This window comes from Azolla caroliniana, unplaced genomic scaffold (genome assembly GCF_043228905.1).
Source record: "Azolla caroliniana isolate FFs.n. ecotype wild unplaced genomic scaffold, voAzoCaro1.0.p SCAF_12, whole genome shotgun sequence".
NCBI lineage: Eukaryota > Viridiplantae > Streptophyta > Polypodiopsida > Salviniales > Salviniaceae > Azolla > Azolla caroliniana.
In genome coordinates, this window is record NW_028230447.1 from 679892 (window position 1) to 824070 (window position 144179).

Sequence of the window (144179 nt, forward strand, 5' to 3'; positions counted from 1 at the left end):
TGTCGACCTTGGATATAGCATCTACCAAGTATGTAATGTAGCATTCTCAAATTTGAAACTTGAGCTTCTAAGTAGTGTGTGCATTTACAAAGTCGGTAAATACATCTATAGACTATATTTTTACAACTTTCCAAAGTAGAGACATACAACCACTAAAAGTGAAGTGACAGTTGAGGGGAACAACATGCAATTATTAATGTGCGAAATTCTAAACATGATTTAGATTGAATTCCACGTGTTAAATATTATTTCCCTCCTTTTTTACTATGTTTTGATGTACAACATTATGGTTCTAGGATAGCATATTACTATGTACACTGTTTTGTACGTAAACATGTTTTTCTTTCTTTCTTTAAAAGTTTGTTTTTCTCCTTTTATCGGAATTTTAGCACATCCCCACTTAGATTCCTATCCAATGTATTGCATCATTCTCAAAGTCGAGAAATACAATTGGATTTGAGAAAAACACATAGCTTTCTTATGCCTGTCACTTTTAAGGTTTTGTAACGCATACCTAGAATTACCCTTCTTGGGGGGGTAATTGTCTAGTTCAACCATGTGTTACTAATCCTACATGCCTTACATCCATTGGGTCTACATGCTCCCTTATTCTATGAGCCACACATGTTTCTTTCTCTTTTGATGTATTTGGACTAGTGGGGTCTGAAGCATCCCTCACCCCCTTGCCTTTTGTTTTCCTAAAGTCAAACATCATCGATGTACCCGATTCTTTCTTTTCAATGAGTTCCTGGTTGCCTGTCATGATTTGGAACTACCATTATGGTTGTCGTCAATGAGCTTTCTTGCTCACTAGAACCAAGCATTGATTCTCAAATATGAATTCTTTAGAGGCATGCAAAACATATACGTTTTACATTATTTTTAAACAAAAAGGAATAGCTTACACTACAATGCAATAAGTATCGATAAAAAACACTAGCAATGGAGATTAAGGGTGTTTAATTATTTCCTTATGAATCTCTAATCATAATGCAAGTTTAGTGGTTTGCATCTTTATGGTAGCTAGAAGCACTTGTTTTTTAGATGGGGGGTGGCAACTATGTATTTTAACAATCTACAATATAGCAAGCCCTTACTCAAAAAATGGAATAACATACCCATGTTTTTATTGTCTAATTAAGCTTTTCGTAAACTAGAAGGATTGTTTTTCTTTCCAAGGCTTCCTCTATTTGTTTTACTCTTGAAATTTAAGTGTTTCTAGATGGTTGATACTTTATCCCTTGAGTGGTTTATCAAATTTTGTCACCCGACGCAGAAACCTATTTAAAGCTTAAAAACTTGTTCTTCATACTTCAAGAAAAGAGTTTTGAATAGATCTAACCAACAAGTCACGAAATATTCGGAGCTACTTAAAGATTTTTAGCTCAATAATGAGCAATTCTATTACCAAGGACCATCCATATTCCCAAATTATGAGCCCTCTCCTTCTCGACATTGGGAAGGTTTTGATTATGGTTAACAACAAGTTAATTCTAGGCTAAATGTTGCAATGAAGGGGGTATGGAAAGAGAAGGGTTTCAAAAGGAAGGATGATCAATGGGTTTAAGGTGTACCGTCGAAAATGCTAAGTCGACTAAGGGTTAAAATTCATTTCTTTCAGTAACTTTCTAATTTAAATGGGTAGTGCATATTGGTTTTCACATTATCCACATTCCCCATAGAATTGATAAGCTAGATTGATGGGACACATACTATTTTGTTTTAAATATGTAATCAATATGAGATTTTTACTCCTTCAACCTCCCTTAGTGAAAGTATGGCGACCTTCGCCACTAAGATAATGTAGCTCTGTCAACAATTCATATTCAAAACATATACATAAATTGGGAATAGTAAAGAGTGACTCGATGGAACATTTATGATTGAATGGGGATATATGATATAACTCTATTCAAGCAACCCTAGAGATAAGGTCAATTATGTTATCGAGATGTCCACTTTCACCTTCTTTCTTAAGCACAAAAGAATGTGCCTCACCTCGGCACAAAATATGCTGAAAGTTAAACTTGATTGAGGTGGCATAGGAAGAAGAAGAATAGTTGCATGAAAACACAACATGCAGTATCACAATCACTCATAATTGTTGTATTAATATACGAGGAACTCTCCTTTATTGTAGACAAGGACAAAACATACATTGCACATGATACTCTTGGCCCTTCTTAGACAATGATCAATATGCTCCACCCTCACTAGAAAAAAAAACTAGTATTTGGGTGGCAATGTGACCGACACAACCATTACTTCATAAATTTAAGCTATTTCGTGGGTCATATCAAGATTGGAAATGATATATTTGGAGTTCTATGATAGAATTCAATCAAATTATTTGTATTGGATTCTTTGGCACACTTGGTTATATCATATAGGTTAATAACATACATGCCTTTCTTTGGGTCCCTTCTTCTCTCATTGCATTTAATCTTCTTGCTCTTAGACAAGGTTTACACTTTGGAGCTCAAACGTTATTAGTCTTTTAGCCCGTTGTATCCGCTCAAGAGTGTTTTTTTGCCAATAATGAATGCACAATAGCTCCATCGATTTCAATAGATCAAGTTCCGCAAATTCCTCATAACCTCCACTCTCATGAAAAATTGATACTGATGATGCAATTTGGTTAATTACACCCTTTGGGAACTTAGACAAGCAAACCATGCTATGCGCACAAGGAAAATGGCATGGTTAAAAAGAAAAGCAAACCTTTGTTTGCACATGACAAGGATGGTATGGTTGACTCTCCAAAAACATTATTGAAAGCATGTGTATGTTCACCACTTGAAGCATAGTATTCTCGATAAGTAAGTTAACTACTTTTGTGAGGAAAACCTTTTATTAATAATGAGAAATTGGAATAATGTCTAAACAACCACCCAAGCTAATTGTGCTAGTGTGATAGACACGCTTTTACTCTCTCGGTGCGTAACAAGCCTTACAACTTGAAGTCTAGGGGTCAAGTTTCACACATCTTTGCTCTTTCAATGATGATGATTTCAAGTTTGAATATCGACCTCAATTTTTCTCTTATAAAATCAATCAAAAAGAGAACTAATCCCCCCCCCCCCCCCCCCCCCTCCTCTTATTGTATATACATATATATAGATAGATAGACACTCACATACATTATAGTTGTTTGACAAACTTGTCATGTTAAATAAATTTTGAAGCATGAATTGAAAGTGATAATGTGTGCCAATGGGTCCACAACTCAGATGGGTGTGTCAATAATTTAGAGACAATGACATTGTTAGGTTGATAAACCGACCGATGTGGCATGTAGTTTAAGAGAAGTGATAAATGCGTCTTAGACTCATGTGGCACAAACTTGAGGAGGGAGCGAAATGTGGTGTAGCGGGGATGTACTCCGAAAGTAAAGATTTGAACCCACGACATTGCGTCGATAGTCTACTGTCTAGGTACAAGGGGAGGGGAGAAAAACAAAAACCGAGCATGTGAACGTCGTCTCAAAGTATACAAGTTGGATAGGCAAACAAGTAATGATTTCATCATGATTGTAGACCCCTCCACCCCTAGGAAAGGAAGAAGAAGCCTTTCCCTTCTCCCCTTTAAATGCCAAAGCTCTAATGAACTAATGAATCCTAAACCTCAACACCTATAACTTCCTTCCTTCCACTTCTTTCTAATACACAAGAAGAAGAAGGAGAAGGAGAAGGAGAAGAAGAAGAAGATCAATGGGCATCCTTTCCATACTTCTTGTTTCCTCTCTTTCCTACATTGCATTATTTGCCTTCTTCTTCTCTCTTCCTTGCTTGGTTGTGGTCTCTAGGCCTCTAGAGAAAGAAGGCACTACAAACCAAGTGCAACACAATGGAGAGCTTGGTGGGCAATTAAGGTAAACACTTTTCATATGCTCTGTACAATGATTCTTAGGTACTCACATGCAGATTAGCATAGAGATTTATTAGTGAGTAAATAAGAGGTCTTTCACATACACAAACATCAGTTGCCTACCATTCATTGCTTGTGCATTTGTCTCTCTACCCAAGGGTCCCCTACCCACCCTTTCACATATGTATATTGCTCAATGGTGTCCCTCTACCTACCTAAGAGCTCTTTCACATGCTCCAATTTCAATGGTGTAGGAACGGCTCGAGTGTGGGACCGATGAGACGGGAGCTCGATGACGGTTACACTTCATCGTGTGCGACCGGGAACCCGATTGATGACTGTTGGCGGTGCGATCCCGACTGGGCATCTAACCGGAAGCGCCTGGCCGATTGCGCGATCGGGTTCGGTCGGGATGCGGTCGGTGGGCGTGATGGCGAATTCTATGTAGTCACCGATGACTCCGATGAAGATGCGGTGAACCCTAAGCCGGGCACCCTCCGGCATGCCGTCATCCAATCCGAACCCCTCTGGATCATCTTCGACCGAGACATGAACATCGTGCTGAAAGAGGAGCTCCTTATGAATAGCTACAAGACAATCGACGGGAGGGGGCATGAGATCCACATTGCGAATGGGCCTTGCATTACTATCCAATATGTGAGCAATGTGATAATCCATGGTATCAATGTGCATGATTGTAAGCCGGGAGGGAATGCGATGGTTCGTGACTCGCCTACGCATTATGGGTTCCGGACGGTTTCGGATGGAGATGGGATCTCTTTGTTTGGTGCCACGGATGTGTGGGTTGATCATGTCTCTCTTGCCAGATGCACCGACGGCCTCTTCGATGCCATCATGGGTTCGACGCGCATTACTGTCTCCAACAGTTATTTCACTCAGCATAACAAGGTAAGAGGAAAGAAAAACAAAGACCTTCTACTCCCCCAATACTATTGTTTGGATTGCACATTCTACTATCTCAATCAATGATATGTTTGTTCAATGTCTTCTATGATCTAATTCATGTGATTTGGTTAAATAAAAAAAACATATTGTATGACCTAATTCATGTGATTTGGTTAAATAAAAAACATGAAGAGACTCTCCATCCAAACATAAAGAAAGCTAGGGTCCTAGCTTTCCATCCAAACCATATGTGTCTGATAAGGCATGTGTGATGGGTTAAAGGGAGTGTGCAATAATAATATGAGAAGCGAGAATAATAAGACACATGATGGCCTAAACATAGGTGAAATTGGGTGATTAGAAAGCTGTGATTTAACTAAGTTCCTTATAATAATGATCCTAATGACTTTCTTACATGAATTGGGTTGGGTTGGCTCAGGTGATGCTTCTTAGCCATAGTGATGACTATGTGGCAGACAAGAACATGCAAGCAACCATTGCATTCAATCACTTTGGAGAAGGTCTTGTTCAAAGGATGCCAAGGTATATACATATTTATAAATTAGTTGAGAGGTTCAAATCACTGGACCAACATAGCAATAGGTTTTATATAAGTTATTCAAGTTTATTAAGGAACCAATTACTCCCAATAATGACTTCCTAACTCGTCTCACTATCCATTGTTGTCATTTTTTGCCACCATTTTATCGGGGCAGATGTCGCCATGGGTTCTTCGAGATTGTGAATAATGACTACACTCATTGGGAGATGTATGCCATCGGTGGAAGTGCCGAACCCACCATAAATAGCAAAGGAAACCGATATACTGCCCCGGGGAACCCCTTTGCCAAAGATGTAAGCAATTTACTCTACTTTCTCATCTTGCATTTCACTATGAGTTTTGCTCATTTTCCGGAAAATGCGAAAGACCTAGAGTAGGCCAATGCGAAGGTGGATTTTGACACTTATGTTAGGACATATAAGTTTGTTTGTTTGTTTTCTTTTCCCAAAAAAGTTAGGACATATAAGTTAATGCATCAAGGGAGATTTGAGTCTTGTTGTTGTGTCGTCCCCATACTAGATAGAGCCCCCTACATGAGAATTATAGGCTATACATGTGAAGAAAATTCATTGTGATATAATAAGCTTGTGCTTGCCATACATAATTTTACAAGCTCTACAATTCGATATATTGTTTGTCGACAACATTTTGAATCGGTGTCTTATTGTGTACGAGACAATAATTTGAACCATCCCATCATACAGGTGACAATGCGCATGGACACAGCTGAGAGCAAATGGACCTCATGGGATTGGCGTTCTGAAGGGGACCTATTTCTAAACGGTGCATACTTTGTTCCATCTGGAGGAGGGGCTTTATCAAACTACGAAAAATCCGCTACTTTGGGGCCGAAACCATCAGCCCTTGTTGGCACGATGACCGCAAATGCAGGAGCATTGAAATGTGTGGCGAATAATGCATGTTGATTGAAGCACGTAAGCTTAGCAATTATTCATGCCATTGATAAGTGCTAAAAGGAGCCCTCCCTTAATATTCCCATTTTCAACTCAATTGTACCTTAATCTTTGTTGTGCTATACATACATATATAAACATATATTAGTAAGCAAGTGCCAAATTCAAGGCCCTTTACTATGCTTCCTCAACTATTTTTTCACACCTATTAGCTTCAACAATTGCTTCATATAGTGTGTATACTATTGCAAAAACCAAACAAGTTCTTTTAGCTTGGATTTACTTCAGCCCTTGCACTTATTAGCATCAACCATTGCTTTTAGTGTATTGTGCATATGATCGAAACATTTCCTCTCAAATCTTGGATTAAAATAAACTAAGAAATTGAGGTTACATGCAATTCCTCAACCTTGGCATTGTTCTATGCAATATTGTTTTTGAAGTAATAATATTCATTGATATTGTATACGGTTCTTTTATTTGCCACGTAGCATTACTCTTTCACCACCTCCTTACATGTACATCTAACTTTCCTACACATTAAATTGAGTTATGCGTGACCATGTGAAATGTATATAGGCAACCAACCTCAAACTTTTGTATATTAAATGAAAAGAGTGACTTGAAATCGACATAAACTATGTTTCTAGCACAAGGTTTTGATTGACATTTGATGACTTATACCCTTGCTTGATTAAAAATACCAAACAATGATAAAGGTACAAAACAAAAATATTTCGAAGTATGGCATTTTGTTATGAAATAAAAGACTCGTTGCCAAAGTGTTCCTCAATTAATATGCAACAACAACTACCTATTGCACATAGATTATTGAGTCCAATTCCTATTGAACATGATGTTAGAAGTGCATAAACATTTTGAAGGGAATCTTGTTGTTATAGAAGAAGAAGAAAAAAATGTGATGGTGATGTCACACTCAATGGATTGGAGTTATACTTGGGGCACACCTCTAACAAGATGCATGTTCACATCAAATTCAAAGAGAAAACGATGAAGCTGGTGTGGATTGGACACAAAATATAAAGAACCTGAAATAAAGGCAATAACCACAATATATGGATGGGCTTGTTAAGACTACGTAATAATAGTTTTCTTTAGGTCCCTCAATGAAGACCGGCCTACAAGAATTTGAACTACTTTCACTTTATACTAGTATCCTTTTGCTATCTATGGTATATATTAGGTATGCTAACTTTTTGACAATAATCTCACTTTCCATATTATTTACAATCTAAATGTTTGTTTCATCATATCATTTATTATGTTGGGCATAGCCAATAAGGCCATGTGCATAGGTAACGGGTAAACCACATGTCAATTTTATTATAGGCCCCGTAGAGCTTCATTATTAGCACGCAAAGACAAGGACCAATGAGTTTTGGAATGCATTCATATAAACCAAACATCATATGGGGGGGAGGGGAGGGGGATTATTGGGCAAGCTTGTGCTTTCCAAAAGAAAGAATTCCTCTAGGGCACCTCCATATTCATGTTTGTGTTAAGAGAGAGGGAGAGTAAATGAAGAATGGTATTGAGAGATTAAGGGTGCCCCAACATGACATCTTATATGGCTCTTATCTTTTGCCATGTGGGTGAATACTTACCCCATGCATTGAGATATGAGCACACTTGCGATGCAAATTTTTCTTCGAAAGGAACAACAACGGGTTTTTACTGACCACAAACAAAGGAATTTTTGTTTTGCATTTACCATGGCTAGATCCTTATTCCAGGATTTACCCTATCTCTAATCTTTTTTCCAAATGTCAAGATGCGAAGTTACATACAACAATGATTTTAAAATAAAAATATGATCATACAAAGGCAACCAAGACATCCATGAACTTGGGTGCAAATTTCATAGAGCATTTCAAAAATTTGTATCAAACTTCATCTAGATTCACCTAAAAAGTTCAAAATAAGTAGTATGAAACATCAAAAACTATAATATTGAGGTGTAACCATCTCACTTCTAAGCCAAATATAAACGACATATAATTTCAAAGCTTCCTATGGGTTTGCATTTCTTTGCATTCTTTATTTTTTTCCAAAAAAAAACTCCTTCCATTAGTTATAAAATTTTACAAATGAGACGATTATGTACAAATCCCTGTAGGGACGGGATAGTTCCATCTTATGTGGATGCCCATTGAGTCAAGAAAGGGAGAGGAGGACTATTGTTGGATGAAGGCTATTCGTTGTCTTTTAACTCCATCGGAGCCGCCCTTGAGGCCATCATATTGGCTCTTTAGAGTGGCTACAATTTCAATCCATATCTCTTGCAGTAGCCTTGTTGGATGCGTGGTTTGGTTGGAGAAGACTCGTCTACACCGTTGTTTCCATAGAATCCAAAGAGTTATTGGGCTGACCAATTCCAACAGAGCTTGAGATTTGTCATTAAGAGGAGTTGAGTGGATGTTGCCGTTGGTGGACATTTCTTTGCATTCTTGAGACAAAGATTCAAAGCACATGAGAAATGTTCAAATTTTTTACTTTGGAAACCATCTCTTTTGCATTTTTTTACACCAAAATTCAGGTTTCCCAATGCCAACCATGAACAAATTATTGATGTCTTTTTTTTCCAAAAAACAAAATTCCTTCCATTAGTTATAAAATTTTATAATTGAGAATGGTATGTACAAATACTAGAAGGGACTCGATAATTCCATCGCATGTGGAGGCCCACTGACCATTGTTGAATGAAGGTTAATCGTTGTCTTTTGGCTCCATCAGATCCACCCATGATGCCATCATATTGGCTCTTTAGTGTGGCTACAACATCATTCCATATCTCCTGCAATAACGTCGCTTGGTGCACGGTTTGGGTGGAGAAAACCCGCCTACAATGTTGTTTCTAGAGGGTTCATATTGTTATTGAGCTGACCCATTCCAACACAATTGATGGGAATTGAATGAATATTGTCAGTGAACAAATTATTGATCTCTAGTTTTTTTTTTCCTTGAAAATATATCCTCCAATTGATCTCTTGTTTATTCAGTTTTCAAAGAAAGAATAATGTTTCTTAGAATGAATCACTTTAAAATAGGTAAGAGTATTTGTGCCTACCACAATTAATAGTTTCAACATGTGTTTGTGACTATTAACAACTTCTCGCAAGGAATGAATTTCATGAGCCCAATTATAGGACCCAAATATTCAATAAAGATATCTTGCATAAAAGTTCACATTATACATTTTATAATATTGCACAATGTAGGTTAGTTTAGGGGAAACCTTTTAGAGGATTAACTATAGATTGAAGCTTGAAGGTCTCTTATATAGCTTAGGTTAGGGGAAAACTCGTAGAATATACTCGAGCTTTTCTTTCCCACTTGAAATAATTTAAAGTTCTTGATATTTTCTCAAATACCCTTGGTCAACCTTCAAAAAAGCAATTATGTATATGGTGAAGTCATCTCTTTTTCTATATTCTAGGGGGAGTAGAAGAAAGGTGTTAGGGAAAATAAGGTAAACATAGGGACATTTGGAGAAATAAAGATAAAAATGGGACGTTTTTAGAGTTTCCCCTCAATGTATTTGTTTTTTTTTCCCAAAAAAAACTACTTCCATTAGTTAAGGCAATGTAGATAGGATAATATACAATTCATATCTTACAAGCCAACTTGCATGTCAAAAAGAAAACAACATGTGTAAAGGAAACAACAACAAAAAACTCCAAAACACCACATCATTCGATGAGCATAGCATTACTCGACCGCATACCCTCCACGAGAGCCTCATACAACCCGAATTCAGCATGGACATCCTCCCCTCAATGTATTATTATAAGTGTTATTTGTATTAATAGTATCGTGAATATGAGGTTTAAAATGTTATGATTAAATATAAAATGCGAAGAGGGTGTATAAAAATATACATCCACCATGGAATCCAACCTTTTCTATGTATACCAAAGATAAAATTGTATGTTATTTTTACCCAATTGAGTTTAGTATCCTCCCAAATAGATATACATAAGCATACACTTTTCCAACTAGGAAACGACAAGCTCGCTGGGTTACACTCTCTCTCGGGACCCTCCTCCAACTTTTGTTCTCACCTCCTCTCCTAAAAATTGCCTCATTTTGATTTCAAGATCATGACAGTAAGTGCAAGAGGTGGTTAATTTGTTGTTAAGGGAATAGTGTTATATTCTTTGCCCTTAATATCTATACGAGGTGTAATATTTTCACTCTAGTAACTATCTATTTAATTAAGATAAACATATATCTAATTGGTATAGTGAGTATGTGTGTGTTTGTAGTTCAAATGAAGGGAGCCCTCGATGTTTCGAAAGTTCATAGTGTAAAGAAGTGTTTTTCATGTGTTGAAGTATGATTTGTGGTTCTCATCATTGGGGAGTGACAACCTCAATACCTCACTCAACTCAACATGAGGAAGACAACCCCTCGGAACTCGATAATGACCCAATTAAGAAATATGTTTTTTTGATTGAATCGATAATTGAGAGATGAGGTACATATGAGGTTACCTAATTAAATTGTTAATTGTTATGTAAAACACATGTATATTTCAATAAATTAAAGGAGGAAAGTGACACGGAAGAAAGTGGCTCATAGTAAATGTAAAGAAGAGAGAATGAAGAACAAAATGTAGCTAAGTTGGGGTATTGAAAATGCCTCTTTTACATCAGAACTATTGGCCTTTTGTACAAATTATAAACTTTAATGGGTCACATCTCACATTGCAAGCACTTATGGAATTAAACATTGGCATCTAATCATGTGTATTCCCCACAAATTACAATATGAGCTACAACATTTGGTGTATGGCCAATATTTGAGATTGCTAATATTACGCCTCATACAAATATTAACACCTAGATAATATGACACTATTTCCCTTAGCATCTACTTGCATTAAAAGCCATAAAGGTGAGGAGATGTGGTTGGCCACATCAATCACTTCCTTATTGGTATTCCAATGTGTAAGGTTTGTATAGTAGATATTGAAAATTTTATATTATAGTTATTATCGATCAAATTGGATGTAATATCATCAATGATGCATGATCCAAAGTCTATCCGGAGCAATTGAAGTAGTATTGCCACAAACCATCTCTTAAACCATTTGTATGTGACATGTGCCCAATTATAACTTAAAAGCGGGAAATTTCCCTTTACTCTATCTTTTCTTTTCTTTTTGTTAGCTTTCCAAGGTAGGATTAGTGGGCAAAGTGCCTCAACGTCCTTTACTTTGGACGATTGTTAGTGGCCTCTCATCAATTCTTTTGGTTCTATGGGTCTTTTTTACCCCATTTCAAGAGCATTATATGGTATGGTATGGTCACATCGACCCCAAGGTGACTTCATAGAAATAACCTTTGTAGCTCCTCAAAATTATTCCATTTAGAAAGAGTATACTTCCTCTCTATACCTCCACAACAAGTAACAAGTATTTAATAACCAATGCTTTGAATTTTTTGAGCTTTGTTTGTCATCTTTGAAGGTTATGAAGATAACATTTGGATTCAAAGTAGTGAAAGGTTGCCCAGTTGGTGTTTCTTTTTCCAAAAAAACACTCCTTCCATTAGTTATACAGTTTTATAGATGAGAGTGTTATATACAAATCCATGTAGGGACGTGATAGTTCCATCTTATGTGGATGCCCACTCACTCAAGAAAAGGAGAGGACGACCATTGTTGGATGAAGGCTAGTCATTGTCTTTCAAGTCCATCGGATCCGCCATTGAGGCCATCATATTGGCTCTTTAGAGTGACTACAACTTCACTCCAACTGGTGTTCAACTAATATTCCATGCATGTGTCTCAATTATTGAAAAGATCTTGCAAATTCGAGGACCTTGCCCTTGAAGGTGAGCTATAGCAAAATGTGTGGTTGCTTGGTCTTGATTATTATTGTTTAAGGTTGTCTTGCCTACATTTGATAATAGGGTGCTACCTAAATAAAACTCCCTAACAATGTGAAGCAAGGTCTCTCTCTCTCTCTCTCTCTCTCTCTCTCTCTCTCTCTCTCTCTCTCTCTCTCAACATTTAAATACATATGACTTGTGGAGACAAAGTAAAACATACTTCCCTAGTACATGTGAAATTGGGAAATTTCAAGAATTTTACTAATAAGTGTTGCAATCAAGAGTGAACATTGTGATTGTGAGGAATATGGACAAGGACTTGACCACATTGACCACGTTTGGAAACCAAATTTGAATGCAACACATTGCATCAAAATATGTGTAGTTGATGAGTCTCCTCACCTCTGTCCCACCAAAAGGGTGCATAATACAAATTAGAGAATTAGAAAAGAGAAAGAAAGAGAATTATTTGCCAAATTGATAGAGTACATCTCCTTGTTGGAGACTTAGGGAGGTTTTGTAGAGAGAATTTAGCAGTGGCCAACTCCTCTTCTCATAAAAAGATGTTAGATGCGCTAGGGATTTGTCGGCTTGTGAGCACCGTTTTCGCAATTTGCATTTCGTAGTTATCTTATATGACATTATAGATATATTACAATGTATCCAGAGATGAGGGATGTGTGAAGTAATGGGATCATTGATGGGTTTTATGGTGGATCTACATGATATTTCATTCATGTCAATTGTTCTCCATTTCGTAAGTAATACATTACTATTTGCAAAAAGACTAGAAAGAGAAATTGTGAATGTTGGAAAAAAGAGGGTGGTTATTTGCAAATGGTATAGACATTAATAACCTACCTCCTTGTAAGTACAACCATGTGACTGATCAAACTTTAATCTCTCATGAAGATCGTAATAAAGTAATACGCCAAGAAATATGGCAAATTTACATCCGATTTAAATGGATCACCCCACGAGAGCCACTTCCATCTAAAATGTGGTTCTATAAGGAACACTTCTTGCCCTTCTCTAAGTTAGGTTTTATTACACGACCAAAATATCTAGATACATTCTTATCAAATGCACTAAGGGTGGACATTGGACAACTTAGGATGTCCTCTCACCAGCTTGAGATTCAGAATGGTCGTGCTAATAGAGTTCCTAGAGAGGAAAGGCTATGTAGGTTATGTCACATAGAGATAGAGGATGAGTATCACTTTACATGCAAGTGTCCAACTTATACCAAGATAAGGGTGAAATACCAAGACCTACTAGGACCCTCTCCCACCCTCTCTGGACTATTAGATACCCCAGATATAAAGAGACTAGGTAGGTATATCTTACAGCTAAAACAACATAGGGAGAATAAATACAAAGTGTTAACCATAACCCTTTTAGAATTCACCCTCATGTAACTAATGTAATTTTTCAGGAACAAGGGGAGACGATGAATGTGGACACACCTACACCACTCGGCCTCTCTATTGATGACACAAAAATGCAAAGAACAACCAAACGCCCTCAGATGTTGGGCTTCAAAGTTCCTCGACATGGAATAGAAACGATTAAGAAGATAAGGGAACGTGATCTACGCCGCCTAGAAGCTATGGTTGGGGTACCTTTTACATTGGGACCACAAGCCACATCCACATCACAACCCTTTGACCTCCCGCTTCTTTTCAAGAGACTTGGATGGAAATGAAACTCGGCCTAGTATAAAGCCATTTCCTTATGGAACATGTTTTTTTACTATAATTGTTTAGCTTAAGCTCTATTTTATTTTATTTTTACTTTCGATGAATGGGTAAATACCCCATTTTTGTTGTAAACCAATTGTCTAATGGGCCAAATTTGGTCTTAGAAGATGTTAATATATCTTTCTTTCTTTCTTAACTATTATTTTTATATGTATGCAACAGAAATACGAGTAGAAATAGAAATATGAGGGGTATTTTTATTATTTGTGAGCTTCATTTTCCTTCGCCTACGTATATATAAATTATAATATATACATTTGAAATACGAGGCTACAGAAATATGGGTAGAAATACGACGGGTATATAATGAAAAAAACATTATAGGCTAAAGTATGAGGGAGGTACAAATATACGAGGCTAGAGAAATACGGGTAGAATACGAGGGGTATATAATGAAAGATAATTATAGGCACAACTACAAGTACGAGGGGGGTATAATGGAAAAATGAGGGGCATCGATAGAAATAGGAGCAAGGGGGTTAAAATAGGAATATGAGACGTATTTTTAGATTTTTTGAACTTCATTTTCCTTCATGTATAAAAATGTATATACGTACTTACATACATATATGTAAAGAAATGGATATGATTCTTGTGAAGCGGAAGAGATGTGAGTTATGTGTGTATATGAGAGAGAGAGTGAGTGAGAGAGACAAGGAGTAAGACACAGAGAATACGCAAGGTAAAGTATATTAACAAAGGAGAAAGACTCAACACTATACAAGGTGGGAGGAGGGTGCTTTATATAGTCACCCTCTCTCTTCATTAACTACAAGACTCATGGAACATGGGGAATGTGAAAGCTCATAAGTTATGTGTCATAGAATATGATTCTATGACTCATACTAAATGCTAGAATACAAAGAGGTGACATAATGGTGACTCTTGACCGTTGGAGTGTCTATTCACTCTCAAGGTGAGTTCACACACTAGACCAAGTTGAGCTTGATTCTCAACACGCCCCCTCAAGCTCAAGTCAGGTCGGTTTCAAACGGTATCCGAAATCCACTTCGACTCACGTTCCAGAGTCTGCATCAACTCGCATTTATGCGGAGTTGCGGAATCCGTGCTCCAGCTTGCGTTGTGCGTAGTTGCGAGGTCTGTGCTTCGGCTTGCGGCTTTCTTCGCGGCTTTGCGCGGTAGTTCGGCTCTTCGCGGCTTTGTTGCGCGGTTGCGGAATCCACGCGTTATTGCGTAATGTCTTCAGTACTCCCCCTCAAGCTTGGCAAGCCAGGGATCGTCAATCCGAGATCGGTCATGAATTGCCATAGCTTGTCAACTCCTAAGGCTTTAGTGAAGATGTCGGCCATTTGAAGATTTGTGCTAATGTGTTGTAGGTCGACATTGCCAGCTAGAACGCGCTCTCGGATGAAGTGATAGTGCACTTCGATGTGCTTTGTCCGCGCGTGGAACACCGAGTTCCGAGCTAGATAGATATTACTCATGTTGTCGCAGTAAAGCGAAGTCGGATCCTTGATGGGTACGCCCAGATCCTTGAGTATCCTTTTGAGCCATACGACTTCACATGCGGCCACTGTCACGCTTCTATATTCCACCTCTATGCTCGAAAGAGTGACGGTTGGTTGCTTTTTGGTTCTCTAGGATATTGCTCTGCTGCCGAGGGAGAAAACAAATACGGAGGTTGATCTTCTATCGGCTTTGTAGCCGGCCCAATCAGCGTTTGTGTACCCCTCGAGTCGTATTGGCATCACGATCTTGTAGAGGATGCCGCAATCCATTATGCCGCTCACGTATCTTAGAACTCGCTTAGCGCAATCCAAGTGAGTATCACGCGGTGTTTGCATGAATTGGCTAAGGAGACCGACTGGATAATTGAGATCGGGTCGAGTGATCGTGAGGTAGATGAGACTCCCGATGAGTTGCCGATACTGAATTGGCTCACACGCTTTGGTGCCGGAGTTCGCATCTCGTTTGAGATTGTGATCGAGCGGGGTTGCCGCGTATTTGCACTCAGCCATCCCGAACTTGTATAACAAGTTGAGGATGTAGTGTCGTTGAGAGATCATGATTCCAGCTGGAGTCTGAATTACCTCGATGCCAAGGAAGTAGTGGAGCTCCTTCATGTCCGTCATCTCAAACTTCTCGGAAAGGAGGGATTTGACCTTATTGATTTCGAGGAGATGCTCATCTCCAATGACTAGGTCATCCACATTTAAGATGATGACGATCGGACTTGTAGAATCGCTTCGTATGTAGAGGGAGTTGTTTGATTTTGACATACGGAAGCCGATTTGATGAAGATATTGCGTTATCTTCGAATGCCAAGCACGCGGTACTTGCTTGAGGCCGTAGAGTGGCTTCTTGAGTCGGCATACAACACTTGATGTCAGAATGTGACTTGCAACAGGAGAAGATAAGAGAACTCTGGAATGATGTAACCAAGAAAACAGAGGCGATGGTGGAAGAACGAACGAAGGCGGTTGAGTCGGCAAAGCTGCTAGAGGAAGCAGCAAGAGAAAGGACGATGCTCACTCGACAACACTATGAAGAGATGGAACGAGCAAAATTGTCTTTGAATAGGGTTCATACAACGTATCAGACCCAATTGCTGGAATAGGGTGCAAGCACAAGCAACCGCGGGCCTGATAAAGAAGTTAAAGGAGGAAAAGCAGGCTGTAGAGGTCAAATCCAAGATGGGGCTCAACCGGATCTGCACCATTGTATTAGCATGAAAAGAAAGCAGAAAGAGTATGATTGCTGAAAGCTCAGTGCAATGGTGGTCAAAATGGGCACAACAGGCGGCGGGATTACAGACTCTACGAGCGGATGTTGAGAACCGAAGAAAGGACGGTGACAACTTCTACAAGATGGATGCGGAGAGCATTGTAACCATTCGGGAGGACTTATCGGACGATTTCTTGGCCTTGGCAAGAGAACAATTGGCGGCTATGAGGCGGCTGGTAGAACAATTGGATGATGACCAGCTTGCCACTCAACTCCAATTTGAGCAGTATGAGCGGGAGCGTAGATGGCAGGTGGCATCGCAAATGACGACGGCAATCAACATAAGTGATGGAGAGCAATCTCCGGAGCAACCACCGAATGTAGCCAGAACCAGGGGAGGCCAGCTAGACAAAGCCCGAGTGGAGCCAGTGGAGCCAGACCGGAAGAGCCAGTGGAAGCAGAATGGGAGCAACCAGAGAAGCCAAGGACTGAGGAGCCAGAGCCGGAGGGGCCGAGACCAGTAGAATCGGGAGCGGATGGAGTCGGAGAGGAGGATCATGCCAGAGAGCAATAACAACAACAACAATCGGACCAGCAGTAGTAGAAGCAGATGGAGCAACTACCCGATGAACCGTTGGAACCATTGGATCAAAGTATTCTGGATATTCTGGAAGATGAGTGAAGGGGCTAACCCGTGGGTTCGACATACAAGGTACTGTCCCACGGGCGTGCCATGTGTTGGCCGGTTAGGCCAAAGTATGAAAGGGGAGCCGGTTTTGGGATAAAGGGAGTTGTAATTAGAATTAATTATTATAATTATAAGATCAGATGGATGGACCCGGAATCGGTATGCCAATCCGGATCCAGACCGGTTCGTAGCCGGTTGCCGGTTGGCACCGGTTTGTAACAAAGTCGGATACCTATAAAAGGATTTGGATATGATGTAACTGGAGATGGATAATTAATAGGGAAGTGTTGTTATTTTCATATCTGGTTTATCCTGTCATTTCCGTTCCGTGCTTAATGAAGTTGATCCTACGCGTGTAACTAATCGATCCGGATAACAATCAGAGAGGATCAGTTCTGTGTTACGGTCTTCCCATTCATTACCGTATCACCCCTTTGGTGAAGTGTTCCGGAAGGACACCCTGTGTTAGTGGCTTGTCCAACCCAGGATTAACACTCGCTTCCTCATTCAGGATGCTTGTCTTCACCGCTTGTAAAGACAAGTTCTCTTCTTGACAAGAGGTGCTGAGAGTCACCATCGGGTTCTCCCAGCTAGCCGGCAGTTTGCACATCAACAAGATGGTCTGCATGGCACCATCGAGGGGAAACTTGGTTGCTTCGATTCATTTGTTTAGAGTCGACTGACTCGGATTCGACTCGGATTCAGCTGTTCCGGCTAGTTGTCTTCTAACAGTCAACTAGTCATGTGTTCGGAGTCGGCCGAGAAGACGATCCCGACTACCGTTGTTTCCAGTCTTTGATTGTCTTTTCTTCCACAAACACTACGTCTTGACTTCTCACGACCTTTTTATCAAGGATATCCTACAGCATGTACTGGAACTCATCCTCCAAATACCCCAGGAATATGCATGGTTTCGACTTATTGTCAAGTTTCGACCTTTGATCCTTAGCCACATGCATATACACCAAGCATCTGAATACCTTCAAATGTTGATAAGAGACATATTTACCTGTCCACACCCTTTGTGGGACATCGCCCTTTACATTCACTAAGGGAAACTTGTTTATTAGATAAACAGTTGTGTACGTCATCTCAACCAAATATGATTTCGGCAACTCAGGGGTCTTAGGCATTGTATACTCGAGTCAAATACCTTGGGATTTGTAGTACTCAAGGGTCTTAGGCACTGTATACTCGAGTCAAATACCTTGGGATTTACTCAGCCAAATAAGATAATTAAAGAAACAAACAAGTTAGCTTCTTGGTGAAGAGTTCGAATCAAGGGTCGGCCACCGAACTCACTATTGAGTGAGTGAGTCGACTCGTCGTCGTTGAAGCGATCGTCTTCGTAATTCCGGCATTTTCTCCTTGCCTTTGTCCATCTTCGGGTTAGGCCATGATTTGCTTTGATCGCTCAAAGGCTCTTGTGGTCCGCTCAGTCGGGTCGTGATCGGACTTTCTTCAAACATGCACGTAAGGCGATCTTCATCCTCTATCTATTGTTCGGCGGATTCTGGGTCGAGCGGAGTTGGAGTCAAAGTTGTCTCTAGTGCATACCAGGATGCGGACTCATAAAAAACGATGTCTCAACTTACTCGAGATTTTTGAGTTGAGGGGTTGTAGCACTTGTACCCCTTTTGCTCCAGTGAGTATCCTACGAGGATACATTTCTCCGACTTCGGGTCAAGCTTTTGACTCGTCTCGTCGGGGATGTGCATGTACGCTATCGCGCCAAATATCCGGGTGTGCGATAAGTCCGGCTTCTTTCCGAAGTATTTTTCGTGCGGAGTGACTTCGTGCACTCCAGATGTTATGCACCGGTTCATTAGGTAGACGGCCGTATTTGCAGCTTCGGCCCAATATGACTTGGGCATATGCTTCTCGTTCATCATGGCCCGCGCTACTTCGAGGATGTGCCGATTTTTGCGCTCGGCTACTCCGTTTTGTTGCGGAGTGTGCCGGCAAGTGAATTCTTGCTGAATTCCTTCTTTCGGAGATACGTCGTGAAATCGTTCGAGATGTACTCCTTGTCGCCATTCGATCGAAGACATCGTACATGTCGGCCCGTGGCTTTCTCGACTTCATTCTTAAATTTTTGGAAGTGTCTGAACACTTCGCTCTTTTGCCGCATCGAGTAGATCCAAGTGTGCTTGGAGAAGTCGTCGATGAAGAGCGCGTAATATCGGCATCCGCCGAATGTAGCCGTCTACGCCGGTCCCCATACGTTGGAATGGACTACGTCCAGTAGACCTTTGCTCACGTTTCGCTCTTTCGGGAATTGGTGTCGATGTTGCTTGCCAAATTGGCACGCTTCACATACACCTTCAATCTCCTTCTCTTTGAATGTCGAGAGTCCGATGACGACTCCTTTCGATTTCATTGCTATGACTTTGTTGAGATTGATGTGGCCAATTCGCTTGTGCCATAGTTCTATGTCGGAGTCGGCTTTTGTGCTTTTTGCGAACATGGCGGATTTCATCTCGTGTGAATCAAGAATGAACATCCGGCCCTCTCTTCTTCCACGCGCGATGATTCGGCCCTCTTTTTCAATGAAGCACCCTTCTTGGTCGAATCGTACTTGCATCCCTTGCTCAACCATTTGGCCGACCGAGACCAAATTCTTCGTGATGGTGGGAACATGCAAGACATTTTTAATGTATGTTTGCTTACCTCATTCGCCGAACGGAACATTGCCGATGTGCCGAATCGGGTGCGTAGTGTCATCTCCGGTTTCGACATAACCGGGTCACTCCGGCTCTCGAAGTTCGAGAAACCATTCTTTATGAGATGTCATGTGGTTTGAGGCTTCGGAGTCAACAAACCATACGTCCTCCGGATTGAGGGCACTAGTTGAGGTAGAGGCCAACATAGAGTTTTCTCTATGTTTCATCATGAACATTCTGCCACGGTCGGAGTTGTGTGCATACATTCCGCCACGATCTTCGTAGTCAGAGTTGCGCCCATACATTCCGCTATACTCTTCGGAATCAGAATTGTGCACGTAATTCGTGAGTTGTCGACTTGTGGAAGCCGATTCGCGCATCTTCTTTCAGCACTCTTCTTCGTGGTGGCCGAGCTTTCCGCAATATCCGCATTCAGTTGCGTTTTGACGGCTCGGGTCGGAGTGGAAGCTCTCCGTTCTTGCGAAGGTTCCTCGTTGGCTTCCATTTTGCGGGCGAAATTGGGAGTTGTTGTCGTAGGTCGGACCTCGTCCGCCTTGTCCTTGGCCGAATCGGCCTCTCGCTCGTCCGCGTCCTCTTCCTCCGTTCGAGTGCGTGTAGAGCATGTGGCCTTCCGACTCATTGCTCCTTGTACGCACGGGGTTTTCTTTGACCAATAGCATTGATTAGAGCTCGAAGAAGGAGGGAGATTTCTCCCGTGCTAGAACAGCGGTTCGCATTGTGCCGAACCATGGTGCGAGACCACCGAGGCATATTTGCACCATCTCATCATCATCGATATTTACGCTTATCGAGCCGAGCGAGTCGCAAAGCTCCTTGATCTTTGAGGTGTATGTCGTGATGGACATGTCCCTTTGTTAAATGTTGTTCAACTCTTGGCGGAGTTGAAGCCTTCTTGTGGTTGTGTTCGCCGCGAAAATCTTTCGTAGATTTTCCCATGCCTCCTTTGGCGCCTTGGCTTCGCAGATGTAGCCAAGCATGTGATCGTGAACACATGTCGCCAAGCAATACATCACGCGGCTTGCGGCTTGCGGCTTGCTCCCATGTCGCGTATCCGGGAGCCGCTTCGGCGGGTCAGTCTTCGTGCTCTCCTATGATGTAGCTCCAATAGCCTTGTCCGACAAGGTATTGGTGCATCTTGTACTCCCAAGAGGCAAAGTTGTTTCGATCCAACTTCTCGGTAGGGAGAGCGCTCCCCATTTGAGTATTCATTATGTAGATTCTTCTTCTTCTTCTTCTCTCTTCGAATGCGAGCTATGTAGCGAAGCTACGATAGCGATGAGCCGGTTCTTCTTGAACGTCGGCGTAGAGCTTAACACACGCGGATGGGCTAGATGGAGCTACCAACCTCGCTCTGATACCATGTAAAGAAACATATATGATTCTTGTGAAGCGGAAGAGATGTGAGTTATGTGCGTATATGAGAGAGAGTGAGAGAGAGAGATAAGGAGTAAGACAAAGAGAATACGCAAGGTAAAGTATATTAACGAAGGAGAAAGACTCAACGCTATACAAGGTGGGAGGAGGGTGCTTTATATAGTCACCCTCTCTCTTCATTAACTACAAGACTCATGGAACATGGGGAATGTGAAAGCTTATAAGTTATGTGTCATAGAATATGATTCTATGACTCATACTAAATGCTAGAATACAAAGAGGTGACATAATGGTGACTCTTGACCGTTGGAGTGTCTATTCACTCTCAAGGTGAGTTCACACACTAGACCAAGTTGAGCTTGATTCTCAACAATATACGTAGGGATTGGCAACGGCTCGGCTCAAGCCTAAACCGTTTGGCTTAGCCGGCTTAAAACAGCTTAGCGGTTCGGCTCGATTTAGGCTTGAGCCTGCCTTAACGGTTTGAGCTCGGCTTGGCTTGGCTTGAACCTCACCAAACCGACTTGAGTCGGCGAAGCTGTTTAAATGTTTTAATTAGTAATTAATATAGTTTATTACTTGATAGTGTAAATATTCCAATTCCTGAAGATATTAATGATGCATATGATACTTTAGATATCAATTTATAAGAGATTATTGTAGAGGATGATGTTATTGAATACTTGTACTTGGACAAGTGATTTGTTTTAGAATATTATGACTTGGGACAATTATGACAATCAATTTTTGGAATAGTTAATGTTTTTGGAATAGTCAATTTTTTCTCGTTCTTTTTCTTTAATTATCTATTAGTTAAATTTGCCTTGCATTTCTCATTTTATGTTTTCTTGTTGTTTTTCTCTAAGCCTTATAACCATTCTACATTTGGAGCATATTGGAGGGGGATTGTTCAATGATAAATTGTAATGGAATTGTGTTATGAAGTTCAATGATAAATTGTAATAGAATTGTGTTATGACATTCACAAACCGGTTTACCCTAAACTGGTTTAGTGATCAGTTTGGTTTGATTCGTTCAGGTTTGAAAACCCCTAAACGGTTTAGGCTTAGCCGGTTAGGCTTGGATAAGCCCAAACCGGCTAAGCCCAAACCGAACCGTTGCCAATCCCTATATATATATACACATTTTATTGATATATTCGTATTTTTGCATGCGAGGGGTTGTATGGCTGAAGGGGAAGGCAGAGTGACGCTCAGTATCTCTGCAAATGACAAAGGATCGATGGCCATGGCTGATGGTAGGGTTTACTGCCAGGGTTTTTCCTGTATATAGCCACCTGGACATCCGTTCTAGGGTTAGGGCTTTTCCCTGTATGTAGCCCTCTGATTTTCTGTTTTAGGGTTGGGGTTCGGATTGGGGTTACGTTGAATTAGAGGTAGGGCTCAGGATTAGAATGCGGGTTTCCTCTCTCTGTACACATCTGTTAAGTTAATTTAGGGCTGGAGTTGGAATTAGCGTTAGGGCTTTTCTTGTATGTAGAGGTAGCCATCGGATAAGCTGTTTTAAACTTCAGGGGTTGAGAGTTTTCCTTCTATGTTGCTGCCCCAAAATGATTTCAGTTTCAGGTGATACTCTGTTTTAGGGTTTAGGGTTTGGCATTGATGTCTCCACCCCAGCCCACTTTACTTGACGATGATCATGAAACCTCTCCTTTGGGTTGGGAAGGGGCCCATTTCCCCCTATCCAAATTTGATCTCGAGAATCTCGCAGGAATCTCCCTCCGGCAATCGACAGCCAGGAGATCCCCTAAAGATCCCTGGGATAAAGACTGGAAGAAAGATTCCACCAGGGAAGATTCCTTTCATTCCTCGTCACCCATCCCGACATCCCATTGCAATGGTAATGGTGGCCGATCTTCCTCTGCTAGCATACGAATTATTGGAAAGAACAGAAAAGGTTGGACCTTGTTCAAATTCAAGGAAAATACTTCAGACAAGGCTCGGAGAGGTGAACTTTCCCCTGACCTTGTGAAAGAGATATGGGGCGCTACTATGCCATTGGACAGTATTGATTGCAAAACAGTTCTATTGGACCTCGACATGGAGATCAGTAAGGTAATGTCATTCATATCTCAACTCTTCTTTCGCATGAGAAGACCTAAAACATATCTGAGGGGATTATATCTATGTGTTGATTGTATGTGTCCTTCTCGCGAGAAGACTTAGACCATATGAGAAGGGCATTATATATGTGTTAAGGTATGGCCAACTCTTCTTCCTCATGCGACAACCTAGACCATATATGAGAAATACATCATGTGTGTGTGTGTGTGTGTGTGTGTGTTTGTTTTAATTCCCTCAATCTTTGCCATGAGAAAACATAGACCATAAGAGAAATGCATTATACATGTGTAAAATTTATTAGAGGCCAACTCTTCTTCTCATTAAAAAAAACTTTAAACCATACAAGAAATGTGAAGTATAGGTGTTAATCTCATTAATCCCCAACGTGAACTTTCTTCATGTAAGGACTTAAGACCACACATAAGAAAAGTGCATAATCATTAATCCCTGGCTCTTCCTCATAATGAGATTTAGACCATATGACAAGTGCATTCAGTTTGTATTACAAGCCAGAGTCGTTAAGACATAGACCATATCAATGAACATTCTGTGACAATATTTTATCCTACTTCATGGTTGATTCCTTCATGTATCCATCAAAAGAACACGTCCTTAAATAGCCAATACTCTTCTCTACCTTGCCCTGTGGCAAGTCTTCATCATGTTTGGTTACTTTTGGTAATGAGCATAGATCAGATCCGTGCCAGAAAAAAACAACACAGGGTGATCAAAGTAGCTGAGACATTGATGGATGTTTTGCTGAAAAACTGGACTTACTTTGAGCATACACATGGAGATGTAAACATGGTAAGTGCTTCATAGATTGTCAACTTGAGAACTCTATTAGTACCATATCTTTAGTTGTCAGTTTACCCTTTTCTTGTGCAGATGGAGAAGCATGTCCATGCAAAGTATTGCGAGAATGAATTTAGCCACTTTCTTCTTGAAGGTGACCAACATGTTCATGGGCAACTGTATGTGCGTTTACACTTGTTGATACCAGAGTTGCGTCTACTGTTGACCAACCTTAGGAGTCAGATTCTTCCTACTCATTATCAGGCATGTGTATGCTCATTGTACATCCTATATCAATTGTTATCGATTAAGTGTTTCTGACATTCATTGATAAAGTATATGTCACATCTATTGAGTAGATTTAAGCATATTCAATATCTATTGATAGAATTAAGTATATTTGACATCCATTGATAAATATCTATGCGTAGAAGTGTATCGGGAATTTATTGAGTTGAATTAGCGTATTGACATCTATGGAATAGATGTATATTGACATCCATTGATACACATATGTATAGAAGTATAGCAGGCATCTATTTACTAGAATTAACATCTTATCATGAATCTGATTATTAAAACAAGTATATCTGACAGTTATTGATAGACTTGAGTATATCTGACAACTATTGGTGAACATTACAGGAGTTACCTGTTTGGAACTCACCTCGGTTAGAAGAACTTCCAGAATTGAAGGTGTTACCCATGCCTCCGATGCCAAAACTATATCCTATAGATGGTCTTGCACCAGTGCCTTCCGAGCAAGATGAATATATACCCAACGACTTAGAGGCACCCACTTTCAAATCCCCAATCCCTAAAGAGCACCCACCTCTTGTTTTACCTGAGCCAATTCAGGTACCATCATTGACTCTACCTGAGATGACTACCCTTGTAGAGGATGAATCAACAATTGACTATGAAGCATACAAGGAGGACGAAATGCCTAGTTTTGTTTTTCCTCATCAAGACCCACTGCCTCTGTGGGAAGCGCCTGTTTTGGCTGAACTGCCTAAAGAACCAGAATATTCTGTACCAGAGATCATACCTCCACCTATATTGGAGCCGATTCCTTCCTTCAAATTGCCACCGATGGATCCACGGCCTTGTGAAAGGTCTTATTATGAGCTCAAGAAAGATGAAAAAGGAGTGTGTGATGGTCTTTGTAGCAAGCATGGACGCAACCATCATTTTGTTCCAGGGAGACAGAGGAGAGAGCCATGTTTTGGAAAGCCGCCTCCATTGTTACCTCTTCCCCCTTCTCCATTTCCTGGAGCTGAATCTGTCAATCTGAGTATTGAAGATATTCAACAACTTCTGGGGGAAACACAAATTCAACCGTTATTTGCTCCAGGTATACCAATTATGGCTGAACCATCCTTTGTCGCTCCCATTGAAGAAGCATTGCCAATATTTATCGCCCCAGTGCTAGAAGAAGAGCCTCCATATACACCCCTTGCATCTCCTAGGATTCCATCATGGAAGGAACCAAAGCCACCATATCCATTAGGATGGCTTTGTGGTCAGCGTCCCATCTTTCTTATCGACTGTGGTGCAGCCATGAGAGGGGAGCGGATGGAAGCTGTTCAAAAATGCCTCCAACAAATGTTTAGCCCAGGTGGTCAGGTAGCCATCTGTGTTTCCAGTGTGATAGTTTGATTATTGTACTCACGAGAGGTACAACTAGATGTTGTGATTGATCTTTCAGACTAATTTAACGAAGGTGAACAAAATACCGGTGCATCATTCATCTTGTGAGCATCGATATTCATTTGAGTAACCCTTTTGATGGTTGATATAGGTTTATATAGGAGCTACGCACTTTGATATTATTATGTATTCGTTTGATGCATGGAGCTATGGTGACATAGAAAATTCATTTATTTACAAACAAATGACAACTTCAAGATATGTGAAGCCTTTAGAGGTATAATGCTAAATTTGAGATTCTACTGAAATGTAAGCAATCTAAACATTTATTGACAAGATCCATTTAAATAATACATTGATGACATAAGCAACGTCAAACACAATATTCAACTGAAATATAAACAATTTAAACATATATTTAAGAGATTCAAATAAACCATACATTGTTGGCATAATCAACAGTAAGCGGATGTTGTGATGCTCTTCATGACTTTGCATGGGGTTCACTATCCATATCAATATCAAATTTGTAAAAGAACTCTATTGGGAAACAATTAAAAACATTTGTAGTAATTCCAGCAATGACAAGGGGGAAATTCCAAGCATCTCCCATCTCATGGGCAGTTTTAATGTAATGGTTGGATGTAGTCAGATTTGAGATTCTGTGAACAACATAAATATCTTGCCATAGTGTTCAATATTAGTCTATGTACACACTTTACATAGTTCATCAATATCTATCTTCTATCAGTTCTTCTATATTGTAGCCTGAATAATTCATGTGAGATATTAATATAGATCTCGTCCTTATTGTTTCTAGTCAGCATAACCCTTGGTAGAAGAATATAGATTTGTATATTTTTACATCACCTTAAAATTTCCACCATAATGAATATTGCTATGATTATGTTTCTACCATAATGAATATTGCTACAAGTATGAGAACACAACCAAAAAAATTTAAAGACCTCAAAAGAATGACTCAAATATCATAAAAAGTGTGATGGTTTGGGGTGCTATTAACTCCAAATTTGATTATGTAGCCAATGAGAGTGAAGACAGCAGAAGCACTTGAATCTGCTCTTGGCTGGGCTTCAAGGTGGAATCCAACGGGGGCAAGTAACCTATGGAAGGCATTAACTCTAGCAACTACTCGAACATTTGCAGATTGCATATACCTTTTCAATGAGGGAAAGACAGACAAGCCAGTCCTTGTGAGTTTCCTCGTCTTGTATCTTATTCTTCCATACTGAAAATTTAAGTGAAACTTAAGGGAAAAAAATTGCCTCAGGAAACATGGAAGCTTGTAAAAACAATTTAGGTTTTTATAAAATGGATTTGAAACTTTAATATATTTAATTATAATCAATCATTAACCATTCACCATGGCAGATACTTGAATTTTTAAAGCAAGCTCAATCTCAAGGAGGGCATCTGGTTCCCATACATACAGTAGGCTTATGTACAAGTTCGCCTAAATCCCGTTTTTTAAAACGGATTTCAGCCGTCAGTGGTGGTAGCTTTATAGAATACGACTACAAACAAAAGGAAATTCCTCAGGAAGCTTCTTCAGATGAGGAAATGGAAGATATACTCTGGGCAAAAGCAATGGTGGAAATGGAGCAACAGAAGAGGGCTGAAGCAGGTAAGAGAGTAGACATTAAGGAGATAATGGAGAGAGTTAAAAGTCAATATGAGCCCGTGCGGATTTGTCCACGCTTGCAAGCTTATAAAGACAAACGTGAAGAACACGAAAGACTCTATCACAGCCAGGTTCAGGCCGTCAGGAATGAGAACACACAAAGGTTGTTACTTGCCAACGAATTGCATGAGCGACTAGTAGCTGAAACAAGTGAAAGAAATCATAAGAACCTGGAGGAAGCTAAGGATAAATGGAGGAATGAAGTTGAGAAAATCAGAGACAATAATAGGTTCCTGCTAGAGAGCTTTCTGAAGTGGAAACATGACATGGACGAGATTGGGAAGCAGAATGAGATATGTGTGAACAAGTCCAAAAGGCGATTTGCCTTGGACTTGAATGAGATCGATGTGAAAAATGCCTTGATCATGGAAGAAGAAAACAAGAAACAATTGTCGGAGGTGAACAGAATCAAGAAAAAGAATCACGATGCACAAAAAGAGGTGGAACAGCAGCAAAAGGAAATTAATGAGAAGATTGCATATATTAATAGAATTCGTAAGGAAGAATATGAGGCAGCGGTAAAGGCCACCAAGGAGTCAAATGCAGCCCATCTACTAGAAACTCGTCGACTGTATGAAGAGCATCTAGAACTTGTTAAAAGCCAAAATGCAAAGGTGGTACAAGAGGCTGAAGAGAAGTTTGCAAAATGCTGCGAAGAAGTTAGAACAGAGAATGCAAGAAAAAAGGCAGCATTAGCACAAAGACTAGAGGACATACAGAGAAGTAGAGATGAAGCCATCACTGTCCATCAGCTTAATGTAGCGAAAGCCATTGCAGATCATACACAAAGGGTCAAAGAAATCAATGCATTGAACTTGGAGAATGAAGAGAGAGCACGATCAATTTGGAAGAAAATGACAGATGAAATCGATCATGACAATAGGGAGGCATTTGAGAAAGCAAAGAAAGCGAATGAAGACGAGCAGATGCATGTGCAAGAAGTAAATGTGAAGCTTGCTGAGAAAAGGCTGGTCTTGAAGAGACGTATAGCAGACGTGGTCCGATCAAATGAAGGAATTGTGAGGAGAAAGAAGGTAGAGTGGATGAAAAGGTGTGAGGAGGTGGAGAAGGCATACCAGAAAGAGACTGCAAAAACAAAGGAAAATCACAAGAGACAAGTGGAAGAGGTGAAGCTGAGAAACGCCGAGAAACTTCAGGCATCACTTCTCAACCACAAAGCAAAAGTAGCTGTTGTGGAGGCATATAATGAGACAGTGAGACCATATGTTGAATCATCAAATGTGGTTCGAGCTGAGATATGTCGCATTGAGGCATTCCTTAAATGTATTGCTGATTGTATATTGCCTCCAAATCGTCATGCCTTGGAGAAAAACCCCACACAATGTCCATTTCAATCAGACCTGGAACTGCTTGCCATGTCAGAGAAAACACTCGTCCCGAAGATGCTTGTCGAGGCTTTGAGAAGTGCCTATGGTAAAAACATGAGAACTGAGAATAAAGGGAGCAAGAGGACATCAAAGAGAAGATCTACCACCTTCTCTTCTCCTGAAGTAGTCTATCCTTCAGCACTTATACCTGTTCATCCACCTCGTGCCGTCTCTCACAATTGCCTTGGTAGAGATCAATGACTCTGTAGGCTCCAAGGGTAAAACTAGGAAACTTAAAATCAATGGCTGAGATTAACGTGGGATCCTTTTGTGGTTTGATCCGGTTTTGATCAGGTAGTTTGAAACTTAGCGAAATGCTACATGTATTTAGGTATGTCTTGTTTATCACGTGGAATTTACGCATACAGGTACAACACAACTGGCTATGTAACTAAATAAACTCTCAGCCATCTATTCAACTAGGAATTAAGAACTTATCTGGCTATGTAACTAAATAAACTCTCAGCCATCAATTCAACTTGGAATTAAGAACTTATCTGGCTATGTAACTAAATAAACTCTCAGCCATCAATTCAACTTGGAATTAAGAACTTATCTGGCTATGTAACTAAATAAACTCTCAGCCATCAATTCAACTTGGAATTAAGAACTTATCGTGTATTTCACTTACAAAGCATTTGATTTCTTTATGTGATGCCTGGATACAGACATTGTATTTGGTGAGTGATGATAATAGTAGATGTGAATTGATACACGTCAAGATTACAAATATGTAACCTAACAAGTTGTGCTTCCAATTGGAATTGAAGAACTTGTCATGTATTCTTCACTTATCACATGTTTCAGCTGTTTATATGATGCTTGGATGGACGGGTTGTGTTTGATTAAAAATGATATTAGAGGAGGATTTTGGTTCACTCCTCTCTCATTTGAGAGGATAGGAGTGTTACACCTGAGTGTAGCATGTAGAATTTTAAATATGTCTATCTCATTGTTAATATATTTAGTGTAAAAGAAAGAATTACATATGAAATGCACGGTGTGAAAATCATTGCATTTACACCTCTCTAGGAGTTTTGAACATCCTCATAAATTTGATGTAACAAATTCTTGCTAATAGATCTTAGATTCAATGCACTCTTAAGGTTGTGGGCTCAAGTCTTAACCAGGCAGGGCAGGGCCTTTGAGATGTTGCATCTAGTTTAAATTTTCTTTATGTTTTGCCTGAGATTAAGCACACACAGGGTTTGCTCCTAAATAAAGGGTGTAAAAATCCCTTTCCACTATACAAGGGTTGAAAACAAGACAATTTCCTTAAAAGGTGATGCGCGCAATGGCATTTTAGCGTTTTGTTTAATGAACTCAGAGGCCGTGAAAACTTAATTAATAAGAGAGAATGAATGCAAGGTTCTAAATAAATTGAGACTAACACAAGACAAAAATCTCACAGAAAAGAAAAGAACAATAAATAGCCTGCAAATTTCTCGACTCGTTTTGAAAATTTCAACCCTCACACAAAATTATGAATAAATGGAATTTACAGAAAACCATGAATGGACTGCATGATTGTTGTCGTGTAACCTTCGAAAATGGATGAATGGAACGCACGAAAAAAGCATGGATAAATTGCATGATGCTTGTACCTGACATGAAAACCTCGCAATAGAAACTGCAAAAAAAAAAAAGTTGGGAATTGACCCTATAAGAAAAATTTAATGGAATTCGTAAACAAGGGAGAATGCAAGGTCCATGAAATACCTTCAAAAACAAGCGCAGAGAGTTGGCACACAAAACCTTAGCGGCAGAACCAGAAGAAACAATGGAAGCATTGGCACGAACAAGGAAGAGAAATGCAGATCACAGGAACTTGCCTTAGAAAAAGAAGCCATTCAAATTCAAATTCAAATTCAAACAAACGAAAGAAAGATAAAGCAAAAAAAGAAGGCGTGCAAAGTGGTTTTCTGTGATGTTTGCCAGTGTGGAAGAAAGGGATGGATAGAAAGTGTGTTTTATTCTTTTTCCCTTGTATTAGCCCAGCGGAAAGAGAAGACAATTTTGAGTCTTCCCTTCAGGTCCTCTCCTTATACTCAAGACAATGGGGGGTGGGGCGGCCAATAGTCCTTGTCCCGCTTGAAGGGGCCAACCGAATCACCGCCTCCTAAATCTGGCTCGGAGTCAAGATTTTATGCTTTGGCTGAAGGAAGGGTGGTTTGAATCCGTGATTGAGCTAAAACCTTATTGTAAAAACAAATAGCGTGTGGAAGCAATAAAAAACAGAGAACGAGTTTAATGGAGAGCTTAACAGTACGCGGGAGAGACAGAGAGAGCAGAGCAAGAATCTCTATTCAAAAATTATATCAACACTCTGTACATCGTATGTGTTCAGCGAACACTTTTATACAAGTCCATACGGACTAACAGAAATACGATGTACTTCAATGCTCACTCGAGCGTCTGACACTAACTACGAGAGTAATAACTCCTTAGTAGTCTAGCTGCTACTAGGCTTCCGGTTACTGATGGATCCGGCTAACCGGCTCACCGGCTCTTTTGCTCACCGGGTGCTCACCGGGTGCTCACCGGCTCACCGATCTGTCTCGCTCACCAGCTCAGGCTTATCCAGCCGATCCGGCTCCAATTGAGCTTGCCGCTCAACACTCCCCCTCAAGCTCAACTTGAGGTCCGGTCGTAGTGTCAACGTCTGTGGCAACCGGTCCTTCTGCCCGGCTCCTTCAGGCATCACTCCGCCTTGCTCGCGCTCCTCGTCCAGTCTGGTTCTGTTTGCCGTAACCCCTCTTGTTCTGCGCACCTCGACCTCCTCGGTTGGCTTATTTGCTCAACAGGCCCAATTCAACTCCCTCGTTGTTGTGACTTCGGCGCGTGCCAGTTCGCCAATTCCTTCGTGTTGGCATCGACTTTCGTTGCCTTCTCGTCTTCTTGGCCTTAAATTGATCTGGTTCTTCCGAATCTGTATGTTGAACCGAATTGACTGTCTCCGATTTGTTCCAACTCTTGTCTGAATCGATTGCTCCTAATTCGTCATCTGGTTCCAGGCCCTTCACCACATCGGACCATGTCCGGGTCTTGGCCTTCTTCTTCCAGTCGGCTCTTTCCTTCTTGACTCTACCACCGTTGCCGCTTGTTCCGACTTGTTCGAATGTGTCAACGTCCTTTGTCGGCTCGGCTCCTTTCTTCTTCTTGACTCTCCCTTCGTTGGTTCTTCCCTCACCGGTACAATCGGCAGTCTCTTTGCCTTTGCCCATTCCGGTGTCTTTGCCCGTTCTCCCCCTCAAGTGTGGCACGTCGAGATACTGAACACCAAGCATTTCGGTGAAGTGTTGCAACTTGTCTGATCCGAGTGGTTTGGTGAAGGTGTCGGCAACTTGCCGATCCATGTGAACATACCGAAGTTCGACCTCACCGCTCAGGACACGCTCATGCACGAAGTGATAATGCACTTCTATGTGCTTTGTGCGAGCATGGAATACGAGGTTCTTGGCGAGTTGCATGCTACTTATGTGACAGGAACTAAATGCTCCCTATACGCAACGCTCGGCCTCAACCGAGCTTAGAATCATACACAGAAAGCGGGAAAGAAAACACGACACGAAGAAGAGAAGAGTACGCGGGATGTTTACGTGGAAAACCCCAAACTAGGGTAAAAAACCACGACAGCCCACAAGCTGCAAACTATCACTATGTTAGAATGTACAACAGTGAGTTCACAGAGGCAACGACCTCGTGCTCACGATCTTCGCCACAGGTATTAGAGATTAGGTACTAAAGTAAGCATAAAATAAGGATATATCAATGATAGATCTAGAAAGAATAGAGAGAAAAGAGAGAAAGAAGGGTGTCGATCCACCCAACCACCCCCGAGCGAAGGGATCGAGACAGACTCGAGCCTCGATCGGCGTCCCATACCACCGCCTTGGCGTCGAGTCGTACCTGGATGATAGCGCGCTTGCTACAAGAGTCGTTCCACTCACGGACAGAGTCTCGACGTAGTCAATGCATGATCAAATGAGGGTAGCTAGGCCTCTTATTTATAGTAATTCTCAAGGCCCCCAGCCATGTTCACACTTGGCCTCATGGGTTGTCTCAATCCCGAGGATTAAAAGTAATCCTCCCCTTCTTTAGACTCTTTGTTTAACCCTCACACTTATCCACGTGTATAGAATACTACGACAATTCTCACCACGGGATATTATATGGTCATGCCCGTAACATACTCCCCCTCTTTAAAACATTGCACTCTTGCAATGGAAAGTTAGGAAAGTTAGTTGTTAGAGTCGTTTCGCGTTCCCATGTGGCATCTTTGATTGATTTATCCATCCATTTTATTTTAAATTCTCGGATTTCCTTAGTACGTAATTTTTTTGTTTTAACATCAAGAATTCTTTCTGGTACATGTGGTTTAGAAGATAAATCTTCAGAAGTAACCAGAGTTTCAGTTGTAACTGTATTGTCGCCAGAACCTAGAAGTTCTTTTAGACGACTTACATAAAAGACTGGATGGATTCCAACACCATCGGGAAGAGCGAGACGATAGGCTGATGATCCAATGCGTTTGAGGACTGTAAAAGGTCCACAAAACCGTGGGGCTAACTTAGCGCACTTACCCGTAGACAATGTCTTAGAATTGTGAGGTACACGTAAAAATACCTTCTGTCCAGGGCTGAATACACGAGGTTGCCTATGATGATCGGCATAAAAACGGCTCTATCCTGAGCTGTTTTTATATTATCCCGTGCAATATGCAACATATCTTGCATATCCCGAAGAAAGTTTTGCGTACTTCGCAACTCATCATGATGTATATTAACATCAATCGGGGCTCGTGGCTGAAATCCATACATCAACATAAAAGGACTATATCCCGTCGACGTATGCTTGGAGCTGTTATAAGCAAACTCCAAAATTGGGAGGTAACGTTCCCATTTTGTTGGTTTTGCACCAACGTATGCTCGAAGCATGTCCTCAATAATTTGATTTACTCGTTCTGTCTGTCCATCGGATTGAGGATGATCCGTGGAGCTCATGCTCAACGTAGTTTCTAACTTCTTAAAGACTTGCGTCCAGAAGTCACTAGTAAACTTTGGATCTCGGTCACTCACGATATCCATCGGTAACCCGTAAAAACGAAATAACTCATCAACGAATTGGTAAGCCAATTCAGGAGCTGTTACCGTGGTTTTAGTAGCAATAAATCTGGCCATTTTAGTTAGTCTGTCAACCACAACCCATATGGCATCATGAACTTTTTGGGTGCGAGGAAGGCTAACAATAAAATCCATGGATATACTTTCCCACTTATTATTGGGAATGTCCAAGGGATGTAAAAGTCCTGCGGCTTTAAGTCGCTCGGCTTTGTTAACCTGACATTGGTGACATTTAGTCACATAGCTATGTATGTCAGGACGCATCTTAGGCCAATAAAATTGAGTGGAGATGAGAACGAGTGTACGATGTATTCCAGGGTGCCCTGCTGAGGGTGCATCATGGCATTCAAAAAGAATTCTCTTTTTGACCTCAGGCAAATCTGGAACACAAACCTTCCCATTACGGTAGAGCAGACCGTTAGCAATGTGGAAGTATTCCTTCGAGGGTGTGGTGGTGTCTGTTCCAGACTCGACTCTTGCCCAATATTTTGCAAAATAATTGTCATCAGGATACTTTCCTCGAAGGTGATCATAAAGATCTGATGTTATTTCAGTGAAGCTAAGCATGTTAACTTCACGGATGCGACTTAGTGCATCAGCGACAGTATTCATGGAACCTTTACGATATCGTATGGAAAAATCAAAGTCCTGGATGAGATCAGCCCATCGTGCCTTACGACCTTTCAGGTCTTGTTGGTCACAAAAATATTTCAAGGACTCGTGGTCCGTAGTTACCACAAAGCGATTTCCATAAAGATAATGGCGCCATGTTTTGAGCGCATGTATAACCGCAAATAATTCCTTTTCTTGAACGGTATACCGACATTGAGCAGAATCAAGTTTCTTACTCTCGAATGCTATTGGTTTACCATCTTGATACAAGACATCACCTATAGCATAATCGCTTGCGTCGGTTTCAACCTCAAAAGGTTTTGAAGGATCGGGTAAAAGAAGTGAAGGAGCCTTGCATACCAAGTCCTTGAGTTCCTTAAAGGCGAGGTCTAGTGTAGCATTCCACACAATAGGTTTTGTAGACTTACGCGTTTGACCTTTTAGAAGATCAGTAAACGGCGTCGTCAATTGTGAGTAATTACGAAGAGATTTTCGTAAAAATCCGACAAAACCAAGGAATGATCGAACTTCTCGAATATTCCGAAGAGTGGGCCAAAGCTTGATTTTCTCGATGCGAGAAGGATCAATTTCAACTCCTCGTTCGGTTATGAGATGTCCAAGATAAGTAATTGATTTCTTGAAGAACTCACATTTTGAGATCTTCGCGTAAAATTGTTTGTCACGCAATATTTGTAAAACAAAGCGGACATGTCTAGCATGTTCTTGCAATGTACGGCTATAAACTAAAATATCATCTTAGAAGATAACGACAAATTTTCCAAGTTGTTCTCGGAAAATGTCATTCATTTCTTGTTGAAATGTAGCCGGAGCATTGGTCAAACCAAAAGGCATAACCAAAAACTCATAATGGCCGTAGCGCGTACGAAATGCTGTTTTAGGAACATCGTCCTCACTTATTCGTATTTGATGGTAGCCAGTACGGAGATCAAGTTTCGTAAAATACCGAGCTCCCTGGAGACGGTCAATTAGATCGTCAGCCCGGGGCAATGGGTACGAATTCTTGATCGTCACTTTATTCAAGCGTCGGTAATTAATACACATACGCCATGTGCCCTCTTTCTTTTTAACCAAGAGAACTGGTGCACCCCATGGAGATTTACTATAACGTATATAACCCATTCGTAAATAGTCCTTAAGTTGCTTAGCTACCTCATCCTCTTCAGATCGACTTAGGCGATACAGAGGTATACTAATGGGTGCAACGCCAGGTACAATATCTATACGATGGTCTATATTACGTTTAGGAGGTAAACCATCGGGTAGTTCACTCGGAAAAACATCACGAAAATCGTTTACGATTTCATCAAGTTGTTTTTGTTCAAAATATGTTAATTGACCCGAGACATTATCGATATTGTAAACGTGAATGTCCGGATCAAGTACACAATAAAATAACGTAGAACAAGACAACTCGGATATTGATGGACACGAGGAAACAATCGAGAGGGATTGTTTTTTTACACATTGAATAAAATGCGTACAATCGTTGAGTACAAAAGAAATGGAATGGCGAACCCAATCAATAAATAAAGAAGAGCTTTTATTATAAAACCAGGGATAACCCAGTATTACATCGGTGGTACTAAGATTCATTACATGGAAGTCTACTTCCTCTATATAGGTATCAATAGAAATTCCTAAAGAATGAATCGCCCCGTTGATGTGTTGTACTCTTCCATCAGCCAAGTGCACCGTGTAGGTGTGATCACTTACGGTGGGTTGGATTCCCCATATCTGTACCAAACGATCATTCACAAAATTGTGTGAGCTTCCCGAATCAAATAAAAATTGTACGGGAGATCCATTGATATACCCGTTTGCACGTAGTAAATCATTGGGACCCAATACATAATGAGGGAAAGAACATTGACAATTACTCAAATGATGTGTATAGACCTGAAGGACATTAGGAATCTGACCTTTATGGTCTGTAGCTTTAGGTTTGGCGTCGTGCTCTTTTCGTTGGAGCTTACGACATTGCTCTTTTGTATGACCCTTCTTTTTGCAGAATACGCAAAAAGGATGTTGTCGCTTATAATCGCGATCCATGAATTCGTTGGGTGTCTTGCGTTTCCCAACGAATTGCGACTGCTTAGTCCCGGGCGCTTCGTTGGGTTTGTTATGGTCCTTCTTCGAAGTGCGTTGATAGCGAAGAACTATCTCAACGGCCTCTTCGAAGGATTTTGGATCCTTATCGTGCACTATCCAGTGATAGTCCGAATTGGGGATGCCATTGACAAAACAAGCTATTAACCAATTGTCCCCTTCTAGACCCGATTTTTGGATTTGGGTTCTAGCATGGTGGACAAGTCTTCTAGCGAGGAAAACTTCCTGCTAGAGAGGTTCATTAAAGCTTGTGCTGCCTCGGTTCGAGAGGGAGGTTGTAGAAATTGACCCTTGAAAACTGTGACAAAGTCTGTCCAGGTCTCGGGCAATCTCCCCAAAGTTCGGAGCCCACGCCACCAAGCGGCGGCCTTACCCCCTAGTTCTCGGCCGACATATGCAATCTTCGTACTATCTGGCGTGGGATAGAGCTCAAAATGAGACTCCCATCGGCCCAGCCACGTGCAGATTGCTTCTTCGGTTCTTTCCTTTTTATCTCCCGTAAATGGCTTTACGACAAATGATGGTTCACCCTGACGCTCATCAGGTCTATTAATCTCATTTTGGAGACTAATGACTCGTGCCTCGAGAGCACTTTGAGATTGCCGAAATTCGGTCAACTGCTGCGCGGTTGAACTTAGGAAATGTTGTACTTGTAAAATATACGCCTCAATGGACATTGGCCCAGGAGGATTTCCTTGAGTTCTTTCCGCTTGAGCGGAGGGCATCGGGTCGTTATTCTGAGCCATTGAATGATTATTTCTGGCAAAGAAATAAGATAAGGTCAGACAAATAGTCATAACATCTTGTCGTGGTGTAAACATATCATGGGCAAACATTAATCGATATCATGATCTCACGTCAATACCCCTCTAGACGTATGAGATGAGGTTCAAGATCAGGTTACTATGGTAACACAGAGGTGTTTTAAAAACCATGGGGGTGACAAATGAATGCCTTTCCCTGATCTCTATATCGATTTTTTTCATGGCGGCTCCCCGAGGCTCAACCATGTATGTTCGCGTCATGAATAGTTTATACACGAAAAAAATGTTAACAATAACTATGTTTCTGTGCCCACATATGTGGTTTCGGCTCTTTAAGTCCTATTACGAGGACCCCGAAGTGCACTTAGACCTAAAGTCTAAACATGTATTATAGTCATATGTATCAACGATGTTATATGGTCTTGGTCATATTTGAACTCGAGACCTCGAGAACAAATGCATTAAACATTTGAGCCAACCAAGTAGATTGCGCATCTTGAATGTTTAATGTTTGAGGCGTATTCGAGATATGCGAGGCATTTGCCCCTATATGTTTTTTGTTTAAAAGAAACATATAGGTCAAGTGGCCTTATTTCTCCCTCATTTATTACCCACTATGGTTGTACGCTACCTAACCTCAAGCCTCGTAATTACGATGGCATATGCCAAAGTGTAACCTAATGGTCAAGCCGAATGAGCCCTTGTGTCTTCGTAGGCTCATGTGGCCCATCACATGGTCACGTCATTACGAATGCCACTCGTAAGAACGAGCTCATGGTGGCATCGTATCCATGTAACGAGGGGAGATGTTGGATACGTGTGTCATTAGAGCGACCCTACTTGATGTGGATCAAGCCGGACGTATTCAACATCATTTTGGCTATACGAGGTTCGTTACGTAACGAAATATCAAAGTGACCAACGGGAATTTCAACAATAAAAATTGTTGATAAAAGGGATGGTGACAACGCCATTCTCACAAAAATGTGAGGACGGCCACCAAAATCCTCTCCCCAATTAGGAAAACATTTGATATGAATCACGTAATCTAAAATATACACATATGTCAATATATCACATATATACGATCAGAGACGTATATAAGTGACCACATATGCGTATACTAAATGAATCGTTTTTTTTATATAGCCAACAATGATGTATTCGGGATACGTAATCGAGGCATATTCCTCTACGCACACGAAACATCCGAAAATAAGGTTAAGCGTAATTCGCAATTGAGGTATTGACCTCTTACGCATAGTAAATCCAACGCATATCATTTCGAACGAATCGATGTATTGACCTCGTACGCGAACGTAACATATGTTCGTGAACGTAATACGCAATTGAGGTAGTAACCTCGTACGCATACGACACTCATCACATAAGATTTATATGTCAAACGAGGTATTGACCTCGTGGACATATGTAAACGTTTAAGATAACCAATTAAATACCACGTCAACATCATTGAATATATGAAAAAAAAACTACATATTAAGTATACACATGTATAGAAGGGAGAAGAAAAATTAGATAAAAAATTAAGGAAAATTTACCGAAGTTCTTTCGCTAATCCTTGTCTGCATGAAGGCGACCGCACAACGATCAATCGCCATCCCACGCGAAGACAAAAAGAAAACCAAAAGAAACGTTAGTACATAGGCTCTGATACCAAATATTAGAGATTAGGTACTAAAGTAAGCATAAAATAAGGATATATCAATGATAGATCTAGAAAGAATAGAGAGAAAAGAGAGAAAGAAGGGTGTCGATCCACCCAACCACCCCCGAGCGAAGGGATCGAGACAGACTCGAGCCTCGATCGGCGTCCCATACCACCGCCTTGGCGTCGAGTCGTACCTGGATGATAGCGCGCTTGCTACAAGAGTCGTTCCACTCACGGACAGAGTCTCGACGTAGTCAATGCATGATCAAATGAGGGTAGCTAGGCCTCTTATTTATAGTAATTCTCAAGGCCCCCAGCCATGTTCACACTTGGCCTCATGGGTTGTCTCAATCCCGAGGATTAAAAGTAATCCTCCCCTTCTTTAGACTCTTTGTTTAACCCTCACACTTATCCACGTGTATAGAATACTACGACAATTCTCACCACGGGATATTATATGGTCATGCCCGTAACAACAGGCGTCGGTTACAACAGAGGCAACGACCTCTTCTCTCTCTCTCTCTCTCTCTCTCTCTCTCTCTCTCTCTCTCTCTCTCTCTCTGTACACAGTTACGCGCTCTCTCACTCCTTGCACCAACAAGAATGACAACAACAACTATACACACACAATAAGTTTGCCCTAAGTCATATTTATACTAATATGACTTTTCGGCTATTTACAAATATAGCCTCAATGGACTCTCAGAAACATATTTACAAATATGTCTCTTCATCCGGTGAGCATTCCTCACCGGGTCTGCACCATCCGGCTCTCCGTAGCCGGGTACTCCTCATCCGGTCTTCACCGGGTCTGCACCATCCGGCTCTCCGTAGCCGGGTACTCCCCATTCGGTCTTCACCGGGTCTGCACCATCCGGCTCTCCGTAGCTGAGTACTCCTCATCCAGTTTCGGCCTCGGTCGAGTTTGTTCATCGGCACTGTTCTTCTCCCTTCCCATCCGGAGGGACCTATCTCCCAACATTATGTTGTCACAATAGATCAGAATCGGGGTCGGTACCTCGATCCGTAGGTCTTGCAACAGTCGCCGAAGCCAAATGGCTTCACAGGTGGCAACGGTAGCGCCCCGATACTCAGCCTTAGTGCTCGACAACCGTTTCTCATCAGCACCAACCGTTGGTGCTGATTTCATCGAGTTCGGGTCCGGTGATGACCAGATCATCAACATACAACAAGATGCAAACCGGACCATCCGGACCTTGCCGAATGAACAACGAAGAGTCGGACTTGGAGGCCGCAAACCCCATCTTACGCAACCGGTGCGTGATCTTCGCATTCCAAGCTCGAGGGGCTTGCTTCAGGCCATAAAGTGACTTCTTGAGTCGGCATATCGCCGACTTGTTCATCTCCGTCTAGAAACCGGGGGGTTGTATCATAAAGACCTCTTCTTCATGATCTCCTTGAAGAAATGCATTCTTCACATCCATCTGGTGAAGATGCCACCCCCTTGCCACAACAACCGCCAGCACCACACGAACCATCTTCATCTTCGCTATTGGAGCGAAGGTCTCGTCATAGTCGATTCCGTGGGTCTGTGTGTATCCCTTCGCCATTAACCGGGCCTTGTACCGGTTAACTGAACCGTCAACGTTGTACTTTACCTTGTATACCCACTTGCATCCAATCGGTTTACTGTGACGGGGAGGGTCAACCAGGTCCCATGTATCGTTGGCATCAAGTGCTCGCATCTCTTCTTCCATAGCGGCACGCCAATGTGCGTCCTTTGCCGCTTTTGCGTAGCTCTCTGACACACGCACTTCCGCCACCTTGGTCATGTACGCATATTCATGCGCCATGTACTCATTGTACCCGTACCGCTTAATAGGTTCCTTCTGGCGGGTTGACCGGCGTAACCCACCGTTACCCGGTTTGAGGCCCTTCTTGGCCGGTTCGGTCTTTGGTGCCGAAGAACCGTCATTTTCCTTTCCGGAGTCGGATCCGCTCTTATCCGACTCATCATTACCAGTTTCATAATCCAACATCTTCTTCTTCCCCTTCTCTTTGCACATGAATCGTCTCATCGGTTCCTTGCGCGGGGAGAGCACGGCAGAGTCTTCATTACTTGCCGGTTCCTCATCCGACTGGTCGGATTGACCCAGTCTCTCGTTCGGCCCACTCAACCAAAATGATTCCAGACTCTCTTCTTCAGTCCCAGATTCATCATCTTCTATCTGGACCGGTTCAGGCTCACTAGTCTCCTCCTCCGGTATCGGGTCGGGGTCAGAAGTCGAAGCTGGTAAGGCATACCATGATGCCATCTCATCAAACTCAACATCGCGGCTAAATCGGACCTGCTTCGTCCGGGGGTTATAACACTTATACCCCTTTTGCTCATGTGAGTAGCCGACGAGGATGCACTTCTCCGATTTTGCATCCACCTTCCTCCGCTTCTCATCCGGCACATGCACATAAGCTATGCTGCCGAAAATCCGAAGGTGTCTCAAATTCGGCTTGCGTTTGAAATACAGCTCATGCGCAGACACCTTGTCACTGATTTGGTTTTGGATGTAGACGGTCGTCCGGACCGCCTCCGCCCAATAGAAATGGGGCATGCTCTTCTCTTCCAGCATTGCCCTTGCCGCGTCGACAAGCGACCGGTTCTTCCTTTCGGCCACACCATTTTGCTTCAGTGTGTATCTGCAGTTGAACTCTCTCCGAATTCCTGTTTGCTGCAGATAACTGTTGAATTGGCCGGAAAAATATTCTTTTCCGCCATCTGACCGCAGACACTTGATCTTCCTCTTTGATTCCCGTTCCACCATGCTCTAGAGGGTCCGGAAACAGTCGAAGACTTCGTTCTTCCGTTCAATGAGGTAGATCCATGCGTGCCGGCTATAGTCGTCGATGAAGGAGACGAAGTATCGACTCCCACCAAGACTCACGTTCTGTGTCGGTCCCCATACATCCGAATGAATAAGGTCGAGCTTGTTACGGCTATGGTTTTGTTCGGCGGGGACTGGAAGCCGGTGTTGCTTCCGAGTTGGCAGGCTTCACATACTTGGGCCTTCAAGCCACTAAACTTCGGCAAACCGAAAACAACTTGTTTCGTCTGCAAGTCTTAAAGCCTTCAGTAATTGACGTGGTCGATCCGCTTGTGCCACAAGTCGATGTCCGAATCGACCTTCTGTCCTTTGGCGAACAAGGCAGTGCCGACGTCATTGGTGTCGAGGATGAATATCCTCCCATCTCTGCGCCCTTGCGCGATAATCTGGCCCTCCTCCTCGATGAAGCACCTGAGGTGCGTAAACCGCACCTGCATTCCCTGGTCGACGATCTACCCGACCGACACCAGGTTCTTCGTGATAGTCGGAACGTGTAATACGTTCATCAGCTTCCCCCTCTGTCCAACGTGGCTCAGGGGAATTTCTCTGACATGCACGATTGGGTGAGGAGTGTTGTCACCGGTTTCGACAACTCCCGGTTCTTCCGGTTTCTCCAAGAAGGAGAACCACTCTTTGTGGTTCGTCGTGTGATTTGACGCACTGGAATCAACGTACCACACTTCCTCCGATTTGGAAGTGGTCTTCTTCATCGAGTTAGCCTCGTGTTTCATCACCAAGGTTGGCCCCTTACCGTTCTTCCCGGTTCCGGATCCTTTCGATCCTTGCGCGTAGTGCGAGCTTTGCCGGTTCTCCCAACCGGTTTTGTCGGATCCAGATCTATGCGAATCGGCACGCTTCTTCCAACACTCGCTTTCTCTATGGCCCTTTTTGCCACAGTACCAGCATTCCATGGTAGATTTGTCTTGCCGGCCTCCGGCTCCACCTTGCTCCCCCTGCTTGTGGAAGTCCCGAAACTGCTGTCGGCACAGTCTCTGTGCCATCGGTCTTGCCCTTGCCGGCCGCCTCCATTGCGTGCCAACCCGCCTCGTCCACCACGCCCACGAGGCCGATCCGCCTTCGTGTATAGCATCCGCCTGTCGGTGGGTGCACTTGTTGACGCACCGGCGTGGTTCTCCTCTACAAGGAGCATCGACTGTAAGTCGAAAAATGACGGTGTATTCTCCCTCGTACATATAGCTGTCTGGAAAGCTCAGAACTTAGAAGTCAGGCCCCCAAGATAGACCTGTACCATCTCGTCTTCCTCTACCATGACATTGATAGAGGAAAGTGAGTCACAAATCTCTTTGATTCGGGCCGTGTAATCAGCCACCGACATGTCCTTCTGTCGGACATTGCTCAACTCCTATCGGAGTTGCAGCTTCCGAGTTGTAGTGCTTGCGGCGAACACCTTCTTTAGGTTTCCCCAAGCCTCTTTCAACGTCTTGGCATCTCGGACGTGGCTCAGCAGCTGGTCTCCGACACTAGACGCAAAGCAGTACATCACTCTGCTTGTCAATTGTTCCCACACCGGGAAGTCCTTGTGTGCTGCATCAGGTGTTGTGTCGTTAGCTCCGACGACATAGCTCCAGTAACCATGCCCAAGCAGGTACTAGTGCATCTTGTATGACCAAGATGCGTAGTTGGATTTGTCGAGCTTCTCCATCGGAAGCGAGCTAGCCATTCCTCTATCCATTGTTTTTTTTTTCTCTCTTTTGTTCTTTACAAAGGTTAGGTTTTCTTCTTGCGAAAGCGAATGTCAGCTGCAGAGGTTCTCAACCCTCGCGCTCTGATACCATGTAAAAACAAATAGCGTGCGGAAGCAATAAGAAACAGAAAACAGAGAACGAGTTTAATGGAGAGCTTAACAGTACGCGGGAGAGACAGAGAGAGCAGAGCAAGAATCTCTATTCAAAAATTATATCAACACTCTGTACATTGTATGTGTTCAGCGAACACTTTTATACAAGTCCATACGGACTGACAGAAGTACGGTGTACTTCAATGCTCACTCGAGCGTTTGACACTAACTACGAGAGTAATAACTCCCTAGTAGTCTAGCTACTACTAGGCTTCTGGTTACTAATGGATCCGGCTAACCGGCTCCCTAGCTCACCAGCTCTTTTGCTCACCGGGTGCTCACCGACTCACCGATCCGTCTCGCTCACCGGCTCAGGCTTATCCAGCCGATCCGGCTCCAATTGAGCTTGCCGCTCAACACTCCCCCTCAAGCTCAACTTGAGGTCCGGTCGTAGTGTCAACGTCTGTGGCAACCGGTCCTTCTGCCCGGCTCCTTCTGGCGTCACTCCGCCTTGCTCCGGACCTCACATAAGAAGGGGTGATGCAATCAGTTTGTATGTTGGGCCGAAGGTGATCAAAGCATATACCAAAAGGTAAATTTCTCCCACGGGTACTATCAAGGTTGTTAAGTGATGTTGGGCATATTTTCCTTGGACCCTTCTTCGAAAATACCAACCAACAACAACACAACAAAGAAACTAGTAAAGAGCCTAATGTGCATGATGTAAAAGGATAGTATTATTAAAAAGGTCGACTTGGTTAGAGATTAAGACTATCTTTTTTGCAAATCAATGTTAACGTCGTCACCTTCTAGACCTATCTTGAACTCTAAATATCGAGATGTTATGCTTCAGTCGAAGGAATGGTTGTTTGAATTGGCAAACAAACTTCGACAGGCAGTGAAGGGGTGGGTGATGCAATTAATCAACATGTTGGGCCAAGGGAGATCAAAGCAGATAAATGAAAATAAAATTCTCACGGGTATGTTGTCAATGATGTTAGGCGGCTCTTGGGCATATCTTTCTTGGACCCTTCTTAGACAATATACCAATAACATAACAAAGAGCCTAATGTCACAACTGTAAAAAGGATAGAATTGTAATTAATGAAATGTGAAAGTATAATATTTATACTTCCTCTTCTCTAATTTTCAATCACCTTCTTACTTAGTGTGGGAACTCTCTATTCCTACTCTTTTTAGATCTCTCTCTTTCATAAGCAAAGCTTAACTTTCCCATTTTGAGCTTAAGCCTTAAGCTTCTATCTTGAGTGTTTGAGCTCTCGTCGCGTATGAGTGTATTTTTATCATTGGCTTATTTTGTTATTTCTCGATTCTTTCCTTGGTGGTTTAAAGTTTAATTGAAGTGTTTAAGTGCAAGTAAAGTCTTTCTTACTCTAATTTATTCTTTCCCTGTATTCTATAGATTTGAGAGAAGAAATCTTGATTAGGGGGTTCATTTAGGTAGTCAAATTTCTTTGATGGATATGATCAAGAATGGTTGATGCCCACTTTTTACCCACGAAAGGGAGCATATCCACTCGACTCCATAGGACAACTTAATTGAGAATAATTGTTAGCTAATCATGATGGACCAACGAGATAACTTATTAAATCAACATTAAAAAAGTTAGCTTGTGTACAATGAATACAATGAAGAGAGGAAGTCTCGTGAATACAAATGTGTGTCGCATCATGTGGCAAAGTACACAAGGAGGTCACAAGGTTGTCTTTTTGAGTTGTACAACATATGTAGGTAGCATCATGCCAATTAGAGATAAAAAAACTTGATGGCAACAAGGGTATTACAATGGTGGATTTTGTTACAACGAATTCTAAGAGTTGCATGGTAGCATCAAACTAATTGAATGGCACATGGACTTGGGTGGTCAAACATTAGGAGATAATTAGTGAAGGTCACATAATAAACCTTGAGTAGGTGTATGTTCTAGTAAACGAAGTAGGTCAAGGAACCCTTATGCATCAAGAGGAACATTTATGTTTATGATATTATGGTATTGGATTTTGTTAAATGTTGGGTTTACATCAACAACATGAAAATGACAAGTTTATGCTCATGGGATTGTAATGATTGCATTTGATGATGGTGTTGGTATGATGAGTTTAAGTTATGATACGCTACATGGATATGTAAACGATCTTTGATGAAAATTGTATGATTTGAAGACTTCATAATTGCACATGTGTAGATGGTCGTTCATATGCCAAGGATGTGTCATGCAAGATTTATCATGGGTATGTCATGAAAGTATCAATTGTTGATGGTCATAAAGAGGAAAAAGACAATGCTTGGAAGTTTATCAATCTTGGTCAAAGCTAACCTATTACTTGTTTATCAAATGAATATGCCTACCCATTTCATGCACGCCTATCAATATCAATCACACGATGATAATGCATTGTCATTGCAAGCTTGTGATGACGTTGTGCAAGATGAATGAACGTGCATGGAATTATATGACACTATACAACGAAGAAATGGGGATGTCATACAAGAAGCCAAAATAAAGTAGGTCACTATTAAATAAACATTAGTGTCTTCAAATCTGTATGTGATTAATTGTGTGTACATGGAAATGCAAGAGCATTGAATGTAGTATGACCATTATGCACCATCCCCTATATTACTTAATGTAACAAGATCCAATCATTAGAGTGTTTAATGGAGCCAAAACAATCAAAGTGTAGTTTTGTGTTGAGCCTAAGTCTAAAGAGAGGGTCAAAGTTCAATGTAGGTTACCTTCGCTACGATGGCTTTGAACTTTTTGTTAGTGCCTATCCATGTTTGATGACGGATGAAGGATGAGTTCACTTTCTCCCCCCCAATAAATATTCTCCACATACGTAGTGCATGTTTAATCATTGTGATTTATAATAAGGTCGCTTCACCTTACCCACTCTTAACAAGGTTTCCATTAGTTGCTCCTAGACATACGACTTTGGAAAGACTTCAAAGGTACCTCCTAAAACACATACCCCATGTGTCCCTCCATCTTCTTACAAATTCATCGCCAAAACAATAGATCTTAATGAATTACATAACTAGGCAACACATAGAAGGTTGAGCTCGTACGCGAGTGCAATACTATTCACACATAGACACTTTGTTGCTCCAGAGCACAAGCATCCCTTGTTAAGTAAGAAGGAGACACACATTGAATAAACTTACGTATTTAGGTTCCCGTGGGTCAAGATTGGCATCTTCGTGGTAAATCTAATCCGAGCTATGGACCACCGCTATCGCCACGTTACAACATTCTCTAGTTATGTTGGTCTACATACTTGCATAGCACAATAGTTAGATCCATGCATCAACTTACTTAATGATCATAAGTCTACCACCATCGATCAACTCTTAGCGGGCGCTAAGTGGCTCCCGCCTTGTGAGAGATCTATCATCTACATGCCATGCGAAGAAAATAGTAGTTAGTAGTAAGTATGTACAAAGAAATAGAAGGGGCAGGAGGTAATAATAATAGAGGAGGTTTTATTAATGAATGAACGAATGAATAAAATGAATGAATGAATGAATGAATGAATGGAATTTTTGCTTTTTGCTTTCCTTCCTTCCTTCCTTCCTTCCTTTCCTCCACCTCGGTTGATATGGAGATATAAAACGGTAACGGCGCAGCGCCAATTCTCTGAGACGATGTTTCTGTCGACGTGATCGTCTCTCCGTCTCCGTCTCCGTCAGGTCCGGCCTCTTCCTTCTCTGTTTTCTTCTTCTTCTTCGGCGCCTGTGATGGCCTCCCAACAGATGCAGATGGAACAGGTACCATATCCGCTGTCCATGTCATTCGTATATATACATTTCCTCTCTTGTGCTATTCATACAAATTGACGAAAGAAGAAAAAAAGTAGAATTTCCCGGCTGTATCTGTCCACATTTATACGGTCATCTGCCAGTAAATCTGTTCTTCGGAATAGTAGTACCAATGACGAAAAGCCATGGCGAAAGACCAATAATGTGCAAAAAAACTAATTGACAAGATCAGGAATCTCTCTAATCGAGCTCCAGAATGAGGACTATCACCTGCGTCTGTACATAATATGATCATCCTTAGAGAATCCAAAGATGCATTGTCGCATAGAAAACTAGCTTTTGAAAACAATATCCGTACTCTCTCTTGTGCTATTCATACAAACTGTCGAAAGAAGAAAAAAGTAGATTTTCATGGCTGTATTCGTCCACATTTGTATGGTCATCGGCCAGTAATTTTTTTTTTCAGAATAGTAGGACCAACGAAGAAAAGCCATGGCGAAAGATCAACGATGTGCAAAAACTAATCTACAAGATCAGGAATCTCTCTAATCGAGCTCCAGAATGAGGATTATCACCTGTGTCTGTACATATGATCATCCATAGAGAATACAAAGATGCATTTTTGCATAGAAAACTAGTTTTTGAAAACTATATCCGTACTCATACATGGAGGATCGTAAGATGAATGTCATATAAAATCCCAGCTGAGATGACAGAACTTTGGGTCACCTTCCATGCTATCATCCATGGAGGGTAGAAAGATGCATTTTTCACATTGAGAACTACCCTAGCCAACATCATTTCTGCCTTTTGCACATACGGACATCCATGGTGTAAAGAAGGATGCAAATTTTCACTTATAAAACTAGCCTTACTGACGACACTTTCTATCACATGTGTCTATCCACATGAACATCAATGGAGGAGAAAAACATGCGTGTTCATGTATAAGACCAGTTTCATGTCTATCCACATGAACATCAATGGAGGAGAAAAACATGCGTGTTCATGATATGGAGATATAAAACGGTAACGGCGCAGCGCCAATTCTCTGAGACGATGTTTCTGTCGACGTGATCGTCTCTCCGTCTCCGTCTCCGTCTCCGTCAGGTCCAGCCTCTTCCTTCTCTGTCTTCTTCTTCTTCTTCGGCGCCTGTGATGGCCTCCCAACAGATGCAGATGGAACAGGTACCATATCCGCTGTCCATGTCATTCGTATATATACATTTCCTCTCTTGTGCTATTCATACAAATTGACGAAAGAAGAAAAAAAGTAGAATTTCCCGGCTGTATCTGTCCACATTTATACGGTCATCTGCCAGTAAATCTGTTCTTTGGAATAGTAGTACCAATGACGAAAAGCCATGGCGAAAGACCAATAATGTGCAAAAAAACTAATTGACAAGATCAGGAATCTCTCTAATCGAGCTCCAGAATGAGGACTATCACCTGCGTCTGTACATAATATGATCATCCTTAGAGAATCCAAAGATGCATTGTCGCATAGAAAACTAGCTTTTGAAAACAATATCCGTACTCTCTCTTGTGCTATTCATACAAACTGTCGAAAGAAGAAAAAAGTAGATTTTCATGGCTGTATTCGTCCACATTTGTATGGTCATCGGCCAGTAATTTTTTTTTTCAGAATAGTAGGACCAACGAAGAAAAGCCATGGCGAAAGATCAACGATGTGCAAAAACTAATCTACAAGATCAGGAATCTCTCTAATCGAGCTCCAGAATGAGGATTATCACCTGTGTCTGTACATATGATCATCCATAGAGAATACAAAGATGCATTTTTGCATAGAAAACTAGTTTTTGAAAACTATATCCGTACTCATACATGGAGGATCGTAAGATGAATGTCATATAAAATCCCAGCTGAGATGACAGAACTTTGGGTCACCTTCCATGCTATCATCCATGGAGGGTAGAAAGATGCATTTTTCACATTGAGAACTACCCTAGCCAACATCATTTCTGCCTTTTGCACATACGGACATCCATGGTGTAAAGAAGGATGCAAATTTTCACTTATAAAACTAGCCTTACTGACGACACTTTCTATCACATGTGTCTATCCACATGAACATCAATGGAGGAGAAAAACATGCGTGTTCATGTATAAGACCAGTTTCATGTCTATCCACATGAACATCAATGGAGGAGAAAAACATGCGTGTTCATGATATGGAGATATAAAACGGTAACGGCGCAGCGCCAATTCTCTGAGACGATGTTTCTGTCGACGTGATCGTCTCTCCGTCTCCGTCTCCGTCTCCGTCAGGTCCAGCCTCTTCCTTCTCTGTCTTCTTCTTCTTCTTCGGCGCCTGTGATGGCCTCCCAACAGATGCAGATGGAACAGGTACCATATCCGCTGTCCATGTCATTCGTATATATACATTTCCTCTCTTGTGCTATTCATACAAATTGACGAAAGAAGAAAAAAAGTAGAATTTCCCGGCTGTATCTGTCCACATTTATACGGTCATCTGCCAGTAAATCTGTTCTTTGGAATAGTAGTACCAATGACGAAAAGCCATGGCGAAAGACCAATAATGTGCAAAAAAACTAATTGACAAGATCAGGAATCTCTCTAATCGAGCTCCAGAATGAGGACTATCACCTGCGTCTGTACATAATATGATCATCCTTAGAGAATCCAAAGATGCATTGTCGCATAGAAAACTAGCTTTTGAAAACAATATCCGTACTCTCTCTTGTGCTATTCATACAAACTGTCGAAAGAAGAAAAAAGTAGATTTTCATGGCTGTATTCGTCCACATTTGTATGGTCATCGGCCAGTAATTTTTTTTTTCAGAATAGTAGGACCAACGAAGAAAAGCCATGGCGAAAGATCAACGATGTGCAAAAACTAATCTACAAGATCAGGAATCTCTCTAATCGAGCTCCAGAATGAGGATTATCACCTGTGTCTGTACATATGATCATCCATAGAGAATACAAAGATGCATTTTTGCATAGAAAACTAGTTTTTGAAAACTATATCCGTACTCATACATGGAGGATCGTAAGATGAATGTCATATAAAATCCCAGCTGAGATGACAGAACTTTGGGTCACCTTCCATGCTATCATCCATGGAGGGTAGAAAGATGCATTTTTCACATTGAGAACTACCCTAGCCAACATCATTTCTGCCTTTTGCACATACGGACATCCATGGTGTAAAGAAGGATGCAAATTTTCACTTATAAAACTAGCCTTACTGACGACACTTTCTATCACATGTGTCTATCCACATGAACATCAATGGAGGAGAAAAACATGCGTGTTCATGTATAAGACCAGTTTGAAAACATATCATTTCCATTACCTTTACTTATGATCATCCATGGAGGATTGAGAGATGCACTTTTCACATAGAAAACTATGCCAACCAGCAACATTTTCTACAAATTGTTTCTGTCCGTATTAGAATCCATGGAGGATTGAGAGATAACAGGAAACTAGCATAGAAGACACCATTGTCTGCGAAACAAGATCCCGAACAATGATTGGTTCTCCCCATGTTGCTTGAATCACATGAGTAGGGATATCGCATATGTCTTCCATATGATTCTCCATGGAGTATGGATTATAGAAGAGATCCAAGCTAAATCATATAAAACCATATTAAAATATGATATGACCATCAATGGAGGAAGGTCACAGTGAAAGATACCTGTTTCACGTATAAAGTCAGCTGCTAAGACGACTTGGATAAGAGATCATTCATATTTTGCAATCACCATTACTTCATACTTGCAGCTTTCCAAAATGATACTTTTTCCATAGATGATCATATGGACATAACAGGCATCCTTCTCTTCTTGGAACTCTTTTGTTGGGTGATGGAGATTAGATGTCACGTATTTCCCTACTATAGGCTGGTTTTTATATAAGATAGAAGCATTGTTGTGTACATATTTATGTTCCTCTTTATGCATCTTATTATACTTGTGCATACTTTTCACGTAAAGCATGGGCACTCTTGTCTTTCAGGCTATGGAATTCTTCTGACCTGGCTGATCTGATAGGTGAATATAGGAAAACATTAATGTCTGCATAACGTAGGGTAATTAGCAGATTTTTCATGACATTTGTGTAAGCCAAAGCATAATGGAAGCTAATCTCGGAAGTAGTGCAAACATAAGGCTTGAACCTCCAAGGGTTTACCCTATTCCATCACAGTATAAGACTTGAAAATTTGAAGAGCTCTGTTCTATGTGGTTATTTCTAACTCTTTGTTTTTGGCAAGCCTCAGGTGCCACTGGAGGAGGATAATATTTTGGATCCTATTGTTATGGTTCCCTACATAACAAAAGTTGGAGAATTACCTCGTAAAGTGGCTATAGAAAGGTAGCAGATCATCACTCTTCCTTCCTTCTTGTTATGTATGCTTGTGAGACTCAAGATAACTATGAGGAAAGTAATTTTCTGTGTGGATCTTTGTCCTCCACAATTTGTGATAAATACTAGGATCAGTACTGTTCTTATCTTCACTATATTTTATGATAATTGAAGAGGGAAGATCCTACTGTAAGTTTTACCAATCTTAAGAACAAATAAAGATGGAGAAACTTTTTCTCTGCATGTGTAGACATTATAATTAGTGGCACACATTTGTATTTCATAATCTCAGACATCCAGGGTATCTCTATAACGTGTTCATTTTGATTCTGTGAACCAGGAGGAAGAGGTGCTATGCTTCACAAAATCTAGTAGATCTTCTGGAAAAGGAGGGGTTGACTTGGCAAAGCATACAGTTGAATAAAGGCAATATTCCTTTACATGCTTTTGACAATACCGATTTTGAAACAAGAGAACCTTCGAAATGGTATCTCTCTCTCTCTCTCTCTCTCTTTCTTTCTGTGTACAAGAAGAGCCTATGCAATTATAAAGTTTTTTCCCATGGCTGTTTCCTTTAAAAATGCATTGTATTAATATTCCCCACTAAGATTGCACAGTAATATAATCATTGTCAAAACATCAAAGATATTATCAACTGCCAAGGTGTCACATGGCTGAGAATTCCATACCACTAAAGGAAAAACATGCACCTCTTGTGTGCAAAGAGGAGAATGACATTCTTTTAAGTGGTGGTTATGATTCATAATTCCATGTTGTGCCTAGAAAATTAATGAATTATGTGCCCACCAACCATACAAACTGAAAGCTCCTATTCACATTAAAATGCAGAAAACTAAACTGAAAGCACCCAGTCACATTAAAATGCAGCAAACTAGAACCCCAAACACATGCCAATTACAATGTGTGAATAATCACCCAACATCACAAAACTTGTCTAGTCCTCTCCGTCGACTTTGGCTACTGCAACAGCCTTCTGAAGGGCCAGAATGTTTTTTAAGACATTTTTACCTTGTATAAAGCTGGTATGGCTTGGCTGAATAGTCTGAAGCTCATGGTGGATTGTAGCTAGCTTCTCGTCATTATCTTTTAAGCTATTCTGAAAAGGGTAATTGGTCCAATTATGGTGTTTGCAACTTATTGCCTTCGTCTCGGGAATGAGATTAAATAATCCCTCAGAGAGGCATGGTGCCATAGACTCTAGAGTAATGAATCTGTCTCCTTTACAAAACTGTACAAAGAAAGTCTCTGCAAGTCTCATCACATGTTTGAATCTTTACCACCTGTAGTGCATGTACATCAATATGAAGCTCATCCAAGGGTATAGGTAACATGAGATTTTTCCTCATAGACTGAGAATGACTGTTCCTTTCGGCTTCGTATGTCGTGGCAGTCTCGATGTCTCATCACTTCTCCTCCGTTTCTTAACTCCCAACATGGTATGCTTGGACCTTGGACAGCCTTTCTGCCCTAACCCACACTTGGTATTGAAACTTGGTATAATATGCTTAACCGTAAACATTCTTTGTTCCCTTCTTTTCTTATGTTTTTCTCAGTTCCAAATCCTTTGAGAAGGATGAAATAAACCTGATACAAACTCATTTTGTCAACAAAAAAAAGTGGCTCTAAACAAATTAAGATTTGTTACTACGCCTTTCTTCTTTTGCATCACACAATAAGATTTCATTTCGAGAAGGTTGGAACTCACCTGATACAAACTCTTATTGTCAAAAAAGAACTAAATGGCTCTAAACAAATTATGGTGTGATACATCTTTCCTCTTTTGCATCACACGGTAAGAGGTCATTTCCCAAATTAAACTGATTTTTTGAACAGGGTGGATAAGATGAAAAGTGTCCCGGCACAAGTTATTGCATTGGATTCTAACAAGAATTGCATTTGGAGGGATTGTAAAGTTTTGGACTATAATGGAGATGAAAACACATACTTAGTTTGCTGGATTGATACTGGACAAACTTCCTGGATTCCAAGGTGTTGCATTGTGCCTCTTATTGTTTATGGATGCTACCATTTGTGAGATTGTATCCTCGTATTTGTGTACGGTTACAATAGTTTTTGGTTCTTTATAAAAACATTTATAGGGAGGTCTGAATGTTATACCATTTTCATATCACAGAGTACTTTTGTATTTTAAAGCTGAGAGTCCATTTATTTTTGCTAAGCGTTTTGCTCAGGCATACAGATTACGTGATCAGATGGAGTCTATAATGGTAAGCTCATGTATACTGAAGTAAAACATTCAGTTTGGTTTATATCTTTGTCTCATAGTATTCTCGTTTGCAGAAATACCATTTCTATGTGGACAGCATGCCAAAGGAGGACATACGAACTCTGGGACCTGAATCAGCAGAGCGAATAAGGAATCTGACTCTTAATGTCAAAGAGCTCAAAGAAAAAGCTTTGGATGTATGCAAGTATTTGAATGAAGTTAACACCGAGTATGCTAGGGTCATGAATCAGATTGTTCTAGAAGACTGCATGAAAAACCAAAACCACCGTGGCAGGGAGTTTACCGTGGAAATTGACATAGACTGCATTGAGAAACTTCAACCACCAGTGCCTTTGTAAGACGTTGACCTTCTTTTAATACTACTCTTAAAGAGCGGTTTGGTGTTAATCAAATTATATCTGTAAAGAATCTAACTCTCATAGCGTTGAGTATGTGGTAGCGTAGTGTGTGTGTGAGCAGGAGAAGGAATCAAAGAAAGAAAGAAAGATAGAAAGATATATTAACGTCTTTTAAGAGGCCAAAATGGCCTATAAGACCAAATAAGAGATTACATCTTAAGTGTTGTCTCGTCTTTGAGAACAAATCAAAATAAAATAAATATTACACAGTAAATATAAAAGTAAATAACATGAAAAGAAAAGAAATGAGCGAATCTAGTTTTTGGCATATGTGAGATCCTGAAATTAGGTATATTGTAGATTTTGTCTTCGAAAGATCTCTAGCATAGGTCGATCCAGAATGGAAATGTCTCCGAAGTGAGGGAAGCACCTACGATGGCGGGAGATAATGGCTTTTATCTGTCGACGACAAGGGAGTCGAGGTCGTGGTCCATGGGGCCGGGGCTTACGTGCACGACAATTTGCCATTGCCCGATCAATTGTAACCCCTTTGTTATGTCCTGGTCTGATTCCACTCCTTGATGACACAATTGGCAAATTCTCTCTTCTAGAGGTAGTCGTGTATATCTGCCTACCTCAATTTGTAGCTGATGTGTCAAAGAAAATAACCAGAAATAATAAATTATGCAGTAGGCTGATGACAAACTTATGCACTGAAGAGAAAACTATATTAATCAACTAAAGATCATAAGCTAAACACAATGGGACAAGGGGGTTTTATATACAAGTCGTCAAGGGACCGCCACATTAAATGTGGTTGGTGGAATTTAATAAAGATATCCACTCGAGTACGATTCTATCATAAGAATATATGATATTCTTTGACCACATTCACACTTGACAACAACATGGATTACAATATAATGTGCTCATGCACTTTTTCACACATTGAGCTTTTCTTCATAAGCACATATTCACACGAGTTGAGCTTGATTCTCAACACGCCCCTGCAAGGTCAATCGTGTGTCCTCTTAAGCTTGGTTGTCTTGGTGTAGTCGAAGACTCGGTCGTAGTTGCTCGAATTTTGGACCGTGGAATCTAATCAAGATATCCACTCGAGTACGATTCTATCATAAGAATATTTGATATTCTTTGACCACATTCACACTTGACAACAACATGGATTACAATATAATGTGCTCATGCACTTTTTCACACATTGAGCTTTTCTTCATAAGCACATATTCACACGAGTTGAGCTTGATTCTCAACACGCCCCTGCAAGGTCAATCGTGTGTCCTCTTAAGCTTGGTTGTCTTGGTGTAGTCGAAGACTCGGTCGTAGTTGCTCGAATTTTGGACCGTGGAATCTAATCAAGATATCCACTCAAGTACGATTCTATCATAAGAATATTTGATATTCTTTGACCACATTCACACTTGACAACTACACGGATTACAATAAAGTGCGCTCATGCACTTTTTCACACATTGCGCTTTTCATCATAAGCACATGTTCACATGAGTTGAGCTTGATTCTCAACAATATCAAAATGATTACATCTTGCATCACAGTACATTGGAGTTCAAGGTTTACATGTTGCCTTCTAATGTTTGGCATGTAATGTGTATCAACATTATCTTTCACATAGATAATTGGACACATTTAATATTATTGATTTATTTAAGTAATACGCGTACATTATGCTGTGGGAAAATTTATACTAGACAAGAAAAGAAGAGAACAAATGTTTTGAGAAGTAGAGCAAGAATCTGAAGATTGCCCCCCAAAAAACTAAAAGGAAGATATAGAATCAAATTAGATTGTCTATAGTGAATAGGTTGTGAAATATCCATAGGGTCCATCCAATGGGATCTATGTGAAGAAGATAACAAATGTCTGATGGTTGCATACACATTCAATTTTGTAACTGAAATAGCTTGATTGCGGTGAATAGTCTGCGAGATATCTATATGGTTCAATTTTGACCATGTGAAAAAAAAGCAGATATCTGGTTGTTTTGTATATGCATCCAAACCAGTAATTTGAAGTTGATGTTTCCATATCTCCAAAGTCGAAAGTCAAATCTGGCAAGATAGCTCACAATTACTCAAGTAACTGAGCATTCTATCTTTATCATTTACGTTGGAAACATGTGCAATAGCTGGTGTTGAAGTTTCAGTATAACCAACACTACAATTGCTATTTGAGGCAAAGTACAAAGAGAAGTTTGTTTCACATACTTTCACAGTTAAACTTGGGTTGAATGTTCCACAGTTCAATTATTTCAATAATTTCTGCAACAGTAGTTGCAGGTAGACATCCATGCAGGATATGTAATGGATGCGCTATTACTATTTGTTTTGTAGCATGTAGCCAACCATTTTTAATTGTAAAGACAATCTTGCATTTCTGGTTTGACCTCTCTTTTTAATCTTCCATTGAATCTAGCTGTAATGCAATTGTGCAGCTATAATATATTTTGAAGGAAAAACTTGTGTCTATTTATATAAACCTAGATTTTCAGGTTTCTAAAGAGTTCATACTTAACAATTAAAAATTCTAAGGTTATCTAACCATCAACTGAAAAGGTTCTTACTGTGGAGAATATTCTGCATCGTCCCTCCATTGTGACACTTTTAACATCATATTGGTTGTGCTGAGCAGGTTTGGTTGTGTTAACATCCCAAAATACAATTATGAGGAAAAGTGTAGCGAATTCCATTTTTGGTCTTGTATCACTCGAAGTGAGGTGATATCATCAACAGTTAGGCTCAGATCAGAGTGTAATAAAGTGTTGAAGTTGAATCTGCTCAGTACTCACTATAATAAAAGCTTACGCCTTGAAGATTTTGAGCAGATGCAAGCACAAAGTATTGAACAGACTTCCATTCAACTAAGAGATAGGTACTTGCTACGGTTTCTTCATTTGTTGAATTTGATGTTTATCTGTAGTGAACAATATGTTTTCAGTATCCATATTTCATTAGTTGTATCTAATGCACTCATGATTGAAAGAAATAAGAAAGAAAGAATGATATATTGACGTCTTTTAAGAGGCCAAATGGCCTATAGAACCAAACAAGAAATTGCATCTTAAAAATGTTAGTCTCATCTTTGAGAACAGGAAACCAAAATAAACCTAAGTAAAAGGTCAAATAGAAATAGAATTAAGATGTGACTAAAGAGTCTCATCCTTGATACATGTAAGATTCTCAAGTCAGATACATTGTACTTTTGTCTTTGAAAGATCTCTAGTAGAGGTCAAAATTGCCTATAAGACCAAACAAGAGATTATATCTAAGTGTTACCTCGTCTTTGAGAACAGCAAATCAAAATAAATAAATGTTACTAAGTAAAAGGTAAATAAGATAAAAAGAGACAAAAGAATCTTGTTATTGGTACATGTAAGATTCTCTAGTCAGATATATTGCAATTTTTGTTGTCGAAAGATCTCTAGCATAGGTCGATCCAGAAATAGAGAGATCTCTGAAGTGATGGCGGGAGATAATGGCATTTTGTTTGTTGATGACAAGTGTGGTGAGATCCTGGTCTTTGGGGCCGGAGCCTACATGAACGACAAATTGCTATTTCCCAATCTATTGTAGAGAGATCTCTGAAGTGATGGCGGCACCTGTGATGGTGGGAGATAATGGCATTTTGTTTGTTGATGACAAGTGTGGTGAGATCCTGGTCTTTGGGGCCGGAGCCTACATGAACGACAAATTGCTATTTCCCAATCTATTGTAGAGAGATCTCTGAAGTGATGGCGGCACCTGTGATGGCGGGAGATAATGGCATTTTGTTTGTTGATGACAAGTGTGGTGAGATCCTGGTCTTTGGGGCCGGAGCCTACATGAACGACAAATTGCTATTTCCCAATCTATTGTAGAGAGATCTCTGAAGTGATGGCGGCACCTGTGATGGCGGGAGATAATGGCATTTTGTTTGTTGATGACAAGTGTGGTGAGATCCTGGTCTTTGGGGCCGGAGCCTACATGAACGACAAATTGCTATTTCCCAATCTATTGTAACCCCTTTGTTATGTCCGTGTCAGGAGTCCATTTGTGTAGCCCTTGATTGACGCCTAACATGATTAGAGGTGATGGGGCTAAAGAAAGTTGCGATTGTTCTTTGTGGATGAGTTTGTGTGGCTGTACTGTTGTCCTTCAACAACTTTTCCCTGTGTCTCTTGAGTTCTAACAAGAAAAGTCCCAAGCACCATTGGTCTCATATTCTGTTACCTTGTGTAGTGGGTCAAAGCCTTGTTCAAAGAGGTAGTACATGACAAACATAGTGTTGTTCAGATTCCACTCCATGATGACACAATTGGAAAATTTGTTCTTCTAGAGGTATTCGTTCATATCTACCTACCTCAATCTCTAACTGATGTGATGAAGTTCACAGTTGCCCTATCACACTGCACAACACAGGTAGATGTATGTCCATATAAGATGGCCTGATGATAAATCCATCCTCTGATCTGTGTAAAAAGTGTGTCTAATAGCGAGTCATCTTCCTACCAAGTGATATTCTAGGGCTGATCAATGTTATCTTGTTTTCAAAGTTAATAATATTGCGAGGACATGGATCAACCCCATTATGGCTCTTGTGAGGAAGATGACCCACTGTAAGGCCCTCTTTTTGTGCATTTCGTTGGATGAATTTATCATCAATTCCTCTTATATGGATACATTTCCATAGTGTGATAGGAAAAACCAGGACCTCTTCACATTGGTTAGAGATTGAAATATGCATGCAAATATATTGAAGAACAAACCTGCAAATTGTGCCATTGGGATGTGGAATACGAGGAAGACTATATTTTCCATTGCACTTTTTTAATGAAATAAGGGGAATATAATAATTGTGTTTTGAAACAAGGGTTTAGCCCACTACACAAGGTTATGGAATACAAAGATCAATGATGGCCGGGACTGTTCTTGCTAACAGCCATTATTACCCAACATAGAAGTTGCTTCCCTTAGTTCAGAGACCTCTCCATCTTGGATTGGCCCCTGTTAAGTTTCAGTCCATCTAAACTCAGAATTTTGTGCTTAACTAATGAGCTACCTTTTGCCGTTCTACTAATCTAGTTGTATATATCTGTCTCCACTCCCCTGCATTAAGACAACGTTTTTGGCAGTTCTTGAAAATCTCATGGAAATGATATTCGCGTCATGAAGAATTACATATATTCTAACCAATGTATTCATGTTTGCTAATGGTGGATGCAGTTGGACTTCAATTTTGAAAAATATAATTAGAAGTTCCTTCAAGGATTTTGGTAAAGGATGGTTTAATCTTCAAGAGAGCAGTTGGGACGCTTATTGTGCTAGTAAAATGAAGAGGTTCCTAAGGATGGTGCGCTACATGATGGAAGACTCTGTTCGATATCTAGTTGAAGATACTTTGGCAAGATACTGTAATTTTGTGGAGAGACATTGTGGCAGTCCAATTGTCGATGTGATTGACATTGATTGTGTAAATACAACATGGCCACAGTCTGATCATAAGGTATGCAGCATCAATATTTTGTCTCATGTTACAAAATGCTCTTGGTGTGTTTGTATAAGCCATCCATCAGACACTAGAATAATGATTTGTTACTAGTAAGGTGTTTGGCTGTGTATGCAGAGCATTAAAATCATTCAAGTGTCGTGCTGAGAATTTTAAGAATTGAGCAATGTTTATACTAATTAAAAAGGTGATTGTGTGTTTATTGAGAGATCTAATCTACAATATTACTCAGATCATAAAGAAACCACCCCTTTTTGCCTTGGAAATTGTGAGCTTGGAGGAAGGCACATTTGACTACAACACACCTTTGAAGAACTTTGAAGCTGTTGTTTGCAAAGCTTTTGACAATGCAATTCGTTGCACACAATCAATTCAACAACTAGAGCCTTCTGTCATGGAGAAACTAATGTGGAGTGGCATGCCAAACATTTGTTCTGTGAATCAAGGTGAAGAAGGAATAATGATTCTTAAAAATCGAATACAAGTAAGTATTTCTTGTGCAGAGTGTCATGCAAATACAACTGGAAAATTAAATGGATTTAACAAGCATAGTTTTGTTGTATAGGTGTCAATTAGAAAGGCAATAGAAATGGGAACTTCATACTTGCAGAAATTCAAAGCATTTGATTCTATGCTTCAATTGGAAGCTAGTAAATATAAACTAGATCTTGAAAGCAAGAAGCTTTCACTTAAAGACCTGCTTGCTGAGATTCGTGGTCATAAGGCTGATCAAGATAACATTGAAAGAAGGTCATTAGCTGGATCAGCATGACATATTTTAAATGACTATATTTATCTGAAGTAACTTTGGTTAGATACTATATCATGCAGAAGATGTGTACATGAACTGTGGTAGAACTTAGGCTAAGAAACAATTTGAATATAGTATTATTGTAGTCTGATTTTTACGGCAATTTTCGCAGAGAATAATGGATATTAATGTTAACATTTAAAGATTGTACTATTGTCCTGACAGGTTAGTTTGTTCCTAATTTTGGAATAATACTAATTTTGATTGTCATGGGTGATCAACTAGAATAAAATATCCGAGGTGTTGAATAATGGAACATACATGCATTGAAATGCAAGATACAGGGATCAGCATGATCTGGCATGCTTCCACATATCTGTGGTTTTGTTGTTTAGCTTATCCATGTTATAAGAGGACAGGCTTCCACATATGTGTGGTTTTGCTGTTTAGCTTATCCATGTTATAGATAATGAATGGATATAAAATACCCTAGAAGAACTTTTCGTTTGCTGCTTTCTGAGGAGATCCCTCAGACATGATCTTTTCTAGAGTTTCTAGTATTACTTAGGTGTATTTGGAAGGGCCGTTGCTCTCACATTCTTGGTTGTAAAACTCATTCCACCTTAGCAACCTCCAGCCAAAAAATATGGTGCAAGCTCATTCATACCTTGAGGTGTCAATGGGGGTGCTTCTGCTGGCTCATCATGGAGATCAGAGTCAAGAAGGCATGCTTTCCTTGCTTGTAGGGAACGTTGTTGTCTTCTTTTCTCTTTATCTTTTTTAATGCTAATTCTTCTCTATGGGACAGAAATGTGGGTCACATAACTAAAGATATTTGGAGAGACTTTCTTTAGTCTCGATGATTGCTTGCATGATAAGGAGCAAAGCATTGATATTCCATGATATAATCTGAGTGGAGATGGAGCAACTGTAGTAGTGACTGTATCAGTGACCTGTATCCAACGGATTTGAGAGTTCCCAAAACAATGGTAGTCAAGGCTGGCTCTTATGTCATCAAAACTGGTAGAACATGGAGATAATTGTTGTTCTGTGGAAATTCTAGAATGCTTCCAGTCACATGTCATAAACGTAAATGCACGGCCCCAATTCCGATATAGTTTGGATTGTCCAAATTGGACATGAACAAACTGGAAAAAAATAGAGTGATCCTAATTGATATCATTAAATTGGATAAGGAAAGAGCGGAACCATCTTTTAACACAAATTGCAAGATGGATCTATTATCTGGTCCTGTAATATGGATATGGATATATCTCGTGCTTTTTGTAGTTTGATAGGGTAGCTCAAACCTTTTCACATAAGTTAGAGATTGAGATATGCAAATATGCATGCAAATGTATGGAGGAATGGATCTGCCAATCGTGCCATCCCTGTTTTTTTTATGAAATAAGGGGGAGATACTATTGCTTCTTCAAACAACGTCCTGGGCCACTAGACAAGATAATGGAATATGTAGAACAATGATGCTTGGTATTGTTCTTGCTGGAATTTAAGATACAGAACGAAGTTGGGGAAGGACAACAACTCATCTACAAAGAACCATCACAACTTTCTTTAGCTCTATCACTCCTCATGGTACAGGTCAATCAAGGGATACATAAGTAGGGTCTTGGGCACAACATTCAACAAAGCAACAGAAGAGCGGGCAATAACAATTCATCCATTATGCCCCCTTTACCCTTGTTATCATGAAAACAAGGTAATTCTGGCTTGAGATTGAAGGTGCTTCCCTTGCTTCAGAGACCTCTCCATCTTGGATTGGCCCATGTTGGAGATCTTCTGAAGACATAAGCTTCAGTCCATCTATGTTCAGAATGTCAAGTGCCTACCCAATGAGATTTTCTAGTACGTGAGGCTGTTTTACTGATATAGTTATATTTATTTTGGTTTGTTCTCAAATATGAGACAATTTTAAGATGTAATCTCTTGTCTGGCCTCTTAAAAGATGTTAATGTAACTTTTCTTCTTTCTTTCTTGATGATATTGTTTTGTGGTACAGTCCTCTGTTGTGACCCATTTCTCATGACTCCTTGTAGCATTGACTGAGATACTGTAACTTTGCTTCTTGTGTATACTGCGTTTGTAGAACTGTTAAGAGTCATGCTAATTTTGGCAATTCCAATGGTTTTTATTGCAACTAATATAAAGAAATGCTCTGCTAAAACATCATCCCTGTTGAGTAGGGGTTCACCAAATATATACTCATTGCATTAATGCCGTAATTGGTGGAGCCTCCTTTCAAAAGAAAGGTGCTATCAATACATGGGTATGTTTGCAGAATGCAATTGTTTCTTGAGTTAAAGTTGCATGATGTTTGCAAAATGCAGTTCATATAGGAAAACCAAGTAGTTTCCTCCTTTTCTTCATGCCTCCTTTACACAAAGGAAAAAAGGTATCACACATGGGTCGTTATTACACTTTTTGATTGCAATGTCCATATATATGACCATGGTTTTATAAAACTTCATTGCTTTTGTTTTAGTGAATTAACTATGTTTTTGTATGAATTCAAGGAATTGTTCAAACAGAATGTTTTATGGTCATATATGGTTTGCTGATTTTTTGGGCTCAAATTACTGGATCCAGAATACCAGCAACGATCACGTTTGGTCCTTTTATGGTTACTTGCAAGAAAGCCCGGACACTATTGGTTCAAAGAAAGGCTCAACTGAGTGACATAGGTATCATCCTTTCACATATTTTTCATTTGATTTGGTTATTTCACTAATTTCAGAACCTTAAATGTTTAGCAAACAAGACTCTCTGGTATCTTATAATTAGATATTTTTCATTTTGGTTTGTTGTTCTTAAAGATGAGACAACATTTTAAGAGACAATCTCTCATTCATTCTCATAGGCCATTTTACATATTTATGTTTTGCTTGTTCCCTAATATGAGACAGCAATTTTGGATCTCATGGAGGCCATTTTGGTGTCATCAAAGATGTTAATGTATCTTTGTTTCTTTCTACTGTCCATGTTAATATTGCATCTTGGATTGGCCTATGTTGGATTAAGTTCAGAATCTTCAGTGCGTTGGTAATTAGATTCTATAGTACCTGATCATTTTGGCCCTTTAAAGATGTTAATATATCATTCTTTATTCTACATATAATGGAATACAATCATATTTCATTTCTTCTAAAATGTGATTGTTTCCTTTGAACACAATTCAGTTCTATCCTTGATCGCTCAGATACCCAGGTCAATGGGGGAGGATATTACACATCGATTTGAAGAGAAAGAATGCCAGCTCAAGGTTAAAACTCATACCCCAGAGGATGTTGCTGCACAACGGGAGTATATTGCCAAGTTACCAATGGCAATTAATGAACTCAGGGCTGAGATTGATATGATAGAGGTAGCCTCTATTTGATTCAGTGTGTTTTATATTGATTCTCCTTGTCCATACTTGAATGAACCATCACATAAGTATGGTATCTGTTTTAAATATTTCATAAGATTTATCAACGGATCATCACGTATGGTATCTATTTTCTTGGATGTCCTATGTACAGGTACAAGGAACCTCAATGCTTGTAATTAAAGAATTCTCATTCTTATGAATTAGTTTAAGGATACCATCCTATCTAGATCCCTCCATTTATTTTGTGTAGCACCCGACACTGAAGGTTCTTCCCTCTCTTTGGAGTTCTCTTCATCTGGGATCTGCTATATTAGAGATATGTCGAAGGAAGAGATTTCCGTTCTTAGCTGACCAGAATATCTGGCACCTTAAGTAGTATTAGTAATTTACTTACATCTATTTTGGTTAGTTGTTCTGAGAGATGAAACACCATTTTTAAGATGTATGTCTGGTTTGGTCTCACAAGCCATTTAGATGTCTTTTTAGAATGACAGAAATCAGCAATATCAGCTGCATATAGTAATATTGGTATGGCCATCTCCTACATCCATGCTCCTATCTCTCTATGTAACTAGCAATGTTAGTAACCTTCTACAAAAAATCAAAGAGAGTGAGTGAAAGTTGGCATCCTTGTTTTGTTCCAATTTTGCTGGTCACTTCATCTGAGAATCTGTCAAGGGTACACACTTTTACCGACAGTGGTTTACACAGCTTATAGAGGAGCCCACATATGCCCCACAAAAGCTATGAAGTGTGTGTACAACCAAGCCCAAAACAGTATGAAGAAATTGGATGTAGCAACTTGGTCATAACCAAGAAGACCATATACACAATAAATTGATGCAAATCACTATAGACAAATTTGCATGTCTAGTTGTTCCTAATAATACCTCATTCCACAAAGTGGGCGCTACATCTAGAGAGCTGCCAAAAAACAGGAGTAACGTATCTAGGTGACCATATGTTGTATCTCTGTGGTTGTGATATTGTTGGAATGTCTATGCGTGCTTTCCTATGGATATGCTGCTATTGTGCATTTTCCTCATAATTCCTACAAAATCTCATTAATATGTGATGGAAAATGGGGTATACAAGTGCACTTCCTGAAAAGTTGATGAATATTGGACGGTGTCGTCTGTTGTTGATTGAGTACTGAATGCTTTTTCTAGTAGATCTTTTGAGGATATGGTAGGGATACTAAGATAGCACAAAAAAGTAAGAGTCTTAAATTCAGCATGTATAACGTACTCGTGGTACAGTCTCTGACGTACTATGAAGTCACATATCTATATTTTCTGTATTTTGATTAAATTAACCGTTTTTCACATACACTCCGTGGAAATTGAATTGTTATTCATTGGACAGGTGTGGTATGATGCATTAGATGAATTGAATTACACCTTGCCTGATGGGGATTTTAATCAAAGGTGGGGATTGCAATTTTGGCCTTCAAAGATTGAGAAACTGGTCGAAAAGATAGAAAAAACCCTAGCTGCAGATAATGAACGTTACCAGAGGGAAATGGAAGAAGAACAAATGACATTTTTGGTCACACTGGAAAACTTGGAAACAACTGTTTCAGCTTTTGCACGCTACACAGATTTGAATCAGGTTGGAAAATTCAAGGAGATATTTCAATCCGAAGATGGAATTGCATGTCCTTAAATATAATTGATTGTGCATGAAATTCCTCTGAGTGTAAAAAGGAAGTGGCACAGATATACCATTGTACTCGTATGAGTTGATTTAATGCATTCTTTTTGCAGTCTGAGTTCATCGCATCTGAAGCTCGCAAAATCAATGAGCAACTTCGAACAGCAGAGAGCAAAGCACGCCTATTCAATTCACGAGAAACCTTATTTGGTGTTCATCCAACAGATTATGGTCGCTTGAGGAAAAATATAGAGAACTTTGAACCATATTCATACCTTTGGATTACCGCTGATGATTGGAAGAAGAGTTATCAGGTTTGGATGAATGGATCTTTTTTGAATCTGAATCCTGAGGAGGTTGAGAAGAATGTAACAAGCTGGTATAAGGGTCTTTTCAAAGTTAGTCGATTGCTGTCACAAAAAGAAGCTACAGCTTGTGCTGCAGACTGTGATGAAATCCGTAAGCAGGTGAATTGCGGTCTGTGTTTCTAAGATTATACTATTTATCTGGGCTTCTGCATTCATTTGGCTGAAAAGATGTTCTTCGTGAAGTTTGATACTTGATGTTTGTTGTATTCAGGTTGGTGAGTTCAAACCTTATGTTCCCTTGATTGCAGCATTGCGTCAACCAGGCATGAGGGCCAGACATTGGGACCAGCTTACAAGAGAGTTGAAGGTGGACATGCACTTGAAAGAGGAATTCACTTTGGCAAAAGGTCTTGAGATGGGTTTAATGGACCAATTGGATATGATTTCAAATGTTGCTGACATTGCCAGTAAGGAATTTGCCATTGAAATGGCTGTTTCTAATATGGAAGGAGAATGGAAGAATCTTGATATGCAGGTAATGTTTGTCATATGTTAAACCCTAGAATAATATGGATTTTGGTGGACGCATGTCAATATGGAATGCTGTAATCAAATTGTGAAGATGTGAATGAGTTTAAACTGGATTTGTTGGCTTTTGTAAGAGCATGGCTATTCTATATCTATTCAGAGAGGGATATTGAGATTTATGTCAAAGATAAGACATAATGTAGTGCTTGCTTTGTGTCTCAAGGGTTACAAACAACAAAGGTGGGAATGCGCTAGTATCCAGGGTTTTGGGGATGGACATATATATATATATTCTTTGGTTATACATCAGAGGGCATAATACTCACCATGTGCACTGGAGGAGGGAGGGTCTTGCATCCCTTTTAAGCAGTATGTTAAGCATGTTGAAAGTGCACATGTTATAATGTATGTTTCTGTGTAAAAAGTAGATAGTTTCACAATATTTTAAAGTTTGGAGATGGAGATTCATATGCTTTAGCAATACATGTGAGGGCTTTTATTCGCCATGGGCACTAGAGGAGGGTGGTTCCTCTGCATCCTCTTAAGCAGTATGTTAAGCATGTTGAAGGTGTACATGTTGTAATGTATTTTTGCTGTGTAAAAATCAAATAGTTTCACAATCTTTTAAGGTTTGTTTAGTAATAATATTATGGTTATTTTTGGTGGGCAGGTAATGGATTATAAAAACACAGGCACTTATATTATTAAGGTTGAGGAGGGTATTCTACAACAATTAGATGACCATATTGCTACAACTCAATCAATTAGCTTTTCTCCCTTCAAAAAGCCATTTGAAGAAAAAATATCTAAATGGGAGGCACAACTTGTCCTTGTGTCAGAGACAATTGAAGAGTGGTTTGCATTACAGCGACAATGGATGTATCTAGAACCTATTTTTAGCAGCTCTGATATTCAAACACAACTTCCCATTGAAAGTAAGAGATTCAATACAATAAATGTTGTATGGAGAAAAGTGTTAAACCAAGCACATTCTACCCCAAATATCCTGGTAATGTGTTCAAGCAAAAAGTTGCTGGAACAACTCAGGGAGAGCAACAAGGTCAGCCTATTTATGATTTAAGGCATGATGATTGCGGAAATATGAATATAAATATAGCTATAAATAAATTTAAAAAAACCAAAATAAATATAATTAAATTTGTAAAGCTTGCCTAAGGTACCGGATATCATCACTAACTAAGCTCTTAATGTTGTGAGCTTAGATGGACTGCAACTTCTGTCGTTGAAACATGTAGAACATGGGCTGATCCCAGATTGAGAAATCTGCTTAGTATTGGCTGATAATGGCCTTTATTTGGTCGATAACATGAGTGACACATCCAGGTTCTAGATAGGCATGGCCTACATGCATGACAAATTGATATTGCCTGATCTTGGATGTGTGGTAACACATTTATATTTATGCCACGTTAGTTTAACAGTTCTTGTGTTTTAGCATACCAGTAGTGATTATTTCCATGTTCTGCAAGCTAAGTGCTAATCTTGAGCAACTTTTCTTTGTGAGCTCCCAAATTCATCAGATACCAGAAACAGATTGAAATAGTGGATTCACCACTATTGGGGATGCTCCTACCTCTGCCCAGATTATATCATGGGTACGGATGCTATGCTCATCATGCAGGCAATCATGAGCAGTGATGGAGCTAAAGAAAGCTGTGATAGTGGTCAGTGTAGTTGATGAAGAGTTGCCAGATTAGTTTATGAAGAACTTAAACCTATGTAGTGCTTTCTGACATTACTTAATCAATGTAGCATGGTGGAAAGGGCCTAATAAAAATATTATATAAGAAAAAGGGACCTTGACTGTAATTTACGAATCCTTGCACACATTTGATTATTATTTCCAGCTATTTGTTTTTTATTACATTCCATGGTCTATTTTTAATAAATCACATTTTTAATGGATGATATAGATGATTGATATGGTGCAAAAGGGATTGTCAGACTATCTTGAAACAAAACGACTGGCATTTAGTCGATTCTTCTTTCTATCAAATGATGAGCTTCTACAAATTCTTTCTCAAGCTAAAAATCCCCTCGCTGTTCAGCCTCACTTACACAAATGTTTTGAGGCAATATCTGAACTTGATTTCCGACCGGACCTCGAGATAATTGCCATGAATTCTGATGAAGGTGAAAAGGTAAGTTAATCTTGCAGCAATAGTAATCGATGCAATTCGGATTGAAAACTAGTATTCTGAACTTCAATGGAACCTGAATAGGTTCCCTTTGCAACAACAATGCAACCACTTGGAAATGTCGAGAACTGGTTAAGTGAAGTGGAAAAGAAAATGAAAGAAAGTATTCTTCATCAGGTACATGGGTGCATGACAAAACTCTAGTACATTAGTTTCATTTATGAAGTGCATCCCATTAATTGCTGGGATCTCGTCTTGCATATATGCCACATGTAAACATCCCCTAGATTATAAGCTTCAAGGTGAGCACCCTAGTGAAAAAGCCCAAATTGGGGCCAATGTTGATGCTAGTTTATTATAGTTGCATTGTTCACAGTAGTAGTCATCCCTATATTTTTCTACTTCATACTCAAGATCACAATGAATCTGTTATTAGTGTACCTTGTCCAACAACTTGTACCAATGGTCTAGTTGTCTAATTAGTTTTCATTTATTTTTATGTGCTGGCAGATAAGGATATCGTTGACTGCTTACAAAAATACCTTGAGAACAGATTGGGTCCAAGTCTGGCCAGGGCAAGTGGTACTCTGTGGAAGTTCTGTTTACTGGACTGAGCAAGTGGAAGATGCAATCACTAGGAATTGCTTGCAGGACTATTTTGATAATGTTCAGGTTGGTAGAAGTTGTATAATCATTGACCACCAAAATATTTATGAAAGAAATATTTCTTAAAGAAGTAGAGATGAAATAAATTCTGACATATCAGTACTTCTTCCCATCTCTGCTTTGGATAATTGCAAGCATTTTTGTATTTCCATCTCTTGTTATGTTTACCACTGAAGTCTAGAGTCCATCTTTGATGTTTGTCAACCGCTGTTCATCACAAATCACCTGCTTGCTGTAACATTTCGTGATCATATCTGTGGATACATGTCGTGCATGTTTCGCTTCAAACTTTTGATATCGTAGTTGCGTTAGGATTTTTACAAAGCATTTAATGTGTACTTCTTCGCTTCTCTGCTGTGGGTAATCACTCACGTTTTTCTCTTTCCATCTCTTGTTATGTTTTCTATTGAGTCTAGATTCCCATCATTGATGTCTGTCAACCTCCATTCAACACTCGAATCACTTTTTTGCTGCAACAGTTCACATGTTGACTCTTTTTTTATCATATCTGCTCATTGGTTATGGAGTGCCTGCCTTAGACATATTGCTCCACTTTTTCTATATTATATTCTCTATAGGATTTTGACAACGAGTTTGATAATATTCCACAGACTCACCTGCTATGGTAGAATATGGGATAAATAGAAATGTAAAATGAGCTTGTAGGTTGCCCAGATCTAGGTATGTCAAGAGAGTGGAACCAAAATTTAGTGATGTCATAAAAAAATGAAAAGTTTTTGAGCTATTCTGTACATATTGAATACCCCCCCACCCACCTCAAAATTGTGCTTTACCTTAGAGGATGAAGAAGATTATGAAACATCAAGCAAATAATGTCAAATAACACTTCTTTTATTACATTGATACTGCCAAAAATAGCCATTTTTGAGGAAGGAAGCAGGCAAATGTAAACATTGATAATAAAATAACAGTATAAAGTAGGCCACATAAGCGGAAGTAAGGATTTAAAATGGGATTTTCATTTTAGGATAATCAGGAATTGCATCCTCTTTGGCTTTGGCCTCCAGAGAACCTTAATAAAACTTTCTTTCTGGAGACTAGCCCAAGTCATAATGTTCTTTCCTTGAGAAAGAAAGATGTATTAACGTCTTGTAAGTGGCCAAAATGGCATGTCTTGTAAGTGGCCAAAATGCATATGAGACTGAACGAGATCTTACATCTTAAAATGTTGGCTGATCTTGGAGAACAAGAAACCTCAGAGATGAATGAAAAGTGTTGAAGTCTATGGAATGTCCTTATTCTTTATGTATCCTTAGAAGCCTTTAGATCTCTATCTTCTGTGATTAGAACTAATGCAATGAGTATTCAGTAAAAACTATTGTTTTTTCTTTTATGTATTGATCTATGATGAATCAGGTGGTGCAACTTCTAGCATTGACAGATCTTGTTCGAAAGCCTTTAACTCAGCTAGCAAGATTGACACTTGGTGCGCTAATTGTCATAGATGTTCATGCACGTGATGTGGTACAAAAATTACTTGATGAAAAGGTGATATATTGATTTGAACCATAAATTGTACAAAGAAGATATATATTAACGTATTTTAAAAGGCCAAAATGGCCAAAACGACCATACAAGAGATTACATCTTAAAAGCTTCTCATCTTTGAGAAAGAAAGATATATTAACGTCTTTTAACAGGCCAAAATGGCCTATAAGACCAAATAAGAGATTACATCTTAAGTGTTGTCTCTTCTTGAGAACAAATCAAAATAAAATGAATATTACATAGTAAATATAAAAGTAAATAATATGAAAAGAGAATTAATGAGGGAAGTTGGTTTTTGGCACATGTGAGATCCTCAAATTAGGTATATTGTAGCTTTTGTCTTCGAAAGATCTCTAGCATAGGTCGATCCAGTATGGAGAGGTCTCCAAAGCGAGGAAAGCACGTGCTATTGCTATGACAAGAGAAGGAATCAGAGAAAATAACTAGAAATAATAAAATACACAGTAGGGGGATGACAGCTTATGCACTGAAGAAAGAAGAAAGAAAGAAAGAAAGAAAGATATATTAATGTCTTTTAAGAGGCCAAAATGGCCTATAAGACCGAATAAGAGATTACATCTTAAATGTTTTCTCTTCTTTGAGAACAAATCAAAATAAAGTAAATATTACACAGTAAATATAAAAGTAAATAAGATGAAAAGAAAAGAGACGAGAGAATCTGGTTTTTGGCACATGCGAGATTCTCAAGTTAGGTATATTGTAGCTTTTGTCTCCGAAAGATCTCTATCATAGGTTGATCCAGAATGGAAATGTCTCCGAAGCGAGGGAAGCACCTACGATGGCGGGAGATAATGGCTTTTATTTGTCGATGACAAGGGTGTCGAGGTCGTGGTCCATGGGGCCGGGGCCTACGTGCACGGCAAATTGCCATTGCCCGAGAAAACTACATTAATCAACTAAAGATCATAAAGTAAACACAATGGGCCAAGGGGGTTTTATATACAAGCCCTCAAGGGACTGCCACATTAAATGTGGTTAGTGGAATCTACTCATAGATATCCACTTGAGCGATTTTGTCATAAGAATATCTGATATTCTTTGACCACATTTTCACTTGACAACTGATTAGATATCACAATCTAGTTCTTTGTGTAAGCAGATAGTTTATACGGATTACAATAAAGTGTGCGCACACACTTTCTCACTTATTGTGGTTTTCTTCATAAGCATGTTAACATGAGTTGAGCTTGATTCTCAACAAAAACTGTTGGGACTCATAGCCATGGATGTGATCTCTTTTCTGTTTTCAGCTCTCAACTTTGGTAAATTGCCCACTAACAATCAACGCTGACACTGTTGGAAACCCAAGTTATGTAATTTAACTTTTTTTACCAGTCAACTCATCAAACTTGTTAGAAATATTGAGAATCGATTAGATAGGTATATAGAGTTACAACCACAGAGATGGATATATGAAAACAAAACTTCTATTACATATGAGAGTAGCTCACAATGGTAGTTCACCCATGCGCTCACACCTTAGAGCTTAGATGGGATTTGGACTAGCTCAATGCAAAATTAGTGGGGACTGATGATCAATCCAATCACTGTGTAAGAAAGTGGATTATATTCTATGTTTGGTCTGAGTATAACATTAAATGTGCAAGTCAGTTGATAGTAGTGGAGATATTCCTTTTCTGTCAATTGACTTGTCATTTAATATGACCCAACTCCTTAGATACAGGCTAGTGCTAGATAGTACTTATCTTGAAGTCAATGGCACATACTTCAATGCCCACAAAATATTCTAGTTGACTTTATTAGCCAATCCTATTACCTATTTCGCTCTTTCCTAAATCCATTGTGTCCTACACATCTACGGTTTCCTAGATTAACACCTTATCGACCCATATGGTCGAGTTGCACACTAGCCGCTCCTCATTTGGAGCGCTATCACAAAATGTGCACTCTAAGAGCACATATAGGGATAGATTTACAACTTGGGGCTGATCATTGATTATATATAACAAAACTTGGTAGTTATGTTTTCTTTTCAAATTTCGTGCTAGAAATCAATTAGTTGAAGCTTCCACATATGCTGTTTACTCCTTTGTTTATAACACTTCATTTCAATCACGACTTCTCACATCACCTGGCATCGATCTTGGAGTCCATGCAGATTTTTGAAGGAAAAAGCTTTAGTCTATCTTAATTTAGAATATTATGTTCTTAGATATCAAATCCTTTAGTACCCTGTGTGCCCCTGTGTGCAATTGTATTTATTCTCATTTGTCATTCTCAAAGATGAGAAAATATTTTATGATGTAATCTCTTATATGCTATTATAGGCCAGTTAGGCCTCTTAAAAGACCTCAATATAGCTTTCTTTCTTTCACAGTAGGAGAAAAGAACATGGGTTGTAATTTGTAACCCGTCTTTAATGTTTCAGGTAAAAGCAGTAACAGATTTTGAATGGGTAAGCCAGCTAAGGTACTACTGGGAAAACGAAAGTATTACAGTGCGAATGGTGCAGGCATCCCTTTCTTATGGTTATGAGTACCTTGGAAATACTCCACGACTTGTAATCACTCCTTTAACAGATCGATGCTACATGACATTAATGGGCGCTCTCCATCTTAATCTTGGTGGTGCACCAGCTGGGCCTGCTGGCACTGGAAAGACAGAAACAACCAAAGACTTGGCTAAGGTAATGCTTTATTTAAAATTCAAACTTGTTTCATCAGGAGTATATACTTAATCTGGGAGGAAAGGGAGTCCTTCATTTAACTCCTCGAGGGAGACGAATAGTGCCCATCAAGAAACAACTACTAGCATATGCCTGTTGTCTGCAAGATTATTCCATAGGATTATGAAGGATCTTCTAGGTTCTGTTCTTTCTAGAGTGGAAGATGGGGTTTGAAAGGAAACTGTATGACAGGAACAAAGGCAAGTTTCATTTATAATATCATTAATACATATTTCCTTGTAATATCTCATTTGGTTTTGTAAACCATTTTGGCCTCTTAAAAGACTTTAATATATGTATTTTTCTTTGAAATTTGTAACAATATCACCTTTATGAGTGGATTGAATTATTTGCCCCAAGTCTATTATATCTTTTATCATTTCTTTGAAAGAAGATAAATTTATATTGAAATTTCATCCAAGGGGGCAAATTCTTCAGGTGCGGGGCTCAAATTATAATATGAATAATGGGCGAGAACATTACAACAGTCTGCCTAACAGGAAATGTTTTCCACATTTACAATCAATAGTTACGTTTTTGGTGCCTCTTCTTTAAATTATTTATATACATACACCCTAAACCCTGGCCACAACTCCGATGTGCATATCTTTTACAAAAGGACATCATTTTATAATGTAATCTCTTATTCAGTCTTATGGCCAATTATGGCCTCTTAAAATTCGTTAATATACCTTTTTCTTTCTTTCTTTCTCACTATCATTTTGATTCCAGATGCAAAAAAATTGAATGTCTCTTTTTTAATATTGGACATTCAGGCTCTGGCAAAGCAATGTGTTGTCTTTAATTGCTCTGATGGATTAGATTATTTGGCAATGGGGAAGTTTTTCAAAGGACTTGCCAGTAGTGGTGCTTGGGCTTGTTTTGATGAATTCAACAGAATTGATCTGGAAGTGCTTTCAGTGATTGCACAACAGATTCTTACCATTCAACTGGCCATACAACAGAAGCTAAAGCGTTTCATATTTGAAGACACAGAAATTTCTCTTGATCCATCATGCTCAGTCTTTATCACTATGAATCCTGGGTAAGATAAAAATAAAATTCAATTTTTTGCTTTGCTGAAGAGAAAGAATTCTAAAGTGTTAAAGCATGATCATATAGGCATGCTATTTTGATTCATCGTATCTAGCATCAACTTAATATTATAGAAATTTCATGCAGGTATGCAGGTCGATCTGAGCTCCCAGACAACTTAAAAGCACTGTTCAGACCATGTGCAATGATGGTACCAGATTATGCTTTGATTGGAGAAATAAGTCTTTTCTCCTTTGGCTTCCGCAATGCAAAGCCTCTAGCCCGGAAGATGGTTACCACATTCAAGCTTTGCTCTGAACAACTTTCATCACAGGTTTGCATGGCATACACATTGTGTTTTCTTTCTTCTTTCTAGTATCAAGTTCGGTATTGTAAGTTGATTCTGAAGGAGTAGTTTGGCGTGCGATTGAACCTTGAAACAAAATGCCATATTCATGCTGTTTGAAGGCCAAAGTGGTCTAGGAGACTAAAAGGGACCGTTAACTACTGCATGGCCAAAACAGATAATAAAGATGGAAAACAAGAGAAGACAAAGATTTATATTAGAATAATGGAACACCAAAGTGCGATTACAACACATACTTTGATAAAAATGATCTTTAGCTGATATACTTCTAAGCAAGCCAAAATAGATTCAACTTGGTAATAAAATGAAGAAAATAACTTAGAACTCTCTCTAAAGTGAATATGGGCAGAGAGAAAGGGCTGCTGTTCATCCGGACAGGCATGTTTTTAAAAATGTTTCACAACTTTGGATCACATATAGACCCTCTGAACCCTTGCTGAGAAGGTACAACACCAAAAAGGAGAAGCTATTGTTTCCTCCTGAATATCTGCGCTTTCAATAATGTACCCTGTGCTCGGTTCATCCAACAAGTACACCATCTTGCTATAATAATTTATAATCAGGTAGATGGATGATCTGTCTAATGCTTTTGTCATTATCTTCCCAGAGAGGTCAGCATAGACCAATAATGCCTAGGGAGAATTAACTCTTGGATTCTTGCTGTCACTCACTCCGTTCTGGAGCATGTATAGTGGATATAGTCATACGTTGTGAAATTGTGCTCATCTCCAACTTCCGGAGGGACATCAAAGACATCCCAGTGCCTTAACATTATTTTGTACAGACAAAGTTTTATCACTAAAACCAGATAAAACTAAAGTAATGTTGTTCAACATAACTGAACCATGGGTAATGAAATCAGAATCAGAGTTCTTTTTGGGAGAGAAAAAGGTGGCATACACACGACCCTACTCATGCTTAAGAATAAATTCAGGGCCTCGGTTCTCGTTATGGGAGGTTGCTTGTGTTGACAATCAAGCTCAACACGTGTAAGAAAAGCACAATGTGTGAAAAAGTGTGTGAGCACACTTTATTGTAATCCGTGTAGTTGTCTGATATAATCAACCCCAACTACCCCACATGGCAGCAAGGCGCTAACAGGGTAAAATACTGCTTGGCAACATGTGTGCAAGATCACATGTTAAGCATATTCGACATGCGAAAACTTGAAGAAGATTTTTGCTTCTTGAACCACGGCCAGAAAACTTCAACTCCAACAGGAGTTGAACAATATTCGGCAGAGGGATATGTCCTGACGGACTATACCCTCTAAATCAAAGACTTGTCAAGCATGTAGGGCCGGGCCTCATCAACCATGGTCTCACCACCGGCTATCATCTCCCGCCATTGTTGGAGATTGTCATTCTTCAGGGACCTCTCCACTCTGGATCAACCTATGCTAGGGATCTCTTGTAGACAAATTACACTCTATTTGACTTGAAAATCTGATACATATAGATAACAGGATTATTTTGTCACTTCTATTATTATTTATTTGTTTAGTTAATTTATTTTGGTTAGATATTCTCAAAGACCAGATAACATGTTAAGATGTAATCTCTTGTTTGGTCTTATAGGCCATTTTGGCCTTTGAGAAGAGCTAATATATCTTTCGTTTTGCGGAGCCAACTAAATGTTCGTCTTCGAGTTTTCTTTCACACATGGCTTTCAAATGACTACCTTGTAGCGAACATCTGCCATGATACCAATAGATTTGAGTCTTCCCATATATGAATTCACTTACCTCAGAAAATTCTATGTTTGTTCCTGATCTTGATGAATACACTTTCAACATCCCTTAAATTCCTGAATCATCTCATTTGACTTCTCATATTTTTGTTCACTCTGGCAGCTAGGAGCTGTATGTCTGCCAATGCTTCTGCACTTGATAAACCAGTTCCCAATCACATGAGATTTATTCCTTGACATTCTCATTATCTTCATCCCTACAAGAATTTGACTTTTTATTTTTGGAAATAATTGGATTTTATGTGCTTTGTGGAAAGGATATATGTATTCATCCCAATAAGAATTTGGTTTGTTATTTGTAAGATATAACTGGATTTTATCTGTTCTGTGGAAATTCAACCGTCTGTTTTTATAGGATCACTATGATTATGGCATGAGAGCTGTCAAGAGTGTGATTGTTGCAGCTGGAAACTTAAAGCGAGCTTATCCTGATGAGAATGAAGATGTGTTGTTATTACGTGGATTAAGGGATATTAATGTTCCAAAGTTCTTGAGTCAAGATCTTCCTCTCTTTGCTGGTATTATTACAGATCTATTCCCAGGTGTAGAGCCACCGAAGATAAGCTATGATGATCTGCTTGATGCAATTTCCACTGTATGCTCTGAGCTGAACATCCAGCCTGTTGAAGCGTTCACAACGAAAATTATTCAATTGTATGAGACAACTATTGTAAGACATGGTCTTATGCTAGTTGGACCAACTGGTGGTGGTAAAACCATGTGTTATCGCACACTTGGAATGGCAATGTCTTTACTGAATCAAGTTGGATCAACAACATATCAGAAGGTATGACCTCCTTTTATGCATGGGCAGTTTCACATGCTAGAAAAGGAGAATCGAAGTTCTTTGTCATAATACAGAATTCGAGTACAGTATGAAAGTGAAAGCAATCCTAATTACAGAGGTGGACCATGTGTCAATTTATTAATGGAAATTCAAAGATTTGTTAAATGTGAATTTTCAATGTTTGCAGGTCAAGACGGTATGTTTAAATCCTAAGTCCATTACAATGGGGCAGCTTTATGGAGATTTTGATGCAAATACACATGAGTGGACAGATGGAGTCTTAGCTTGCTATATGCGTGAACTTGCAGGAGATCCATCTCTTGACAAGAAGTGGCTAATGTTCGATGGTCCTGTGGATGCTATCTGGATAGAGAATATGGTGCATTTCATTTGCCTTTGGTTACTCCATTATGTGAATAAAATTTCTATTGCGTAGTTATTGAAATAATAAAAAAGCAAAAACTGGAAATTAACCATTTGGAGAATTTTAATGCAGAACACAGTACTTGATGATAATAAAAAACTATGCCTGGTCAGCGGTGAAATAATTCAGATGTCATCAACAATGACAATGATGTTTGAGGTTGAAGATCTTGCTGTTGCATCACCAGCAACTGTCAGTAGATGTGGCATGGTATATATGGAGCCTAGTGCAAGGGGCATTGATGTGCTTTTCACCTCTTGGATGGAAAGGGTTGTCCCAGCTATGCATGTTCACACAGCCAAGCTTAGCAATCTTTTCAAGGAGCTTGTTGTAGGAACTGTAAGATTGGTTAAGAAGGCACTCAAGCAGACTGTTGGTACTACAGAAGATAACTTAGTTCTAAGTTTATTCAGTGTTATGGATAGTCTTTTATTACCATTTAATAAAGAAAATGGCCAGCTGAATGATGAGGAGGTACAGAAGTTATCACAAGTAAGTATTCATACTTCCTAGTTCCCTGTTGTATGGCTCCCAATTTCTACAAGCTAAGTGACGTCACGCATCAAATATTGAATATGTACTTTGTAAGAAGAAGGTATATGGATCTAATACAAATATTCAACTTTTCCATCTCGAATACAGCTGTAGAAACTGATCAAAGGCTATTATGGTCTGCAGATTTCATTTTAACTCCATTTCTGTGACTAGAGTATAATACAGTATTTGTAATATCTGTCTTGCTTTAATGCAGGTGATTGAACCTCTGTTCTTGTTCTCGCTGATTTGGTCAGCAGGAGTGACCTGTGATAATAATGGCCGTGCTAAATTTGATGCATACATTCGAGACACTATTGCTGATTTACATATGGAAAGACCTCCACCAGATGAATTAGATGTGTTCGGATACTACTTTGATCAAAATGCACTTGACTGGATTGATTGGATGCAAACTGTACCAAAATATGTGTGCAACCCTGAGAAACCATTTTCTGAGTTGATTGTGCCAACAGCAGACTCTGTTAGATCAAAGTTTATTCTACAGTCTCTTATTGAAATTGGCAAACATGTTCTGTGTGTTGGAGAAACTGGTACAGGAAAGACACTAGTTGTACAGGATAAACTTCTCAATGATATGGATCAATCATATGTGCCTATCTTCATCAATTTTTCTGCACGGACAAGTGCAAATCAAACACAGGATCTTATAGATTCTAAAACAGAAAAAAGAAGAAAGGGAGTTTTTGGTCCCCCTCCTACAAAGAAGTATATAATATTTGTTGATGATCTGAACATGCCACAAAGAGAGAAGTACTTTGCTCAGCCTCCAATTGAAATTTTACGTCAATGGATGGACCATAAAGGATGGTATGAGAGAAAACCACCTTGTGCCTTCCGTACCCTAATTGATATTCAGTTCGTTGGCTGCATGGGACCACCTGGTGGAGGCCGTAATATAGTAACCAACCGATTTCTTCGTCATTTTAATTTCTTATCTTTCAATGAGATGTCTGATGATAGCCTATTTTTAATCTTCAATACCATTCTTCAAGCCACTCTTAGTGCTAAATTTTCACAAGCAATATGGCCTGTTGGGAAAAATATCGTTCTTGGAACTATAGATGTATATAACTCAATAAGAAAGGAGCTTCTGCCAACACCATCGAAATCACATTACACTTTCAATCTGCGTGATATGAGTAAGGTTATTCAAGGTGTACTACGTGCTGATCCAAATCATACACAGTCGGTAAATTCAATTGTCTCTCTTTGGCTTCATGAAGGAATGAGAGTCTTCCAGGTTGGTAACATCATATCTCTAGTATGTGGAATTCAGTTTTCTTAAAGTAGGGAAATATTATTCTTGGATTAATTTTGAGGACAATAAACATAGAATCAATAACTAGCAAGCATATTACACTGTGGTTAACTTAAGCCAAACGTTCAGAGGACCATAAACATACAATCAATCTCTGTCTACAACATTACACGCATCCACGTTTGATCATAAGACCAAGCTTGATCATTAGAAGTGCCATAGGAAAACCTCATAGTGTGGACAATTTTATTTCCATGTTATGTTTGCATAGAACGTGGCCCTTGGAACTGTTTCTGTTTCTCTGAACACATCCTCCCTACTTTTCCTAGGGCTGCTTCTCTCATCAGATTGGTGATTTTGTAGTCTCTTGTTGTTCTTGGTAATTTCTGACAACTGTATATTAGTTTTTAAAAATTGATTTAAGGTCATGTATTACTTCCCTGTATCACTGGGATGTTTTATAGCTGAAGATTGAAAATTTTGCAACTGTGTGATATGCATTACAGGATCGTCTTATTAATCAGGAGGATAGGATTTGGTTCTCAGACTGCTTGGCAGACCAGTTGGAAAAGCAATTCAAATTACAGTGGAAAGATGTTGTCAGAAACGATCGTCTTCTATATTGTGATTTTCTAGTGCCTGGTGTAGAATCAAGGATATACGAGGAGGTTATTCCCTAAATATTGTCTAGTTTTAGTTTGTCATACAGGACATATCTGTTGCACTATCATGTGTATAAATATGCATCTACTTAAAGTTCATCATTTCCCCGGCAATAAGGAAATATAAGATACAGCATCTCTAAATTTTCTTATAGTGATATGAATGTGACATTTTTAGGCTTTAACTCACATACATTCAAACTACCAAAATTCTCGGTTTCTGATCATTATTTTTGTGGATGAAATGACGTTTTGTCTAAAATTCTGAAATTCATCAATGCATTGTGATGTTCAAATCTGTTTATACCCATAGGATTTTCCCTCAACCCTTTGTACTTCTGTACTAGGTTACTGACTTCGGGAAGCTATCTCAAGTTGTTGAACAATACTTGGAAGATTACAATAATGTTACAAGTACGCCTATGAAACTTGTGATGTTTCTGGATGCCATAGAACATGCTGCGCGAATTTGCAGAGTGATTCGACTTCCTCTTGGAAATGCGTTGCTCCTTGGAGTCGGTGGAAGTGGAAGACAAAGCTTGACAAAATTAGCTACCTTTATGGAAGACTTTGAATTGTTTCAGGTAAATAATGGGTTTCATTCATTGTTGAAGTTTTGGAAGAAATGTTAGTCTGATGCTGTTTTCATTCATTCAATGATATTTTTCCTGCTGCCTTTCTAATGTGGAGTAGATTTTCTTGTTCATTATAACCAAAACAAACTGAGACACTTTCTTTGAAATTGCCATGCTTCTACAGGTTGAGATAAGTAAAGGATATGGAAATAATGAATGGAGAGATGACTTGAAAAGAATGTTATTGAAAGCTGGTGTGGATGATAAGGAAATGACGTTCCTGTTTTCAGACACCCAGATTGTGATGGAGTCATTTCTTGAGGACATCAATAACATACTGAACTCTGGCGAGGCAAGTTAAATATTCTCTTTAAGACAGTTTTTCTTGTTGGAGAACTTCTCCAAAAATAGTAGTCCAGCTTTCATGGTGTTCTTCGGCTTATCGTCACTCTGGATGGAGAAAATGTTGTTGACATAACAATGTGAACCATAGCAATGTGATTATGACAAATCAAGATGTTAACTTAGGAAAGTGATGATAACAAGATGTGACAATATAAACATATTGGGCTTTTGTACAAAGTTAATTTAAATCCTGGGAAAGAACATTAAAGGTGAATAATATACCACACATGTCATCGTGAAGTTTTATAGGATGTATAATATGCTCCCATGAACACATTTTTGTACTTGGTACATTGTTTTACAGACTGAGTTATCTTCTTGCAAGTATGCGGATGCCACCGAAACAAGAGAAGAACTAGTTTATGTTAGCAATTCTTCTCTACCATTGCCATGGGTTTCGGCTATATGTTCTGATCCACACAATTGTAACAAGAACTAACAGACAACTCATCTATGTTTCCCATGGGAATTCCTACTCCTATTCTGCCTGTTAAGGTGGTGTGGAAATCCATATGATGTTCTAAATTGATTACTTTTGCTCTCACCTCTTACACCTTTTATATTTACTGTGTAATATTTATTTTATTTTGATTTGTTCTCAAAGACGAGACAACGCTTAAGATGTAATCTCTTATTTGGTCTTATAGGCCAATTTGGCCTCTTAAAAGACGTTAATATATCTTTCTTTCTGCAAACTCCATGGAATGGGGAATGCTAGGGAGTAGAATTGGGAAGCGATAGTAATGCCACACAACACCACAGATTAACACTGTTTACACAAGTTATCACAGAGAAAGAGAATTGGAATTACATTACACCAAATAAACATTATACCTGGGGCCCTTATATAATGTACATGGTGGGTCCCTATCCCATTCATCCAGTGTAATGTCTTATTTATTGGAATGCCTGATCTGCAGTCCCTACAATTCTAAAACTTGTCCTGCGGCTAATTAAGGTGGTTTTCTGATATATAAACTAAAAATGTGAATGATATAATAAGAACTATTTCTTGTTCAAATATTTTAAAAGTGGGATGATCAAACATTTATTGAAACTTCAGGTACCTAATATTTGGAAAAACGAAGATGTAGACCTTATAGCAAATGCCATGCGCCCATTCCTTCAACAAAAAGGCATTCCAGCAACAAAAATTGCACTTCAAACTGCCTTCCTAAGACGTGTTCGGCAAAACCTTCATGTAGTCATTTGCATGAGCCCCATCGGTGATGCAATACGCACAAGACTGCGGATGTTTCCTTCACTTGTAAACTGTTGCACCATTGATTGGTTTCATGAATGGCCTGAAGAGGCCCTCCGGTCAGTTGCTAGAAACTTTATTGCTGGAACACAACTCTTAGAAAATGAACAGGTAACCCTAATAGAAATCTTAATATCTTAATATATGGCCTCAAACAGGCTTGGTGCACTGTTGTGATGCAAAGAATAAAACGTGTCTGTTATATTGCAGATCAACACAGTAGTGGAAGTTTGTGTTTTCATCCATCAATCAGTTGAGCGTGCATCCAAGGAGTTTTATGATGAGCAAAGACGGCACGTATATGTGACACCCACAAGCTACCTTGAGCTTCTAGGAACATACATTAAACTTCTAGATGAGAAAAGAGAAGAGATTGGAAAGCTTAGGGGAAGGCTTGAGGTTGGGTTGGACAAACTTGAAACTACTGCACAAGACGTTGAGGTGATGCAAAAGGAACTTGTCCTCCTACAACCTGTACTAGAAACAACTGTTCAAGAAGCCAATCAGATGATGTTAACAATTGGTGAGGACAAGAAGAAGGCTGACATCACCAAGCAAGAGGTATGTGTTTATATATTTTATTGAGAACAGCACTGCCTATCTATATGCAATGTGACTTTGACTGTGTTCAATGCTACACAAGTTATCGTCTTTCATCAAGATCGTATTCAACAGGTTTAAATCAATGGAAATGAAATTGGTACGGCATGAAACCAGATTAGAAACATTTTTTACCTTCCATAACTAATATCTCATCTATAGGTGATAGAGGTGAGTTCAGTCAAAATGGAGATTCATAGTGTCTTTAAATAGGCAATCCCACCTTATTGTAGCAAAGGACTTCACAACATTCACATGTATGACAGCCATGTCCATGAGCTGCGATTTTTTGTACATGCCCGCTGCAAGTTCTCATGCTTGTCTGCTGAAACTCTAGTACATAATGCAATACGTGTTATAAGCTGCCTGGCCAAATCTTACTCCAAGGTTCAAAAGCATAAGGTATCAACCCTTACATTAGCCTTTCGGATGCACTGGCAATCACAGATAACTGATCATTCAATAGCTCCACATTTCTAACAATGTGCCAACGAGTCACCATAGGCCAAACAGAGGAATGGCAGTGATAATGAAGACAGAATACTAGGATACTAGTCACATGGGCTATACCAGTGCACTTTTGAAATTCATCATAGCCTCGTTCCACCACATAAACCAACTTCAGCTAGGATGTCCAATCATCACAACTTAACCCATACATATTAGTTTAGCACTTCCTGCATGTTAAATGTCTCCAAGCTGATTTTATCACAACCGTTAAGATCAAGATCATGGGGCCTTAGAAAAACTGGAGCCTTTATTTTTGCTTAGGCATGGATAATATGGGCGCACCTACATTTGTGATCATGATTTGTCTACTAGGCTGCTTTGGCCTCTAGTAGATGTTAATATATCTTTCCTTTGTTGTTTCGTAGAGAGATCTGCATTTCAGGAGTATGTATAGTGGGCATAATCATACAGATATACTATATGCTGATGATATTATGCTGATATTTGACTCTCTGAAGGGACTACAACGACATCAAAAGAAACACTTTAAAATCATTTTGTATGAACAAAGCTTTGTCCATAAACCTTGATAAAACTAAAGTGACGTTGTCAATGATAACTGTTAGATATAGCCAATTATCACCCTCAAGTTGTCAGTTTATCCTCATACGTATTCTCAGAGTGCACATTTTGTGATAGCATCTGAAATGAGGATTAGCTATTGTGCAAACCGATCATATGGGTCGATGAGGGGTCAATGTGGGAAGCTGTAGATATGTCGGACAGAATGTATTTAGGGATGAGATTGACTAGTCAGGTCAAGTAGAAGAATATTCTTTGTTGGCAGGTTAAGATGTTCTTAGTCTTGAAGTATTGACTTTAAGAGTACTGTCTAGCACTAGCTTGTATCTAGGGAGCTAGTTCATATTAAAGGACAAGTCGATTGACAGAGATGGAATATCCCCACAACTATCAACTCACTTGCTCATATAATATAACAATAAGTCCAAATATAGAATATAAATATTCACCCTCTTTCTCTTACACTTAGCTGTTGTAACTATTTTCTGTAGTCAACTAGTCCAGCTCCCATCTAAGCTCTAAGGTGTGAGCGACTTGAGGACTTCCATTGTAAGTTACTCTCATGTGTACTAGAAAGTTTGTAAGTTTGTATTGATAGATATAGATCTCTGAGAGTGCAACCCTATATGCCTATCTAGTCGATTTTCGATATTTACTTAGTAGGTGGACCTCTTTGCTGTCAACCCACACATATTTTTCTAACAATTACAAGATTAGAATCTGAAATATCCTACACATACCTATGAGTAACATTCAGAGGACCTCAGTTCTCCTTACAGGAGGCTGTCTGTGCTCAACTATCTTTTGGAACTATGTGCACATTGTTATTCTCCAGGGAGTATGCAAATGTACAGTTCCAAAAGTCATGAACAAAATTATTGCTATTTGATACAATTATTACAGCGACTTATCTCAATGGAGTAGAATCTTGGAGACCGAGTCTCTGCAAGGGAAATAACTAAGATTTGGAGAAACCTTTACGCTCAATGATTGCCTATGTGATAAGGAGCAAAGAATTGGTACTCCATGATATAATTCAGGTGGAGATGGGAGCAGCCCCAAAAATCATTGAGGCTCTCTAAACAAATGAACTCAGGGTTGGCACTTGTGTTGTCAAAACAACTTGCTGAATAGGCAGATAATCCTTGTTGGTATGCTGAAACACAACACAGTACACGGTGATCAGAACTTTAATGCAAAAATCAAACTGGATCATGTCCACAATATCTCTTGGTAGGAAGATATCGGAGGATGATTTTTCATGATATCGGAAGATATCATGAAGCCCTCTTATGTGTATATAAACACACACCACTGGAAAGGTTATATTCAAGAAAATAATTAAATAATCAAAGTGTCAACTCTAAAACGTTTAAACCACAGATTCAAACCTTTTAAACCAGAAACCATTAAGCCGATAAAAGTTCAAACCAAACCGTTGACCCCCATTCCGAACTGTTCACAAAAATCTGCACTTGAACCGCACTGTTTAAGCTGTTGAACCTTAGTTTCATGGTTCGTGGTTTGGTTCGGTTCAAACCGAACAGTTGCCGATTGCTATCAGTATCCCATGATATGATCTGAGCGGGGATTGGAGCAGCACCAATAGTGAGTGAGGCATTATTTTCATCGATGACGGGTATCCAATAGTTTTGGGAAAGGCACTCAAAACAGATAATTAGATCATCCAAACAGCTGGCTGAAACGGAGATAATCATTGTTCGCATGAAGAAATGCAAGAATGATTCCAATAGTATAGCAAAAATATAGAAGCACTTCCCTCAATTCAAATTATTTTTTATTGTCCTCATCCAAACATAAGGAAAGTGGAAAAAACTAGATTGACCTTTGTTGATATCATTAAACCACCACAATATCTCTTGGTAGGAAAAATGGCCAACTACAAGGAACTCTTTTTATACAGATTGCAGGATGGATATATTATCAGGCCTTCTTATATAGATACATGAACTCTGTAGTGCAATAGGGCAGCTCAGGACCATCAAGAGCTTATTGTTTGCATTTACATTGCATGGGCTGTTTGAATTTTGGATAGGGATAACATGCTCATGTTTTGGCTAATTTCTGGGCATTGTTTGTGTTTAAATTTCGATGAAATATTTATTTGTAAGGGAATGCTTATTTTATTAGTGATAAATAGCTTGTATTTTTCAGGTTGCCAAACAAGAAGCAGAAGCTAATGTTCAAGCAGCTGAAGCAAAAGCTATTGCGGCAAGTGCTCAAAAAGATGTTGATCAAGCAATGCCTGCTCTTGAGAATGCCCTTTCATCATTAAAAAATCTAACGAAAGCTGACATAGTTGAAGTCAAGTCACTGAAAAACCCTCCAGAAGGAGTTAAAATGGTCATGGAGGCTACATGCATCATGTTCAATTTACCACCGAAAATGGTACCTGATCCGAACAGGGTAAGAATGATGATTTTTTAGACATCCATTAATGGTAGCATCATTCTATTTACAGTTTGTGCTCAACCATATAATGGCAAATGGTTTCTCAGGGGAAAAAATGTTCGTTTTAACTTGGGAAATTGTAAACAGCTAGGTAAAAAGCTTGCAGATTATTGGGAACCTAGTACAAAGATGCTAACAGATTCTCAAAAATTTCTGGATTCGCTTCTGCAATTTGAAAAAGATAATATAACTGCATCAACCATTGAAAAAATTGAGCCATATATTGCGATGGAAGCATTTACCCCTGAACAGGTTTTGTGCTCTAGATGCATAATGAATTTACATTCAGTTGTCAACATCTACCAGTAGCTCTACTAAAAGGTATATCTGTATGCAGGTTGCAAGGGTATCCAAGGCATGCACATCGATTTGCATGTGGGTTCGGGCCATGCATGCATACTATCAAGTTTGTTTGGTCGTGGCTCCCAAAAGAGCTCAGCTTGCAGTAGCACAAGCTCAACTCGATTCGACCATGCAACTTCTTAACGATGCACAGTCTAAACTGAGAGAGGTTTGTAAGCAGATCTTATAAAGAATTTTTTAATCATTCAGTGTCAGTTTAATGACATTAAATGTCTTGTTAAATTTACATATTTTCCAATGATATCACAAGTATATAGAGAATCTAGCTCAGGGGAGATTGGGCAGAAGTTATCACAAAGGTATTTGACTTTCTGATGAAGATCTTTGAAAAGATCTCTCTCGTGGATCTAGGAGTTTAAGGTTTCATTCACATTATGACACCGAGTAATTTGAACTAATATTATTAAATTGGATGATAAAACAATGTGCATCATCCCCATAAGACCTCATGGTAAAACCCTCTTTTTCCACTCATCACAAGATGGAATTATAATATCTCTCTCACGTGCTCCATAGTGTTATAAGGCACCTCAAACCTCTTCACATCGCTTAAATACTAAGACTAGCACATCTACCATATATTTATCCATATATATACATTTATATATACACACACCAATGTCTGGAAAAACAGATTTTCCTATTGTGCCATCAGCATGTGAAATAAGAGGGATGTGTGTGTGTAATAAGATACTATCATAAAGTAATGGCATCGTTGCACAGCACTATAGACACAAAACCTCATCACTAAAGAACCAAGTCAACCAAGTGTCTCAATCACAACACTTGGAAGTGGTTACAACCAATCAAGCAATAGAAATTTGTTATGCACATAGGCTACATCCGTCTGAACCACAACCCCATGATCCTGGTTATTGACAAATTGAGACCGCGCCAATTTTGGATCAGTCCATGTTGAAGATCATTTGAATGCAGAAAATTCAGTCCATCTAAACTAATTTAGTTTTATCTAATGATAATATTTGGTACTTTGGATGGGTGTTTTGATATTTATTTCCCGTAGCATTGAGTCATGCATGTAGGCCACAACCATTCAGACCATGGCCCTGCAACCCTCATCATCAACAAATGAAGGCTATTGTCACCTGGCACCAAAGATGCCTCCCTCACTTCAGAGATGTCTTCATATTGGAGTGGCCCATGTTGAATATTTTGTAAAAGTAGAAGGTTCAATCTATCTACTTTCAAATTAGTTGTATCTAACGAGAATATCTGGTGCCTTAGGCAGTATTATTAATTTAGCTATATTTATTTCTATTTTCCTTAGAATTGTGTCCTGCATATACTCCATGGCCATTTGGACCATGGCCCTGCCAATATCGTCGTTGGCAAATAAAGGCTATTGTTAACTCTTAGGGCCGGACAATGGCCTAACACAGGGTGTCTACAGAAGACACTTCACCAAAGGGGTGTTACGGCAATAGGATTAGACTCAACGATTAATCCGACTTAATTAGGCTACTTAACAAGATCGTCCTTAATAATCACGCGTAAGATATAACAATGAATGCAGAACGGCAATTAACACAGAGAGATAACAACACTAAGCTTTTTTTAATTAACAGCCCTCATTACATTGTATCTGGGCCTTTAAATAGGTTTCCAGTCTGTAGTACAAAACGGTGCCATCCGCACCTGTTCGGGATCGGTCCGGATCCGGAACGGCATACCGATTCCGGTCCGTCCGTCCACACTCATAGCTTACATACAACCATTCCTAATAATTAAATAACTCCTTCGTTTCACACTTTGGACTCCTTTGCCGGTCGGTAACACATGGCACGCCCGTGGGACAGTACCTTGTACGTCGAATCCACCATCCGACCCTTGCTATTCTTCGTCCAAAATATCTAGAATGCTTTGTTCAAGAGTCTCCAATGGTTCATCTGGAATTGGTTGTTGTTGTTGTGGTTGCTGTTGCTGCTCTGTTGATGGCTGCTGCGACTGCTCCTCTGTTTGTTGCTCTGACACCGGCGTTTCCGTCGTTACTCCCTCCGTCGTAGTGGTCTCTGGTTGACTGGTTCCGGCCTGGCCCTCGGCCGGCGACGGTTCCTCATCACTAAGGTTAACCGTTGTCGCTTCCCGTGCTTTTTCTTCCCGAACACGGGACCGCCCGTAGCTTTCAAACTAGATTTGAGCGTCCAGCCTATCATCGTCTAGCTGAGCTACGAGTTGTCGGACCTGCGCCAGTTGTTCATCCGCCAGGACTTGGAAGTCTTCGGCCAGCTCGTCCCGTATGGCGGTGAAGTCCTCGGAAGTCAACGTGTAACAATCATCTCCTTCCTTCCGCCGGTTTGCCACGTCTGCCCGTAGCAATTGGAGTTCCGCCGCATTTTGTGCCCACTTTGTCCACCATCTTACGGAGCTTTCGTCAATCAAGCGTTTTGTCTGATTCAGCCATGCCCGGAGGATGCACTGAATCCGGCCCGTTCCCAATTGCGATTTGATCTCCGCCGCTTGCCGTTCCTCCTTCAATTGCTTGATGATTTTGACGTTGTCTTCCGCCTGCTCCTTGTAATGCGTCAATTGCCTTTGATATGTGCTTTGTAATTTTTGCAATACCGTTGACGCTCTCTCCTTTTCTTCTTGTTGCTGCCTCTGGAGCTCCATCCGGACCTTCTCCGCCTCATCCAACCGTCTTGTATTTTCCACACGTTCGTCGGCGATCGCCGTCGCGGCCCGATCAACTTCTTGCTGGAGTTCGGCCATCCGTTCCTTATGCTCCGTTTCCAGCAGTTTGTAGTCCCGGTGCAGGTGCTCAAAATAATCTGTCTTTTGCTTGAGCCGTGCGTTGATCTGTCAACGGGCCCGGTCCTCGCGGTCCTTCTACTGGCAGAGCTCTTCCTTTAGCCGTTCAATTTCCGTTTCCGCCGTCTTCCGCAGCTTGTCCTTTTCCTACAGCACTTTGTCTTTTTCCTCCCTTAGTCGGTCGTACGCTTTATGGCCTTTCCGGAGGCTGTCCTTTGCCCGGCGGAGGTTCTCAGCCGTCTTCTTTAATTCTGCTTCGGCCGCTGTCTTCAATTCCCGTTCCCGGCTCCTTAGCGCTTCTTGTGCGGCAAGTTCATCTCTCAATTCCACAAGCTTCTGGGCTTGCGCCGCATCTCTCTCTGGAACGGTTTCTGTTGCCGGGGTCTTATTGGTATGTACACATTGATCTGTTTCTTTATTCTGTACACTTACCGGAGTCACCGGTGTTTGGATCTGTGTTGCCGTTAAGGCCATTTTGGCCATCTCTGCCGTGACCTGATCCAAGTCTTTTTCAAGGCACCGGATTCTGGACCGGGCCGTCTCTAGTTGTGTGGTTGTGACGAGCAACCGTTCGCTTTGCGCTCTTTCTTCCGCCTCAATATACCCCACTGCTCCGGCAATCTGTTCGCCTATCCATCAGAGCCACAGGCTACCGGTGCATTGTTGTTGTGCTTGCACGGAGGTTTGACAGATGAGCTCGCTTGTAGATGGGTGGTCCCGCTTGATTGCGCCAAGTTGCAATTCCGTTTCTACCCGTGGACCACCCTGCTGTCCCAGTTCCCCTTGCGCTTCTTCTTGGTTGGCCGAGGGAGGCTGTATTGACCTTTCCGGCTCTGGCGGAATGGGACTTGCCGGTGCTGCCGGTGGTGCAGGGGCTTTTGATTCTGGTGCCGTGCGCACCGGTTCCGGTTCCTCCCTTGGCGTGGAAGTCTCAGTATGGGGAGCCGGTGTTCCCTCCGTCTGAGGGTCCAAACGTTTCCCGGCTGCCTCAACGGTCCTTGCCGACGACCGTCCCTGGAGGTGCTCCATAGGCTCCTCCTCTATTTCCTCTTCCTAAGTCCCGGCATTGAGTTTTGCCGCCAAGGGGTCCGCTTCTCTATTCCCCGGTCGGCGGAGTGTAACCTTTACGGGCCGTACCGGTGGTTCCTCCTGCGCATCCGTTGGCCGCTTCCGGCTGGCGCTCTCCTTTCCCGCCTGTTCTGCGTCCGCCGCCTTCCCCTTAGTGGCCTTAGAGGCCAACAGCTGTTGTCTTTTGGAAGCCGTCTTTGGGGTGCCATCCGCCACTCTTCCCCGCTTCTTGGGCTAGACGGGCTCGACAGGTGGCACAAGCAAGGTGAGCCACTGCGTTACTGCGTGCCATATCCTCCGTCCTTCTCGGCCTTCTTTGCCGTCTTTTCCTCTGACGATCTCGATCACCGCACACAAACCGTCTGCGATCAATACCGGCCAATCTACCTTGATCCCTTCATAGGTGGCGATGATCATCCCTGCCCGATTCTGCGGCATGACAGGGGGTCTGGGGTACACATGGCCGTATTCATGGAGCACACGGGCAATCTCGCGGAACAACATATCTCCGCCGCCCTGTGTCCAGTAGCCCTTGCTGGCTAGGGAGTACTCACCAAAATACTTGATGAGTTGCTCCGAGGTCGGATTGTCAATCGTGAATATGCCTCCCTCCGGAAGGCCTGTTAACGCACGGATCGCCTCATCCGTTATGACCTCTATGTCGATTTCTTTGATCACCTTGTCGGCTTCTTTGTGTGGCGGTACCTCCATAATCGTCAAGAAGCCCTCGAGCCCGTGTTGCTTTAGCCATTTCTTACCGGCTTCCGACAGCGTTTGCGGGTCCATGTCTGTGTCGAGGTCGGATTGTGGTGGCGAGGTTGGCTGGTGATGAGAGTGAGAGTGAGAGAGAGAGAGAGAGTTCAGAAGGCGGGGGTTCTCTATGCGTAGGTTCTCGTCTGATGATCTTCCAGCGCCTTGGTGCTTCTGTGCTCCTGGGTTCGCGAAAGTAGAGGGTCTCCACGCGCAATGGTTTTTCTCTGTGCATTCTTGCGCCTTTTTCGAGTGTGTGCACGTCGTGTACTAAAATAGCATTATGTCCTGTGGTGGCGCTTAAATGCCCACTACGTACCTTTTCGCCCCTCGCTCATCACACTTGACTCTCCGTACATCTCGTACGGGGTAACACAATATGGCGCCTTCGTTTCGGCGCCATTCGGCCACTCCGACTGCTCTTCGGTCGCACTTCGGCCGACTTTTTCCGGCCTCTCTTCCATATCTATCGGTGTCACCCCTCTGGGTAGGATACAGTCGACCGCTCTTCCGCTCCTATCCGGCCACACCGGCTTGTCTTTCACCGTTGTCCGTAGCTTTTTTGCCGCCGTCGTTCTCAATGAACATTTTGCCACCATTCGGCGTCGTCATCATATTCCGGCCGTAGCTGTTGCTGTCCTGTCGGTTCCTGTCATTCTGTTCATTTGTTTGGACCATTCCAGTATCTCTATCGCCGGCCGTCATTCGTCCGTCTATGCCCGTCCTTGCCGGTCTCTATCCGGTCATCCTATGTCGCCGACTCTGTTGGTTTCCATCAGTCTTCGTTCGGTCTTCGTACGGATGACGTTAGACTGCCGTTGTGGCCGTTGTTGTCCGGCCATTCAGGCTCTCCGGCTCCTGTCCGGCCGCTCATCCGGATGTCTGTCCGTTGTCTTTTGGCTGTGCGTCTGGTCCGTCTTCTCGGTCATCTGTCCGGTTCTTTCCTACCCGTTTTCGGTTGTGTCGCTTGAGTCTGTATGCTTCCTTTTCGCCCGTCCATTCGTCTCTGTCTGTGCTTGTGTAGTCTAGCTTTTCCGGTTGCCTCGTTTTGTTTTGATATTGTGTAGTCAGTCGTCCATGTCTTTTGGGCATTGTCAGTTTTTCTGGCCGTCAATGTCTCGTCAACGACAGCGTCTCCTTCTCTGTCTACGTTGGCCCTTCTATGTTAACCAACTTTGGGTCTGGTTCCGATTCCGGTTCCGACTCTCTCTGTGTTGCTTCGTTTGGAACCATCTCTCGTGCATTCTCAGCACATTTTGCCGGCCTCCGCTCCACACACTGCGTCTTCCACTGCAGTCTCCAGGTGGGCTTCTCTTTCCGGTCGTGCTGGCGCCGGTTCCCTTTGCGTCACTGTTTGTCCAGCTGTGCATCTTGCACCACGCATTCGAAACACACATTGTCGCTAACCGCTTTCGGAACCACGCACATTGACACATTGACTCGCACAAAACGTTGTTTCCATTTCTGCATTCCTCCATAGACTTCCTCCAACATCTTCACCGTCATTTTCACGTTTCGCCATTTCTTGCACTTAGTCACTATGGCTTGCACATCCGTGTATCATTCTTCGACTTCGTCTCCAAAGGGGGGTCACCTTAGTGGTCGCCAAAAGGTGTTATAGGTTTTAGGGTTAGGGTTAAGGACGATGATAATCATGATAAAGATAGCCATGGTGGTTATGATGATGATGGAGAGTATGGGATTGATGGCGAGAGAGATCATGTGCATTGAGAAGCATTGCGAGGTGGGGGGTGGTGCCTAGAATGGCTCCACCCCCCTCCCAAGGGGATTCAACATTGAGGGGGAGAAAGAAAGAAAGAAAGAAAGAAAGATATATTAACGTCTTTTAAGAGGCCAAAATGGCCTATAAGACCGAATAAGAGATTACATCTTAAATGTTTTCTCGTCTTTGAGAACAAATCAAAATAAAGTAAATATTACACAATAAATATAAAAGTAAATAAGATGAAGAGAAAAGAGACGAGAGAATCTGGTTTTTGGCACATGCGAGATTCTCAAGTTAGGTGTATTGTAGCCTTTGTCTCCGAAAGATCTCTATCATAGGTCGATCTAGAATGGAAATGTCTCCAAAGCGAGGGAAGCACCTACGATGGCGGGAGATAATGGCTTTTATTTGTCGATGACAAGGGTGTCCGGGTCGTGGTCCATGGGGCCGGGGCCTACGTGCACGGCAAATTGCCATTGCCCGATCAATCGTAACCCCTTTGTTATATCTTGGTCTGGATCCCATTCCTGTATCCTGGGGTTGACTTCTAGCATTAGGAGTGATGGAGCTAAAGAAAGTTGTGATTGTTCTTTGTGGATGAGCTTGTGTGGCTGTATTCTTCAACAACTTTTCCCGATGTCTCTTGAGCTCGAGCAAGAAAAGTCCTAGGCATCTTTGGTCCTCATATTCCATTACCTTGCGTAGTGGGCCAAAGCCTTGTTTAAAGAGGCAATGGTATCTCCCTCTGATTTCATAAAAGACACTACAATGACAAACGTAGTGTTCTTCAGATTCCACTCCTTGATGACACAATTGGCAAATTCTCTCTTCTAGAGGTAGTCGTGTATATCTGCCCACCTCAATCTGTAGCTGATGTGATGAGGTTCGCAGCTGCCCTATCACACTACGCAACGCATAGGATAGATGTATGTCCATATAAGGTGGCCTTATGACAAATCCATCCTCCGATGTATGTAAGAAGTGTGTCTTATAACGCATAGGAGAGAGAGAGAAAGAGAGATGACAAGAGAGAGAGAGAGAGAGATTGAGAGAGAAAAATGATTATTCATGTTTCATTCATTCCCCATAAGGGGTTAAATAGTACAAGAGGGGGTAGATACAAAGGGATGTAAGCCCCCTAGAGCATTCATACTGGACACTCACTCACACCTCCTCGTATCCATCCACATGCACACACGTGTGCATATGTTCACATACGTATCGACTCACAATTACATTTATGCCCCCTACACACACACAACATCATGATAACATTCGACCCTCGTTCATCACACTTGACTCTCCGTACATCTCGTACGGGGTAACAGCTATTTTCACCTGGCACAAAAGGTGTTTCCCTAACTTCAGAGATCTCTCCATATTGGAACTGCCAATGTTGAATATTTTTTGAAGGCAGAAGGTTCTTTCAATCTAATTTCAGAATCTTAGATAACTAGACTCTTTAGTACCCCTAGCTTCAATTATATTTACTTTAGTTTGTCATTCTTAAAGACAAGGCAATGTTTTAAGATGTATTCTTTTGTTCAGTCTAGAGGCCATTTTGCCCTCTTAAAAGATGTTAGTATATCTTTTGTTCACATGAAAGAAGTAAATGATGAACTTCTCAGTCTGCCATTGATGCTAATCATATAAACATTGCAAAACAGGTGGAAAACAATATACGAATGCTTGAATCTGACTTGGAAGCTGCTGTTAGGAAGAAGGATGAACTGGAAAAAAAGGCTAGGGAATGTGAAAATCGATTAGAACGTGCAGGAAAGCTAATTGGTGGTCTTGGTGGTGAACGTGCTAGATGGGGTGATACCATAGCAATGTTAACTATAAATATAGAACATGTTGTGGGAGATGTAGCTGTAGCAGCTGGAGCAATAGCCTATACTGGACCTTTTACCTCTCCTTACAGAAAGAAGTTGAATGCTGAATGGGTGGAAAAGCTGATAGAGTTCAAGGTTTTATACAGGAACAAGAAATATTTTTTCTTTCAAAAGCATTTGTTTGACATTAAAAAGGTTTTGTTTTTGGCTCTAGGTTCCACATACAGCTGATATTGATCTGCAAGGTGTATTAAAGGATCCTGTGGAAGTGCGTGCATGGAACATAGCTGGCCTCCCTAGTGATTCTCTTAGCGAGGATAATGGTATTATAGTATTCAAAGCTAGAAGATGGCCTCTTATGATTGACCCACAGGTAACATTAAGTACTTTTTAAATGAAATGTTTTTTATTATTGTATCATATGCTTAGACTCATTCCAAACAAATTTCTTTTTCAGACATTTACTCTAATATATTTAGATCTTACTGCTTTTCTGTTACACCCCTGTACTGGTTTCTAATGTGGAGTCCTCTCAGCCTCTTGACAGAGACATGTGTTACACTAATACCATTCTCAGAATTAATCTATCTGGCAATGCTGACTGAAGTTTTGTACCTCTAATATAAATCCGTTATCTATTAACATTTTGTTCAACTGTCTACACCTGTATTTCACACGAAAGTGTTGGTAATTTCTAATTCTGATATAGTATTACATAATACTTCAATCTGAGAGGGGACCTGTAGTGGAAAGCTTTAGGAAATCCTTCTTACAGTATCCTTCTGGTAATTCTCATGTGATCCCAAGATTATTAAAAAATAAGTAAAGAAATGCTTTTTGTGAACTAGTCAAAACTGTTCTACGCTATTATCTCATACAAAAGATGAGTACAGTATTACATTATACTCCCTTCTACAAGAGGAGTTGCAATAGAAAGCTATAGGACAGCGTCCTGATTTTCATACGGTGTAAATATTCTTTAAGTTATTAGCGAGCTGTGCAGGGTTATCCTTGTGCCTATGAAAGGTGAGAATCAGATTACTATCTTGATGAATATTAAACCCTTTCACATGTCTAGAAGTATGATGTATTAATAGAGTCAAAGGAAAATGTATAAATTTTATTTGAAACAAAAGTATTATTCTGCAGGGTCAAGCAAACAAATGGATCAAGAATATGTACAAAGAAACTGGAATTGATGTCATCAAGTTATCTGAAAAAGACTATCTTCGGACACTGGAAAATGCAGTTAGATTTGGTCGAGTTGTGATGCTGGAGAACATTATGGAGAGTCTTGATCCAGCCTTGGAACCTCTTTTACTGCAGCAAACATTCAAGCAAGGTGGACAAGTGGTTATAAAAATAGGGGATAATATAATTCCATACCATCGTGATTTTCGATTGTTCATCACTACTAAACTCGCCAATCCTCATTATGCTCCAGAGGTAAACTAATAGTAAAAATAATTCGTGGCAAGTTAGGCACAGTTACTTGTTGATAGTACTTTTGAGAGTTGAGAGATAGATATCCTAAATAGTCAAGAAAATACAAAACGGAAAGAGAACAATTAAAAGCACTGAACTAAGTTATTGTCGTGATTTGGGTATTATTACATGGTGACATACAACCCCAGTGGTTTATTATGAATTGCATTTCTCAGTTTGGCAGTTGACATTTTTTGCTATCTGTGAGACTTTTGAGGTTTTGCAATGCACCTTGCATATACTAACTAAACTTTGTTCTTCCCTCAGAATAATTCTCATGGATATTTGTGAGGGTTTTTATATAGATAATATACGGCCCTGCTCCTGTTAACAAAAACACTGAATAAAGAATTTTAAGGCTACTATCCTGTGTGGGAAGGCGTTTGCAGAATGCCATTGAGTTGGGCTGCTTATTGAGTTGTTTGAATGATATGTGTTGCAGAAGTTGGCTGATATATTCTAGAAAAACCTATGAAGACATCTTAATGGATGTGTAGAAAAGCATTCTACGTCAGTCTCATGTATGAAGTCTGTTCAAACTTGCAGAATGAAGTTCTTGCAAATGTCTCCAAACATGGTGGATACACCGACATCCTGGATGTTTTCTTATGTAGTAAGATTAGGTACATGGGTATGATCCTGTCACTCCTTCCAACGAATGCATGTGACCAGAGAATGATAGCTTGACATTGAGCTTTGTCATATTGGACGCTAATGTGGGATGATGGGATCAGACCCAAAGTTGTCTTTCCCCATTATGATGAGAAGATGCTCTTGGATGGAACTATGCTTGTCATAGAATTTGTGTTTCAGTAATCATATAGACCATGTAAGTGGATTTCTGTCATACCTGATGTATGCTTTTATCCCATGAATAGTCCTCATATTATGTTTTTAGTAGGCTTCTGGTACTGGCTTGTACTCAGAACTTGGTTTTTGGGTTCCACTTTAGCTAAAAACCATCACAAGTTTCTTCAGTCTTGTCAACTATTGAGGCATGCCTATCTATTGTAGCTCAGTGTAGAGCAATGTCAGGACAGTACAGCCACAATAAGTTTAAGAGTTTACCATTGATCAAGCAATAGCTCATGCAGGCCATATCTATATCCATACAGTTTCCATCAATATCAACCCTGTAGACATCGAAGGTGCAATTGCTCTTTCCCGAGTCCTCTCAGCTTGTTCAAGAAGTATCAGTCTATGTGAACTGATTAGTAATATTTACAATTTTCTCGAACACTGCTGAATGTTTAAGACAACGAAATAGTTTTTGGCAATTTATTACTCATTTCTTTTTATTGGTAATAGACTGTTCAGGGTAGAGACATTTATATGTGGGTCACATAGTTTTCTTCACAGGTATAAAAATACTTTGCTTCTCCTACAGGTTAGTGTCAAGGTTACTCTACTCAACTTTTTTGTTACACAAGAAGGACTTGAAGAGCAACTTCTAGGACAGGTTGTGACAAAGGAACGACCAGATCTTGCTGAAATGAAGAATCATCTAACTGTTTCCAATGCAAATATGAAACGGGAACTTAAAGAGATTGAGTCACAAATTCTTCATCTTTTATCAAAAGCACAAGTTAGTGTCCTCTAGAGTTATTTCCTAAAATCTGTGACAGGGTTTTCAGTTCTTCAATTTTTTAATATCAATAAGTGATCTATTGATAGCATAATAATGAAATTTCATATCTACGTGTACTTATTTTCAGGGAAACATTCTAGATGATGAAGTCCTTATCAATACTCTTGCTCAGTCAAAGGTAACATCAGATGTTATCAAAATAAAGGTTGCAGAAGCTGAGAAAACAGAAATAGCCATTGATGAAACAAGAGAGGCACGTATTATTGCTCAATATTATGCTCTAAACAGAATCCCAAAATTGTTAGAGCTGATGAAATCTATCTCTTTTTGTCTTACAGGGTTATCGTAAAGTCGCAACAAGAGCATCACAATTGTTCTTTTGTATATCAGATTTGGCTTCTGTTGATCCCATGTATCAATATAGCCTAACGTGGTTCATATCATTGTTCAATCGAGCTATGGATGGGGCTACGCAAGCATCTATAATAGAGAAGAGAGTGCAAAATTTGAATGAGTATTTTACATATTCGCTTTATGTGAATGTGTGCCGGTCGCTCTTTGAAAAGCATAAGTTGATGTTCTCTCTAATGCTATGTATCAAGATTTTACAGGTTTGCTCATCTCCTATATTTGCACTTTTGTCTGTGTCTTGCCCTGAAACTATTTTGCTTCTTTTTTGATATAGGAAAGGGGATGTGTAGATCCTGTTGAGTGGCGATTCTTGCTCGCAGGAGCCACATCATCTACAATGGCACAGCCTAACCCTGCTCCAGAATGGTTGACTGACAAGGTATTTAAGAAATATTATGATCTTTGTCTTGAAAATGTTTGTATGTTTGTTAAGCATCTTACAAGAAGTTTGGTTATGCAGTCATGGATTGAGATTTTACAGCTTAGCCAGTCAAAGAATCTCATAGGTTTTGAGCAGCATTTTGTTGAAAACATATCACATTATAAAAGGATTTTTGATAGCTCAGAAGCTCATCAAGAACCACTTCCAGAAGACTGGAATAACAAATTAAACAAACTGCAAAAATTGCTTATACTTAGGTGTATCCGTGTTGATAAAGCACTTCTGGGAATACAGGTACTGACTAGCCTTGATTAACCAGTTAATCTTGATTCGTTGGTTTAGGTATTGGCGTGTGTTTATTCATCAATGCAATGGTTAAGCTACCGAATCTTCTCTACATATATTTCATATTAATTTGAAAGTAATAACCGAATGTTTTCTGTAGGATTTTGTATCAGAAAACCTAGGTCAGCGCTTCATCGAGCCACCTGCATTTGACCTTGCTGTGTGTTATAAAGATGGGTCTCCTTCATCGCCGCTCATTTTTGTGCTTTCTTCTGGAGCTGATCCCATGGCTGATCTCCTGAAGCTAGCAGAAGACCTCCAGTTTACTAAGAAATTTGAGAAGGTATTGAATCCATAGAACTCCCTTCGTTTAAAATACATGTTGTGGAGAAACTCAGTTTGGGCAAGCTGGTGGCAGATGATTACAAATATAGAAACCCAGTTCTCTCTCAAAATGCTTACATATCATTGCTGTTTTCTGTGTTTTATTCCTAGGTTTCTCTTGGACAAGGTCAAGGACCCAAAGCAGAAAAGCTTCTTGAACTAGGGATGGATCGTGGCATGTGGGTATGCCTTCAGAATTGTCACTTGTCACAATCATGGATGCCTGCTCTTGAGCGCATTGTTGATAACATCGATCCAGAGAAGGTAGTACTAGATAATTCAGATCTTTCTTCAAACCAGATTTGAGAATTTGTTTTGTTCTTACTCTCATTATTTCATGTTTATACACTCAGGTGCATAAAGACTTTCGGCTCTGGTTAACTAGCATGCCTAGTCCTGATTTCCCTGTTTCAATTCTTCAAAATGGTGTAAAAATGACTTTGGAACCTCCAAAGGGGTTGAAGTCAAACCTAGCGCGGTCATACATGAGATATACTGACAAGGTCCTGAATGACTGTGGCAAACCAGATGTATGGAAGAAGTTTTTGTTTGCGACATGCTTATTCCATGCTGTTATTCAAGAAAGAAGGAAATTTGGTGCTTTAGGATGGAATATAAGGTATGAATTCACAGATGGAGATCTAGCTGTTTGCCAAACTCAAATTCGCATGTTTCTAAACGAATACAACGAAATTCCGTATAAGGTAGTTTCTTACACTATTGATCCTGATTCGCCATAGCAAGAGAAATTTTTGTTTTGTAATTGATTGGATGTTTCTATATTCAGGTTATTCGGTTTCTTTGTGGAGAAATCAACTATGGTGGTCGTGTCACCGATGATAAGGATAGGAGACTTATGAATAATCTGCTTCTCAAGTTTATTATTCCAGAGGTTTTCTGCCCTCTCTTATCACACAAGCAAAGAAATGTCTTTATATAATTAGTCTTAGAAACAAAGACGCAATCTTGACATTCAATTTACTTATCCCTGATGCAGATTATAGTTGAAACAAAACACAGCTTCAGTGAGTCTGGAGTATATATTATCCCTGATGCAACAAATGTCAATGGTTTTGCTGCATACATTAAAGAGCTTCCACTGGCTCCAAAGCCAGAGATATTTGGTCTTCATGAGAATGCTGATATCACATGTGATCAAAATGAATCATATGATGTTTTTAACACATTATTATCATTTCAACCAAGAGAAAGAGCCACTGGAACAGGTGGCATGTCGCGAGAGGAGACCATTGAGAAGTCATGCCAGGATATTCTTGCTAAGCTACCCCCTATATATGACGTTGAAGATGTCCTACGCAAATATCCAACTATGTATACAGAGAGTATGAACACAGTTCTGACACAGGAATGCATCAGATACAATGGCTTGCTCAATGTCATGCGGGTGTCCTTGAGAGAAGTACTAAAAGCACTCAAGGGGTTAGTGATGATGTCTCCTGACCTGGAAATGCTTTGCACTAGCATCTTCAACAATCAGGTTATCACCACTCTCAATATGTATTTTTAGTTTATTTACAATACTCATTTGTCGCATGCAATGACCTTAATTCTATTAAAACTTTCAGGTTCCAGACCTTTGGGCAGGCAAAGCCTATCCATCATTAAAGCCACTTGCTTCATGGGTGCTAGATCTCCTTCAGAGAACAGAATTCATACAAGAATGGATAGATAAGGGAGCCCCTGCTGTATACTGGATATCTGGGTTCTTTTTCCCTCAGGTAGGACTCCAGTATTACGTTCAGTATCATGTTCAAAAAACAATAAATGAAATGTTTCGTGACCTATACAAGTGTACTCAACAACATTTATTTGACACCTAAGAGTAATGGGAACCTTGTTTTCAGGCCTTCTTGACAGGAACCCTTCAGAATTTTGCAAGAAAGCATAGATATCCCATCGATACTGTTGGATTTGATTTCATCCTCGAAGATAGTCAAACAGCTAAAACAATCCAAAAACCACCTGAAGATGGATGTTATATCCGAGGTTTATTTCTTGAAGGATGTCGTTGGGATTATCAAGAACATATGTTGACAGAGTCTAGACCAAAGGAATTATATAGTGAGCTCCCCATTGTGTGGCTAAAGCCCGTGCAGTTCAGAAAACCTCCAGAGAGTGGTATCTATGAATGTCCTGTTTACAAAACGTTATTACGTGCAGGTCTCTCTCTCTCTCTCTCTCTCTCTCTCTCTCTCTCTCGGTAAAAGCACAGAATTATATTAATTGTATGTAAAATCCACTTGTTACAACACTTCTTAGTCTCCTCTACCTACCTATCCTATCTTATGTAGGGAGAGGGATGTCTTGTAAGACCACTAGAAAACCTGAATATGCACTTGAGGAAATGATCCCCACATGTCCTAACATCTAGAAATTCCACATACATTCGACTTCTTCATATAGGCTTTCACCCCATGTCTACTATCACACGTGAAAGCATTACGCATATTCCAGTTATGTTGTAGTCCCCAATATCATGAAAATTGAAACAATGCCTCATCTCGTCGTTTGGAAGATTTTGAACATACTGAGAAAAACCATTGGTTGCGGCCTCAAATAATAACGGGTTAAAACTTGTCCAATGTCCAGTAAGTACTTCCAAATGATACACGCTATAGAACATTTAATGAACCTATGTGTATTGTCCTTAAATTGAATGGTGCAAAATAAGCACATACCTGACCCTAGTCCTCATCTCTTTAAAACTGAACCTAGTGGGAGACCACCAATCATGACTCTCTATATGTATTATGGATAGCTTTACACGAAATGGCAAATCTCTCTCTCTCTCTTAGTTTTGTTGTGGGTTTGGGGATATGTTTGTACTCGTTTAATTTTTACTCTTTATTTATGATCATATTATAGAAAGGATCATGTGCATGGAATTCCCAATTCACCAGACTTGTTAAACATGTTTCTTAAGGAGTGAGTATTCCTAGATTTAATAACAATGTCCAATTTGATAAACATTTTGGGACTTTTTGCGATAAATTTACATGTTATAGGTATATGCATCAACGATTGTAATGTATTGCATTATAATTTATAGATATCCCAGATAGACGTAAAAGTACTGCACAAGCACGATCTTGACAAAGCATATGTAAAAACAAAGTATAGCTAATAAGAACCTAAATTTTTAGTTGCAATAGTAATAAAAAAATTCTTGTAATTTTTCTCTTTTAGTATTTGCATGAATGTTAATAATGTTACCACATGCAGGAACTTTGTCAACAACTGGTCATTCAACAAACTTTGTGATGTATCTGGAATTGCCAAGTGATAAGCCGCAATCACATTGGATAAATCGTGGAGTTGGCCTCTTTACGTCGCTTGCATACTAATACAATGAGGCAAGCTCTACCATTTACACAAAGTGTCCAATAGACAACATGCAATGTTTGTTGAAGTTGGGAAAAGGGTAAGTTGAGAGGCAAATATCACTTTCTCCAAGATTGGATAAAGGATGTAATCAACAATCTACGCTTAATTAAGCTTTGTACATGTTGAGGTGCATCTAAAGATTACCTTCTCCTTCAAACTTTTCCCATATAGCATTCATTATTCCTATTTATTTCCGAGTAAAAATATTGTAACTTCTCGGTTGGTTGGGGAATCTAGTGAAGCATTGCATATAGTGAGATTGGGCTACAAATGCATGGGTTTCCAAAGACTTAGCTTTAAAATGATATTTTCAAATTTACGAAGGGTATTTTTTACATTGCCCTTCATATGAGTGGTTATTTTTAAGTACCAAATATGAATAATTGAAAGGTCAAGAGTATAAAACACCATTCAAAATGTAAGAATAAAGTATAGTTTACACTTGTTGAATAAAGAAGAAAACTATGCTAATGATGATATAAATGGCAGGTTAACTAAGAAGAAGCAAATGTGTGTAAAGGATGTCAAAGGACCTTGAACCATATGCTTCTTTTAGTTCTCGTGTAAGATTAGCCAATCCATGTGAAACCATGAATGAGCTTTCCTAGGCTCAAGAGCACAATGATGAACCTCAATGTGGCAACAAGGCATTCCATTGTGGAATGTCACAATTTTAATATTTTCTAATAAGAAACCCACTACCACGAAATCATCCCTTCCATCCCACATGCTTGGGCGAGAAAAACAACAATATAATGAAGCATAAATATCTTCTTGACAACCATAAGTGTTGTAGAAACTTGAGATCCTATTCCATCATGTGATTGATTGTTGCATCAAATTTGTCATTCCCTTTTTGCATGTGATCAATGAGTTGGTCCTTGCAACTCCCAAACAAACAAGAAAAATAAGTAGCATAGCATGAGCATTACTTAGTAGGCTAGAGTTACATAATGACCCACATTCAACTATCTTGACTTTAACACATTTTGTATATAGGAATTTGAAATATTGCACAATTCTCATGAGAAAGATATAGGTAAAGAGATTAACGTACATTAGAGCCCAAAACTAGCCTACGAGACAACTCACAATTACAAGGTGGATTGGACCTATATTATCATCATGCATTGAGGGATCCCATACCAATAATAAGTGCTTGTGGTAGTGTTTTGTATAGTGAATGTGATGGGGGGTAACATGATCTTGTATAACCATGTGGCTATAGCAAAAGAACAAACAAACACAAAGCATATCTTTCAAAATCGTGAAACTATTGGCTTAATGGTTTACACGGTTCGATTTTATTTAAGTTAAGCTTTTTGTAAATGGTTTGTTCAAGTTCAGGTTTTTGTAAATGGTTCAGTTTGGTTTGAGCCTTTACCAACTTACCAATTTCCACTTAGAACATTTTTGACAGTTTTGGATTGACACTCAATTATTTTCTTAAATTTATTTTTTTTTACATTTTAAGCATAATTTTGATACTTTAAGAAAAAAACTTAAATTTTGAATAAATTAAATTATGAAATATTAAATAAAAGATTGAACCAATTATAATATGACATATTTTTAAAATTTTGAATAAATTAAAATATGAAATATAAAAAGTTTAAGGCACAACGTAGCCCATTTATCTAAAGAATTCAACCAAATTAACAGCAACGAGTCAAGTGGAATTGAAACATCCGCTGAACATAACTTTTCTTCTTATTATTAATGTTGGCTTGCCTTGCTTCCTAGAAAAGCTTTGCACCATTGTATGTGACCCTTTACGATATTGAAGCTTTTAGACCCATGTTCATCCTTTTCAAAATGGTGTAGATCCTAACCAAATAGAAGAACTTTGGCTCATAAAAAATAGCTGCTCAATCATGTCCTCAATTTTTCAACAGGAGACCATATTGCAAAGTGTTCCCATATCCCGATGTTGAATGTCGTGCGTACAAAAAAAAATAGTCAAAATCTTGTTACATGTAAAAAATCTGTAAGACATAAATCATGTCACAATATATCAACATTTGATTGTTTATTTAAAAAAGCAGCCAACTAGCACCTTACTATGCACACCATTTCCACATGTCTAGCACCAGTGGAAGGCATAATATACTACAAGAAAATGGAAGCAACAAGTTTCTTCTGGACAAATTTAATGTGAACATAATGGGTGACTGGACCAAAAAGGAAGGTAAACAAAAACCACAACCAAAACTTCATATACCTAGGTACATCCATTAGCCAAACATCTCAAGTATAAGAGAGATGTTGAGCAATAAATTGTTCATGTCACATTCTGCACTCAATACGCATGCTTATGCCACAATATTTGCACCACCTCTCAATTTCCTTGCTTTTGGATGAGCGCTGCAAAATGATTTCATATGTACTTTCAAGACAAATAGAGTATCTTACAAATCGGCTGAATCAACAATGAAGTGATAGAATAGAAGCTTACAAGTAGGTAATATACTGCTCATGAGGATTGCATAGCACGGCAGTGCACTTGCTCAAATTAAGGCAGAGGTTTGAAGCTTTTGAACATGGCGACACATACTTCAACAGCATATAGTTCATCATTGCACTCAAAATCAATGATTAATATCTCTTCTTTCTCTTGTTAGAGCCATTAACGAGATAATTGTCAATAGTACTATCAAAATTTCATCGAGTTTCATGGTATTGAACTTGGCAAAACATTGTCGCTAGAAGCATATCAAAAAGGAATAGATTCTTTTTGTTATTGAAAATGGCAAATCTTTGTTTAACAGCACATATTTCACCAGTGCACTAAAAAGTAACGATTACTTCCTCTTCCTTCTCTTGTTAGAGCCACCAAGAAGAGAATTGTCATTAGAATCATCAATCTGTTGTTTTCCAACATCACTTGGGAAGCTTTTCTCTTTATCTAAACTATGCTCATCATTCTTTTGTTTCTCAACATTAGTAGGGAGTTTTTTCTGCATTTCTGAACACCAGAGCGCTCGTTCCAGATCACAAGGGGTGAGCTTCAGGTTGCTAGATTTAGCCAATTCCTGCATCAAATCAGAATTATCTATTGGGGTATCCCTTCCATGTGCCCATTATGTGAAACTCTCTTCGAGAGAACAGTTAAATATAGCCATCAAATGCTAATGGAGCACACGATGCCAAAGCCATCAAATAACTAGCTGTTCACATACTGAATACTTAAATGACACATTCTCCTTTACATGAGCCTAACAGTGCAATGAAAAGTTTGCAATGAAGGCATGGTAGAGGATGAATGTCACTTGCTCTTCACATGCTTGACATACAGTGCAATTCGTGCAAGATATGATGACATATTAAGAGGGTTAAGTGCCATGCTTAAGACACCACCTAGAAAGTTCAGCTCATATGTGTATGCCTTATTCACACATAGAAACTTTGTGCTTCAATGTATAAATACCCCTTTTTATGAAGGAGACACATATCAAGAACACATGTATACTCTGGTCGCATAGGTCAAAACAGGCCTCTTTATGGACGATAAAAAAATTCTAAATTCTAAATTCTAAACTGGCATCACATTGCGATACCAGATTGAACCATTCTAATGCAACTGATATCATTCTGGCATTTGTGTCTCACTTAGCCATACTTCCTTTATCATATACCAAATATAGATCTTACAAAAAGATACTTTGCTTCTATTCCACACTAATTAGGAACCTTTCTCATTCAACTTAGTGAAAAGTATAGCCATTCAGCCAGATACTGCATACCTGAGCTTTACTCTGAAGCTTTTCCGCAAAGATAAGGTATTGCTTAAGTGAATAATCTTTCACGCTACCAAGCACAGCCACCATAGCCTGCATTTGCATATTTTGTAATCATAGGAACAATTATAATAAAAGCACTGTCAAATATGTGATTAATGCATAAAAAGGTCATCAAAGATGTGAGAAAGCATTGAAAAGTTTATCAAAGGTATGATAAAGCGAGCACAGGTAACCTCATCAGACATGAAAGGAGCAATATCAGGTGCAACCACAGCAAGAACTGCTGATGCTGTTGCAGGACCAACACCTTTCAAGGATGAAAGTGTTGTTATCGCTGATTTTAGATCAGGTAATGTAGAGAACGAAGCTTTTGAAACAGCTTGCACTTCGTTATCATCCAAGGAAGAGACAAAATTCATTAGTCTGGGTCTGCATTTCCAGAAAACATAACATATAGTGTTAGAAAAAAAGAGGTCAAAGAAGATTTTTTGAAATTAATTTGAAATTTTTCATCACACTAATCGTGCAGTAAGTTTGATGAAAAGGCAAATACATGGACTCCACATGATGCAATCAAATACAACAAAATCGTCACACCTTAATCATGTAATAAACAGTAGCACACATCTGAGATCCCGAAAAAAGGCAGTGGGAAAATAATCAGAAGCAACAATAAGAAACAGCAAGAGAATGGAATTCCATACTCTGCTTAATAACATTGCCATACAAAAGAAAAAACACTTTGATAATCGGCTTCATCCCCAAAATCCTTAAGGCAGCAGAGAAAAGAAGTCTTGCAATAAAACAAAAATAGAAGACTTTGTTAATGAACATCAATCGAAACTCGTCAGAGTAGCAGAATGCGGAATAAATCTAAAAAGGATAATATTTATCGATGAGTATTGCATGAAAAGCTAGCAAAAGAATGATAAACCGAAAGAAAAACGGAGTAATGAAGAACGATCAAGAAACGGAGAGAGAATGTGTGTGCGTATGCGTGTGTGTTTGTGTGTGTATGTGAGAGAGAATGTTTCAAATAGAGGGATAAAATGGTGCTTCAAAAAAACACAGAAGAAGAGAAGGAAGGAAGGAAGAAGACCTCCATTTCCCGCGAGAGAGCTTCCATTTGAGGACACGGATGAGGTCGTCTCTGGTGATGAAAGGAGAAGGGAGACGGGATCGGATGAGTGCAGGCAAGGAAAGAGTGTAGAAATCGTTCAGGTGCTGAAGATCTCCTTCCTTATTCTTATTTGAGCCACGGATTTTGGAGAGGGATTCCACACAGCTGCCATAGCCATCCAGGGCAGCCTTCCACTGTGTCGCCTCTGAGGTCGCCATCGCCAAACGAGCCATCCTTCGTCTTCGTCTTCGTCTTCGTCTTCTTCACAAACCAATTCAAAAGGAAAACAAATCTCCGAAATACCCCTGGAAAAACCGTACTTTTCCATATTTCCCCAAAATACCCCTTGTATTTCCGTATCTCGCGAGATACCCCCTTTGTATTTTCCATATTTCCCGAAATAACCCTTTGTATTTTCCATATTTCCCCTTTGCATGGGCCAATTTTGGCCTTAGAAGACGTTAATATATCTTTCTTTCTGTATTTCCCTGAAATAACTTCCTTTGTATTTTCCGTATTTCCCCAAAATACTCCCGGTATTTTCCATATTTCCCCAAAATACTCCCTGTATTATCCTTATTTCCCTAAATGCCCTTAGGTTATTTCCATATTTCCTGAAATGCCCCTTCATTTCCGTATTTCTAAAAATGCCCTTACACTTACTCTCTTATTGCTTCTCACATTATTGCACCATGCATCAAGGGTTTGAACCTTATTTGTAGTCAAACTGAGTGTCGCCAATAGACAATGGCTTTGGTTTTAGAGAAGGAAAAAGATGAAAGGAAGATGAATCAGAGGGAGATGGTCATATGATCATTTTCACATCTTCCTTTAGCAAGGGAGATTAGTAATTATGGGTGTTCTTGTGAGCATTCAAAATATGATGGAGTGACTCTGCCCATTTTTTCGTCTTCGTGCATTCACAAACACCAATCCACAAAATGACAAAAAATCAAGGGCATCTATGTTAATACAGGATTTTCGTCCCTTTTCGAACAAGTAGGTATTACTCTCACGTACTCATGATGGATTTGAGAAAGGAACTTACATAAGCATCAATGGCCCTTTATATAATCATCATACCCTAGTTGTGAGAGTAAGTTTTGACCATTTCGTAGGCTAAGCCAAAAGACCCACACGATATTTTCTTAACATGAATTAATACTTAGCCCGTTTATCTTCTTGTCAAATGTACAAATGGTGACACTCATTGACATCAATGGATAATTGATGTGATGTGAGCTATTTCCATTTCAAGCTTAGGCTAAAGTGACAAATGAGATGAAGCTTTCTTTAGTGCTTTGAATTGGGTGGTTCATTATTAGGACACAATAGTCTTTACAAATGGATATGGTGGGCTAGAGCAAGCCAATACACATGTTTTGATCAAGATGCCTAGAGGTTTTCCATCATCATTTAAAGGAATCCCCTATTTTCGCAAATATTGGACTAATATCCAACATGTCTAAGTCACTCTTTAATTGTTGAGACTTATCATTCAAATATATGCCTAGCATAAATGACAGTATAGGGGCAAGGAAAATTCAAATTCGACACAGATGATCTCATGTAAGGTGGAAGCTTTGTTATGTATGATCCATGACAACATCATCACTGACTACGAGACGCTCTATTTGTGTTCATTTATACATGGGAAGGCCTATAGCCCATATGACTACATGTGCATGATCTCGTTATGTTTGTAAACATTACTCCTAGATCAACATAGGAATCCAATACTTCAACTCCCCTTCATGAATCAGGGGAGATGTGTTGAAGATCATGGTCTTAGTCTTGCCTATGTTTACTGTGAACCCTTTTTCATTGTAAAACCATCTCGGGCATTGAGTGTTTTGATGTTGTAAACCCGTGTTGAGAAAGAATGACCAAGATTATGTCATCAATGTATGGAAGTGTGAACTTGTGTACCACATATGTCAATTCCCTCACAATCTCCTTGATTCACACAAATGGTGCTTGTTATGAACTTCGATACCCCTCTAGACACCTATTTCATCTCAACACTTTCTCATATAGCACATATCTTGCCCACATAATATTAGAGAGAATGTTTAGTCCATGGTCTATGGTAGATGTTTCCTTGGTACAGTATCAAGAACTTGGCATACATTTACAACAAATCAATACAATTTATTCTATTGTGGATTGGTCTGGAGTATCAAGAACCTAACATACATTTACAACAAATCGATACAATCTATTCTATTGTGAATTGGTTTGGTTCATCCACACTGACTAGAGCATATGCCCCAAGCATGTTCATAAACCTAATGAATTGATTGTTTTATCAATCAAACCATCACATGGCATGACGGTCTTAGGATACTTGTGTTCTCTATAGTAATCATCATGATATCTATGATTCACATTGGATATTTCAACTACTCATAATTGATTGAGAAGGGAACTTAAATAAACATCAATAGCACTTCTTATACGCATAGGTGTAAGAGTAAGTGTTACCTATTTAGTAGGTTAAGCATGAGCACAATGCAACATTGAAGTTGAAAGACCTTTGTGATATTTTCTTAGCATCAATCAATACTCTTCTTTTCAAACATACACATGGTCACACTCATTGACATCAACAATGAATCGATATGGTGCAAGCTTTTCAATTGTAAGCCCAATTAGGCTAAAGTGACAAAATGAGATGAAACTTTCTTTAGCGCTTTGAATTAGGTAAACATAAATCAATAATTAGTTCCATGATTTTACAGGTAGTTTAACATAAAATCATGTCCATTATTGGGATAAAATAATCTTTACAATGGGTAAGTAGTCTCGAGCGAGCCACTAGACATCCTATCATTTGGGTCTTTATGCAATTGCTTTCCATTAACTATAATTAGATTGACCAAGACATGATCATTGTACATTTCAAGGAATCCCATATTTCCAAACACAAGTCCTAGACAATAAATCTAACATCTCTAAATCACTCTTGTAGACTTATCATTCAAGCATATTCCTAGCACAAATTGCATTTCTAAAACAAAAATGAGGGAGGAATCAAACTCTAATGAAGAATAACCAATATTATCTCACATTTCTAACTAATTGAATCTAAAATTATAATTTAAGGTGATCTCTCAAATTAAATTTCAATACAAAAAAGGGAGCGGCTAAAACAAAATAGTCTCAATGATAGTCGGGGTACAAAATCGAAACGTCAAGATCTCACAACGACATTCCTATAAATCTATATACTATTCAAAAAGGTTGCAACCCTAAAAAATTTTACTACTAACTTGAGGCTCTTATTTTGACACCTAAGCAAAAGCACCTATATATAATGAACAAAGCATATATGGAATTTATAACCTAGATGGGTAATAATACTTAAAAGGCCTAAATCCTAAACAACAAACCTCCGTGAGCTGCGAAGAATGGAGCAAATACAAGGGATTCCACTGCCATGAGCTTTATGAGGATATTTAAAGAAGGGCCTGATGTATCCTTTAGAGGATCTCCCACTGTATCACCAATAACTGCCGCTTTGTGTGCATCTGAACCTTTCGATCCGAGTGAACGCGCATGTTCTGAAGCGCCCGCCTAGAGCAATAGAAAGTTGATATTTAGAGGAACAAAATTCATGCATATACATGGGCACACATGCATTTATGTGTGTGTGTGCGTGAATGCATATGCACATGCATATGTATATTCATGTGTGTATGACTGTTGAATGTATATAAAAGTATCTACTACTACACACGTAGATATATATAGTATTATGTATAATACATATTGAAGCACCCCTCCATAACAATAGAAAGTTCATAATTAAAGTATGTGTTTGTGTATGTATCTATGCATATCTGTACAAATTTATATACATATGTACGTGTGCACGTGTGTGAATGCGTGAACATAAACGTGAGTCGTGAGTATCCATGTGTATCTACAACCATATATATAGATATAGTACATTAGGTTGTATTTGTATGTGCAAGTGTGTACATATATATCCCCACACTAGTGGTAATAGACAACCATTCACCTCAATATACTTCTTGGCATTGTCCCATGCACCACCAGTGTTGGATGCAGAGATGGCTACCTGAAAATTGACATCAAATAACAAATATTACTTCTCACTCATATGTTGCGTCAAGAAAACAATGGAACCACTAAATCCTTGTTACATTTTTAATAACTTTTATGTTCATATTTCTAAGTCTAATGGATCATGGCCTTTTTCATGTGTTAATAATAGAATCACCATCGTTACATTCTCTCTCAAACAATTAAAAGCATTAGTTTCACAAAAATGAAAGGAATTTAGGAGAATTAACCACTCAAAATTCTTATCCTTATCGCCTGTCCAAAGGGAGCAATAGTAACACAACTAAATTTCCAAAATTTTGTTTCTATGGGCTAGTTGTAGTTTAGTCCAGCATTAGACAATCCTTCTTGTCCACTAAAACCAGGAAGGAAGCTATATGGTATTGTGCTTCTTTCACTATATGTATGCTATCAATCATTCAAGTTAACAAACCTGCACGCCAGAGACCAATGCGCCAGCTAAAAGCCCGGAAAGCGTTTCTACGCCAAACAAGATACCAACAACAAGAGGTGTTAACATGACCAAGGCGCCAGGGGGAATCATCTCCCTAATAGAAGCATCAGTCGAGATCTTTACACATGTAGCATAATCCGGCTTTGTAATACCCTCCATTAGACCAGGAATGGTATTAAACTGCCTTCGAACCTCTTCCACCATGCTCAATGCAGCCTTGCCAACACTCTTCATTGTCATCGCTGAAAACCAATAGGGCAACATAGCTCCCACAATCAATCCAATGAAGACCCTGGCTGACAAAATATTCACTGCTGATAGCGAGGCACGGCTTATGTAAGCTCCAAATAAAGCCAGAGATACAAGAGCCGCTGAGCCGATTGCGAAACCCTAACCAAAAGTGACATTCAACATCATTAGTTCAATAATTAATCCTGGAAGAAGTAATCATTCAGTATCATTAATTCGATGATTGGACAATTGGAATAATCTTAGGTGAAATACTCATTCAGTGATTGGGTATTTGGAATGAAAACAAGGGATCCTCTAGCTACAATATCACCTCCTCAAAAAAACCACCCTACCATTGCCACTATCACCCACTTCCCACATCTTGGGGTTGATGCCCTAGGATCGAAGCCCTGATTTTAGTTTAATTTCAAGTTTCATGTAATTTCAGTTGCAAATTTGGAAAGTCATCTTCCAAATGTTAAACTTGGAATATATAGAAAAGCCTGCAATTTTTTAGAGCAGAGAGAAGAAAAACCTTCAAATCTGAATCCTTGTTCCCTTTTAAAAATGAACTTTCTGGCAAAAAATGTTTGTTTCAAACACTAGATCCACCCCCTTAGAATGATCTTGTGCTATTGACCACTACCTCTCTGGCTCGTGGTGGGCAGCACTCTTATGTCCACAATTATCCAACCCCAAGTCACAAAACACACGGCCTAACAATATCCCATAAGCTAGATCACCTTCTCTAAAGAGTCGATGGAACAGTTATTAGAGACCAGTAACCCTAACTGGAAACAATGCATTTACCTTTCCTATAGCTGCAGTTGTGTTGCCAGCAGCATCAAGCGCATCAGTTAGCTCACGGATATGGTGACTCATTCCAGACATTTCTGCAATACCACCCGCATTGTCACTGATTGGCCCATATGCATCGATAGCAAGACCAGTGGCAATGGTACTAAGCATCCCTAAGGCTGCAACAGCAATCCCGTAGAACACAGCTAGCGTAAAACTAACATAGATAGCTGCGGCTATAGCGAAAATGGGGATGATCACCGACTTATATCCAAGTGCCAAGCCAAATATCACATTGGTTGCTGCCCCTGTTCTGCAAGAATCTGCAACATCTTGCACAGGTCTGCAAATTAAGTAGTAAAAGAATCTGGTTAAAACCCCTCACTTCCAATCAATATCAAGCCACGCAAAGCAATAAGACAATACAGTTATAGCCTGACCTGTATGCATTGCTTGTGAAATATTCTGTTGTATATCCAATAATGAGGCCAGCCCAAAGTCCAACAGCAACACAGAAAAAGAGCTCCCTGAAGAATATGCAGCATTATTAAATTTGATAATAATGAAATATATATACCAACTTATAGATACCTACAGAATGCATGAGGCAAGAGAGAAGCATTACCACCACTGCACAAGTTTTGGTTCATTCCCAAGATTATATATATGGAATGAGGATGGCACAGCAAAATAGCACACAAGAAGGATGCCAAGGGTCATCAATACAGTTGAGATGATCAATTGCCTCTTCAATGTTGGTTCGATTTGATTCACTTCTTTAATCTCATAGAAATCGGTAGCAAACAAGGTAGTGATCAAACATACGATAATACCCATGGAACTGATAAGAAGAGGAAAGCACATGGCGGTAAAATTATGAGTCGTTCCAAAAGAAGAGATAGAAGCTACAACTAACGCGGCACAAGACGACTCCGCAAAAGAACCAAACAGATCAGAACCCATTCCAGCAATGTCGCCCACGTTGTCACCTACATTGTCTGCAATGACCTAAAAGTAGAGTAGACGCAAAATTGTGAGGCATGAGATTTGAATCCTTAAGAAGGCAAAGATATGGCTAGTCCAGCAAATGAAGCATATCACAGGAAAAACAACATACATACATGTCCCTAAGTTTTTCATTATTAATTCGCTTATATGGGCAATTCGAGCAATTATATGGTGAATTCATCGCCCACTCCTCTCTTTTGGGGGTTGAACAGGGGCATTTGGGGGAACTGTAGAGAACTAAGGGCATTTGAGGAAATACAGAAAATTTCAGGGATACATTACCGCAGGATTCCTGGGATCGTCCTCGGGGATATTTCTCTCAACTTTTCCAACTAGATCAGCACCTACATCCGCAGCTTTAGTGTAAATCCCACCACCCACTCTTCCAAAGAGAGCAACAGATGAACCACCAAGACCATATCCAGTAATGGCCTCAAAGAGACCTTCCCACTCAGTACCATAGTATAACCTAAACACATTGATAGTGATATAGAGCACAAGAAGTCCATTTGCAGCGAGTAGAAAACCCATCACCGATCCTGAGCGAAAAGCGGTGATAAAAGCCTTTCCCACTCCCTTCCTTGCTTCAAGAGTGGTTCGTGCATTAGCATAAGTAGCTATCTTCATACCGAGATATCCTGATAAAACAGAGGTTAGTACTCCGAGAATAAACGCAATGGTTGTGAAAGCTGCGGTGATAAGCGCAGGCACACACGTTGCTGATGTATCATAGGTGCAAGGCTGAGGCTCTAAGCTGAAATTCTCGACCGATCCGAGGAAAACAAAGATGATAATGGCAAAAGCGCCCAAGAAAACGCTGAGGTACTTGTACTCTGTGAGAAGAAAAGAATTGGCACCTGCGAAGAGAGAGTCAGTGTCAACAGACGGCCATTAGATCCAATTGTAAAAGACACTTCAAGATCCTTTAGAGAAAAAGACTCTCCAAAAGCCATGGATACGCAATGTATCATGTAAAACATGAACTAGGAATCATATGAAGATAAGAACCAATTGTACAAGGCCCTTCAAACTGACAAAAAATGAATAAGGCTAAGTTGATACGAAAAAGAATCTAAGGATAACTAAACGATGACTACATGGCCAAACACAACCAAACCACAGAGAACATAATTGAAGACAGTAACCAATTGTAGACTCTCTGAATCAAGAAGCTCAGAGTTTTAGAAAGTCGAAAAATGAAAGGGAGGTAACAGAAAACCAGCCAACATGAATCTATTCATTATTTCACAGAGAAGGATATTGGGAAAAGAAAAATAGTAGAGTTTTTAAATCGAAATACACTGGTGTCTTAGAAAGCCAATGTGTGTGTGTGTGTGTATATATATATATATATACAAATACATAGAAAAGAATCAGCAGAGACAAGGATCAATTGTGGATCCAGCTTGAAATCAAACATAGACAATCATCATAGAAAGCCAATATGACAAACAACCTAAACAAAAAGACAATAGTCACTACCATTTTCAATTATAAGGTGGAATAATTAGACATTGTAACTTAGTTCATCAGTCTTGTCGAGAGATGGATATGAAAATGAAGGTTCTACTTTTCATAACAGCCGATCTTCTTGACTGAGAATATAAGGATATGAATAGGAAGATTCTGCTTTTCTTATCCTTCAATCTTCCCGCCAAGATATGGATATGAAAAGGAAGATTCTGTTATCCATATCCTTCCATCGCTTCTGCTTTTCATATTCTTTGATCTTCTAGCAGAGATAAGGAGGAGGAATGCACGCCCAATTAGGAATCTACTGTAATTCAAACATGTTCTAGCAGAGGCTATACTGACATGGCCTCTGCTCGAATCTCAGCTCCACGGAAGAAAAGAGAACAAAAGCGAAAAGAAATACACCTAGAGCAATTGTCTATAGGAAACAGACGTGGAGCCCATTATAGTGAGGAATTCGGCCTCTAGTAGCTCAATCCATACACAGTAAAACACAGAGCAAAACGGAGCAGAAAGCAATATACCTAGGAGCGATGGCCTCTAGAATCTCTGCATAGAAATAGAAATAGAAAGAAAACAGTATATAATATGAAAAGATTATATGAACTCTTAAAGAGATTCAGAACAGAAGAAAAGGCATAGCTAGAAAGCAATGATCAGACCTAGAGAGATGGCCTCTTGGATCTCTGCACATTTGATGACTGTGTCAGGGCCGTCGGGGCCTTCTTCGAGCAGGTAACCGTCATGGCCGTTGTTCGCGTCCGATTTCGAAGGAGGGTAAGACGCAGAGACGGAGACGAAGGAGACAAGATACCACTGGAAGAGAGCAAAGGCTATGGCGATCACAGACACCACAGGGATGAAGATCTCTGTGAACTGAGATGGGGAGATGGTCATGGCGATGGCGATGGCGATTCTACAGATCCTTCCTTCTCCCTCCTGCAAGATCAGAGCGCGCAAGGCGGGTTTCCTGCAGGGGGGCGTACGAATTAGGGTTCCTGCGGAATTAGGGTTTCGTGGAAGCGCAAAAGAAAGCAAGGCATGCATGCATGGCTTCGGCGTTGCTACATTAATTAAAATTATTTGATTTTTGTTTCTTTTCCAAAATCCAATTAGTATTTATTTTATTTACATATCTATTTTGGATCATTATCTTGGGTCTCTAAAAATATCGGAATTTCGTTAAATTTATTGTCTGGGAGCTTCAGATCCTTCTCTCAGGCTGGCCTCTCTCTTTTTTTTTTCTCGTAAGTACCTTAGCCTAGTGGTAAGTTGTTAACACTACAAGCTCTGCATTGTGGGTTCAAAACCCAATCTCCTCACCTCTCTATTATATACTTCATATATTCTTATATTAATTCACTAGATGCCACTGTGGACTTTAGGGGTTGAACCCATGACCACCTGGTCTCCATTGGGCTACCTTACCAACTGAGCTACATCCATCTCTCTCTCTCTCTCTCTCTCTCTCTTGGTTTAGGGTTTAGGGTTTAGAGTGGAGGAGCCCATGTTGACTTTGATCGGGTGCAGCTTGAATTCGGAACATTCTCAGCCCTCTCGGGAGAAGGGGCCCCGTGACACACGAGACAGAACCCGCATTCTGATTCGGGCGGCGGTCATGGATATTTCCTAGACGCACTAGACTGCAGTGGATCGAGGAGCCCTTCACTCGAGTATGAGCCCTTATGCAACCTCTACAGAAGAGCTTGCCCGGTGCATGAACTTGGACCTATGTCACAAAGCAATGCTCAATTTGGGGGGGGGTCTCTATTACAATGCTAGTAGAAAATATCCAATTGTATATCATATACATGTGTGTGTGTGCACGTGCACGTGCACGCATGTGTGTCCATGGTGGCGTGTATGCACCAAACAACTTAGCAATGTCCAACACTCATCGATGGTGCATGATTGTTCCGCTACAGTGGAGCTTTTTTTAAGGATTTTAAGTCGATATTTTAAAATAACAAATGTGAAGTTTTTATTTTCAAAAGAAGAAGAAACCCTTCAAGTATCAATAGAAAGAGACCTTTGTTTTTTTATGGAATGAATTTGATGTTGTAGGTTGGTTTCGTTTGGAGAGAAAAATAATTCTTTTGAGCCTTGTTAGAGAGTTTAAGTTTATGTCTTCAAACTTTGTCTGTATCTACAATTAGGGTTTCTAGAACACCTTGGCATTTAGATTATTGGAAATTAGGGATTCATAGGGATTTTACTATGTACAAGAGAAAGAAAGAAAGAATGCTCATTGGTTACTCTCTCAAAGTACGCTTGAACAATAAACTTTGAAGGTTCAAATCAGAGTCCTAGGAATTATGAATTAAGGGTATACGCATGTATTGGAGTAGTATCAAGTTTCCAAAGTTTTTATTGTGAACAAGAAAAAGAAAGAAAAAAAGTAATTGCTTGAGAGTACCTATGGGTTGAGAACTTTGGGAAATGGAATTTAGAGAGCTCAAAACAAATGTTTATGTGCATATCATTGGCTTGGAGTAGAATATTGTTCTCATGCTTTTGTTGTGAACAAGCAAAGGAGGTCAAAGATTGCTCCCTAATTTCTTTGGCAATATTATATTCAGAGAACACCTTTTGAGTATTCCAAAATACCAAAAGGACGCTTTGGCCACATGATGGGTAGGGAGATAGAGGTTACATACAAGCAAGTTGAAAGTGACACACGATACAAGGTTTCATACTTCTTGCGTCTAATACTATGGTCATTAACTGTGATCAACAAGTTCGCAAACTCTATGTGCCTTCGATTATGGAGAAAGAAGGATAAATTGGAACAAGCTTAAATAGAGTATCCAATTCATATAATACAAGGAACTCTAACAAACAAGTGAAATGTTGTGGGTTGTTTGATGATGTCATGGCAAAAGTTGTTTGAATAGTATGTGACTGTGGTGGGTTCCCGAAGCTCAACTAGTGTTGTATACTCGAAGGCGTGATCCAGATACTAAATATAATAATGAAATGCAAATAGTGCCCACGTGAGTGGTTTTGGCTCTTTAAATCCAACTACGGGACCTCAAATTGTACAAATCAAAAGCAAGATAAATGCCTACATTTACGAAAAACATCTTTATGTCTGTTAGGATTTATTTTTCTCATCATGAACGGATAGAGCACACAAAAAACTCATATATCTAACGACCCAAGTCCCAAACGAGTTTTAGTGCTCATCAACATAATCATGATGTTAACATGTTCCTCAAATTTGATTATTGTAGTTGAGAACATATATATTATTTATATCCAATTTGTTCGTAAAACTAAGTGTCCTTAAACACGAGAACAATGGGGTTGTATGTTATATAGTGACTGTCCATATTTTATTTATTTGTTTTATTCACGTTAAAATTATATATGTATATCCATAAATTGATATATATATTACCAGAACACACACACACACACACACATTCATATCGGAGTGGGAAAAAACAAACATCCCCAAGTAAGAAAAAACATCATAAATCACCATTGCTATCTATAGAGCCATCTCGAGTATCGACGTAGTTGTCTTTGTTTTTTTTGTTATTTATTTCTATATTTTTATTTATTTATCGCAAGCAAAAGCATGGCGGTGACAAAATTGTCGTTGCCTACTCAAACGATGACATTGGTGTTGTGCAACACCAAGCGCACCATCTACCGCTCAGTAGCAAGCCGTGACGCCCAACGTGCCATTTGTTGTGGTGGAGCAGGTTGCATTGTTGCATCAAATGTGTTGTATGTTATTGTGTAGTAGATTGCGACAGTTGTTTGGTAGAGCACCGACACACACTATCCTGAGGTGGCATTATTGCCTACAACTCAGTAGTAACCCATATATTGTTAGGTTGCAAGGCAAATGAATTGATTTATTTTTATATAAATTAATAAAAAAAACCTCGTGTTATGAATGTCACCATAACAACGAAACCCTAAATGGGTATTAAGCACGAGATATACCACCACATCAAAACATGCATATTTACGAAATGAACACCTCATGCTCATAGAAGAGAAAAAAAAAACACTTAACATAATTGAAAAAAGGAGAGAGAGATGGAGAATATTGAAGTTCTCAAGTTGCTTGTTCTTGGATTGAGAAAACATCCTCGACGCTTGTTTCAAGCCATAGAGGCATTTCTTCAGTCGACATACGAGGTGACTTTCCTCCTCCATCGTTATGAAGCCTGCCAATTGAGACATGTAAATGTCTTCTTCAAGATCTCTGTGTAGGAATGTCATCTTTACAACTCCTAGTAGGAGTTGGAGGGTGGTAATCTTGACTATTGGTGAGAATATCTCATCGTAGGTGACCCTGTGTTCTTGTTTGAAACCTTTCGTGACAAGACGAGCTTTGTACTTGGGTTTCTTTGAGTCAGATACATATTTGTATCGGAAAACCCATTTGCAAGATAGCGGCTTTCTTCCAATTGGTAGTTCGACCAACTCCCATGTCTGATTCTTGTGAATCGAGTCCATTTCGGATTTCATGGCTTGTAGCCATGTTTCGGCGCCCGCTGCATTCGAATGGTGGAGCGTGCGATTTCGTCCATTGATCTCCACTCATTGGCTGACATTGAAGCAGGCTTTTCGGAGTGTCGAATGGCCTTGACTTGTCTTCGAATAATCAGTAGTCTTGCATCATCTCCTTCCATAGGGCAAAGTTTTTGGCGTCAAATTTTCGGATCTCAACTCCTGTACTGGATGTTAATGCTATGATTCTTTTGAAAGTGAGATTTGCTAACCTTGTCTTTTTCCTTTCAGCTTCTTTTTCTGTTGTTTGTGAGGACATGTTTGTTATGCTTAGCAAATAACACAGAGGGAAGGCAAGAAGATATAGACCGATAATAGACACACACAGATGAAGCTTTAATGGAAGCTTTCTTTCTCTGTTTTCTATTGTTTGTGAGGACATGTTTGTTATGCTTAGCAAATAACACAGAGGGAAGGCAAGAAGATATAGACCGATAATAGACACACACAGATGAAGCTTTAATGGAAGCTTTCTTTCTCTGTTTTCTATTGTTTGTGAGGACATGTTTGTTATGCTTAGCAAATAACACAGAGGGAAGGCAAGAAGATATAGACCGATAATAGACACACACAGATGAAGCTTTAATGGAAGCTTTCTTTCTCTGTTTTCTATTGTTTGTGAGGACATGTTTGTTATGCTTAGCAAATAACACAGAGGGAAGGCAAGAAGATATAGACCGATAATAGACACACACAGATGAAGCTTTAATGGAAGCTTTCTTTCTCTGTTTTCTATTGTTTGTGAGGACATGTTTGTTATGCTTAGCAAATAACACAGAGGGAAGGCAAGAAGATATAGACCGATAATAGACACACACAGATGAAGCTTTAATGGAAGCTTTCTTTCTCTGTTTTCTATTGTTTGTGAGGACATGTTTGTTATGCTTAGCAAATAACACAGAGGGAAGGCAAGAAGATATAGACCGATAATAGACACACACAGATGAAGCTTTAATGGAAGCTTTCTTTCTCTGTTTTCTATTGTTTGTGAGGACATGTTTGTTATGCTTAGCAAATAACACAGAGGGAAGGCAAGAAGATATAGACCGATAATAGACACACACAGATGAAGCTTTAATGGAAGCTTTCTTTCTCTGTTTTCTATTGTTTGTGAGGACATGTTTGTTATGCTTAGCAAATAACACAGAGGGAAGGCAAGAAGATATAGACCGATAATAGACACACACAGATGAAGCTTTAATGGAAGCTTTCTTTCTCTGTTTTCTATTGTTTGTGAGGACATGTTTGTTATGCTTAGCAAATAACACAGAGGGAAGGCAAGAAGATATAGACCGATAATAGACACACACAGATGAAGCTTTAATGGAAGCTTTCTTTCTCTGTTTTCTATTGTTTGTGAGGACATGTTTGTTATGCTTAGCAAATAACACAGAGGGAAGGCAAGAAGATATAGACCGATAATAGACACACACAGATGAAGCTTTAATGGAAGCTTTCTTTCTCTGTTTTCTATTGTTTGTGAGGACATGTTTGTTATGCTTAGCAAATAACACAGAGGGAAGGCAAGAAGATATAGACCGATAATAGACACACACAGATGAAGCTTTAATGGAAGCTTTCTTTCTCTGTTTTCTATTGTTTGTGAGGACATGTTTGTTATGCTTAGCAAATAACACAGAGGGAAGGCAAGAAGATATAGACCGATAATAGACACACACAGATGAAGCTTTAATGGAAGCTTTCTTTCTCTGTTTTCTATTGTTTGTGAGGACATGTTTGTTATGCTTAGCAAATAACACAGAGGGAAGGCAAGAAGATATAGACCGATAATAGACACACACAGATGAAGCTTTAATGGAAGCTTTCTTTCTCTGTTTTCTATTGTTTGTGAGGACATGTTTGTTATGCTTAGCAAATAACACAGAGGGAAGGCAAGAAGATATAGACCGATAATAGACACACACAGATGAAGCTTTAATGGAAGCTTTCTTTCTCTGTTTTCTATTGTTTGTGAGGACATGTTTGTTATGCTTAGCAAATAACACAGAGGGAAGGCAAGAAGATATAGACCGATAATAGACACACACAGATGAAGCTTTAATGGAAGCTTTCTTTCTCTGTTTTCTATTGTTTGTGAGGACATGTTTGTTATGCTTAGCAAATAACACAGAGGGAAGGCAAGAAGATATAGACCGATAATAGACACACACAGATGAAGCTTTAATGGAAGCTTTCTTTCTCTGTTTTCTATTGTTTGTGAGGACATGTTTGTTATGCTTAGCAAATAACACAGAGGGAAGGCAAGAAGATATAGACCGATAATAGACACACACAGATGAAGCTTTAATGGAAGCTTTCTTTCTCTGTTTTCTATTGTTTGTGAGGACATGTTTGTTATGCTTAGCAAATAACACAGAGGGAAGGCAAGAAGATATAGACCGATAATAGACACACACAGATGAAACTTTAATGGAGGTTTTCTTTCTCTGTTTTCTCTCACTCTCTCTACAACATTAGGTTATCGCTTATATACTAAGCCCTAACTATATGGACGAGTTCACACTAGGATACAAAAGTGGAAGGAGTCAACCTTTTATGCCAACACATGCACCCACGATTCCCGCTATCCAATCACATTAGTCAGCAATACCCTTCGCTTATGTTTTGTAAATATCAACGACCTACATAACACCTCGGGTAAATTCAAGAATGAAGCCAAGCCTGGGGCAATGAATACGTGTGAGACCGTATGGAAGCCTGAGGTTTAGGGTTTAGGGTGTGTTAGAAACAAACTATCCATGCGTTGGTTTGATAAGTAAAAATGTGGAGTTTGGACATAGCATAGAGTGAATGAAGTAAAAGAAGTAAAAGAAGAAGAAGAAGAAGAAGAAGAAGAAGAAGAAGAAACGCAGAGTCACACGGATTTGAGCCTACGACCTCATCGCTCGATTAGATTTGATAACCAGGAAACGCAACAACCAAACCCTATTCTCTGAAGGTTTCCGGTCTGTCTTGCCTGCCTGCCTGCCTGTTTGGTGAAGCTTGGTCTTACGAATTGCATGTTCCATTCATCTAGGGTGCAAGATTTGTTTCTTTTCAGAATAATGTTTTCATTGCTTGCCTGAGGATATTCCTGTTTTTATCAATTCTTAGAAGGTGCTTACCAACTGAAAATTATGCTTAATGTGTTTCCTCTGGGATCTGAAAATGTGAACTATTTTATTGCTTTGGTCTTAAGAATTGCATGTATTCAACTTCATGCTCCATTCATCTAGTGTAGAAGCTTTGTTTCTGTTCAAAATAACGCATTGCATCATAAAATGTGGGGCTATTAATGTTGAGAGAGGGGAGAGACAAACAGGAAGAACATTGAATGGTCAAGTACTGAACAAAGTTAGTTCTCGTTTGTTGATAATGGTTAGATGAAGACGACTATGTTTTAGACTCTCTCTTCCTGATATACAAAGTCTTAAGTACTAGAGCAAAGCAGGAGGAGCTGACTACGGATTGCGAAATGCCGTCTTTATCCAATTTGAACCAACAGGAAACAAGAATGCCCAAGTCTCCTTCTTCTGGTCCTGTAATCTCCAATGGGAAATCTAAGCTAGGGTTAGTTGTTTTCTTTTTGCCCACTCTGTTTTATTTACAGCACCTGATGGGATTAGAGAACTCATCGTGCATTTTCTTTTCAGGAAACCTTCCATCCAGGAACAACGAAGAGCTTTGCCTATTGCTTCAGGTAGGTTTTTCATGAAATCACTGTTTTTTGTGCTTGTTGTATGTATACAAAGAGAATGAAGTAGTCTTGCTGTATTGCAGCCGAAAATAAATTGGTTGAAGAAGTTCAAAAGAATGATACTCTTGTGGTGATTGGTGAAACCGGAAGTGGCAAAACCACACGTAAGCAATTCTTTTTTTCAAAAGACTCTTATTTGTTATTCCAGGTCCTTCTATAAGGTCATGCTATCATTTTCATCCCATTTTTTATTCTTGAGATGAATATACTAGAAATGTGCTCTGCGGACAAGTGATTAGTTCTTACCATTGATTTTATTTGTGAAATTTCTGTAAGCATTCCATGTTCACCCAATAGTGCTGGCCACCATGTAAATTTGTTATAGATACGTTTCAAATGCATATCATATATGCGTCCTCTTTGTCAGATTTCTCATAGCAGATATTGTAATATTTTTTGATGACTAGAGAAAATAATACAAGTGTAAGTGAGGCTAAATAGCTGCTTAACATAGATGAGGAAGATGCTTTATGAAAATCAATGGCTAAGAGAAAAAGGACCATATGGAAAAGAGAAAATCTTGATGCCATTCATCAACTTTTCACTTTTGTATTTGGCACTGGATGATCGATACTTGATTGTTTCTGTCACTCATAAGTATTATTTTCTACCTTATAATAGAGCAGATATTTACCTAAATATGAGGATTCTATGCACTTCCATATCAGATGTCTATGGAGAGGAAGGCCAGAAGACCTAATGTTCAGTGCACACTGTATTTAACATACACCTCCTGTAGTTATCTTCAAAGAAGCATAATCTCATGTTTATTACAGAATTGCCCCAATTCCTATATACTGGAGGTTTTTGCAAGAATGGGAAGAAGATTGGAATCACTCAGCCTCGGAGAGTGGCTGCAGTAACTGTTGCAGCTCGTGTAGCAGAAGAGATGGGTGTAAATTTAGGTCAAGAAGTTGGGTATGCGATCAGATTTGAGGATAAAACATGTCCTACTACTGAAATTAAATATTTGACGGATGGAATGCTACTTCGGTGGGTATCTAATGTATTAGGCATTTTATTGAAGTATTTGTATGGACATTGACATCACTGGCTTCTTCTTCTATGCTCTACCAGAGAGGCCCTGCTAGATCCCTTGCTATGTGACTATTCTGTTATCATTGTGGATGAGGCACATGAGAGGACAATTCACACAGATGTGCTTTTGGGATTACTCAAGGCAGTCCAGAGAAGACGGAAGAGTATTCTTGCAAAGGAAAATGTCATTTCAGAAGGGGATGGATCCAGCCAGTCTCGAAAACAGGGTGTTTCTGACTTCAAGCTTATTGTCATGTCTGCAACACTAGATGCAAAGGGGTTTTCCGATTACTTTGGAAATGCAAAGGCTGTTTACATACAAGGAAGGCAACATCATGTGGATGTATTATACACCTATCAACCTGAGCCAGATTATATTGATGCAGTTCTGATAACAGTTTTCCAGGTCAGTCAATTGTGCACAAAGTTACAAAATATATTGACTCTCTTTTATGGTATTTCATGATAAATTTTGCACATTGTATTTATAGATACACTTGGAAGAGGATGAAGGGGACATCTTAGTGTTCCTCACAGGTCAAGAAGAAATCGAGGCGGTGGAACGACTTCTATGTGAACGATGTGCTAAGATTCCAGATAATTTATCGAAGATTCTTGTTGCTCCTATCTATGCAGCTTTACCCTGTGAACAACAAATGCAAGTTTTCAGGCCTGCACCTATAGGTTCTCGCAAGGTGACCATTCTTGTCCTGGTTCTTGTTTCTGTCTTCTTTCTATACAGAGTATATGCTAATGTAATTCATGTAGCCATTTTGTTTCATAACAATCTTTCTTTTATGTAGGTCATCTTGGCAACAAACATAGCAGAAACGTCAGTAACAATTCCCGGAGTACGTTATGTAATTGATCCCGGCTTGGTCAAAGCCCGAACATATAATCCAAGGGTGGGTCTTGAGCTGCTATCTGTTGTGCCTGTATCGAAAGCCCAAGCTCTGCAACGCAGGTACGTTCACCAGTAACTGATGCTGACATATAGATATACTCTTATGCCAGTGAGCATCAGCTACACAACATGCGTGTGTTCCTTACTCATTTGGTTATAGACTAATGGAAGTTTAATTTCAACCTCATGAAAACAACAATGCACTAGTCTTTCTATCAGAAATCATAATAATGCCCCTAACTTTTCGGATATATATTGGTATGATAATACGCTTGGCCTTCATCAGGTCGTTTGGTCTGTAAAAGTTTGTTATTTCAGTCGGCGTTCTGGTATTTTCTGGAAACCAAGAGGAATATTCTGGTACATATCTGGAAATTTAGGGGTATTTGGTGTTTTGCAAACCAAGAGGGGTATATCTGGAACGTTAGGGATATTTTGGTGTTTTTCCTGGTTTTTTTTATTCCTGTGATACAAACAGTTCTTATTGTTCCAGGTGTTTGTTTCAACAGTGGTCGTGCAGGTCGTGAAAGACCTGGGAAGTGCTTCCGTCTATATACAGAAGACTCTTTTGAGAAGCTTGATGATGCAACTGTCCCTGAGATCAAACGCTGCAACCTTTCGAGTGTTGTCTTGCAGTTGAAAGCACTAGGAATTGATGATGTTATTGGATTTGATTTCATGGATAAACCATCCAGGCAAGTTGTACCTTGTCCCTACTTTTCAGTCTCCTAATATTAACGTGTAAAATTGATTATATGTTTCTTGAATGTCTCTGGTGCTCGTCTTGTTATGCAGAATTACTGTAATAAAATCTTTAGAGCATCTATATGTTCTTGGTGCGTTAACAGATGAAGGGAAGTTGTCTGATCCTCTCGGATTGCAAATGTCACGCCTCCCTCTGGAGCCTATCTATGCTAAAGCAATGATCATATCAAGTGTACATAAGTGTTCTGCTGAGATGCTAACCCTAGTTGCTATGCTTTCCGTGGAATCTGTTTTTTATCAACCTAGAGATAAACTAAATGAGGTTCACACTCATCTCAATTATTAAGAAACCAAACAAGCATGTAGATAATGTTTTATACATATTAATTGCTATGCACATGTGTTTTATATTCTCCAGGCGAAGGCTGCCCAACAGCGGTTTCGTTGTACTGAAGGTGATCATATAACATTAGTGAATGTCCTGCGGGCTTACATGGAGGAAGCTGAGAAACATGGAAATGGTACCACAAGCAAGAAGAGCATCTACAAGTGGTGTAGAGAGAATTTTGTCAATGATCGGTCTCTCAGGCGTGCTATAGACATCTACAGGTATGCACAGGGCTCAGCAAACCTCTGGTGTATGAAGAAATGGCATTTCAAAATGTTTGCTCTTACTAATATCTGCAAACATTCATGGATAACTAGAATTTCAGCATAAGATAAACTTGTTTGGGATTTACCAGAACACCTGAATTTACAAAAATGACCATAACTGCAGTGCAAAATGCAGTGCTACAGGAATTTTGGGAAACTTGTGTGTTCTGATAAATACTAAAACGCTGAGGGATATCTTGGTGTTTCCGCATCAAAATATTCAACGGTTATGTATATCTGTAAAACTTTACATGTTTGTCCACATAAAAAAACTAGTTTGGACTAGATTCGAGGTGCATAAAAACTTTTAGCAGAATTTACAATTAGGTGTTTAAATTTTTCTTCAAAATGTTTTCCATTACTACTGGTAAAGAAAGCAAGTTGGAATGTTTATCTTCATTATCGTTAATCATTCAGGCAAATTGAACGATACATATGCGGAATGGGCTTGTCCATAATTTCTTGCGCTGATGACTGGGCACAGTTTCGTCGATGTTTGACTGCTGGCTTCTTCTTGAATACTGCATGTAGGCAGCCAGATGGAACTTACAAGTAATGACAAATATTTGTGGTTTCCATTCTATTGTGAATACTAATTCTGCCTTACTTAGTTAATGTAAATGGCATTCTAGAAATTATGGTGAAGTTGAGTAGCACTTATGCTAACAAATTTTGAGGGTTTTTGTAGGGCTATGTCAAGTGGACAGGTTGTGTCCATTCACCCCTCATCAGTTTTGTTTGGGAAAAAGCCTGATTGCCTGATATTTAATGACCTTATTTGCACAACACGCCCATACATCCGAAATGTGACATGCATAGATTCAGCATGGTTACCAGAGTTAGCTTCTCAATATTTTGTTACAAAACAGATAAGCTAGCCACGTTCCTCTTCATTGAATTAACAATAAATAGCATGCAGCTCTTTGGAATATGCAATTGGGTCATGGGTAAGCAGAAGTGCTCAAGAAATACAATAGTGTGAATGTATTGGTTGGCATCTTAGTTTCAAGGGGTCTATCATTGTTTATTTTGGATTAATCACGACAACAATGCCCAGATGAGCAAAAAGGCCGGATTTAGGAGCTGAAATTATGTTAAAAGCAGCACCAGAGGAAAGGCTGCCATAGGTAAGCAGAAAGGCTCAAGAAGATGCAATACAGTGTGAATGTATTGGTTTGTATCTCAGTTTTGAGGGGCCTATCATTGTTTATTTTTTATTAATTATGACAGCAACGCTCATATGACCAAGAAGACCAGATTTAGGAGCTGAAATTAGGTTAAAAGCAGCACCAGAGGAAAGGCTGTATAATCAAATGGTATTCAGAGAGATTCTCAATAAAAACTATTGTTAATGGTACCGGCATGTTGATCTCCATTCAGCCATGTGAGTTGGCAGTGGATAACACTGATGTTTCATATGTGCGATGCATTCCTATATCTCAGTTACATTTTTCCAAACAGATTATTTCAGAATTTGTAATTTAAATTAATGTGTGATGCTTATAGTGTTTTTGCTATCTGGTTTGTCTTAATTCAGTACATGGCAAACTCTTTCAGTTGCTCAAATCCAGAATACATCATTTTCTTTGAAGTGATTAACCTTAGGCACCTGGCATTCCTAATCAATTTTGCCAAAACCTATGTGGGGGTAGGTCAAGTACCAGTCGCTCCTAAACTTGATATCCCTTTATAAACAATTTATTGATGTTATGTTGATACGCGACACCTTGTAAATTTTATATACTCAAAACACAGCTAGAGACAAAGGGGTATGTTAAAGAGAATATGTTATTCCTGTTAACACCTAGATCCACATAAGCTCAGGAAAGATATTGTAGCGCATAGTTGTATGTGGAAAACCATTATCTGATGCTTCAACAATTAGCAAACAGACTCTCTCTACCATTCACTAAATATAGATAGGTGCTGGAGAGTCAAATAATATTAAGTATTCTAATGAGAGGCAGTGGTCCCATTGTTGGTATGCAAAGGCTTAAGTTTGCTTTTTTATTGAAAGGTATTCACAAATAGTCGCCTAAGGGTGTGCAAAAACTTGAAATGTGCTTTAAGTTAATGGAATCGAGAATCATATTTTGAGTATGTTCTCAGTTTCACCTATGGGGCAAGTCCCGAGGGATGCAATTTGAAGGACTATAATTATCATATCCTAATAAATTATTACTTAAAAGGATCTTGCTTGTTATATTTGCAAACCAAGTGCTGTAGTCACAATGTTTATTTGGAGTTTCCAAATGATTCTTAAAAGTCCAACTTGGGTGCATTCTTGAATCTCTATTTGTAAGTGTTTGTGTTTTATCATTATGTGTGTCGAGCATGTTGGTTGTTATCATTTGGACCTATTCTCATATAATCAATTTGAGAAGGCCTAATTATGAGCATTAACCATTTAGAAATCAACAAAAGAGTTCAATTCAATATCTCATTGCACGGATAAAATCCTTTTTGAGACTTTGTTAGATTCTCTTTGGTCAAACCCTTTCTCGTTTCAAATTGTTCCATTGCACTGAACAAATGTGAATTGATAGATCCATGGTTGTGAATGCAATAGTTTCACAATCCATTAAAGAAAGGAAATCAATTCTATGATATGTGGCAAATATAGATAGACCAAAGGAACAACTAGAAACATTAGAATAATGTTTGTGAAATGTTAACAAGGAGAAAATTGACTGACAATTGAATGATTTATTGAAATCTGACAATAATTACATAGTAGTAACCATAGCATAACATGGTAGGATGTGACGTCATAACATTCATATCAAGCTTCAACAATGTTGCATATTAAAGCTTGTTCATTTGTGCATTGTTGAAATCCTGCAATAGTACATATGGTGGTGCTAAGATTCTCTTTTCTTTGAAGTATGTTCAAGTGTAACTAACCATGGGCAGAAATGTTGGCTTTCTTTATTGAAAAGGTTAGGACTCAATATGGGGGCAAATAGAGTAGCCAAATTATGGAATATCGTGAGCTCTAACAAGTAAAATGTGGTTGGTTGGTGACTATTGCCTTCATTATGAAGGTGGTGGAATATAGTGAGCTCTAAGAAAAAAGTGAAACGTGGTTGGCAGTTGCCCACTACCTACATATATGAAGGTTTGCATGTTGTTACATATATGAATCGTTTAGTTAGAACCGAGTAGTTGGATTCTTCTTTGAGTTTGAGCAATGCATTCACTCAATTGCCTCTTGAAGGGTTTTCTTCACTTTGAATGTGTATATGATCAACACACTTGATTGATCCTCTAAAAACGTTGGATTGTATCAAAACTCACAGAGTTTTTTTTAAGTCCTTATTCATGTCATAGAATCACTACTTTTCATTTGTTCAAACAACTTAGCGAGATTAAATAAATTGCATCATTTGAGTGTGTCATTAACCATCAAAGCATTTTTGTTTCCACTATGTTGGTGGACAAAACTTAAGAATGACCTATTGATTATGTTATCGAACAAGATGTTGGGTAGTTGGTTGAAATATTCATGACGTGGGTTGGTGGAGAGCCTCTCGAATCCTATAAATAAAAGGGTGAGGAGAGCTCATTGTATTGGGGGAAGGTAGAGACAAGGCGAACGCGTTTCTGAATCATGAGGGAGCTTAGGGTTGCAAATCAAGAGGGCATGTGAGATCAATGATGACAAAAGGCGATGTGGTCGTCATTTGTTGAGACGTTGTACCAAAACTCAAGGATCTCCCCTTGAAGCTCTACTCGAGATATTATCTTTTCCATATACTTCTATCTTTCTATCCATCATTCAATCTCATGATCACTCTATGTAATGGTGCCTGAGATTTTTGTTGTACTTGCACTCCCTCATAAACATACTAATGCTCACAAATTTTAATATAATATATATTTCTCTTATTTTTTGCAAATCCTTGTTGTGGACCTAGTACACAGGCTTTGGCATGAGGATTGTGCCAGAACATTGTGCTTAGAATTCTGAGCTCAAGAGACCAAGTTACATGAATTTTGATGAATTGGCGTGTAAGGAATCATTGAACTATCTCACTGTGAAACTCGTTACATTAGTATGAAGGTTTCATCACAAGGACTGCGATAGATTTTGATGTAGACCTTCGAGCGTGAAGAAGAGTCCTACTATAATATTTTCAAACGATGGGAGTTGAACCCACCACTCCTATTTGAACTGACGTCTAGTTTGTCAAACGGTACCCGAGGATTAGCCAAAAATGATTAAAACTGCTCTAAATTTCCTTTAATTACCTTTCGTGCCCCAACTCAAAAGGCTACCAAAAGTAATTAAAGGGGTGTGAAAGGTAAAAGGCCCCTCTTTGACCAAGCCTTCAAGTTGAACGTTGTTATTTTCAATCGCCCTCACTCTCCTCCACCTAGTTGCTACTGTTGTTGGTATTACCGCATCATTGCACATTATCAGTCATTGTCTGTCATGGGTGACATTTGATGATGTCATCTAACACTAAAAGAGAATATATATATATATATATAAATAATGAGTAAACAAAATAAACTAATTAATAAGAATAATATTTACAATAACAATTGAATTAATAATAATAATAATAATAATAGAAAAACAATATCAGTCATAATAATATTCATAAACCTAGATTAAAATATTTATTTATTAATAATATTAGAAATAACAATAATAATAGTTATTAATAAACAAGATAATACTTATCAATGTTTTCGTTGTTTTGGATTTGGACATTTCGCAAAAAAAGACAAATGCTCAACCCGGATTCTTCCTCACAAAAGACAGACTTGTCCTTCCCGAGGTTGATAGTAGGCCAACCACCCTTGAAAATTGTGGAGAATCAACAGTTGTCTACATCTCTTAATCTGGCTTTTTTTGAAGAATCAAAAGAAAAGATTGTTTCCACTCAACATATAATGGATGTGGAAATGCCTCAAAGTGTCACGAGAATTGAAGCAAACCAACAATTTAGTTTTGAAAAGACAAGCGAGAGCTGAGGAGGGTGATCAGAAAGGCCGTCAGCATGCTCTTCTTGAGAAAAGGTGTTGAGCGGCAAGCTCAACCGGAGCCGGATCGGCTGAATAAGCCTGAGTCGGTAAGCGAGATGAATCGGTATGCCGGTGAGCAACCGCGCCGGTAAGTAGTAAGGACCGGTGAGCTGCGGAGCCGGTATGCCGGATCCAATCCGTAACCGGAAGCCTAGTATAGGTTAGACTACTAGGCAGTTATAGTCTCGTAATTAGTGTCAGATGCTCGTGTAAGCATTGAAGTACACCGTACTTCTAATAGTCCCGTGTGGACTTGTATAAATAGCGCTGATGAGCGCGTTGTAGATACAGAGCATAGAGTATTCATATAATTTTGAAAAATAGTGTGTTTTGCTATCTCTCTGTCTCTCCCACGTACTCTCTCTCTCTCTGTGTATTGTTCTTTCTAACGCTTCCGCAAGAAATCTTTCACATGGTATCAGAGCGCGTGGGTTGAGAACCTCTGCTGCAGACATCTACGCTTGTGAAGGAAACCCTAACAGATCGGAAAACAAACACAAAAGGAGAAATGGACAGAGGTATGGCTACATCGCTCCCGGTGGAGAAGCTCGACAGAACCAACTACGCATCTTGGTCATACAAGATGCACCGGTACTTGCTTGGGCATGGCTACTTGAGTTATGTCGACGGAGTGAACGACTCAGCACCGGAGATGACACACAAGCACTTCCTAGTGTGGGAACAGGCGGCGAGCAGGGTGATGTATTGCTTCGCGTCCAGTGTCGGTGACCAGCTGCTCAGCCATATCCGGGACGCCAAGACACCGAAGGATGCTTGGGGGAACTTGAGAAAGGTTTTCGCCGCAAGCACCACTGCCCGGAAGCTGCAACTCAGACATGAGATGAGCAATGTTCGACAGAAGAACATGTCGGTGGCAGATTACATAGACCGGATCAAAGGGATCTGTGACTCGCTTGCCTCTATTAACGTCACCGTAAAGGAAGACGAGATGGTGCAGGTCTGTCTTGGAGGCTTGGCGTCCATGTTCGGAGCTTTCCAGACTGCGGTTTGTACAAGGGAGAATACGCCCTCATTTTTCGACTTACAGTCGATGCTCCTTGTAGAGGAGAACCACGCCGGTGCATCCCCAGACAGTCGGATGTTGTACACGGGAGCGGATCAGTCCCGCGGGCGTGGTGGACGAGGCAGGTCGGCACGCAATGGAGGCGGCCGACAAGAGCAGGAACGAAGGCACAGTGAGCGTGCCGACAGCAGTTTCGGGACTCAAGGTGGTGCCGGAAGCCGGCAAGACAAATCCACTATGGAATGCTGGTACTGTGGCAAAAGGGCCATAGAGAAAGCGAGTGCTGGAGAAAGCGTGCAAATCCGAACAAATCTGGATCCGGCAAGACCGGTAAGGAAGGTCGGCAAAGCTCGCACTACGCATACGGATTGGGAGGATCCAAGAATGGTAAGGGGCCAGCCTTGGTGATGAAGCACAAGGCAAACTCAATGAAGAAGACCACTTCCAAATCGGAGGAAGTGTGGTACGTTGACTGCGGCGCATCGAACCACATGACGAGCCATGGGTAGTGGTTCTCCTTTTCGGAGAAGCCGGATCAACCGGGAGTTGTCGAAACTGGAGACTTCACTCCCCACCCGATCGTGCACGTCGAAGAAGTCCCTTTGAGCCACGTCGGACAGAGGGGGAAGTTGATGAATGTATTACATCTTCTGACGATCACAAAGAACCTTGTGTCGATCGGACAGATCGTCGACCAGGGGATGCAGGTGCGGTTTACGCACTTCGGGTGCTTCATTGAGGATGAGGGCGAAGTTATTGCGCAAGGGCGCAGATATGGGAGGATGTTTATCCTCAACACCAATGACGTCGGCACTGCACTGTTCGCCAAAGGACAGAAGGTCGAGTCGGATATCGACCTGTGGCACAAGCGGATCGGCCACGTGAACTACCGGAGGCTTCAAGACCTCCAAGCGGAACAAGTCTTTTTCGGTTTGCCGAAGTTTAGCGGCCGGAGAGCCCAGATTTGTGAAGCCTGCCAACTCGGGAAGCAACACCGGCCTTCATTCCCCACCGAAAGAAATCGAAGCCGTAACAAGCTTGATCTTATCCATTCGGATGTGTGGGGACCGGCACAAAATGTTAGCATTGGCGGGAGTCGATATTTCGTCTCCTTCATCGACGACTACACGCGGCATACGTGGATCTACCTCATTGAGCGGAAGAGCGAAGTCTTCGAGTGTTTCTGGAGCCTCCAGAAGATGGTGGAACGGGAATCGGAGAGGAAGATCAAATGGCTACAGTCGAATGGTGGAAAAGAGTACTTTTCCGGCCAATTCAACAACTATCTGCAACAAAAAGGAATTCGGCGAGAATTCAACTGCAGATACACACCGCAACAGAACGGTGTGGCCAAAAGGAAGAATCAGTCGCTGATTGACGCGGCTAGGGCAATGCCGGAGGAAAAGAGCATGCCCAAGTTCTACTAGGCGGAGGCGGTCCAAATGGCCATTTACATACAGAACCGGATCAGTGACAAGGTGTCAGCTCACGAGTTGTATTTCGGGCGAAAGCCGAATTTGAGACACCTCCGGATATTCGGCAGCATAGCCTATGTACATGTGTCGGATGAGAAGCGGAGAAAGTTGGATGCAAAATCGGAAAAATGCATCCTAGTCGGCTAGGCTCAAGAGCAAAAGGGGTATAAGTGTTATAACCCCCGGACGAAGCAGGTCCGAGTCAGCCGAGATGTCGAGTTTGATGAATCGGCATTGTGGTATTCCTTACCGACTCCAACTTCTGATCCTGATCCGATGTCGGAGGATGGGGCTAGTGAGTCCGAACCGGCCCAAGTAGAGGAAGATGAAGCCGGGACTCAAGATGAGAGTCTGGAATCGTTCCGGTTAAGCAGACTGAATGAGAGACTGGATTAGTCCAACCAGTCGGATGATGAGACGACGAGTAGTGGAGACTCTGTCGTGCTCTCCCCGCACAAGGAATCGAGGAGACGGTTCACATGCAAAGAGAAAGGGAAGCAGAAGATGCCAGAATTCGAGACTGGCAATGATGGGTCGGATCGGTGCGTATCTGACTTCAGCCAGGATATAGGCAGATCTTCGGGAACGAAGAGCGAACTGGCCAAGAAGGGTCTCATATCGGGTAACGGTGAGTTACGCCGGTCCACCCGCCCGAAGGATCCCGTTAAACGGTACGGGTATAACGAGTACATGGCGCATCATTATGTGTACATTGTCGAATACAAGTGTATAATGGACGTATTCACACTATCCTTTTGGGCCATTTGTGTAATTAGCATAAATGGTAGTTGCCCTAAGTCGGTCACTATATATAGTGACCTTGTAACCTCTTTGTAAGGTTGGTTGTTGTATTTTTGCTTTATGAAATAAAGAGTCTTTTGTGTCTCTCTCTCTCTCTCTCTCTATGCAACGACCTAGAAACTGTCATACGCAGGTACAGAAAAGAATCGAATGCTTCTTGATCTTCCGCATAGACGACCTCGTCCCCAACATCTGGTATCAGAGCCTGCACAACATTCGGTCCTTCAATCCGCTGTCGGCCGTCGTCTCAGCCTGCACAACATTCGGTTTCTTGCGCCATTCGAAGAAGAGAGAAGAAGAAAAACGAGGCTTGCATCTCATCGCGTTAGATCATCTTCGCTTGGAGTAAGCCAGCCGGTTGTACTCTGTTCCTTGTGATCGTAACCGCTCGAGGTGAAATCCCCTTGTGCAACATTGACACGATCGTGCTCCACTCGGTTAAACGGCATCCGAAGAGGTCATCAAACGCTGCTCGCCGCTCATTGTAACCACTCGGTGCAGATCGGTCTCAAGAAAACAACCCAAATTCGTGCTTCATCCGGCTGATCGACATTCGGGAGGATCAGTTGGATCCGTCTCTCTCGTCGCTGCAGTCAACCGAAGCAGAATCGGTCCAAATAATCGGTTTCAATAATCGGTATTCGGCATATATATTCGGAAGCGAACCGGGCTCACTCCGACTCGGCAACATTCGGGAAGACCAGTCGGTTCTGTCCCTCAAGTTATCGGAGTCAATTCGAGCAAGTTCAACAATACATATATCCGAAGCCGAACCGACTCGGGTCCAAATCCGACTAGAACGATATCGGGTGAGCCAACCGGCTGCACTCCAACAAGGTTCGTAGTCAACTCCGAACCGAGCTTCGTTAACCGAAACCAAATTTGATGGCATCAACATCCGGCTCGTCAGAAATGAGTCTACGAAAGTTCGATGGATCGAACTTCAACTTCTGGAAGGAGCAAATGCAGGACTATCTCATAGTCAAGGGGCAAATCGATCCCATCGAAAATGAAGAACCTCCAGAAGGATACAAACCAATTGAGTGGCAGAAGCTGGACAGAATCGTCCGCGCCACGATTCGGATGCACCTATCGGAATCGGTATACTTTACGGTGCAATCGTGTACGACAGCATTCGAACTGTGGAAAACACTGTCGGACACTTACGAAAAGAAGGTCGCCGCAACGAAGATGTTTCTGATCCGGCGCCTCTACAACTTGCGGATGAAAGAATCCGATTCGGTTCAAGCACACCTTAATGAGTACGAAAGCATAAGCTCCCAAATCTCGTCACAGGGGACGGCAATCGAGGATGAACTCAGAGCAATGATACTCATGAGTAGCCTTCCCTCATCATGGGAAACTTTCGTCACAACCGTGTGCAACGCGTCAACCACGGCTGTCAAATACTCCGAAGTCACAAGCGCAATCCTGACCGAAGCAGCTCGGAGAAAGTCTTTCGCCAAAGACTCAACAGACGACGCTTATGTAGTACAAGGTTCGACAGACCGATCGAACATACGAGGAAGAGATTCCTCACGACCGCCGAACAATCAGCGAAGACGGAGCCAGTCACGGGATAACCGAATCTGCAACTACTGCAAGAAACCCGGACACATCAAAGCCGACTGCCGCGCACTCAAGAACAAGAACGACAAGTCTCAGAAATCAGACAAGAAGAGTGGCCGGCATGAGGAGATCAATTACGTCAGCTTCTCAGCTGATGTGCTACCTGACGACCCGAATATACTATCAATCGAAAATCCAGTCGGATCAGAAGTTCTGCTCACGACTGAAGAATCGAGCACATGGCTCTTAGATTCGGGCGCGTCATTTCACGTGACTCCTCATCGATCCCAATTTCGGCAATATACGACCCGTCACTCCGACTCAGTTCGAGTCGGCAACTCACAACACTGTGACATCATCGGAATCGGCACAGTAGAGCTCAACCTTGCAGGTGGCTCTACACTTGTACTTCACAATGTCCGACATGTACCCGAGCTCTCAAGGCCATTGATCTCAGTCGGACAACTAGATGAAGACGGCATTCGTGCCGGTTTTTCTTCGGGAGGGTGGACACTCCACAGGGGGAACCTCCTGCTTGCTAGAGGACCCAAGATACACTCACTGTATCCGTTACATGTTACGCTCAGAGAGGGTAACCTGTTTTTGGTGGATATTCCTGTGTCATCACTATGGCACCGAAGACTGGGACACCTCAGCAAGGCCGGCATTACGCATCTATCTAGAGCCGGATACATCCCCAAACTCTCCTTCTCCGACCATCAATTCTGCGAGCATTGTCAGTATGGCAAACAAGCAGCCGCATCACACCCGACATCAGCACCAAGAGAAACGAGACCTCTCGATTTAGTCCATTCGGACGTCTGTGGCCCAATGCCGCATCAGTCTCTAGGCGGTGCCTCTTACTTCGTCACTTTTATTGACGATTCGACTCGAAAGGTGTGGGCTTATCCGATTCGCACCAAAGATCGGGTCTTCTCGATCTTCTCAGACTGGCTCGCTATGGTAGAAAATCAAACCGACCGAAAACTGAAATGCTTTCGGACCGACAATGGGGGAGAGTTCAAATCAGAAGAATTCGTCAAATTCTGCCGACAACGCGGCATCCGACGTGAATTTACGGCACCACACAGCCCGGAGCAAAACGGGATTGCCGAACGCATGAATCGGACAATCCAAGAACGGATAGTTTCCATGCTCCAACACTCCGGACTGTCGGATGGCTTCTGGGCAGAGGCTCTACTCACGGCAGTACACATAATCAATATGTCGCCAAGTAGACCTCTAGGACTTCAAATTCCTCAGGAACTATGGATCGGCAGTAAGCCGAATTACGACAAGCTGAGGATCTTCGGATGCGAGGCGTACGTCCTTATTCCGAAAGATGATCGCCGAAAACTTGCACCTCGGTCCAGGAAATGCATTTTCCTCGGATATGGATCAGACGGCGAAATGGGATACCGACTCTGGGACCCCGAACGCAGACAAATCGTTCGAAGTTCGGACGTTGTGTTCAACGAGTCGGCTATGAATCCATCAGTCGAAAAACCGATCGAAGTCCGAAGGGTAACATTTTCCGATGTGCCGACCCTTCAAGAAGGCCCCGCTCTTAACACACGGTCAGCTTCACGGGTAGCTGAACCTTACACTACCGAATCGGACAACTCCGACTCGGCACCGCAGAACAATCCGCTTTCGGACCATCCGACCTTGATACCCGATGCGACCAGTCCAATCATACCTCGACGATCCGAGAGACTGTCGCAACCTCCGGAGAGGTATTCTCCTGGAATTTTCTTCACCGACGCCAGCGAACTGACGTCTTACGAAGAAGCATCGACATCTGTCGATTCAGCCACCTGGCATCTGGCGATGGAGTCGGAAATGCACTCCATTCGGGCAAACAAGACTTGGGATCTGGTCGAATTACCTAGGAACCGACGTGCTCTTCCTTGCAAGTGGGTTTATCGACTAAAAGAGACGTCTGATTCGACCACCCCAAAGTACAAGGCCAGATTAGTTGCGAAGGGCTTCCGACAAGAATATGGCGTCGACTTCGACGAGATTTTTTCACCAGTGGTGAAAATGACAACCCTTCGTTTTCTACTCGGCGTAGTGGCAGCCGACAACTTGGAGCTGATTCAGCTAGATGTCAAAACAGCCTTCCTCCATGGTGATCTCGAGGAGGAAATTTATATGGAGCAGCCAAAAGGCTTCGTGGCAACTGGCCAAGAACATCTAGTCTGCCGACTCAGGAAGAGTCTATACGGCCTCAAACAGGCACCGCGACAATGGTACAAGAGGTTCGACGACTTCATCCAATCGATCGGCTTCTCAAAAAGCGATGAGGACCATTGTCTTTTTACCAACACAGCTCAAGATGGATCACCCATCTTCCTCATCATCTACGTGGACGACATGCTAATTTCTGGACGCCACGCGGGCGAACTTGCCGATCTCATTCGGCAACTGCGGTTGAAGTTTGCCATGAAGGACCTCGGTCCGGCACGACACATACTCGGCATGAAGATTAGTCGGCATCGCGATAAACGACATCTTTTTTTGTCTCAGACCGACTATATCCGACGTATCTTGGAACGCTTCAACATGCAATCAGCCAAATCTGCTTCAACCCCGCTCCCAATGAATCTTCGGCTCTCTCAGCGAGACTGCCCGACATCCGGCCCGGAGGGGGAAGATATGAAGTCGGTACCGTATGCACCGGCAGTCGGCTCCCTTATGTACCTGATGGTCGCGACACGGCCTGATATTTCTCATGCTGTAGGAGTCGTTAGCAGATTTATGCACAATCCTGGCCGATCGCATTGGAACGCAGTCAAGCATGTGTTCAGATATCTGGCTGGCACAAAAGACCATGGCATTCTTTTCGGTCCGAACCGAACCTCAGGCGTAGTCGGTTACACCGACTCGGATTTTGCCGGCTGTATAGATAGTCGGAAATCAACAACCGGATACTGCTTCAAATTCGGCAATGGAGCAATCTCGTGGAAGTCGAAACTTCAGGAGTGCACAGCGACCTCAACGACCGAAGCAGAATATGTAGCTGCGTCCGACGCAGCAAAAGAAGCTTTGTGGCTCGGTCGGCTGGCGCACACGTTTCGACAAGTCGACCATGACTCGGCTCCAGTTGTCTACAGCGACAGTCAAGGTGCTGTTGCCTTGTCGAAAAATCCGGTTCACCACAACGCCTCCAAACATATCGACGTTCGATATCACTTCGTTCGGGACTGCGTCATTTCAGGGAAAATCGGTCTAGAGAAAATATCCACAACCGACAATGTCGCAGATGGAATGACCAAGTGTCTTTCGGCAGACCGTTTTCGGACTCTTCGGCATCAGATGGGCGTAACGACAAACCAGTCCGGTTAGAGCCGGACACAGAGCAGGATGGTTCCCGACAACCGACATCAGTTCCTTAATGATCGGCTTCAACTGTTCCGACCCGACCAGTTCGGTCTTCTGCCTTCGGACCCTGCCGACTCGAACAAAAACTGATATGTCCGAGAACCTAGGCTTATACCTGTAATCTTAGATAACCCATGTATACGCCCATTACGGGGGAGTGTCGAATACAAGTGTATAATGGACGTATTCACACTATCCTTTTGGGCCATTTGTGTAATTAGCATAAATGGTAGTTGCCCTAAGTCGGTCACTATATATAGTGACCTTGTAACCTCTTTGTAAGGTTGGTTGTTGTATTTTTGCTTTATGAAATAAAGAGTCTTTTGTGTCTCTCTCTCTCTCTCTCTCTGTGCAACGACCTAGAAACTGTCATACGCAGGTACAGAAAAGAATCGAATGCTTCTTGATCTTCCGCATAGACGACCTCGTCCCCAACATACATGACCAAGGTCGCGGAAGTGCGTGAGCTGGAGAGCTACGCAGAAGCGGCAAAGGACGCAAATTGGTGTGCCACTATGGAGGAAGAAACGCGGGCATTGGATGCCAACGGAACTTGGGACCTGGTTGACCCTCCCTGTCACTGTAAACCGATCAGATGCAAGTGGGTGTACAAGGTAAAGTACAATGCCAACGGTACAGTTCACCGGTACAAGGCCCGGTTAGTGGCGAAGGATATGCGTAGACCCACGGAATCGACTACAACGAGACCTTCGCTCTTGTAGCGAAGATGACGACGGTTTGTGTGGTACTGGCGGTTGTTGCGGCAAGGGGGTGGCATCTTCATCAGATGGATGTGAAGAATGCCTTCCTTCAAAGAGATCTTGAAGAAGAAGTCTTTATGACTCAGCCCCTCGGATTTCAGTCGGAGGTGAACAAGTCGGCGATATGCCGGCTGAGGAAGTCGTTGTACGGCTTGAAGTAAGCCCCCCGTGCTTGGAATGCTAAGATCACGTACCGGTTGCGAAAGATGGGGTTTGTTGCCTCTAAGTCGGACTCTTCCCTGTTCATCCGTCAAGGCTCAAACGGTCCGGTATGTATCTTACTCTATGTTGATGATTTAGTCATCACCGGCCCAGGTCTTCCGGAAATCAACCGCATCAAGTCCCAGTTGTCAGACGCATTCGATATGAAGGCCTTGGGGGACCTTCATTATTTTTTGGGGATCGAGGTGATCCGCACCCTCGACGGCATATTGCTTTCTCAACGCCATTATGTGTTGAATATACTATACAAATTCAGCATGACAGCATGCCGACCTGTCTCCACACCCCTGGACCGGAATCAGAAGATCCGTCCCAACTCCGGACCAACCTGCAATGAGAAACGGTTCCGACAAATAGTCAGAAGCCTGATCTACTTGACCATCACCCGACCCGACATTAGCTATCCGGTTGGAGTGGTAAGCCAATTCATGCAGAAGCCGACTGTGGAGCACCTTCAGTGCGCGCAACGAATACTGAGGTATGTAAGCGGCACTAAGGACTGGGGGCTCTTATACCGGCAAGGTATAACTGAAGAGCTTGTCGGCTACACGGATGCCGATTGGGCTAGCGATGAAACGGATCGTCGCTCAACTTTCGGCTTTATGTTTTCTCTTGGGAGCGCGGTTGTTGCGTGGAGCAACAAAAAGCAGCCAACAATGGCTCTATCCAGCACTGAGGCTGAATACTGGGGCGCAACCAGTGTTGGGCAAAGTTTGTAGCCCCTACTGGAAATTTTCCTGCTTCTCATGAACCTAACCGGAATTTTAAAATTTTGGCCGACCACGTTCCTACCAACAACAATGTCAACCGGAACATGTTGAAAATTTTTTTGGCTGCATAACCAAAAAAAAAATCTAATGCAATACCAAATCAAATCAATTACAAAATTTTGGAACCCAAAAACTAAAGATATATATTTTCCAAAAAAAATTCTAACTTTATAAACATATTTCACTTTTCAAACCTTTGTAAAGTAGCATTAACAACATATTAGATCAAATTAGATGTAATATATAGAAAGTTCCAAAACAAAATCGATCACATTTATAAAGTTTTAATCTATATCTTCCATGAAGTCCTCGATCTCATCATCATGCTCATGAGAAGTTCCTGTAAAAATATGACGATATGCCTTGCTTTCTCGCCACAACAAAATGCTAGCATTGAAGTCATGTTCTTCTAGTTCAGGTCCTTCAATAGAGATTCGTATCAATGCATCAATTGCATTGTTTTTCAGTCTATTTCTAAACTTATTTTTTATTAGATTTAGGCGACTAAAGCCTCTCTCACACGCTGTTGTAGAAGAACATTGGATTAAACCTATCAATGCAATCTTTAGAAGTTCGGGTAGCTTTTCTTTCCACACATCATTACAATTTATCATACCCCAAACATCTAAGAAATCTCTTCCAAGCCATTCCGTGGTAGCTTGCCTTTTGAAAATTGCATATTCATCATACAATTTATCATTATCAATTATGAGAGAAAACGCTCTCCCATCTACCATTTTTTGAATGCCATAAAAATTTCCAAGTGTTTTCAACTCATTAAGACCCATAGTTTTTCGTGCTAAAATGCTTGTAGATCCGGCAGACATGTTCATTGGTGATAACATTTTCAATGCGCAAAGAGTTACCGAATCTTGAAGCCTCTTTTTTATTGTCTCTATTAATGCCTTGGAAAACAAAGTTTGGAATTGTATGGCTTCAATCAAGTCCTCGCCATCAATACATCTATCCATGAGGATGCTTTTATACATATTACCTTTAATAGCATCTCTTAAAACTGAAAGCATTCCTTTTTCTCTACCATATTCTGGAATAATTGGATAACTATAGCTATCATTCTCAAAACCATTTAGATCCATCATAACATGATGGAGAAATTGTTCTTCAATCTCCCCAATGGCTATCATAGCCAAACCTCCAATGCATGTCACATCCACATATTCCTTTTGGAATTCCATACTTAACGTTGACATGATCTTAA

At 40.2% G+C, this 144179-nt stretch overlaps 7 protein-coding genes and 1 long non-coding RNA gene across 10 annotated transcripts in view; 4 read left to right on the plus strand and 4 right to left on the minus strand.

Annotated features, from left to right (window-relative positions):
- Positions 1–3443: 3443 nt before the first annotated feature.
- On the plus strand, positions 3444–6723 carry LOC147856709 (putative pectate lyase 5). The gene is made up of 5 exons (XM_087328231.1): positions 3444–3871; positions 4122–4776; positions 5213–5316; positions 5490–5628; positions 6040–6723. The coding sequence occupies exons 1-5, from the start codon at positions 3711–3713 to the stop codon at positions 6259–6261; spliced, it is 1281 nt and encodes a 426-aa protein (XP_087184357.1). The 5' UTR covers positions 3444–3710; the 3' UTR covers positions 6262–6723.
- Positions 6724–22462: 15739 nt separating this feature from the next.
- LOC147856710 (uncharacterized) lies at positions 22463–29347 on the plus strand. Its single transcript, XM_087328074.1, has 7 exons — positions 22463–23370; positions 24076–24186; positions 24268–24438; positions 24820–25800; positions 25976–26101; positions 26868–27038; positions 27217–29347. Exons 1-7 carry the CDS (start codon positions 22918–22920, stop codon positions 29113–29115), a joined length of 3912 nt encoding a protein of 1303 aa, XP_087184200.1. The 5' UTR covers positions 22463–22917; the 3' UTR covers positions 29116–29347.
- An 8109-nt stretch (positions 29348–37456) lies between these two features.
- On the minus strand, positions 37457–39682 carry LOC147856711 (uncharacterized). The gene is made up of 3 exons (XR_015530638.1): positions 39407–39682; positions 39103–39126; positions 37457–37535 (listed from the first exon to the last, which is right to left on the minus strand). It is a non-coding gene; the product is annotated as an uncharacterized LOC147856711 (long non-coding RNA).
- Positions 39683–49825: 10143 nt separating this feature from the next.
- LOC147856712 (uncharacterized) lies at positions 49826–103388 on the plus strand. Its single transcript, XM_087328866.1, has 51 exons — positions 49826–49998; positions 51902–51996; positions 52328–52474; positions 53842–53997; positions 54143–54236; positions 54310–54590; positions 57262–57501; positions 59832–60111; positions 60347–60598; positions 60680–60864; positions 63473–63567; positions 64063–64247; positions 65619–65864; positions 66020–66373; positions 66486–66749; positions 67413–67802; positions 68677–68904; positions 68986–69078; positions 69412–69573; positions 70945–71076; positions 73487–73744; positions 74560–74828; positions 74966–75152; positions 77290–77721; positions 77909–78100; positions 78218–78637; positions 78897–79943; positions 80468–80629; positions 80971–81207; positions 81383–81550; positions 82667–82975; positions 83075–83425; positions 86672–86923; positions 87056–87220; positions 87306–87479; positions 95312–95614; positions 95694–95852; positions 96629–96925; positions 98352–98549; positions 98680–98805; positions 98891–99163; positions 99238–99342; positions 99424–99639; positions 99791–99973; positions 100126–100278; positions 100368–100718; positions 100802–100906; positions 101012–101512; positions 101601–101753; positions 101880–102195; positions 103258–103388. Exons 1-51 carry the CDS (start codon positions 49969–49971, stop codon positions 103377–103379), a joined length of 12093 nt encoding a protein of 4030 aa, XP_087184992.1. The 5' UTR covers positions 49826–49968; the 3' UTR covers positions 103380–103388.
- Positions 103389–106175: 2787 nt separating this feature from the next.
- LOC147856713 (DNA binding protein) lies at positions 106176–108538 on the minus strand. Of its 2 annotated transcripts, XM_087328090.1 has the most exons (4): positions 108259–108538; positions 107393–107588; positions 107163–107249; positions 106176–106451 (listed from the first exon to the last, which is right to left on the minus strand). In XM_087328090.1, exons 1-4 carry the CDS (start codon positions 108510–108512, stop codon positions 106221–106223), a joined length of 768 nt encoding a protein of 255 aa, XP_087184216.1. In that variant the 5' UTR covers positions 108513–108538; the 3' UTR covers positions 106176–106220. The 2 variants fall into 2 exon arrangements, with proteins under 2 accessions (XP_087184216.1, XP_087184217.1); XM_087328091.1 differs by lacking the exon at positions 107163–107249.
- Positions 108539–111349: 2811 nt separating this feature from the next.
- Positions 111350–117241, minus strand: LOC147856714 (pyrophosphate-energized vacuolar membrane proton pump-like). Its single transcript, XM_087328917.1, has 8 exons — positions 116995–117241; positions 115142–115716; positions 114477–114859; positions 114292–114378; positions 113864–114194; positions 112802–113212; positions 112304–112363; positions 111350–111855 (listed from the first exon to the last, which is right to left on the minus strand). The coding sequence occupies exons 1-8, from the start codon at positions 117227–117229 to the stop codon at positions 111652–111654; spliced, it is 2286 nt and encodes a 761-aa protein (XP_087185043.1). The 5' UTR covers positions 117230–117241; the 3' UTR covers positions 111350–111651.
- A 6994-nt stretch (positions 117242–124235) lies between these two features.
- LOC147856715 (RNA helicase family protein) lies at positions 124236–129439 on the plus strand. 2 transcript variants are annotated; one of them, XR_015530652.1, is made up of 13 exons: positions 124236–124432; positions 124516–124562; positions 124643–124723; positions 125396–125612; positions 125697–126063; positions 126149–126352; positions 126461–126621; positions 127071–127256; positions 127357–127588; positions 127685–127875; positions 128338–128472; positions 128609–129013; positions 129197–129439. XR_015530652.1 is itself a non-coding variant. In XM_087328918.1 (12 exons), the coding sequence occupies exons 1-12, from the start codon at positions 124338–124340 to the stop codon at positions 128796–128798; spliced, it is 2106 nt and encodes a 701-aa protein (XP_087185044.1). In that variant the 5' UTR covers positions 124236–124337; the 3' UTR covers positions 128799–129439. The 2 variants fall into 2 exon arrangements, 1 of the variants encoding a protein (XP_087185044.1); XM_087328918.1 differs by having other exon boundaries at positions 128609–129439.
- Positions 129440–143244: 13805 nt separating this feature from the next.
- Positions 143245–144179, minus strand: part of LOC147856716 (uncharacterized) — a 4502-nt gene continuing 3567 nt past the window's right edge. Inside the window, exon 4 of the mRNA XM_087328536.1 lies at positions 143245–144179. This exon is cut by the window's right edge and continues 825 nt beyond it. Coding sequence (XP_087184662.1) covers positions 143245–144179 — 935 coding nt within the window.

Excerpts from the sequence above, each read along its gene's own strand:
- LOC147856709 (XM_087328231.1), top strand. The coding sequence starts at position 3,711 with ATGGGCATCCTTTCCATACTTCTTGTTTCCTCTCTTTCCTACATTGCA. Across the intron at positions 4,777-5,212 it reads ATTTCACTCAGCATAACAAG|GTGATGCTTCTTAGCCATAG; the intron begins GTAAGAGGAAAG and ends GGGTTGGCTCAG. Across the intron at positions 5,629-6,039 it reads GGAACCCCTTTGCCAAAGAT|GTGACAATGCGCATGGACAC; the intron begins GTAAGCAATTTA and ends CCCATCATACAG.
- LOC147856710 (XM_087328074.1), top strand. The coding sequence starts at position 22,918 with ATGTCTCCACCCCAGCCCACTTTACTTGACGATGATCATGAAACCTCT. Across the intron at positions 25,801-25,975 it reads TGTTTAGCCCAGGTGGTCAG|GTTTATATAGGAGCTACGCA; the intron begins GTAGCCATCTGT and ends TGGTTGATATAG. Across the intron at positions 26,102-26,867 it reads GATATGTGAAGCCTTTAGAG|CCAATGAGAGTGAAGACAGC; the intron begins GTATAATGCTAA and ends TTGATTATGTAG.
- LOC147856712 (XM_087328866.1), top strand. The coding sequence starts at position 49,969 with ATGGCCTCCCAACAGATGCAGATGGAACAG. Across the intron at positions 79,944-80,467 it reads AAGGAATGAGAGTCTTCCAG|GATCGTCTTATTAATCAGGA; the intron begins GTTGGTAACATC and ends TATGCATTACAG. Across the intron at positions 98,550-98,679 it reads ATCTTTTATCAAAAGCACAA|GGAAACATTCTAGATGATGA; the intron begins GTTAGTGTCCTC and ends ACTTATTTTCAG.
- LOC147856713 (XM_087328090.1), bottom strand. The coding sequence starts at position 108,512 with ATGGCTCGTTTGGCGATGGCGACCTCAGAGGCGACACAGTGGAAGGCT. Across the intron at positions 107,250-107,392 it reads CTCCTTTCATGTCTGATGAG|GCTATGGTGGCTGTGCTTGG; the intron begins GTTACCTGTGCT and ends ATGCAAATGCAG. Across the intron at positions 106,452-107,162 it reads AGCTTCAGAGTAAAGCTCAG|GAATTGGCTAAATCTAGCAA; the intron begins GTATGCAGTATC and ends GATTTGATGCAG.
- LOC147856714 (XM_087328917.1), bottom strand. The coding sequence starts at position 117,229 with ATGACCATCTCCCCATCTCAGTTCACAGAGATCTTCATCCCTGTGGTG. Across the intron at positions 114,860-115,141 it reads ACGATCCCAGGAATCCTGCG|GTCATTGCAGACAATGTAGG; the intron begins GTAATGTATCCC and ends CTCTACTTTTAG. Across the intron at positions 114,379-114,476 it reads CCAAAACTTGTGCAGTGGTG|GGAGCTCTTTTTCTGTGTTG; the intron begins GTAATGCTTCTC and ends CATATTCTTCAG.
- LOC147856715 (XM_087328918.1), top strand. The coding sequence starts at position 124,338 with ATGCCGTCTTTATCCAATTTGAACCAACAGGAAACAAGAATGCCCAAG. Across the intron at positions 127,876-128,337 it reads CGTGCTATAGACATCTACAG|GCAAATTGAACGATACATAT; the intron begins GTATGCACAGGG and ends TTAATCATTCAG. Across the intron at positions 128,473-128,608 it reads CAGCCAGATGGAACTTACAA|GGCTATGTCAAGTGGACAGG; the intron begins GTAATGACAAAT and ends GGGTTTTTGTAG.